The sequence below is a fragment of the Oxyura jamaicensis genome, chromosome 4 (assembly GCF_011077185.1).
Source record: "Oxyura jamaicensis isolate SHBP4307 breed ruddy duck chromosome 4, BPBGC_Ojam_1.0, whole genome shotgun sequence".
Taxonomy (NCBI): domain Eukaryota; kingdom Metazoa; phylum Chordata; class Aves; order Anseriformes; family Anatidae; genus Oxyura; species Oxyura jamaicensis.
In genome coordinates, this window is record NC_048896.1 from 30,830,263 (window position 1) to 30,957,314 (window position 127,052).

The following is a 127,052-nucleotide window of genomic DNA, read 5'->3' on the forward strand; positions in this document are numbered from 1 at the left end:
ACTGCTTTGAGCAAGAACCGTCAGCACTTCATGTTCCTCCCAGCAGCACAGCTGCCTCTCACTTGGCAGCTACTCACTGCAAGTTTAACTGCGGGCCCTTTGGGCAGCACAATTTCCAGAAACATTTCTCCCAAGTTCAAACTCTCATAGCCACAGCTGTTCAGGCCTCAGCTTTATCTGGCCCCCTCCAACCCTTCAGCAGCACTAGCAGTTATGCATATTTACACATCTACAATAACCTGCTCAAGAAACTGAACTAAGCATAAGCCACAAGTTACTGTTATCCTCCATGTAGTTGTATGGAAATGACTAGTGTGGACAATCACCCATTTGTAACATGGATGCTTTTCACACTGTCTAAAAATAACGGAGCACTGACTCCATGTATGCCGCAGGCCTATGCATTTCAGCTCCCAAGCAATGCACACTGCTTGCAGCGATATTTAGACCTGTCCTCAAAAACCCCAGGTGTTCTCTTGCTCTCCGTCATCACCTGCGATCTCAAGCTCTCCTCTTTCTCCCAAAGACTATACTGACAGAAGACTTCCACTGGATTACAAATCCTTCTTGACAGTTGTCATTTCTGCTGCACACATTTTTTGTCACAGCACAAGCTGCATTTCTTTCCTGTTTCTCGTTTCCCAAACTGCCCTCTTTCTACTCTCAGGTCTCACTTTGCTTGGTAACAAAGCCAGGAATACGGGTTAGGCAAAGTCTCCTGTGTGAGGCTTCAGCTGACCTGGAAGCACCAGCTTTCACCAGATGTTCTCCTCACTGACCTGTTGCACAGTGATGTCTATCCCTTCTCCTGAAGATCGTGTACAGCTCCGAAGCGGTGTTTATACAAATTCATCTGAGACACCCCATGCTGCCAATGCTTTGCCATGCCTGTGGAAATATGGAGATGCACTTTTCGTACCTGACAAACAGAAAGAGGCACTGTCAGTCAGTCAGTACCTTGCTAACAGAAAAAAAAACTTTCACGGATGCCATTGTCCACTAAGCATATGCCTCCCTCTACTATTGTGTTGGGAGAGTTTAACAAAGGGTGAATTTCTTCTTTCCAAAGGTTGATGGGAAAAAAAAAAAGACCAAAAAACAAGAGGAATTTATTAAGAAACGATCAAGAAACAAAACAAAGGATGTATGTCTATTGTAGATGTATTATCTAGGATGTATTGTCTATTTTGATAGTAAATACACATCTGCATCATTATGTAAATACATAATGTATGTATTACGTTAGATATTAAATATGCATCTGCATCAATACACATCTACACATTATCATCCAATAACATAATTGAAGCTACAGAAAATAGTAAAATTCATGTGCTGGAACCCAAGTGGGTGCAGTACAGCAACTGGCAACTAAATCAGTTCCTGGGACTTTTAATGGAAAATTTATAAGGGTGATTACGAGTCATTTCTCCAGAAGAGTCTTTCCATTTATGATAGATGGCTCTAGCTCCCCCCCATCTCCCTCTTTTTTTTTAATAAAGTATATATACACAACTGGGACAAGGGCTGCATAGCAATGACTTGGATCAGAGTACAGTGACTCCTCACACAGAAAAAGTAACTGTTGTAAAGCAAACTTTGCAGTCCAAAGAAATTCCCTACCACAGGGTTAACACTTCTCTTCCTTGGGGTTTGGCACAGAATAGCGGAGATTTGTAACCAAGTATTTTATAACAGGCTTCTGCAAATTGTTCAGTGGAGGCAGAAATATCATTCTGTGAATTCAATGCTTGACATACTCAATTCAATTATCTTGGTGAGTAAGAAGCTATGAGGATCTGTGATTGTCCACGTGTACTAATCTGACCACCAGCATTCTGGTGAGGGTTTTCCTACATATCTGAGAGAGCTCGCCTTTCTGCACAGAACTCACAAGCCACAACTGTTTCAGTGTATGTCTGTATCATTATTCAGGTTGCTGTATCTCTGTCACACATTTTTAGCCAATGCTTACAAAGCATATTCAGAAGAACTAGCAAGGTGCTAGAAAATGAAAAAGGATCATGAAGCACTGAGAGGTTTCCAAAGAGGTTCTACTGTCTTTCTAATTTCAGGTTTCACCTTCTATTTGATTCCTCCTTGCGTAAAGCCAAATGAACAAAGAAAAATAATGGTATGCATTTAGAGTCAGTTAATATATTCTGAGATATAGAAGATGTCACTATCATTTAGAGGAGCAGTACAATTCAGGTATAAGTGGACTTACTAATGGGTGACTAAGTACCTCCTAGTTCATTGTGTTATAGACATAGTTCCGTTTTTCTGATGGTTGTTAAAGGTGACAAGTAAAATGACTTTTGGCAGTTGCACTCAATTCTCCAGCAAATGAGAGTCAAATTCAGAATACATGCCGTAAGAGAATGTTGCATAAAAGTACTGCTGAGTTTGGCAGGTTCAAACAGTCTCACTGAGATAGCAAGGACAGAATGAAACAAATCAGGTCTCATAAAGGTGCCGAAGTGTTTGAGGATTATATTATTCAAGAGGCAGATGTGATGGAAAATTAACATAATGCTTCCTTATAGTAAAACTAGTTCCATCAATTTGATTTTAGCCATCATGCTTCTTTTCTTGTTGGTTTGGTTTGGTTGTTTTGTTTCTCAGCTAATAACAACTTGGATAAAGACCTTGCTGCAACATGAAGTTGTATATGCTGGGTAAAGAGGGCTTAACTCTGTCACCCTGTAATAACAGGCTTTGTACTGAATTTACAAAGCCTCAGGACTGAGGCTCAGCTGGCTTGGTCTGCCTGGCCTCTTCTTAACTTGCCTGCAACTTCCCTTAACTTTGTTTATCTCTAACAGCATTTTTTTTCCTAATGGACCAGGTTCTGTGGCTAATTTCTTTTATTCAACTCCTATAGTACGATCAGAGTTTATACAGCTAGCAGTGACAAGCCGTTATTCTACACAGAATGAGATATTTGTGGCTAACATAACAGCACACAATAGCATAGTACAGGCCTGATATAAAAGCAGAGACCTTGAGAAGTGGAGAAAAGGATGCAGCATGGAGGAGTACAGGCATAGAAAGATAAGGTGAGATGGCACACAGGCCTGGTACCGAATACCCTGCTGCTATAAACAACTCACAAACGGTCACTAAAGGAAAAGTGGGATGACAGCATTTTTATGTGTGAGAAAGAACAAAGAACAGCATCCAACGCTTGTGAAAGCACCAGATTTAGATGTAGCTGCAGACCAATAAAGAATCAAAAACAATGAAAAAAAGAGCAAAGGCATAGAAATGTGGTAGCACACTTAATTAATGGCCCCACACAGATCCCTGAGTGATGGAGATGAAACTATCAACATGAACATAGCGTTCTTCCTGGCAGAGGAGTCCGTACGCTGACAAACCACTGCAACACCCGCACCACCACCAGGAGGGCACCACTGACCTTATGTCCCAGACAAGTAAGCCTAACAGTCTCTGACCCTTCCCCTGATAGCAAGTGTGTGAGTAACGGTTTTAACTGTGTTCTCATTGCTATCAAACTTTTTTGGCATAGATTTATTCTTTCACTTTCTCTAGTAATTACATTTGGACTATTAATGATTCTTGGATTAACCTATTAAGATTTCAATTACAGTAGCAATAAATTCTTGGCCTTTTTCAGTTTTGTCCATAAACAAGATTTTGAGTATAGCAATGGCTGGCAGTTTTGACGACACAGAATTTCATCCAAATGAATCTTTGGATTTGCTAAGGAAAGGTATCTTCTGCAGAGTACTTTTATTTCTTTATACAACAAGCTAACAAGTTAATACAACAATATAACAAGTTAATTATTAAGCAATAATTAATAAAAAAGAGTAAGAGGTTATTCAAATATTTTGCTTACTATCCTAAATAATTCTGCAATGGTGTTGTCTACAAATGAGACTATCTCTAATTTTGCAAAGATTGTCTTCCACTCTCTTTCATTTTATTTTCATACAAATGAATAAGAACATAAGATTAGAAAGGTTCTCAGAGGCCAAGATGTCCGTTGCTAGTATGTCAGAAAACCTACTACTACTGCTAATCTAATTAGCTAGTTATTCCAGAAAAAATAAATAAATAAATAAATAAATAAATAAAATCCTAAAAATATTTATGTACCACTTGTTCTTATTTGTTCCTGTGCCAACACAATTCGCTACCTAAAAATGACCTGTGCTGTCCATGATGTTTATCATTCTAAATATTCACCAACCATTGTCATACTCCTCAGTCTTTATTTTGCCAGTCTGCTTTTTTATCATCCCATCAAGACAAACTCTTATTTTCCTTTAATACTGTTAACACTTCTTTTCGCTCATTTCAGTTAAACTCCATCTCTCCTGAATATGAACAAATGAATATGATAGTGTAACTAATGCTTACTATTAATCCTTAAGTGCTTGCCTTGTCCTTTGTACTATTAGATTTACTGTTAAATTAAATGACACTTAGTTACTTTTGTTCTCAGCGGTACCCTGTTCCTTCTGTTCTTGTTCTCCATGTTTTCTTGAAGGTCTGTCAGCACATTGCAAATGTACATTAAGCAGTGCATTTAAAAAGTACACTTTCTGTGCCTCAGTCACTTATGAAATTGTTAAACATGATCAGTCCCGAGCCTAAGCGCAGAGAAGCACCATTTGAAATCTCCTTTTAGTTTAGAAATTCCCCTCTAAACATTACTCACTTTTTACTTAGTCTTTTCCATGCATAACTCCCACATTTTATCTCGGTCCCCGTCTTAATTTGCCTACAGAGTTCCCACGTGGCCCCAGTTCAAATGCTTCGTTTTCAGTTTCTTTTTACTGGCCAGTCATCCTTCCAGTCAAAGAAAAATAACAGGTCAGATGTCACTGTGAAAAAAAAATAATCACAGTTGGACTGTTATCTTAGCCTGTTTTCCAGCTTCTTCTACTAATGCAAACAAATTAGCTTCCTGCAGCTGAAGATCACACATCCCACTGACCTCAAAGCAAACAATTTCAAAGGACAATATTTGACTTGTCTTCCTATATTGTTACATGCTGAACAGAAAATGATCACAGTTTATATGTTGAGATCTGTAATTGAAGATCTACAGGATTCTCCACCAAATCTCTAACCTGTTTGATTCTATGTATAGCTTTTCAACATCAGGGGGTTTTAAGAACACATGAAAGACAAGAAGAGATAAGATAAGCACTTATTTAATGGCTATTCCCATTAACAACCTCTGCACTAGAGGAGGGTCTGTCTATAGATCTCGTTGCCATGTCAGCATTATGGCACCTTTCTCATCTCACCTTTTATCAGTGTAACTTACATCACTACTAAATACTTTGAAAACTTCAGGTGAAGACACTCAGTATTTTCCCAAACGCTTAGATGATTCTCCAAACACTCAAGTGTTTCTTGCCTAACTGCTTTGCTTTCTTGGTTTCTGTGCAACTATGCTGTCCATGACCCAAGAAGCACTGAATGCCTGTCTATACCTATAAAATAGAAGCAGCCCAAACCATTCCTGTTTATCTTCTAAACTCTTAAACAGCTACAGCATTAAACAGCAATCTTCAGAATGATTCCTGGCCTGGGAACAGCTCAGGTGTGAGAACTGGGCAAGGACTGTCACAAAATGTGCAGTTTTCCAGCAGTTGGTAGCCTCCTGTTTTGAAGGGTAAAAGGTTTAAAAGTAACAGTGCAGGCTATCCCATGCTAATGAGTTGACTTCAGCGCTTGCAAACATTCCTGAGCAATTATGCTTATATCTGCTAAGAAATCTTAAAATGCAAATTAAAAAAAAAAAAAAAAAAAGATATAAACAGATTCCTATAACCCTTAATATACACAGAATAAAAAATCAGTTTGTAATTATGTCTTCCTTTTCCAGTCCCCGTGATTGAAAAGACTGAACAAGGAGGAATTATTTTGTGTCATACCAAGTTCTAGCTAGAAAACATAACCCCAGATGCTTTCCTCATCTACAGACATGATCCAGCAAACTTTTCCACAGAATGATGGCCTGGCGTTTTCTAAACAGCACATTTGTTTTCAGTTTTAATTAAGAGGAAGCCTGATTAAGAATCAAACAGCCCAGTCACTAAGAGGCTTCAAAGGCCCTGACCAGTATTTTTCTGGTGCCTGTTTGCCCTCCACAGGCCCAGGAGCCCCTCTCCTGCTCAGCTGCAGAGGTCAGTCCTTGCCCAAGCCACACCAGAGCAGCACCAGGCTGCAGCTCAGCCACAGCCCGGCCCTGCCTGCATGTGCACCCCACCGCTCCAAACCCTGACCTGTGGACCGACTTCCCAGCTTGACTTTGGGCCTGCCCCATCCCCGCCAACTTGCTGGGCAGCCTCCACTGCTACTTGAACATGGCTGAGATGTCGGCACGGCGCGCCACAGCCAGGGCAAGGTGCTGGCCCTGCTGGGCCCGCAGCGCGCTCGGCTCCTCACCCCTTGGGGAGCAGCCAGCCCCGCTGACATGTGTCAGCAGCATAGTCCTTGATAAAGGAGAGGTTTCACTCTTCTTGCAGTATTCCTTTTGAAGCTGCATGATACACATACCAGCCCTACTCCGTGGGCAAGGTAGAGGTGGCTAAATACAGACACATCCATCAGGTGCACTGAAGTGCAGATCGTCAGCCTAGAAGAGCGTTGCCGATGGAGCTCCTGATGGATTGGCTTAGGGAACAGTCTTATTTAATATTTCCACTAATGGTCTTGGCTCAAGGATAGAAATGTACTGAAGTTTGCTCATGACACGCAGTTGACAGGAATGCAAATGAAACCGAGATATGCTGGGAAAAATAATAAAGATGACCTGGAAAAGTGAACTAATACAAACTAAATGAGATCTAACACTATTAAGTGCAAGTACAGGAACATAGCAACTTCTGACAGGGACTTCCACTTAAAGCATAAATATCATCAGTTTAAAATGACAAAGGAGAGACCTCAGTGGACTCATTCAATGCCTTGTGACTGCACACCAACTCTGTGAAGTGACTTTGTAGAAGAAAAATGTGAACTGAGGCATGGAAGATGAAATATTACCAGTAAAGATGAGAACTAACTGCAGTCCTATTGCACAAGATGTTCTGGGGGCCTCATCCAACATACTGAGCTATTCTTGTTCTTCCACAATGAAGAACATAATGGGAGAAAGAGAAGGGGCCAGAGGAACGCAGAGCCTGTTTTATTAATAATGGCTGAGGCTGACTAATATATTTTCACAAACACAGAAGGCACATATAAACAGCAGAAAACAAAGAGTTTTTTAACACAACTTTGGTCAAAAACAGGTGTGTATAAACAGAAAAGTTTCCAAAGAAAAATTTCTGGAAATGCATTGCATTGCAATCACAGGAGGAAAACTAATCTGTTGCAGACAGAACTCCACCAGCTGATGATAGGGATCTGCAATGCAATTGTGTGTGCTAGTGGGGAAATAGATTTGTGACTCAGAAGGTGCCTGGGTGATGTATTAATGCATCTGGCTCAGGGATCTTGGCCCTGTTCCTTCCCTCTTCCTGCACCAAATGGAACTACGAGCAAGACCAAACTTAACTCATGGGAAAGGACCGCAGTCGTGTAGCTTTTCTCAGGATGGAGAAAGCATACAGGTACATCACAGCTGGATGTATGTAACTTTACAGGGACACACCTGTAAGGTGCACAGCTCAGGGCACCTATCAGCCCCTAGGCAAGGCTCACGGGTTAGCATCAACAAAGCAGAGTTAACCTTCCCTTTGAACTGAACTGGACAAACACACAGGTCAGCCACTGACACCACGTGTTGTGTGAACATCCACATTGCCAGAGTGAAATACAAGCCAAGTCTGCACTAGCCAGCAGAGCAGCCCAACAGGAGGAAATCTGCCAGGCAAAATAGTTGGTGCTGAGGACCTGACATTCACACTGAAAATATTTCAGGGAGTTTTCCCTGTGTGCTAATTCTATTTCAACTCTGTTGTGACCAGGGTGCCTTAGACGCATTCCTGGACACAAATTTTCCAGTTAAGCTTTGTCTGCAATCAGTCCAGTTCATGCTCTGGGAAACTGCTCCATTATAAAAAAAACAAAGGGCAGAAAGAGGAGACAATCAAGAAAGTTGCTTCGAAAACTCATTCTGGATCTGAGCTAGAACACTACTACAATACTACTACATATCCACTGGCATTCTGAAACTAGTACGAGACTGCTGTCATTAGAGCACTGTAATGACATGGCCCCTTATTATGGCCCTTAAGCTGCATGCAGTTTGAGATAGACACTGGGTACCTTCCCTGAAGTTGCTATACAACAATTTCAGCAGACATGCCCAGCCTTCTTTTTGCTGTGAAGAAAACATTTGGCCCATTCCCCCTCATTGATGTCAAGGGAGCACTACCCAGTCTAGTCAAAACCACAGGTGAAGCACATCCTCTATTAACAGGCATCACCATGTCTTATTTGAGAACAGCAAAGCTAAACTCTTTTCTGTCCTGTCCTATGCTCAGTAAATACAGGCTTAAAAAATGAAGTTTCAAGGCTACACTGAATTCATTTGTGTTTTCTGGTCTAGGTTTTTCTTTTTTTTTTTCCTCCTTTCCTTTAGACCATCAATAAAACATTAGCTGTGAATGGCTGATTTGTTCCAGTTCCAGCAGGTACACTCCAGGCTTACTGCAAGGCTTTTCATTTTGAAACCGTTTTTGACATAACATTGCTATGTTACCATCTGCCTGAGTGACAAATCCCAGATAAACAGCTTTATTGGGACACCCTCAGTCCCTTAACACACGATCTACACTAAACTTCCAGGGGCAGTTTTACGTATCTTAAGTCTAAAAACAAACACTGCAACTTGCACTGTTTGAAATACATTGAAAGGTTATACCTGAATATACAGTGTGAGAGGCCCATACAAAGGCAAGTGAAAAATATATACCATATTTATTAAGAATGAAAAAGAAAAAAAAAAAAAAAGACCTGCAATCCAAGCCATGTTGTTTTTCCATCTCACGATGTACGTCATAAAGAGCTGCAAGGAAGGAACAGGAATGGGTAGAAGGGAGTTCTGTCCTCCAGAGGTGGAGTAGGAGTCTGAGAGCTTTCTGTGCTTCATATCATATGCTGAAAGAGCAGAGAGCAAAGGTCCTTTACTGCCATCACCTGGAACAAATGAAACCAACAAAAGAAACCTCCTCTCCAAGCAATACAGGCAAAACTCATTAAGTTGCATGCTGTTATGCAGATACAATGACATAGGCTTTGTTCCTCATGAGAGTAGTCAGAGAAGCAGTGAAATTAGAAAATGGTATCTCTCAGGAGATATGGATATATCTTCATTCAACGTCTGCAAAGTGAAACCAAGCATGCTCTCTGCAAAACAAAGATACTGAATGAACTCCATTCTACATCTAGCATGGCCAGGACTTTTACACCTCAGTGCTTACAGAAGGACCTGCAGCGTCAAACCAGCATGAAAAAGTAAAACAAGATTCCAAAACTTTTAAGAGAAAATACAAGAGTATAAAACAGAATAATCAGGTGTATGAGAAACGTAGTGGGACTCTCAAATCTCAACTTGTTGACTATGATAAAATTTAACTAAAGATTATCAACACTAAAATACAAAAAAATACTAAAGATTATTAACACTAAAATACATGCAAATGATATTTGGAGAGAAACACGTTTGCTTTTCAGTAGATTCCACATGGAAAAATATCATGCAGCTTGATGTGAAAGACATTGCAATGGCTGAAACCAACAAAGGAACACGTGAATGGTCCACTGGAACCACTGAATGGTCCTCATTCTCCATGCATAGTCATTCAGAGGTAGGCTGATCCAGTAAATACTGCATTAGCCTTATACTGAGAAACTAATAAGAGCTTCCCTACTTAAACAGGCACCTCAGAACATTATTAGGGTCAAAAACCAAAGATGAATACAGCAGCTTTGAATCAGTTCTCAGACATTTTTCATCCACATTTTCAATTCACTGCAATAATTTAGCTCTAAAAAGTATTCAAATGGTATGTGGAACGGCTTTATGTTGTCTGCTGTTCACATCTATCATTGAATTTTAGGACTCTCAAAATAATACAGGAAGAAGCATCTATAATTCTTTCAATGAAGTCTGTGCTGTCAGGGGAAAAAGCCTTCCATAAGCTTCATATTCAATAAATTGTCTTTTCTTCTTCAATAAGGTAAAGAAAAGTGCCATTAAAAATGCTGATGCTGCATTTCGAACTCTGAAATGATGAGATTTCAGAACTGCTGAAAATTCAAAAAGTAGAAAACTCAAAACACCGCATAAAACACTTCTCCATTTCCCTGAGTATGAACTGACTTAATAAGGGGGAAAAGACTCCCAATAACTGGAACTTTGATGGTTCTCCACACCTGGTAAAAACTGTCAGATTGAGCTTTGATTTGGGTAAGCACCAAACAGGTTAGAGATCTGCATTCACCTAAGTTTTGTGGATGCAAGGCTGTAGTTGAAAATAAGGCTTAAAATCCCTCAGCTAGTATAGATACTTACGTTTTTTTCATACGAGAGATCTTTTCTTTATGTCCTTTTTCAAATCAGTTCAGAAATAAAATTGTAGTGAAGAGGAAAATGAAAATCGAATTAAAATGTATGTATGTTCAATTCAAGCTTCAATTAAATCCTTGTGCCCACCTACTTTTTCAAAAATGGTGCTTAGCTGGAGCCACCTATCCCAGCTCACCAGCAATGAGCACCACAGACTGAAAACCTAGCTTATTAAATATATTTTATATATCAAAACGAGAACAGATAGCTTAAGAATAGAAAAGTTCTATGGGACAGAAGCGTGAAGGGGGTGTGTTCCACATGAAGAGGCCAGCTTTTGGCTGCAGACCTGAAGGAGCAGTCTTGTGAGGAGATGTGCTACACTACAAACTCTCTGCTTGCACACAGATGTATTTTGAACTGCTCTTCACTTGACAAAGGCCTTTTATATTTGTTTCTATGATGAACTATGAAGTACAGCAATTTGTCCCAAAAGAGAACCCACAGTGAAGACACGTTTCTAACATAAAGTAAAATGCCAACACTGACTACGAAAAACAGCAAAAACAAAGCCATAACCATTATTTCAAGTTTGGCACACGTTTCTTTAGCTTTAATAAACAGAAAGCAGTTTAAGGCAGGATTTTAAAATCTACTAAAAGTTTTAGAAGCCAGTATCCCACTGGTCACAGATGTAAAGGAGGTCATTATGATCGTAATACATTATGTATTGGTCAAGGTCCTGTAGGACCAGCAGGGAAAAAAATGATTTAAAGATCCATTTTGGAATATTGTGGAATTGTGGAATATTCAAAACTACAAGAGAAACTTGAATCACCTGCTTTACAAAGTTCAACCATATATTATCATTTTTTTTAAGATAATAAAAGGTTCTTGAAGCAAATGTCCACTGTCTTGCTTTTGCACAGCACACTGTTAGGGCCAAAAAGCTGGTAAAAGGGATGAAGGACATGTTCTGTTCCATTTCCCCTACTGTTACATTTCCCTTTCCTTTCCCTTTCCTGCCTGTAAACCAATCCAGACTTCATAGGTAATTGTTTCTCCCACAGAGCGATCCCCCCTCAATTCAGGTACAGCTGCTGAGTGCCAAAAAACAACTTCATTCTAAAACATTTCCCCTGAAATTTTCTTTGTATAAAGTTAATGGCCCTAAGTCTTGCCTCAGGCCACCAACTCTCTCAATCAGTCATTAATCCCCAGAAATTGCCCAGGGCCTCACTTGTTATTACTTAAACACACTAAATTAGGTTTCGAACAAACAGAACAAATGAAGGTCAATATCAGGAAACAGATCTCAGTGAAAACTGAAGAGTATCCTGTGAAGTCCATAATAGGTCTGAACCAGTTCAAGGGATACAGGGACTTGATCACAAGGTCTTCTGAGTTCACTGGGGACACGATCAGATGTGCAGGGAGTTTACCTCTGACTTCAGTGGGCTTTAGGTCAAATGCTTAACGCTCTAAACTCTCACCTCTGGTTCAGGGTCAGGTCAGAAGAGGTGCTCATAATGTCAAAACACTGAAAATAAATTATAGTTACACAGTATTTTTAGTTATCCTCAGGGAGGCATTTCAACTATCATCTGCCACAAGACTCTATAGATACTGAAAATACTTCTTTCTAGACTTTCCAAGGAGAAAAAGTACTTGGGACCTACCTTTATGATAGTTTGCTTTGTTCTCCCCTCCCTATCCCACTATAAGAGCATACTGCTCTTTAATGTTACAAACTATAGGCACATTTCCTTGTAAAATTTGCAGTTTCCTGTCACCTCTTCATTCCCCTAGCTATATTAAATTAGTCATTCCTGTTGCTAGTAAACACTTATAATCAAGACTCCTAATCAAGACACCCCAGAACTTTATTTGCCAGCTTCCTTGAACTGAGTTTGTTTTCCAGCTGGCTATAACTGGCCTGCAGAGCACTTCTCCTGCAAAGGTGAATCCTCCCTGCAAAGGTGAATCCTCCTACAAAAGCAGCTGAGGTTGTACCACTAACACCATCTTCCCCCTCGGCTCCTGGGGCACTCATACGTGACTGTACACAGGACCAGCATAAGGGCTCACAAGGTTTAGTGGAGCAGAATCAGACCATCAGCTGCGCAAGCATCTAACAACAAGGAAGGAAAAAGCTGTGCATAACATTCGTAACCTTAGACCCAACAACGCTTTCCTAGTTACAGGTTTTATTATACACCCATGGAGCTCTTACAGACAGTAGTGCAGTAGAACTGCAGCAATCCAGTAGCTGTTAGCATTGATAATAAAATTACGTTGCAGTACAAAACACATCATGTAATATCTACAGAAAATGTCAATGTCGTTATTTTATAGACCATGAAGTAACCAATGAAACTTGCAAGTTAGTTAACGCCAAATAACCAAGTAAGCAGGACTTAATGATGCCTTAGGTTTGTATCTTCAGTTCACAGAGGGCAACGAACTGGACAAAGAGGACGGATGCTAACAGACGTTCAGTATTTTCCAAGTATTTTGGAGATGCTGTACAAATAAGCCTTCTCCATCTTGTTCTTACATGGTCCCTCCTAGAGCTCCTACATGTCACAGAAGTACCAATAAATCATTATATTTACATAAGCAGACCACTGGCTACCAAAGCTATGATGTAAGCAAAGATTGTGCCTGAAGGTTTGACATTTTCTCCTACTAAATACATGCTTTTTGGCTAGCAATACCTGGCCTTCACAGATTTCCAGTACAGTGTAACAAACAGCAAAGAACTTGTGCAAGTATAGTTCAAACTCAATCTGTATTTAAAAAAAAACATCTCTTGCTGCCTTTTATGAGCACCACGGACTGTGCCTGCTGTGCAACATGGCAGATAGAGTGGTTTTATCCTCATTCCTACCTTTGTCTCAGCTGAATCATGCAGTAAACAGATAGGGACCCTTTTACCTTTAACAGTAAACTCACTCGGCTAACAAAATCCAACATTTTTACTTAATACTCAGACATTTAGATCTTGGGGACACCATATACTTTGCTGTATCTATGTTTCCAGAGAAGGCTTATGCTAGCCAGAGCAAAAGCAAGTCAAACACGGTTGACTCACTGTTCACCTACACCAAAGGAAACAGGGATCAGCTGCTGGAATACCATGCACATGTGTATAGCCAAAACTAGCTATAGTTTTGGGAAATAGCCTCCCAAAGCAGCAAGGGCTGTGATCTCAACCTCAGCCCAGCCATCCTGGAAGCATCCGCAGAACTGCCCAAGGTCCCTCTCCTTCCTTACAGAAGGCCACTCCCTTCCTGAGCAGCTGCCAGAGGCATGAGTGCTGATGGAGGGAGATGTGAGCATCCTCACCTGCCATTGGGAAAGGTCCTTGGAAGTGCTGGTATAAAGGTCTTTTAGCAGAGGGCACTGGGAAAGGAAGAGGCAGGCAGAAGGCGGAAACCCTTCCTCAGTCTTTGAAGATCCTCTGACCACTCCCAGCTCCCTCTCCATACTGAGCATCCCCTTTCACCAGCAATCTCCAGCAGTCCCTCATGACCCACTGCCCAGTTCTCACAGCACTTCTGAGCTGCACCGACCCCCTCATATAGGTGTGGGAACACCTATAAACCTCTTTAAAGTCCTCCCAAAACTTCCCCTGACCCCCAGCCCCATATTTATCTTTCTGGGAACCCACTCTGCTCCTGCCAGACCTAACCTCACCTCACCTCACCTCCCAGTGCATCTACTGAAATATTGCATGCTTCCACAGAGAACTGGATGCACAAGCTACCTAAATACACAAACACATAGGTGTTTTTTTTCATTCTTTTTTTCATTCTTTTTTTTTTCCAAGCCATAATGGTTGAAGTCAAAAAACAGTGCAGGAGAAAGACAAAAAAAATCCATCAAGAATCTGCCAAGAACAAGCTTGCTGTATCCCTGCCTTATTTTTACAATCTTTTCTAAGCAGCTACTATTGGCCACTCTCAGAGTCTCTGAAACTGTTTTAGACATACAATCGGTCTGACAATGCTGCTAATGTCATGGTCAAAAACAGGTTGTTGCTTATGAAAATCTTTAGAGCCACTCATCTTTCATTTAAAAATAATAATAATAATAAAAGGTATCTATCTGTCCTTGTTTTGCCTGACACTGTAAGAACTACTAGTCCTGTACGTTTGACTTTCAAGGTAGTTGTCATGGAAATTAAAGTGATCTTGCAAACTGTAAACATGATTTTGCTCTAAGAGCATATAGCGAGAGAAACAAGGGGCCTTGCTTGGAAGTGAAACAATAAATCCTGTTTTCAGCTAGACTGTCACATTTTACTCGATGATACACACTAAAAGTTAGACCACCAGCCAGCAGAAGCCTTTACACCCCTACATTTACCTAGGCTAAGACTACATCCTCCCTCCTCCCTCCTTCCCTGTGTATTTTGCAGTAATCTTAAAATCAGTTTGGAATTGCATCAGCAGCTATTCATAGGCATTGATTTCTGCTTATTTCCAAAGTGTTGCTGTGGCAAATAAAAATGAGTCTAAACTCACCTGCCACACATTCCAAAACTGCAGTAAGCAATGAGGAATTTCAGTTTTAATCAAGTTAGAAGTACACAAGTGACAAAACAAATAAAAATGATTTATAATTCCAATGCAGACAGCTTCTGGCACAAAACTTCTTTTAAAATAATGTTGCCTTCAGTAACGTACTTGATTAAAATAGATGGAAGTACTTTGAGCGGTTTTCACTCACTTATTCCTAAGTGGCATCCCTTTCTTCAATATTTGTATAGAGCTGGGGTTTATGAAGTTAGAGTGTGATTACTTTGCTGTCTGGTCTAAATCATAACACTTAAATTACAAACATTTTTTTGAAAAGCGACTGCTCTCTGGCCTGTTCTCTGGAAGTTTCAAAGAGAAAAATGTGCCCCTAACTTGTGTTCTTTTGGCCAAGACAAAGACAGGGCTTTTCAGCATCCCCTCTTTAGAGGTACGCTCTGTCCTCTGCATTCATACTGACACCAGACACAGAACTGGTGCAGCTGAATAGCTGATCTGCGCTGGGGACTGACAGTGTTTTCATATTGAACCCAGGATGAATTTGATGCTAAGACCAAAGAAAGTAGTGTCCAATCTAAGATATGGGGCAAAGAGTGTATATATGAGTGTAAATATGAGAAATTCATGTAAGGTATTTATTTGGGAACCCTATATGATGTATATGCTATATATGGAAACCAAAAATAAAAGAATTACATGAAACTGAGTACCTAAATTAATTCCTGAAGAAGCGGTATGTACAGTTCTGTAAGTGCGTACTTAAAATAATTGGCGTCAAGTTTTGTCCTTTGTTTAGACCCAGATAAAAAGAGTAGCTGTTGATTAAATAAACCCGTGACAGAGGATCTCAATTCTCTTGATGGCGTTCTCAAAAAACTTTCTACCAGTTTGAAAGCTCCCATTATTTTACAGTTCTTCCACTCTACATGCAGAAAATTCTTCAAACTGACAACTTCCAAATTAAAACACTGCAAGGGCAGCCACCATTTATACCTCATCACTCAACAGAGTTTTAAAGCAGCTTGTGAACAGCTGCAGTATCCCCCCATACCCACTTGGTTCTGCATTTATTGACTTCTCTTTCTTCTAACTCCTGATTAACTAGAGGCATCAGAAGATTGTGTCACCTCACTGCTGCTCAGACGAGAGACTAATCAGAATTCTACCTACTACATCTATAGCAACCCCGCTTAATGTTTTAGCTACTTAAGATTATATATTGTTAGATTCTCAGCTCAGTGGCATCTCATACTTGCAAGACATTTCTATCTTACAAAAGTTCAGCTCAAACTCTGTACTTGTGATAGAAAACAAAAGCCTGTGCTTTCAGAACGACTGCTTGCAATTTCTTTCCTTTGTTTATCCATATTTTTGCTTTGCTTTGTATTTCAGGCTTCAAAACCTGTCAGCTACAATGTCAAAACTGCTTTATGTGCAGCTTTAAGGGCTTTTGTATGCTTTATTTTTAAACAAGTAATTAATTACTGGTAGCCAAGTTTCAAAAAGAGTGGTTCATCTTTATTTGTAGAGTGGCTCATCTTCATTTGTATAGCTAGCAATGCCAAGATTTGAGGGCAGGTGCTAGAAGCAGAGCAACCTTCAAAATCAGGACACATAATAGCATGAAATCGAGATGTGATTGAGAACCACATTTTGAGCATTTCAGTTCTGAAATTTCAGAAACATGATCCACTAATATGTCATCACATTTACTCACCACCAAAGTTCTGCTCTTGTGATAAAGTGGTTTTTATGAGATTTCCAGAATTATTTGCTTAGTATCCGTAAATGAGAACAATGAAAAAAAAAAAAAGCACAGGATTTTAAATTTATGATTAGATCCGCTGTTTGAACTGCTCTGACTTCAAAATTTTAGGTCATTAATGCCTAGAACTCTGGTTTAGTTTATCTGGCAAGGTTTCAAGGTGCATACCTCAATATGGAAAGCGAGCATATGGGCCGTGGATGCTGAAATCTACTGCTGTTCTTTTATCTACACACACCATTGGAAATGTTTATGCATATGCAGTGTCTGTTGGCCCCATGTACTTTCCTCCTCAGCCTAACCAGAAAGTGCAGAGACATGAAAAACATAGCAGAGGAGGACAATCTGTGCTGGGGGTTCCGTTCTGTTTGCATGCTGATTGATGATCTGATTCTGGAATTATTCTGTGGAAATCTCACAGAATCACAGAATCACAGAATAGTCTAGGTTGGAAGAGACCTCCAGGATCACCGAGTCCAACCTCTGACCTAACGCTAACAAATCCTCCACTAAACCATATCCCTAAGCTCTACATCTAAACGTCTTTTAAAGACCTCCAGGGATGGTGACTCAAAGCTCTGCCTTACCAAGGACAATAATCTGTTCTGCTGGATGTTTCACTTCCTTCCCTTCCAATTACATGTATGTAATTAAAGAAATAATTGTTGGAAATACCCCAAATGTGGAGAGAAGAAAGAAGGAAAACAAAACCAACGAAGATTATCTGCTAGCCCCTGTTTCTGGAATTTTTCTTTGTTCCTTTCTCTTCCTGTCTTTTCAGTACTGGAAATCCACAGAGCGTGTAGCTGTAGGCAAGGACTAAGTTATGGGAGTTTAAGTACAAGCCTGTAGTGTCATTTCCCCTCAAGATAGTTAAACATTTGGTTCAGTTGCCTACACTTTTCTCTTCCTATACTAAAAAGAAGTGGGATGTTAACAGAATAGTGAAGTAGCTTTATCCTCCTTTTCAATACACAGTGTTCATAATTACATAGCTGTGGGAGGACTGGGACAATACTTGTCACAAGTATTCTGTCCTTCAGCAACTCAGTAGCTTCCCTTTACCCTTTTTGAATTCATAAGCATTGCCAGAAAAAAAAAAAAAAAAAAAAAAAAAAAAAAAAAACCAATGCACTACTGCACATTAGCTAGTAAAATGTGTGTAATTATCTAATAATTAGGCTGATGGATCGTTTTCTTTTAAAGCACTGCCCAGATCACCACAAAGTGCAAATGATGATAAAAGCAGTTTAACTTCATAGACAGTATATGTCACTTTAAAAATTTAGGCAGATCTTCACAGCAGCATTAACAGAGATTAACAGCATCCACAGCAAATCCAAACCCTGCATTTTTAGCAATCAGTTGAACTGCACACAATACAGCATGTGTTTCTGCACAGCTGCATAACCACGCTGGTTTGGAAGCTGCTACTCTGCAAGTATGTGCTATTTATGTGTATATTTTTCTCCAGTTGGTTCTGCTCCAAAGCCAGCAAAGTGATGTCCTTCCTGAGGCTAAACAAATTTAAGCTAATCCATATTCATCAGAACCAGGTTGGCAAGAGTTGAAAATAATTCTTTAGAACAATTTCAAAAATAGAAGTTAAATTGTAGGAGAGCTATGTTAAACATGCTACTTTCCTAATTACTGAACTTAGTAAAATTTAAACAAAGCAGAATGTCATGAAAAATGTTTAGGTATGTTATAGTGCTGTATTTTCCTAAGGTCTGTCAACATATCCAATTCCCCTGAATTGTAGCACGTTAATTTTTGTTTTTAAATGGTTAAGGTGGCAGCACCCTCTCAACTAACATCAAATCAATATTTCCCCCAGGTCTTGTCCCCCGAAGTGTAAGAATCCTTCCATCACAGAAGCCAAGGATCTATAAGTAATTATGACTTTTAGAGCAAAGTTCACAGATTCCCTCTATTCTTCTGCTATTCTAAACCCCGCTCAGCTTATTCAAGATAAGGCTAGCTAGAACAGCTGATCTGATGCTCAGTGGTAATGTTATTTATCACAAACACGTAGATACGGTTTCACAACTGTTGCAGCTTGGGCTCAGTTTCTAAGTGACTGTGCACTAGTTCTCATAAGGAGCTCCTCATGTGAGGAGTGTCTGGCTGCAGCACACGCCAGGGCACTAGCAACGGCATCAGTAGGTAAGGAAAGTGAGAAGGACGCTCCTTCGGGAAAGAACTAAAATTTCATTCTGTGCCATGCTATTTCTACACTCATGAAACAGTGCTCGCTGCATGTACTGGGTGGGTTTGTACTGCACTCGTGAGACAACTGGTAGCAGCTGAAAAATTTTAGGATGAGAGGGGAGATCCACAGGAAGCTCACAGTGCAGCAGCTGAGCGATCCCATGCCAGAAAGCGTGAGCTATTAACACTGCCGACTGCTAGCAGCCAGCAGCTAAGTAGTGTGCTGTGGATGGTGGCTGTCCCCAACCAGAAAAGGCACTGAGCAACTGGCTGTAACGGTGCCTAATCTTGCTTAGACATTCCTTTAAAATACCACCATGGCTCTCAGATCTTGACCTGCCCCCTGAGAGTAAGATCCTGGCCGCAAGTGATCTAACGAGGCAAAAACATTGCTAGATTTCTGATAACGAGCATCTGTTACCGTGACAGGGGCCTTGGAAAGGACCTGAGCAAAGTTAATTGTACATGGATGTAAACACCGTCTTTCCCTGTTCAGTCATCTGTGGTTGCATGTTTGTCTTTTTAACAAGCTTACAGAAGAATAAATGAGTCTAATAAGGTGATTATGAAGTTTTACCATTGTATCTTCAGAGAGTCATGACAGAAGAAGCCAGGCAAGCTGAAATATGAGTGCTAATTGAGACAAAGCAGAAGAGTTAATTAAGAAGATTTCAGGGGGAGAGGAGGAACTAATGACTGAATAGCAAACTTCTGTTATCCTGTCATTTCCCATTGCCTAATCATTGGAGGAGTGGGGGGATCCTTTACAGGACTGGAAAGGAAGCTCCTGTTTTCCAGACTGACCTAGAAATAGCAGGATTCACAAAGCTGTGTTTTCTCAGCATTTCTCACACCCTGACAGGTAAAGGGAGCAGAGGATCAGCAGAAAGTGCTTTGGCAAGAGAAGCAGGGAGGATAAGGAGAATTGCACAGGCAGTGTCAGCCTTGGGGTACAATAGCATATTTAAATTGCTGGCCTCCTGAAAACACTGAAGCAACTAAAGAACACCTTGTTTGAAAAATATATTACCAAATATGTTTGTATGTGCTCTCCTTCCAGACCCACTGCCATCACAGAAATGTTTTCATTTTTATATGAATAAACTGAGGGCTTACAAGGGTCTGTGCTGTAACCTCTCCTCTGCAATCCCTGCTGTAAGCTCCCTACCACCTCTCAACCTGGTGTGTAGCTGCCTGTCTGGCAAATTCAGCACCTAGTGCTTACAAAATGCAGCTGCATGACCTCGACTCAGGCTGCTTTATACACTTTTAAGCTACATATGTCCCTCTCACTGAGTTTTTTTCATCAGTTAGAGATGCTCAAACACACCACTCCAAAAGCGGAGCCCTAGCAGCACAAAGTTCTGGCTGAAGGCAAACAACACTTGCTTCAAGTTTTCAAAAAAAATCCTCACCTAGCAAGAGAGAGGGAGGGAGGGAGAGCTCACACAAACATGAGAGAACTTACCACACCTAAAAGCAGAAGCGTTAACAAATACAGGTATTTCTGCAACCAAGGTAACTGAGGAGCTGTGCCAGGCAGCCCCTGGTCACTTCAACAGCGCCAAGCAAGCTTAGCACCAATTACTCCGCTCTCGACTACCTTCTGTGGTGTTGGTACAAACAATTTGTTCTTCTGAAGATCTGATACAATAAAGATGCCCATCAACATCATTTCTTGAAAACTCTGTGCATCACTACTGAAAGAGGAATGATTCCTCAGATGATACCTTTTGTTCCTAATAACCTGGCTTCAGGTTGATGACAAGACTGTCATCTCTAACTCCTGCCTGTAGCCTTGCATAAAAGGAAGCAGAAGTGATTCTCCGTTGAGCAGTTGTGAAACCTGAGCTTGCTGAGAGGAAATATGTATTCAGAATCAAGAGAATAGATGTCAGACTGAATCAGAAATCAGAAGAGTCAGCAGTTTTTCAATCTGACTCAGAGGAAAGGTAATAGATCCTCTATGACAGAAGGACATCAACAAAACTGATTTTCAACCAGAGCTTGTTTTATAGAATTCCTCATATCTTTAGTTAATTTTATTATACCCATCACCTTATTAACTGAGGAGTCATAAGGAGCCACAGTGCCTAATATAAGCATTTGGAAGATCAAATCCACTATGCTGGTAGGTAAACATCAAATGTAAATCCTTCATACCAAGAGCACCATTTTTCTATTAGTTCACTCATGGGATTTTTAATGACTGCGATGGCAGTATCTAAAAATATTCAGAAATATCATTACATAAATTGATGACTGATGTGCTGGCTTGGCAGGACAAAAATTAATGCATTTTTACATGCAGTGCATTGACTTTTGGATCTAATATCCAGGTCTATTTCAGTTACCATGTAAGTGTGAATTGAAATGTAATTGCCCACAGCTCATTTTCTCTTCACAGTCTCTTCTTCCCAAATGACTTTCTCTGCCATTTTACCTGTTCTGCTGTGTTTCTGCTGCCATCTTAGGCTAAGGCAGGCACCCCAATAGCAATATTACTCATTCAAATTCTTACTATAGCTCCAAATCTCATTCTTCTCACATGTTACAGGAACGGCCAAACTCAAGATGAGCATTAGATTGTTTTTTTTTTGTTGGTGGTGGCTTTGATTTTAATCTAACAGTATTTATACCAGGTGAATGTTTCTGGATGCTTCTGTTTGGCAGTACTGCAGCAGATTCATTCAGCCAGCAGCACTCCCTTCTCCAAACTCCTCACTGTCACCTCCAGCCATAGATTTAGCCACTTGCAACCGTGTCTTTTTACAAGTTAGTTCCGTCATCAACTGGAAAGACCGATCCCACCGTATCAGGAAAAGCAGGAGTATTCTTGGAGAATACATACCCACTTCGTTGTGTCCTGCCTGGCTTTATTACTTCAACACAGTTAATGCGTGACTCATACATATGGCCAGAGAACCATGGAGATATCTGCAATCAAAGTTGTGGGTAGTTAAGGTTCAAGGATAAACAGCTACTAATGAGTGTATACACAAGGCTGTATTCAAATTATGGCCTTTTCTGTGAAAGTTTCAGTCAGTCAGTCAGTGATGAGGAAAATGTCAGGGCATGGATACGGAATGAAGAAATACAGTAAGTATTATTAGTAAGTATTATTCAAGACAAATGGCAAAAAATAGCCTGCAATGTTTACATGAGTCATCTGCACAACATTTTGAAGCATGTAAGCAAAAAAAAAAAAAAAAAAGGAGAAAAAAGTAGAATAGGGGAAAAAGATTCACTGATTGGGGTTTTCATGACAAAGGTTTTACAGAACTTGGACTGAACGCTACTGAGTTTGCTGATGGGAACACTAATTAGAGATTTTGCACAAGACCAAGAAAAGGCACAGACGGTGCTACTGGGTAAGTTTCCGTCTATAGGCAAACAAAAGGATTCATGTATTCAACAAAAAAAATCCTTTAAAAAAGGGACAAAAGAGAGTGATTGTAAAGGAATAATCATAAAATACAGATGTAGTAGAAAAGACTGACAAATGAGTTTGCCAGCATCATGCAGTAATGGCTACACTGTGTGGAGAAATGTTCATTTGAATTCCTAAATAGTGCAGGAACATATAAGCCATTTTGGTAAAAGTAATGGGCTCGGAAAGAATGAAAAGGAAGTGCAATCAAAGTTGAACAAGTTTCTACATGATGAAAAATCTGTAATGGGTGTATACATCCTCAGGCTCAAAAATAAGATTCTACATACAGAGGACACTAAAATACATAGTGCAGACTGGAGGCTACCTCACCTTTGAACATGCGTGGAAATTAATGGTGATCTTTCAATATGAAGATAAGATTGATCATAAATGGAGTTTTCATTTACCTCTCAACCATAAAAGAAGCACAACTCCTACTCTTCTTGCAATGGAGATATGGGAAATAGAGCTCACACTGTTTGTTTTCAGCCTACCATAGTCTTTCCTTCCTCTTTCTCAGCAAGTTATTTATATTCACAGGATAATACACTGCATACCAGATAAAGCCATATGCCTGTATGAGATCTTACATAATGCTTCTCGTGAACAGCATCTAAGTACCTTTATAAAAAGGTATCATTATCCCCACTTCTCCAGGGAAGATGGAGGCACAGAGAGGTATGTTAACTTTCCCATGGGGCCTCAGCCCATTAAGTGCATGTCTGGGAGCACAACTCAGGCATCCTCAAGTCCACTTTGTGGTTTTATCCACTCTTTCTCACAGTGCTGAAAATCATGACCAAAATATAGAAATCCTGAGCTCAAATTACCACAGAAAAGGGCTCTGTTTCCAACACTGCGGGGTTTTAAGATGACTCTGACTTTTTTATGACTAACTTTGGAAAGTTATACTTACGTTATTGGCTATATCTCTATGCTTTCCTCCTTCAGCATAGTATATATAAATAATATTATTATTTTTTTCAGACAAAAGTGCATATGCTAGTGCCAACCTTATTCCAGTTACTAGGGCAACAAAGAGAATACACACACACAAAACCCACAAGCCAGATAAAATCAACTCCTGTTTATGCATGAGATGTGACTATCAGCACTGGCAAAGATTTTCAAAACCAGACGACTGGAGCTAGGTTATTAAAAAGGCAGCATGAATTTTACTCTTTCTTCTGCTGCATTCACCAATTTTCATCATATTTCACTTATGCCCTTTTGAGATCACTCCCAAGCAGAAAATTGTTCTACCTTAAGTATGGAAGTTATTATCATTCCTTCCTTAGATTCAGGCATCCAAATAAATGAAATTTCAACAGTGCTTAGCATCAAGCAGCTTCTAGGCTTTAAGGCCAGTGGAACTGCAGAGGATTAGAAGTGGTAAGAACAGGCTTAACTGCCTGGAATAATGTTGGCAAAATGTAATGTCACTTTTATGTGAAGTAATTTGACAGTGAAACAATAATATTGAGCCTAACATTGTACCTAATCAACGCTAAGTTATAGCATCATATCAAGCCTTTATTAAACTCATCTTCAGAAAACAATTCTCACAGAAGTTGATTCACTCTATCAATAACACTTTAGTCACAGCAGTAGCAGCTCTGCAGTAAACAACTTGCTAATTGTATTTCTCAGTCTTTATGGTGGGAGACACGCTAACGGATTCAAGCAAGTCATTACAACAGAAAAGTTCCTCACAAACAAGCTCTGCTCTCCAGACAAATCCTAGCTGCCCCACATACAAACCCGCAGGCACTTCTTTCTGAGAGCTTGCACATGAGATGAGCAACATCCATTACCAACACGGGCACGCGGCAGAGGAATGATCCATCCTCAGCACGATCAAGTGCCTGCATAATGGAAACGGCCCTGTCAGCTGGCAGCTTTGCACACAAGAAATCAAACCTTCATTATATTTTCTATAGGCGTCTGTGTAATTCAGTGGTCTATAACCTCCGATTCTTTGCATATGCTGGTTTTGGTATAACTCACAACATGTGACAAGCCTTGCAATATTTAAACCAGGTGTCGATGTAGGAAGTTACCGCTACATCTTCCCAACACAGTTGGGTTTAACAAATTTTTTAAATTTACAGTATCTCATACTTTATTTATATACATTTCATTAAAAAGTAACATGCTGTCTATGGGAGTGTAGTGGCCATTTCGTTATACAAATAAAGCAATCCTTAAATGTTCTTCATTAAATGTATCACAGTATTGGGGTGCTTGCAGTAAATTATATGTGCATAATTATCTGAATTATTTTGAAACTGTTATCAGATAAACTACATCTCTATACAATTTATCTGCCATACAACTAATGAAGGTAGTAATAAACTACCACGTTAATCAGAACTGAGTTGATCCTTTTATAACTGTACGTCCAGAGAATTGTATCATTTTTAAACTGGAGTACCACAGTACCAAGAATTGGTACTTTGAAATGTAGCTTTCATCTGCACATATTCGTAGTCAGGAAACTTAGTGACTCCTTTGTTTTCATTTTGCAATAGTATTTTAGGCAGCAGCTTTAGGAACTTGCTCTTGCGATAATAATGCAGTTTATGACATCTTCTGATTTCTATTTTTATTTTTTTGCTTTCTGTGTATATTTTCTCAATGGATTTTTTTTTTTCTCTTACGGCTCTACAGCGAAGTGGATTTATTTTTTGAAATTAATAAAACAAGGCTTTTTCAAACACTTTACAAAACATCCGGGAGAACGTTTGAAGTAGTACTCAACACAGTCTTGCTTTAAGCATACGGAAACAGCTCCTAGGAGGACTCATTTTCACTCACCCGCTTACCAGTATTTGCATTACCCCATTACATAACTTCCTTAATATATCACAAATCCATTAGGTTCTGGAAGTTTACATTTTCCTCGGGCATAAATTAACTCTCTCCACAACACCTTCTAATTCTTTCAGCCCAACCACTCATTGAACAGCCTAACATTCATAACAAAAAAAAACAAAAGTCAAAATAAAGAAATAGTTCATAGTGTTGGATTACAGACAGTTTTTCTCAGTCTGCAGAGATCTGTCTTTGTTGATACAAATATTTCCTTCCTCTGGTGAACATATTTAAAGCTCAGCTTTTTCTTATATATGCTAATTACATTAGCCTTCTGAACTATCAAAGAGAAATGACTTGAGGGAAATTGCTAAGAGAAAAACTTCTAGGGCAAAGTTAAAAGAAAGCACTTTCATTCATTTTAAGGGTGAAAGAACCAAGTGTGATGCCTTGCCTTTTTTTTTTTCTTTTTTTTTTAATACGGATCCTTATGAGGGCTCCTTAGGCCTCAAAGTACAACTCTATTTACTAAACTTCTCTTTCAGTTCCTACAAAAGTTCTTTCATCGCTTTTTCCTGATACAGTTCATTTCAGTTTGCACAGCAATCATTACTTTTTAACATGTAGTCCTCTATTTACTTTAGCATACGTTAAGTATAACTCAGAGAGATGCCAACATAAGACTTAAGTGAAGATGTGCGTGCCTATTCAAATGGAAAACAGATAACCACTTGAACCAGGCTAGACAATAAAAAGCAATAATAAATAAATAAATAAATAAAGCTGAGCACTCAACAGATCGTGGCTCAGTGATCCCTACCAGAGCACAGCACACAGTCATGGTGGGTCCCAGAAGCTCTCCAGAGCTGGTAGCATTGTGTTCAGCCTGAGTTAAGGAGCCCTCTCACTCAGAAGCAAATGAAAGCCAGTCTAGTTTACGCTGACTAAAATATGTGGCATTTATCCTCAGTTTCTAGTTTATCTCCCAGCCTCACTGGGATATACTTCAGTCAACCCCTCACCATATAAGCTTGTTTTTACCAGACACAGTATGCCTCACCACGTCTGGAAATGAGACAGTTTACTGCTGAGTTTGCTGTCTATAGGGTTATTCTGCTAGATGCCAATTATTCCAAATCGAGTGGTTTGGCAAAAAGTGGTGTCAAAAAAGCACCTGTAACAACATCTAAAGTCTTCGGATTCCAGTACCTGTTCAGGACACACTAATTACCGAACTGCAGCAATGAAGAAATGCACGCTGACACTGGAGTCCTGAAGTGGCCCACTGCAAGTCACAAATGTTCTTTCCATAGTCACAGTTATTCACAGAGCACTGTAAGTCTCCAGAACAACTTGGGCAGAGGGTCTGGTAAGGGGGGAACTGAGAAAAAGCTGACTTCATATCACAGAATGTACAAAATACCTGAACCCAAGTCAGTGCTAACTGACCAGACTGAGACTGTCTGAATCCACATGTAAGTGGGAACGAAAAGCCAGCACTGTCCATCTGTGACAGGTGTGATAAAGGCAGAGCACCCTGAAGCTTCTAAAGAATAACTGGTGGCAGACAAGAGGTGGAGAAGCAAATACCAGAAAAGAAGGACCTGACAAAATTATCCAGTAACAGCATTCAGACCAAGAACCACAAGACACCTCCCACCAGTCCAGGTTGCCAAAGCCCCATCCAACCTGGCCTTGAACACCTCCAGGGATGGGGCATCCACAGCTTCTCTGGGCAACCTGTTCCAGCACCTCACCCTCCTCACAGTAAATAATTTCTTCCGAAAACCTAATATTTTTTAGTTTAAAATGTCCCTGTGCCTAGTAAATGTTACTAGTAAAACTGTCAGGCACTGAGCCATCAAAGCAGATTTTGAGAATCCCACTCCTGAACTTCCATGCTTAAAATCATAAAAATCTCCTCTGAGGAATCTTCTGTATATCTGAGTCTAAGAAATGAGTTTTGAAGTCTTGAAAACACATCTACTATTTATCATTCTTTAGTTGCTAGGGATTGCAGAATCAAACAATAAAAAACTGATAGCACAAGCTATCAGTATTTGCAAATGTAGGGAGGAAAAACAAACAAACAAACAAACAACAACAACAACAAAAAACGCATAATTGAGAAGTTCTTCCCCTCTGTAACATAGCAATTTGAGAGTTGTTATTGAGATTTGAACTAAATTCAACTGTTTTATAAGTGGGTTTACCATAATTCACTTACTGGTCAAAAAACTAAAGCTATATTACATTTCACTTACGAGTACACAGCCAGGAAGAAAAGAAAGTCAAACTTTGTGGTCCCGTGAAACACCATTTCTGAGAGTCTTCTTGTAAATGGGAAGTGTTCTGTGAATAATGGTGACTATGTAAAGAACATTTGTGACATGTTAAAAATAATCACTGGGCATAAAGTGCTATAGGCATGAACTGGTAGCAGGCATTTTTCTGAAGCAAGACATTGATAGGAAAGGGGGAGTATGAAGTTGATCAAACAGTTTTTACACAAGCAAAAGATCTTTTAAGCTTCATACTCAACAAAGCCTTAAGTTGATAAAAACTTTCCCAAATTTCAGGGTAATTTCCTAAGCAGTGCTAAATATGCAGAATACAGCTCAGCATAAGATAGTGGCTGTAAATAGCTATGGTTGTGAAAAGACCTTGCCTTTAGTTTGCTCGTTTGAATGTCTGTCCTTTTAACTCATTAATCTTTTGCTCAGTTTTACTATAATCTTGGGAAATACAATAGTTCAGAGATAAACAAGGGAGACGGGATTAGACATAAAATACCAAAATTAAAAAAAAAAAAAACTCCAACTCCAAAATAAATGAGTAATAAATCAGACAAAGCAGAATGGTTTTATCGTATACTCAACCTTTGAGGAAATAATAAGTGCTATGCATTTGTTTGACAAATGTGTATTGTATTTAAAGTCATAAAAACAATTAACATGACATTTCCCTCCATCTGTATTGCACAGCTTACCGTGCTATTCATGATTAAACATTTTAAACTAACTTCCATAAACAAAACATCTTCTGTGAACAAGGACAAAAATCAGTTCAGTTTGTAAGTGAAATAATTCTTAATACCAATTATCAGTTGTCATGGCAATAACAGATTCAAGAAGTATGTATTTTGCTTGTTTGGCATAGACAATCTGCTTCCCAGATAGAAGCACTGCAAAGAAAGTTAAATGTCTGTAGCAAGACAATACCAAGGTCAGATATTCATCCCACTGACATTTGCACATTGCCATTAAAGTTACAAGTTAACACTATTAATTATGCTTCACTGCCTCCTTTTTTTTTTTAAAGCAAATAATTGGGAAGTATTATTGTAGTGAAAATTCCTTCCGTGGTAGTTACAGAGAAATATTTTGAAAGAATGTGATTTTCCTTGCAGTATTAAGTTAGTCACTGTCATTGTTAAACTATTTTTATTCATTCCAATAATATAGTTAAACTGTGAAACTTTTTTTAAAAAAAAAAAAAGCATCCATGGTAATTCAAATACAACTGTTCCAAAAGTGTCAGAAGTTCTGCTGAAATACTTTTGTACAGATTTAATAGGTTCTTAATGAAAAGTATTTCTTGGCTGGAAATACAAGGTTATGTTCCATTTCACTACCAAGCTTTGAGTATGTAAATGCTGAGTCCTTCATTAACACAGGTGTTAGAAATATCCCATGCGTACAGATGTTTCTGTAGTGAAGGCTTCTTGAACCCTTTTAAGGTTCAAGAAGAAAATACAGGAAATTTAGAAATACTGACAAACGTGTCAGCAGAAATGAGGTCCAGAGAGCAAAAAATCTTCCTTTAAATGGATTCATATCAACTGCTTGCATTCCCAAATACCAATTTATAGAAACAGTTTCCATGCCCTTGAAGCATGCCAGTTACCCATAAACACTAGAACTGTACCACAAAACAATAACCTCATACAAAAACACAGCATCAAATTAGATAAGCATATCTAAATAATGAATCAAATAAAACAGAAGAGTTATATATTCTTCTGTGGGAAGAAGCCAAGACTTTCTGGTGAGAAGAGCATGCTCCAACCAGTTCCCCAAATCAAGTGATCACAACCCTAGCAAACCCAGTGGCAAATATCTGTCATTATTTTAAACATAACCTACCCAGGTTAAACATGAAACAGCTATAAAAAGGCTGTAAAAGTGTGCAATTACAGAGGCAGAGTCTATACTGTAAGATGAAAATCACAAAAGAAATTTCCATATTCATCCATCAACAACAAAATCACTACCCAGAAACAGTTTAAACTGCAGATACAATGACCATTGTACCTATCCGTGTTCACTCTCCCTTGCCTAACAGCAGATTAAATGAAGCCTGCACATTTTAGAGGAGTGGATAGAAAGAAAACACTCAAGGGAACAACTGTGGGATTTTTTGGTGAGGCAGCAGAGCTGAAGGGGAATCTCATGTTATCCATCGGAATTGCAATCTACTATGCACAGACTGCCAGAAGCCACCAGTCCATTCAACACAATCAACAAGTTTTTGGCCTCTTTAATTGCTTCTCATAGAAACAAGATGTTTTGTGTGTGAAATCTCTTTAAGTTACTATTCTTCATTAATTTTACTACCTTGTCTTAAATCAGAGATCTGTGCATTTGATGTGCTGGAAAATTATTCTTTTAGACCAACTATACTTGTCCCAGTCACCTAGAACCTCGCTGGTTTTACAGGTCAGAAAAATCTGGAATCTCTTTTCAGTTCCTTAACTTCCCTTCAGTTCCTTTCCCTTCCCAGCTTGGCATGGCTAGTCCTCAGATACTGCACAAGATCTATTGTGGATGAAAGTGTCTTTTTAAAATAAAAGCCATTGAACAGGCTGGGTAGAGGCAAGCATCCTTACCAGCTTCACAATGGAGCAAGAATGGAGCAGGCCACAGCTGGTGTACTGCATTCAGTTCTGGGCTCCCCAGTACAAGAGAGACATGGAAACACTCAAGGGAGTCTAATAAAGGACCGCAAAAATGGTTAAAGGACTGGTGCATCTCTCCTATGAGGAAAGCGTGAGAGAGCTGAGAGTCTTCTCAGCCTACAGATCAGAAGGCTCAAGGAGGATCTTACCAATGGATATAAATACCTGAAGGATGGTGGAAAGAAGAGAGAGCCAGGTTCTATTCAGTGGTGCCCAGTGCCAACCCAGGAGGCTGTGGGCACAAACTGGAACACAATGGGTTCTGTCTGAACATCAGGGAGCACTTCTGTACTGTGTGGGAGACCTGGCACAGGCCGCCCAGAAAGGCTATGGATTCTCCTCCTTGGAGATCTTCAGAAGCCACCTGGATGTGGTCCTGGGCAGCCTGCTCTGGATAGCCGTGCTTGAGCAGGGGTTAGACCGGATGGATCCAGAAGGGCCCAGCCAGCCTCAGCCATCCTGTGATACTGTAAGGCATGCTTAGTGGGCAGGAAATTCAGGCCTGTGAGTAAAAAGGTCGAAGCAGGGACATGTCTTTCTAAACACATGCCTGGCAAGGATGTGTGTCCAGGGATGCTAGAGAGCACATCTGCTCCAGAGAATAAATACTGCCTAAGCTGCTGCTGGTGCAATCCCTAACTCCTTCCAAATAAAGCGTCCCCTTAGCACATCACCTGAGGTTCAAGAAGAGCTGAAGACACTCATTTGCCTTTTCTCTGTATTGGTACGGCAAGTTGGGAAGACAGAAGAGGGCCTTTCAGCCACTGGGCCTCTGATTTCAGCAGCTCCCTCTGGGTGCTGACACCACAAATAGTAGTGGCAACAGGACTGGCTTAACCCCCCCATTTGGGAGACTTGGAGCTGCCTCATGGCATGTGGAGGCATGAAAGGATGGCACAAAATGTGCACTGTAGGGCTCTGTGCTTTGTATTGTGGAGAAACCCTCACGCTGGTTGTTCCTAGTCTGCCACAACAGGTTTTTGTTTTCCTTTCTTTTTTGTTCTTTATTTTATTGTGCAGCTTGAAATAAAAACAGTGCTATAAAGTCTGTCCATGCTATGCAAGACACTTTTTTTGTGATACTGCTGCAAGACAGTAAGCCATCACTCCACGTGGGTGGTTGCAGGCAAAGGCAAGCTTCTGCAAATGGCAGCCGGCCGTCGCCCTTCTAAGGCACAGTTTGCCAGCCCCAAAGTCATCACAGTACTCGGTATTGCCTCCAGTGTACACATACTGTGCTCAGAGCTCTGCTCAGAAAGAAGGCAGAGCTTGGCCCTGGCAGTCCTAAGAGGAATTAACGGGTAAATAAGTGCCCAAGGTTTATTTTGTAATATAAATACAGACTTGGGAGTTGCAAAAGTTGAGTTTGACTTAACAGATCCTACAATGATTGATTGTGCAAAAATATTTACCACCATATACTTCATTTAATCATCATGAGTCAGATTCTACACATGCATATAAGCTCCCACAGTGAGTTTAACTGCAGTCGCACACCTTGCCACATTTTCCGAATGCCCAAGACTGCTATTATTACACTAGAAATAAAGATTACTCTTCCAACATTTCTTTTTGACCTCTGTCATGTGCTCATGTATTCTCTACTCTGGTGATGGGCTACCAATTCCACTGGCTCAGATTATATTCTGATTTTCTTCCCAGCACACAAGCTCAGCAGCACAGAGTTAGAAGTCCCATGCTTATAGCACATTGCAGTGTGCTTGCTCTGCAGCAAATATTGGACAAAAACAGCAGTACAAATGTATTTGTTAGCCTCCACATCTCAATTATATGAAGAGACTCTAGAGCAATACCTGAAGCTTATTACAGCAATAATGTGATTTTTGTTTTTAATTAATATAGACCTGGTGTGCTAGAACCTCATTTTCAGGAAAATGGAGTAATTTTATATTAAATCATCTCTATTTTTAATTTTAATTGAATCATTCTTTTTATTTTATTTTATTTTTTTTTTTAAGAAGTATATGGATCTGTAATTGGAAATTAATTACATCTCTTTGTTTTTATTCAAGGTTTCCATTTGAACAGCATGGAAAATATCAGTGGCAATGTCTAAGCTTAAACACATCAGTGAGCAGGCCAAGTGAAGTTTGAGGAAGGACCTTTAGCACGGGCAAGACATTTCTCTGGTTGGAAGGACATGAAGAAGAGGAACAGACCCCTCCTCCCCTCTACAAAAAATAAGTATTTCCAAAGAGGAAGAACAGGGAATAAATTGAGAGAGGAGGAAATTAAGAAGGAACAGAAACAGCAAACTTTTTAGCAAGAAATAGCAAATAAATAGAGGAAGGAAAGCAACCAGGTGCCCAAACAGCAACAAAATTCTCACCCTATAATTGGCAAAGATTAAGTACAGTGGGGAAAAGAGAAAGAGAATGCAGAGCCTTTCACCTATCCAGTCCACATGATGACATTATTTTTTTCACTTGCCCTTGAAACAGCTTTTATTTTTTTTGAACTTTCAACTTCTTCATTCTTCCTTTCAACGGTCTAAACAAACCTAGTGTTTTCTGTCTTTCTGCGTAAGTCATTATTTCTGCTCTCTTCTGCAGTGTCTCCAAGTAGCCAATATATTTTTAAAAGTGGAATGACTAAACTGCTTGCAACACAACTTCTTGGATTTCCCCTAGCAGACAGGATTAGTTCCTCCCCTAGAAGTGGTTCACACCTCTGACCTACTGGCTCTTGAAGAAAATGTAAAGGTGAGATTAGGTTCGGTATGTTCACTGCAGTACACAAACACTGGATCACTTTTGCTGAGCATTATGTGGACAAACGCATTTTGCATTTCTTTGTTGTAAGCCCTGCCTCTTGCCTTAGAGGGAGGGCGATGGAAGGAAAGGACAACCAAAGGGCGTTCACAGGGAAAAGGAGGCTGAAACCTCCTCTTCTGTTGAACACTTTATCTCAAGACCCTGCCATGGCTTCTTTCAGAATGATTCATTAAAGCCAAAAGCCAGTTCTGTAATCAGCTAAATGTTTTCCTCATATTATATGCTAAGTGTTAGTATTTCACAGAACCACAACTTTTGGTCTACTTGATTAAGCCCTATGGTTCCTGACCAGTGCAGGTTTTGACACAAGCAGACAAAAACTTTGTAATCCTGTAAACTTAATCAATTCTGTATTGTACTGAAGATTAATAGTATTACATTTCAATCACAGCAAGGAAATTACATGTAAAATTAGAGTTTGAAAAAGAGAGCCTTAAAATGTTCTCATATTATTATCACTGTTTAAAAATATGCATCATCAGGAGACTAGATCTCACTCCAGGTACCACCTTCAGTACCTTGCATATGTGCAGTCTTCCAGGCAGCCAGATCAGACTTTTTACAGATCATTTAGCTTAGCTGCACAGTGGGACTGTACTCCCCAGCCATCCTTGTACAGCGCTTCAAATACAGAGATTAAAGCAAGTTGTATGATTACACGAAAGAAAAAGATCTACCACAGCCCTAATGAAAAAGCAACGATGGGCCATTCTGAAGACCATGTTTCACATGCATACGCTTCTCTATGAAACTCTTCAACCTGTGCGTAAGGACTGACATTTAATGCTTACATACAGCTCACACCAACATGCAGAAGCTCGTATTCCAATCAATACTGCAGAATACATAGAAGCTGAGATAAAGTTCTGAATGATTGGAAGGGTTGTTAAGATACTGAGGCTAAGAATTAATTGATTTTTTTCATTCTTTATACAAGAAATTTAAATTTCTTGTATAAGAAAATTATATTCTAAATTATAAGAAAAAAAAAAAAAACACCTTTTAATGAGTGCTACAAAGCATTTGATGAATATAGTAACAAAACCAAGAAAATTTGAATTCATTTAATTCAGATTTTGAGCTACAATTTCTGTTCAGTTATTGCAGAAAAATTAACTCTCTATACTGATACCAAATCAGGTTAATGGTAGCTTATGCCTTTTGTGCTAGAGGACATACAGACTGTTTCTGTACCTCCATTTTATATTCCTGTTTTTCTGAGGATATTTTGTATTTTCTCAATGCCTCATCACAGTAATAGTTGTCATTAACAGGGGAAAAATAAGTAGCAGCTATGAAAAATATATTTTTGTTGTCAGTTGGGTAATTTGGATTCAGTGTAACTCTTCAAACACAGCAACATTATAGAATTTTTGATCATCTCTTGCAGGATTTTACAATTTGTAACTTGTATGAAAACATCAAGGGAGATCTTCATCTACATGGTTCTACTAAGGCCCAAGGATCTGTGCTCATTAGTCCTGGTAATGCATAATGGCTATAAAGCATCTTCTTATGTGTGCCAGGTAGAACTATTTATTAGAATAAGTGATGAGCTCAGTGATTTCAGCACAAGAAAAAAAAGGAGCTAAACCAGATCCAATCTGAAAAGTAAATCATTAACACAAGCCCTTTCTGCAGGTGAACATTTCATTCTGTGACTAGCTGAATTCTGAATCTTAAAATCAACACAGCAGAACAGAGGGTGTTGTGCTAATGACTCTGTTTACTTACATTACAAGCATATTTACACACATATGATTAATGACTAAGTATACAGTGAATCTATAAAACCTGAGGACGTACAGTACCAAGCGGTGTTCCTGCTCCATTGTTACCTTGGTGTCAGTGTGATTGGATGGTTTCTCTCAATTCTCTAAAACAGAATAAGAGTTAAGTATTACAATTTAGTTCACTAAACAGTTAGCTTTATTTTAGGAAAGTTACTGTTTTGATCTCAACAGAACTTGAAGAGTTGCATCAAAATGTATTGTGGAGATTATGTGAGTATAACAATCTGTTCTCTGAAATCTCTAAATTCTTCATTGCTCCTGAATTGTTGACACGCGTTGAGACCCATTTCCCTCCACTGGTAGAAATTAATCTCATGTGAAGTTCATTTATTTGAGATTTATGTCTAATTCTGGGGTTACTGACAGTATGTATGAAGTGTCTGAAATGAATTGTAAAGAATACAGAATTAGCAGTTCCTGCTATCTGTTTGTGGGTTTTCTTTACTTGCACTAAGCTGATGAACAAGGCACAAAGTTGCATACTGCCACCAAATCATATTAAACAATAAAATATGAGTTGTTCAGATGATACCACTATATGGTTTATAAAACCACCAGTATTTTGGTGGGTTTCAATTTTCACAGTCTGCATAACTTCATAAAGTAACTACATACTTTTATCACTCATAAGCATTTGTTTTTGTTCACATTGTGAAAAATATTTTAAATTAGAAAGTGGTACCTGTAAAAGCACTGTAACATAGGAAAAGGTATTAATTACTGTTCCTAACTGATAAATTGTAGAAATACACTAGCTGCTTCCATATGATCTCTTCAAGAAAATGAAAGTTCACATTGCAATTTTAACTCCCCATTCTGAAAACTACTATTAATTATTATTTTGTGACAGCAAAATATGAAACTGCTTTCTGCACCTGGCAAACGGATAATTATGTTCACTAAGAATTTTCATGTGCTTTAATTAATTACTAATAGGAATAATGAGTCATTCTTCTTAAAGGTGTTTTGCATGTGCATTCCCAATAAACTTATGGATCATTGTTGAATTCTTTCAAGAGTAGACAAGTTTTTTTTTTATTTACTTACTTTATCTGAAAGCATAATTGCACTAATTGTTCCAATCTCATCAGTAAAATATTTCTTCCTATAGCATTATATATATATATATTTTTTTTTCCTAGAGAACTAGATCTTGAATGGCTTTTACCTATGTGTCTGGTTTTCTACAATTTGGGATTTTACATTCTTTACTAGACCAGTTAATAACTGAAAATGGATTTTCTTCATTTCCTATTTTCTCTTTGAATTAATAACAACTAACCTCTTCCTGATAACAGAAGTAAGACAAGAACTACTCCACCTAATAAACCTAGTAGATGCATTTCAGTTGGAGAACTCAAAAAGTTCAGTTTCTTTTCATCTACTGATTTACCAGCACCAATTGTATTTAAATCATCGACACTGCATCTTCAAGTGATATGTTGCCTGGTATTAAGGGTAGTAAATTATAAGAGCTTACAGGATAAATTATTTCACTTTTAAGTCATTAAAATTTAGTAAATGATATTTGTAAGGTAACAATATTGCACTAGTTTGGTAGCATTATCAGAAAAACCTGACAGATTACATACTGATTCTTCACTGAGGGAGATGGTTATGCCAGCTATTTTAGGCTTCATTTAACGTAATCATTCTGCATTAATCACTGCCCCTAAGAATGACTTAAGCAGAGGGGACTTTAGATCCTAACTTGATCCGCTCAATTGCACCAAAATACTGCAAATTAAGTACTGGTGTGAATATTGTCTCTCCATTCCCTCTCCTTTAAAACATGTAAAGACACTCTGATTAGCCCTTTGTTTTTCTCAATTATAGAAGTAAAAGAGCAGGCAAGCAAATGTAGACAGTGTAGTACAACTCATGAAGACATCAAGATCTGATTACTGACTTTCTCTGATAAAGTATCTTAGTGGATTCTCAGGCTGGGTAATTTTTTACTCTTTAGTTCTATTTCCTCCATGTGTTGTGGGCTGGTCAGGGAGAGAAATTAAAGGAGGTTTGTACGAACTAGCTCAGTGGCTCCTAACCAGTGGAGCAGACTTCCCTGCTGAGGAGAAAGAATGGGCAGATGAAATATGGAGCACATGCAAACATCCTCTCCTGGATGTCTGCTGCTTCCTCAACACAGAGTCCGTAATGGAGCAATGGCAGTATTCTCACACGGAACTCGGCAACAAAACAGCAGAAAATCATTCTTCTAAGAGCACTAGCAAATCGCAAGCGAGAAAGCAGGACTCTCATGGGATGGAGTCATGAGTCACATTAATTTCTTGTCTACTCTCATTAAACACAACCTTAGATTGAGGACAAGTCTTAAGAGTATTCTTTAGATCTAAACGTAATTTTGAAGAAACCTCAATAGAATAATATACTATTGATTTAGAACTGTAAGAAACATGAAAAAGGAATCAGAAATAGTGTTGTTGTTTTTTTTTTTTCAAAATTAAGTTGATTCTTCAAGATTATGTTTTATGTTGTAAATATTAGTATTTGCATGTGTTATATAAAACAACTAGATAGGATGGAGTCAACCAAGATTAAGAATGAGATGTAGAAAGTATTCACAGCAGTAGTTTTGACAGATTCAGCAACACTGTGCAACTGCATTAGCAGAGATTACATACAACGTAATACAAATACAAATGGCTTCCCACAGTGCGTACAGAGGTAAAACTACCAGCAACTAGGTAGGAAGACATCTGTATCCTCTCTGAAATACACATACAAGGCAAGATGGAAGATTTTGGACAAAGACTGAATTTTTTTATGTTTAAATGTCTCTTCCATTACTGTCTCATACATTATTCAAATGAAATACAAAATATACAATAAAGTCTCATAATGAACTAAAATTACTCATGACCAATTTTTTAATAATAAAGTTGCACACAGAGGATATCTTTGCAAAAGTATAGCTATCACATTGCATGTAGTTAGCTATTAAAGCAAGCATTTTATTTTAGTAGATATTCCTTATGGGAAACATTCAAACTAAGGAATCTGACTTTGATTGTTTGTTATCAGCAGAATGACTTACTGAACAAATATTATTAGAAGGTTGTTCGTACTTGAGATTGCTTTTTCCATCACAAGACTGAATTGCTTGAACTTTACATATCATAAATTGATAAAAGCAGCCTCGGCTTTTACAGATACTTTTGTTGAACTGCTTATGGCTTTGGTCAGAAAAAGTTGCAACTTCCTTCCATTTGTACAGAAGGAATGTAGAATGCAAGTATAGTTTTTCAGACTTATCAAAAATTGTATATTCCCTTTCTAGTCTCTACCTTCATTTTTATTCATTCCATCATCTCCACAGAAACCTGTTCTGTTAGCATTGCTGTTTTGGAATCAGTTCTTTTCAAGAGTTAAACGCACATCTTCAAGCAAACACAGATCTGTATAAACTGGAGGTCCCAACAGGACCACCTTTATGGAAATAAATCTCTGTTTTTATAGATACTTGTGTGGGTGAGCCCAGAGCATCGTATTTAGAGAAATCAAATCCAGTGAAAATACCTCTAACTTCTCCTTTGACATCACCACGAAAACTGCAATACAACTTTCACTGCTGCAGATTGAACTTTGCCATGAAATACAATTTTTGTTCACAGAAAATAACAACATAATATTAAGTGTGAAATTCAGGATCACAAAGTTGGTGTGAGCATGAATTTTAGATTATTTTTTTTTTATGTCCCATGTTTTGCCTTCTTCCTGACTTTAGCAGTTCTGTATTTCAGCACCTATGTTAATTAGTTCTTTTGTACTCCAGTGAGCCTCTGAGTCACTTTTATCTGAAGACAGCAGCCACATAGCATACTCGGTTTTAGTCTGGAGACGTAATACTTCCTTGAACTTTAGTTTAAGTATACAGTAGCTGATTACAAATACATAATTAAACTGGGATTTTCCTACAGAGAGAAACTCAGATATATTAAACCCAGAGTTGGAGAAAGCACTAAGAACCTGGTCTGTATTCCTTCGAGATAATGGAAATAGTCCTTCTTTAATATCTGGTTTGAATCTTGAAACAGCTTAATGATTAAGGACATATAAGAGCATTTGAGTATTTTACTAGATTTTCCTCTTCTAAAATTTCACTGATAAAGCCAATTTCAGCAGATTAAAACTGAATTAACATTAGAGAAATGACCGGAAAAGTTTAACTTGGGAAGAGCTGACTTTTAACAAAACAAACTTATTCAGTCTGTAGATGAAAAGCTAGAACCTAGTTTTTAGCATTATAAATTATAACCTAGAAGTGCTGAACTAGAAACAATAACATCTTTGTCAAACTATTTCTTAAGAAAAGGAAAGGTGTTATCAACATAAGCATAGCCCTTTTTGTGTGCCTTAATCCACCATTCAACTGATCCTGTTTGCCTCTGAATTCTTTTGTCTTTATAACAACCCAGTGCTCAAGGTCCACAACATCCTCTGTACTGATTGTTGTTGAGGGTAAACACTGCTCTTGCTGGGCACATCAGTAATTTTTTACCTTGTTTCTATCTAGGATGGCTTCTGATAAAAGCACAGATTGTTTATTTGTTTTGGTTTGTCTTGTTTTTTAGGTGATCAGCCACAGTAATTCTTGATGCTCTGTCTCACAGTAGTTGCCACCTCATGTTTTCTGTTTTGCAGAGGCAGCTGTAGTGATTTTTATTCATTTGATTTATGATGTGCTCTCTGCTTCTGTAAAATATTTTCAACTAATCTGCAGAAGGAGTTATTGTAACGCGATTGCCGCCTCAAAGCTGCTGGAATCTGATGATGGTACCAGTGCTATGCCCCTCCTAATAATTCATCCTGATCTATGGGGAGCTGTTGCTTGAATTACTCTGAACCCTGCTGGACGTTTCATTCACTGGAGGGCTTTTAAGGTTTATTTCTTCTGTATGTAGGTAGACTTCTCTCTTTCAGATAAATTTCACTAGATGTTCAGGATCTTCTTGTGGATGTTTGGAAGAATTAAATGCGTTTTAAAAAATAAGCATTAAGTGAGAAAAACTCAACAGGGGAATAACTCAACATCCCTGTAGCCACCATCTTAAGGTATACAGAAGAAAAATAACGAGATCATATTACTAATTTCCCTGTGCTTTTCAGAAGTTACAGAAAAAAGAAACACGCAAACGTAACAGAAATGGCCATAGACTCAAAACTCTCTGTCAAGAGTCCAACAGCCTCTATCTTTTTTCAGATATTCCACCCAAGGAGAGAACAACATTTAATATCAATCTATCTATTCAATGATAATTGATGTTACACAGGAGTTTTAATTTGAAGTTATGCAAAATATACTGAAAACAATACAAATGGAAGCAATATTTAGTAAAACACAGCAATTGCACTACACGGTTCAATACCCACATGATTCCTATTACCAGTCCCTAACACTCCCTGCCACAAACACTGTGCTTCACAAGCACATCACTCATGCCTGTCTCAACTAAGCCTCCTTCCATTACAGTGGTTTATTGGTCAGTCACAGCTGACTTCAATAAAAATGACTGAAGTGAAACAGCAGTACATGCAACTGTACTCAGGTGTTTAATCAACCTTAAAAATGGCCTACTGCAAAAGAGGACAGTAGAAATTCTCTAACCAAAGGTAATGAACAATTTACTGCCTTGTGGTTGCCTGCTCTCTGAACAACATTCAATCTGTACTAATTTCATCCAGTAACCAAATGCCTCTATTGCTCTGCCCTTTCAGTTTGTGCAGTGATGAACACTGCAGCTATACGTGTATTTACTAGGCACACTTAGACATGCAAACCTTGGATAATAAATTAGCTGGGAAGCACAATTTTGCATCCTGGGCCCTAGACTATGGGAAGAGAGCCCCAGCTTTCCCAAGGTGATCACTCTTTTGGTGTATTTTTTCATTTTATTCAGGAATGTTGAGCAAAAGAAGGTTGTAACTACATGCACTTCTGAACAACTACAAGATTGTAACAAACCTTTACAAAACACAGTGCCTGGCCACAACCTCCTGGCTTCTCTCTCAGTACAGGAGATTACTGTGATCACTCAGTCTTGCTCAACAACTTAAAACTGCACCATCTCTTCCATGCTTACACTTTCCCCATAACACTGCACCAGAGGACATTAGAAGAGCCAGTTTCTCAGGAAAGCAACCTCTTGGATTTCTGTGCTGCTTTTGAAGCAAGTTGTTTTTTTACCTTCTCACCTGCCACGTAGCATCTTGTCCCCACAGGATAGTACTGCCACTATCGCCTCTGTAGTACTGTGCTATGCCCTGTCCTCTCTGACAAGGGTACAGATGGTCTGTGAGGGATTTACTTCAGAGAGGCACAGACAGGTGTGTATGGTTGAAGAAGCAATCCCTGTCTCTACTGAACTCTCTGCCAGTAAATTTCCTAGGCTCTGCCTTCCACAGTAAATATCACACAGATCTCTGGAATTCTTTGCTACAGGACAGAAAACAAATGGTTGCAGCACACAGTAAGTGGTAGGCTCTCACTGCCAAACCGTACTGAACTCAGACCCCAAAGCACCAAAGTTCGCTGTAAAGGTTTGGCTCTGACCTGTTGGTGACCATACATCAAAAATTCAATGAAAACAGGTGGAATCAAGTTTATGAAGTGATATACTCCTGAAGGTTGTGCAACCAGATGTATAAAATGAACCAAGAACAACTCCGCAGGCTTGTCAAAGACTGAAATTATGAAAGTGGTTGCAGGATAGAACTGACATAGGTTGTGATGGAATAAATCTTCCTAAAGGTTATATTGGGTATACACCACAAAATAGCAGGGTGCTTTCATAAAGGTACATTGCAGCAATAACTCTGTGAGCTGAGCCAACAAGGAGACATCAATTAGTAATGCAGAAATTCCTTCCAAGGAGCCTGTGCATATGATGTAAAACCTCGAGCTCACTTCAGAGAACTGTTATATATTGACAGAGTGCTGAGTCTGCTGAGAAACCACTCAAAAATTCCAAATCAAAGGGACATTGGAAATCCTCATCAAAAATAACACTGGCACAAATGTCTTGTGGGGGATGAATGACAAAGCCAATTACAATGTGTATGCTACAGGAAAATTTTAATTCAATTTTAATTTGTTTAAAAGTAAATAAAAGGATGATGGTTCTTCCCCTCAAAGGGAACCTTCATATTTAATTTGATTCTACTTAAAAGCATTATGTCATTAATTAGATCCTTGCTAGATCTAATCTAGGGAGTTTACCAGGTCATGTTTTATCTGCTGATGGTGAACCTAAAGCAATGAGGTGGTGAATACTTTCTAAAAGAAGCATTCAGCAGCTCCACTGAGCCACAAGGGAACTGAGCCCATTCAAGTATCCATTATTTTGCCTGAAAGATAAATTGCAAGAGCTGTGTTGATTTGTTCGGTCAAAAACTTACAAGTCTGCAAATCTGTGTATTCAAAACTGGTTTTGCTTTTGCTATGATGAATCCCTCCATTATGTTCTTGCAAATATTCATTCATGCAAGGCCTTTTTGTTGTTTTTGACTGCTTCATGAATAAAGATACATATTCAAAATTTTAGTTCCAAGGAATATGCAGGAATCCACAGTTAAAGCATCTATTTACTTTATTATTTGTGATTCTAGGGTAAATATCATACGTGTTGAAAAGACTAAAAGTGGCTTAGTGGTTCACTTTGTGAAACCACAAACCTGAAATTGTGAAAGGCAATACTTTGAGGTAACTAATCCTTCTGGGAATTGAACCTGTCCACAGCTGTGGCAGGGATGAAGAGCCATCATTGCTACTTTAAATTCAATTTGATTAAATACGTACATCCCCAAGATTTTCTCTCCCCACCATCTTTCTGACCAGCAAGGGCTGTGACAGGTTCATAGAGCACTAAACTGAATGCCAGATACGCTTACACTTTCTCTCTTTGGTTTAAAGTCAATCCTAAAAGTCTTTGAGACTTGTATGTGTAACTCGAGATCCATTCACATCCTATCATTATTATTATTCCCATCAAAATATTTTCTGTTTTGGCAACCCTAACATAATATTTGATAACAGTTTGGTTTTGGACTTACTTTGTTTTTCCTCTCAAGATTGATGAGCTATTTTAGTAGCTCAGACATTTTGAAAGGCATGAATTACAGAAGCAGAAAGTTAAATTTCATTTTCCTATCTCAGAGCATACATCAATATACATTTTTGATCCTGCATTCTAACAGGATCTTCCAGCACTTCTTTCCATAGTGATTTTGTTTATCAGTAAGCTTCAGGGTGGCTTGTCCAGCTACCTTACTATCAGCCACAGAGTTCATGCATTTCTGTCTCCTGGAACAGCAATCTTCGATGCTCTGCACTATTTGGCATGCTAGCAAGGAAAGGGGAGAAATAATCAGCACAACTAGCACCTCATGTACCATCTGGCCAAACTGAACTCAAGTTCCACACTGCTGCTAGTGGCACGTGCCCCAGAGACTTCTGGTGAACAACATCTGAAGAGCATGTGTACTACAAGAAAATAGGAAGTGTGAGGACATAAATACTCACTCAGTTGCTGAGGCTAATTAATCATAACCAACAGATATGTTACATGACCAGTGAGGCTCAGGACACACAAACAATTCCCACACTGAAAGGGGAAGACGGGGTGGAAGATAGCTTGTGGGTGAGTCTGCAATTCAGTTTAGGTACATCATGTATCACCTAATAAAAATTGGCATGGTCTCATTGTCATCTCTATGGTCAGTGTTTCTCTCCCTATCTGCAAATAATTTTCTCTCATATTTTTCCTGATAGTTTTTAATGAGTAAAATGGTAGTATGTATTTTATGTTCAGTTAAAAAAGTAGGGCCTTGTACCTAAAATGATGACCAAAGTGCAGAAAGGCATTTCTGTCAGCAAGTACTTTCTTTTTTGTGTGTAAAGTAACTCCTTTAAAAATCTTAAATTTCTGACCATACATTCTTTTCCTCACTTAGCCACTGACAATTTGTTTGCCCCTACTTGTGCTTGGTAGGTCTGAAGTAATCATCAAACAGATCAAAATATGTTATCTTCCTTCTCTTCAAACATACCTACTTCTTGCTTGTCGCTTTTTGATTTCTTTGCTAAAATTGCAAGCCAGGAAAGCACATCATTAGTGGCCATACACAAAACAAGTATGTGTATGTCATTACTACTGAAGGCACCATATACAAAAGGCTTTCAAGTGTATGTAGAGCAAACAAAAAAAGAAAATTAATTAATGTAATTAGTGTTCCTCCCAATTCTAGGTATTTGTATAAAAATACCATTTGCATTTGTAAATTATCTCCATTGAAATGGAAATTTAAAGTTAAAAGGGTTATTTTAATCTGGTGTACTGACTGAGAACAGGAATCATCATAAAAGATAGTCTTCATACTGGATAAGTCTGAAAAGGCAGGTAGTGTCCTCAGAGGAACTAAAGAGGTTAACCGAGGAACAGAGCTAAGCAGCTTTCAACCTCAGTTAGTTTCATCTGTATACTCCTAGATCTGTGATTCTATCAAAATGAGTACATCAGTTCCATTTACTATTCATGAATTTCATAAAAACAATAAGAATGTATAAAACAAAGTATCACTGAGAATGAACCGAGGATAATTTAATCAGTTAAAAAGCAACTAGAAAAATGGTGTTGCCGTCTACATAACAAACCAGAAAGTTATCTCACACTTAGCAGTAACATAATTTCTTTAAAAAATTACTAGCTTTTTAAGCAACCTAACATCTCATAACATCTCGTTCATTATTTTCTCATTAGTCCTTTCAAATTAGAAATATCAAGAGAAATAGATATTGAAGACTGTCAGGGATATCACAAATTAACTTTGAAAGATAAAAGAATATTTTCAGAAAAAGTTTGGGAAATAGAGAAACACAACATTGCTGTTACATCTCAATGAGCAAAATACATTAGTTATATTAAAACCTTATTTTTTTGAGGCCTAACTTACACAGCCTTCCTAGGGTTTACTGCAAATTCCGTTTCATAAATTTAAAACTTAGCATACTCTTCCTCATAAAGCAAAGACTGTTTAACCTTATGATTGTTGGTTTTTACCAGAAATATATATTCAGTTAAAGATGTAAAACACCTCCACTAAAGGCTTCTTTCTCCTTTAGCAGACACAAGGAACAATTTTTCCTGCTCCAAATTTTAACCCTATTATGGATGCTCAGGTGCTAGGAGGAGCCCTACAGGGAATTAGTAAGTATCTTGACTGATTCTAACATATCTGTTATTTCAGAATAAGGCAAATATATATATATATATATATATATATACTCGTAATATTAAAAGCATCACCACATACGTGTTGATTCTTAAAGGTATCACAGTAAGACTCACTGGTGATGTCCAAATAACTTATGTATTTGCAGGAACTCAGATATGATTAAGATTAAACTAAAACATATACCAACACTTATAGTAGTGAATGCTTTCCTTGAGAAAAATAGAATTTTATGTTATGTCACTACAGTGAAGGACAAAACCAGAAATTTTTAATTGTAACTTCAACAATTAGCTATGAACAGAAACTGTTCTGTCTTTTAAATAGTAGTAATCAATAAATAAAAATAAATGGAGAAGACATTTTTAAAGTATTGACTACCTTTTCCTCTGGAGCAATTTTTGCTTTCAGTCTATGGATGAAAAAGAAGTATTGTTCACTGCTATTCCTCTGCATTTTCCTCTGTTCCTTTCCTCTGATTTTTTTCTGGTTTCCTGTTGAACAAAGTTGGTATTGCTGAGGATCTGAAAGATTATTATTTTTTAACTACCATGTAAAACATTTTCCTCAAATTAAGATTTTGCATATATCACAATTTTTATATCTCTCGGGATTTTCACAAGGTTGTACAGCACCAAATCTGGCATTCTGTTTGCAGTTTGTTTAAAGGAAAAATGAGGAATTCAGTCTTGATGCCTAATGAAATGCTGTAATGGATATTACTAAGAACAACAGGAAGTAGCTTTTTTTGATTAAGTTCACTACAGGTGAAGTTTTATTTAAATGTTTTGCTAGATTTCAAATAGCACTTTTAATGCAATGTTGCTATCATGACAGTATAAAGATGACTCTCGTCATTTCCTATTGTGAATACATATGCATTAACCCTACTTTAATTTACCTACCTGTGGTGGTTTTACTTGGGTGGGCAGCCGAGCTCCACCACAACCGCTCTCTCACTCCCCCCGAGCAGCTGCTGCCCGTGGGGGACCCAGGTTGGAGCAGTTTGCTCCCGAGGGATGGGCCCCGTGGTACAGACCCATATCTGGAGCAGTTCTTGAAGAGCTGCTGCCTGTGGGAGGTGGACAATTTACACACACACCACCCCTTGGCCCTTCACCACACTAACATGAAATATATTCCTTCACAATTACTGCTTTCTTAAATTCGTCACGACTTTTACATTCATAACAATCATCCTGTCCATGTTTTGCCCATTACTTCTCTCAACTATCATCCTTATCTCAAATTCCTGGAGCCCCATGTTGGGCACCAAAAAGGACTGTGGTGGTTTTACTCTGTTGGGCGGCTGAGCTCCACCACAACCACTATCTCACTTCCCCCGAGCGGCACAGGGGAACAGGGGAATGGGGGTTATGGTCAGTCCATAGCGCTTCGTCTCCGCCGCTCCTTCTTGGTCACTCTCGTCCCCTGTGCTGTGGGGTCCCACCCACGGGATGCAGTCCTTCCTGAACTGATCCTGTGTGGGCTTCCCACAGGCAGCAGCTCTTCAAGAACTGCTCCAGATATGGCTCCGTACCACGGGGTCCCCCAGGAGTAAACTGCTCCAACCTGGGTCTCCCACAGCAGCAGCTCCTGCCAGGTCACCTGCTCCTGTGTGGTCTCCTCTCCACAACCTACAGGCCTGGAATCTGCTGCCACAGGGGTCTTCCACAGGCCACAGTCTCCATTGGTGCAGGGCCACCTGCTCCACGGTGGTTTCCTCCACGGGCTGCAGTATGGAACCCTGCTCCACCGTGGTACTCCATGGGCTGCAGGGGGACAGCCTGCTTCACCATGGGCCTCACCACAGGCCGCAGGGGACTTCTGCTCCAGCACCTGGAGCACCTCTCCCCCTCCTTCTTCACTGACCTTGGCGCCTGCAAGGCTGTTCCTCACTCCTCTCTCTCCCAGCTGCTGTGTGGCACAGCTTTTTTTTCCCCTGTCTTAAATCTGCTCTCACAGAGGCGCAAAACAACATCACTTACTGGCTCAGTTCTGGTCAGCAGCGGGACCCTTACCAAACGTGGGGCAGCTTCTAGATCCTTCTCACAAAAGCCACCCCTATGGCCCCCCGCTACCAAAACCTTGCCACGTAAACTCACTACACTAGCAAAGTACATAGAACAAAGTTCTAGTTTCAAAGCGAACTGGCAAAATATGATGTTCAGCTTACAACAGTTTAAGTCTCCATAGTCTTTACAAGCAGTGACACCTTTGGCCCCAGGTTTTGCACACAACATTCATTCTTGTAAGGAGGATTAGTCACATTTTATTCCACTGATACCAGTGGTATTACAAAAATGAGTAAAGTTATTTAGGCATTTAACTATTCATAATAAATAATTTTCAGAATATGTTAGTCATTATCTTCTTTTTCCTAAGCAGCTAATACTGATGCGTTATGGAAGTTTAGCTCTAAGCTATAGTGACCAAGCAAAAAAAGCAAAGGTAACCTTCAACAAAATGCACTCAGAAATTGATTTTTAAAATAAAATATTCCTTAAAACTTCGTCATTTATCTTTTATGGTTCCTCTGAACGTATCTTCCAGTTTTTCAACAAATGGTCTGAATTTGTCATTCCCATTAAAGAGGTTCCTAATCCTGAAATGACAATTGAATCAATATCAAGAGGGCATAAAAGTATGACTTCCCAGGCTCAGCCACAAATTCTTCTCGTATGCCTAGTTCTGAACAGATGAAAGCTGCTATCTGTTTTATTGATGCTTTCAAATCCATTTCGCTTGAGAGAGATGGTGATGCATCTCATAATAACATAGACTTCACTATTTGCTGGTATTATGCCAGCAAGTGAAAGGTATATAAGCAAAGCAAATATCATTGATTTGGTAAATACCAGTGGGATATTAATCTGTTGGTCTGTTGTTTTTTATTTTTATTTTTATTTTCAATAAATTAGGTTAATGTTATTGAACAAAGCATGAACAATCACAAGCCTAAGTAAATAACAACACTTCATTAATTTAGAGTCTGTGTCATGTTTCTCTTTCAGGTTGTGAAAAAGATGTGTTGATTGACATCCTAACGCAGCGCTGCAATTCACAGCGGCTTATGATTGCTGAGGCATACAGAGACATGTATGGCAGGGTATGACAGATCCACTCTGTACTTTCCTTACTTCCGTCTCCAGTGCAGTCAGTCAGTCCTTCTCTCAGGTCAGTCATTGGAGTCAAAAACTTGGCGGACAGCTGGCTGGCGCCAACAGACTGGCACACAGTTCCCTTCCCCTAACTATCACTACCTCTGAAGTTTTCAAAATGTCATTTATACAGCAGAATTTCTGCCACACAATTAGGGAAAAAAAAAAAAAAAAAAAATGGACACACAAAGTTCCTTCTGTAGTTCATTCTGTTCCTTTGAAGACCAAGCATGAGTTTTTGGAAAGACTTACTTCTTCCTCTGGTTTGGGGGAAACATAACATGTCGTGGGGAGAACATCTTTTCTGCAATACTTCAAATGTATAAAAAGAGATAGATGCCTTGATCCCATCTCCAGATCTACTATCAATAACTAAAAGATTATCACTGACTACAGAAGATACCTTGTAAAAAAAACAGAACCAGCTCCATGATTCAGACATACACAGCCTTTAAAATTCAGCAAAATTCAGTAAATAGGAAATATTGATAATGACAACTTAGAGTTGTCTTTTCTTATTTTTTATACTTAACTTTCCTTAGTTTGATTGCAGGGGTACTTTAAAATTAGTACCCATTTGTATTATTAACCCATTTTCCCACAGGCATGTTGTCATAAGTGAAATATCTTAATGAATTAATTTCTATTCCATACGTGATTTAGTGGTTGTCAAATGCATCTAATGTGCATTCAGTGAAGACTCTGTGTTTTTCTTCATCATAAATCTAATTTTTAATGTGTTTTAATCCTCCTTCACTGCTACTCTAGCTACTAATTTCATAACACGCAGATATATATCAAAGTCAATATACACACCTGAAAAAGGTACCTCTCCCATACAATAACAGTTTATATCATAGGAACTATTTCTGATACTCCTTTAATTTCAGACTTACGTCAGAGCCTATCTGAGAGCTGCCCAGTGGGAAAAAAAAAAAAAAAAAAAGGAAAAAAAGGAAAAAGAGAAAAAACTGTATAAGGTTCCTCTTAATCAGAATCAGCGATTGTATAATTGTATAATAATAATCAGGCTTTTGCCATTCTCAGTGTTTTGAAGGATGCTACTGGGAAAGGAAAGGAAGTGGGAAGTGGGAAGGAAACTCTCATCCATTAGTCAACTTACTGGCGAGTACTGAGACACTGGGGGAAGAGGAGAGCTTCCTTTTTATTAATCCAGCATCTGCCAGAAGTTGTGAATTCATTTTGAATGTAATATATACATAAACTAAAGCACAGAACCTTTCACTAAGTAATCCAAAGCAGATATTTTTATGCACTGGGAGCAACAAGGATGATTTCTTAAATTAATCGCATAGTGAATAACCCTGAAAAAAAGTAGAAGAAACTGCCAGCGTGTTACGGGATTTGACTTCCATGGGCTTAGCTCCCACAGATTCACACAGGAACTATGCCAAGGGAAGCTGCAGATGCTCTACTGCGGTACTCAGGTTGCACGTTAACCCCTGAATTTTCTTCTGTATTCTAATAAAGCAAAAATCAACAAGCCTGTATGGTCTCCTTGCTTGTGTATCTACTGCCATCTCACATGTACTAAGAGGAGTAGGAACTATTTTTAAAAAGATTTTTGTTACATAATTTTCTCTAGAACTCATCTTGGACAGTTCACCTTCATTCATCTTGGACAGTTCATTCATTTACAAAGAAAAGTGCTAATATTTTTAAGCTGTCTTTGCGAAGTGTGACTGTTGAAATAATCCTGTCTATGCATTTTTTTTTCTTTTCAAGGACTTGATAACAGACCTAAAAGAGAATCTCTCTCATCACTTCAAAGAAGTCATGGTTGGCCTGATGTATCCACCTGCCTCCTACGATGCCCATGAGCTCTGGCATGCCTTGAAGGTACATCTCTAATTAAGAATTACCTAGGCACATGGTCACCAATTATATTACTGAACATATGTTTAATTGATGTTTTATATATCTAGATGGTTGATAAACAGCTGGAAAGGTACTTCACAGTACACCAGGATATGAGAGCTAGGGGAAGTTTATTTATTGGTATGCTGAAAACAGCAAAAATTATATCCTAGTCATGCAACAAATACACCTCTGGTAAACTGGGTAACTGAAGATATAGTTTTACAGGGAAATGTAAGGCCCTTATCTTGCAAGCATTTTTGTATGTTACTTACAAAATTAATTTGAATAGCTGCATTAAATACTGGCTGTGAAATTATTCCACGCAGAGGTTCCTGTCTTTTATTTGGGTGGGTATTTTGGGAAAGGACAAGGTAGCAGCAACCACCAGTTTTATCCCACGTCCTGGCCCCAGTGCCATAAACTAAGGCTTTACCTCTGAAGAGATCGATACTTCCTTGGCAAAGCGTGTACTTTAATAAAAACTTAGAACTACCATGTGACAAAGCAATGATCACTCCACTCAAGTTGATCCAATTGCACATTTTCAAGAAAAAATATAAATAAATAAAAATAAATAATCCTTTCCTATGGATCTGAGCCAGTGTTCCATAAAGACAGAAACACCACACAGTACTAGTGTTCATACTCACTTCAGCTTGCCTGAATGCTTGCTGGGCATGTATGCTCAGTCTTTGCATCTGATTTCTTTCAGCATATCCTGAATTCTTACTCAAGCTGTAAAATTCTTCCCATTATGTTTCTGTCAACAATTTGCCTTGCTTCCTTCCCCACTTATTAGCATGCGTGCTGAAATTCAGAGTAAGTAGGAGTATATTTGCAGTACAAGGTTCTACTATTAATTTAAAGTCAATTTCTATTTAAACAGGTAGAGCATGCAAAGGTGCACCATACACTGCTCCAGCAGAGACTGCTATTCTTTTATTACATCTGATATATGCATTGCTGTCTTCTGAAAGCTGTGGTTTCTAATGAGTTCTTTTCATATTTACTTCTTTCTACATAGGGAGTAGACACAGAAGAAAACTGTCTAATTGACATATTAGCCTCAAGATCAAATATGGAGATATTCCAGATGAAAGAAGCCTACTTAATGCGTAATGTATTTTACAAGTGTACAGTAGCAGCTGTAATATGTGTATTAGCCTGGATGTATTAGCATGAGCGAGGGAACTGAACTACAAGAATGACTTTTCAATGCTAACTGGTTCCCTTCTTCCCCCTCCCTCCTCGTAACTATATTTTAAAAGGTAAAGCAAAATGTTTAAAATTCAAAATATGACACAGTATTTTTGAAATTTATTGCTGCCTATTGCATTTGAAATACCTGGCAGCCACATTTGGAGATTTTCAGAAACTTTGGGCACACTTTTTCAAAAGAAGCACATGAACAGTATTTCTCAGAAAGTGCTTTCTCAGGCTGAAATCTCAGCTCACCTTCTCTAAAGGGGTGTTTCCAAGTATCCTGCCATCAGACAGCAGCAGCAGTGGCAGGGCTGCCAGGGCAGTGGCTGAGGCCCCCAGGCAGGGCAGACCCCCTCTGTGGTTAGGTCCATGAGGGATCCACATGGGTTCTTGTGCAATTATCCCCTTAGAAAATGGACAGGTATTTGCAGCCTATTTATTTATCCTTTGTTTGCTAATCTTCATTGGTAATATTCAGAGCATGTTCATTTTTGATTTAGATTACATGTTTTTGTTTTAACCTAGAATATAATAATGATCTTCAACAAGATATCGATTCTGAGACTTCAGGTCACTTCAGAGACACGCTTATGAACCTTGCTCAGGTACTGTAAAAACAAATAATATGGCATATTTATTAAAAATCAGAGCACCTTTTTATACTATTTGAGAAGCCTTAAATACTAAAGTGACTGCAGCTCAAGTTAGCTCAACAGGGATACACTTCTGAAAAAGAGAGGGAAGAGCAGATGAGGAAGAGAACTGGCATTACTTCATTTAGTTTGACTTTGACTTTGGTTTTCAGATGGAGGCAAAAGTCAACAGCGTATTTTATTACTAAGTTCCTGGATATTCAGCTGCTGACCCTCTGGTCAATCTGTCTCATCTCAAAAGGAGTCTACTTTCATATACAAAAGAGATTTTCATTTTTAAAGCTCTGTTTTCTCTGTTGTCAGAATATAATGTTCATCATCCAGCCTAGGCATTTTGCAAAGATGGAGATATATCCACATTGACTATGAAAGAAAGTCTTATGGAGCTCCCTGATTTAAACATTACATTCTTTGTACTACTGCATGTTATAACACAGTACGTGTGCATGCAGGCACAAGAATTCTCACTATCACACACCGACTTTTGCGGTATTACCAGTTTGCAGGTTTATGCTGCAAAGCTGTTGATCCTTGTGAGATCGTGATCTCCTGTTCTCATTGAAGTCACCGTGCTCAGTATCTTTAAAATGTATTGGAAACCAGAATAACAAATAATGGCAAAATGAATGTCAGCAGATAATAGCATACCTAAGGTATATCTGTATTTCTCTTTGTGTTTGTCTGTTTGGGGAGAATGTTTCTTACTAAGACGTGAAATGACAGTAGGCTTCACTAAGGTACAGAGATAAAAAGCTGATGTTTCAAAGGTAGAAGCTAAAAACAGGCAAAATTTTCTAACATTGGAGTACAATAATGAAAAGTCTTCCATGCTTAAAAAATGAAGAGTTACAGATTAGGCAACCTCATTTCTCACCTTTACTAAAACAATGGGAAATTTTTACTTACCAAGAGAATAAATTTAAAATAAATTATCTCAGACTAAATTATTAGTCTGTGTTAAACCACGGATATTCATGAAGACGCCTGATATCAGCAACTTCATAGCTAAGATCTAACCGTTATTTGTTTCAAGATAAAAAACAGTTGCAGGAAATTACAGCTTTACTAACCTATACTGTGTATTTTATATTTATTGATTTTAATAATCCATGTCTGGATATGGTCTTATATTAAAAGTCAGTGATATTTCACTGAAGAATATCCTTTTTCATTCTAGTACTATCCAACTTAAAGATTATTCTATAGCAACTTTTCCAATGCATTGTTTTCTTTCCCAAGCCCGTTGCTTTGATTTCTGTCAAATCCTGGGACTGACGACACACACATCTAATTGCAAACAGAAGTCAATATGCTTCACACGTACAGAGCAAACTGCTCAACTGCTGTAGTGTCGTAATTACAGTTTTGATATCCACATTGAGGCACATTAGAATTTATAGAAATCAGCCATCAGTCAGTGTATTGCAGCAAAATCCTCCGGAAGGAAATGGTTCTGGAACAGTCAGTTCTTCCTAAATAAATTAACAGAGTTACAATTTCAGGTTAATTTAAATTATTGCATGATATAAAGAGAAGATTTTAATTCTAATTCTCTTTGTTTGGGTATGAATTGAAATATGATCATTTTCTAGAATTTAAAAAAATAATTACACATATTTTGGGATTCTCCAGCAAAACCATGCCAAGAGTAGTCACTATTAAATGTTACTGGGGAAAGTGGGCATTTGACCCATGTAGGGTAATATTTATCTTATGTTATTGTTCACTTGACTGTCTTTTTTCCCTGCATGTATGTAATTTTATGCAGTCATTCTGGCATGATTTCCTTCAAGTAATTTATCTCATTACTAGGAATTCCAGTCTTTGCAGTGTGAAATTCTTACAATTTCATTAAAATACAAATTAACATTTTTAACAGGAAAGAACTACAAATCCCACAAATTGTCAAAAATTTCCTAGTCTTACTTTTAGATAATTATTATAAGCAGGAAAAATTGCCATTATTTGATGTGTTTGCTCCTACAGTTTGTGCAGGGAGAAAAAAACTGAGAAAGGATTATTCTGGCAATATGCATATTGATAAGAAATAAGCAGAGAATGGCAAATGCTACTTTTATACTTGTTTTCCCCTCGCAGTTACATATTATTGTAAGCAATGTAACATTAATAGCACTGGCATGGTGGTAGTAAGGTAAAATCTTACTTAAAATCAAAATAAAAACGGGATAGTTATGGGGCCAGTTTATTCACTTCCACGTTTTTTTCCTGTCATAAGACTGTCATTCCAGAGTTCCTCTGCTTACAAGAAGTGAAGACATAAAATAACAACTTCAAGATATTTTCTATGGTTGCAAATTCAATTCTTTAATACACTGACCCAGCACAAAAATCAGTGTGTGGTATCTCAAGAATCACAACACAGCATCATATAGATCATCTTCCTACATTTAGGATCATCTTCCTACATTTAGGATTAAACTTTTGAATAAAAGTATTTTATTTCTTTTTTCCCCAGGGAACAAGGATGGAAGGATATGCAGATCCTTCTTCAGCTGCTCAGGATGCAATGGTAAATACAGTCATATGTGGGCTTCTCAAACATAAAAAAAAAAAAAAAATGCAAATGTTGAAAAGTGATTTAGGACTGACTTAAAATCTTCTCCATTTTTTCCTTTTTCTGGCATAATAGATTCTATGGGAAGCATGTCAGCGGAAAACAGGCGAACACAAAAACATGCTGCAAATGATTCTCTGCAACAAGAGTTACCAGCAGTTGTGGATGGGTAATCCAGCGGTTCAGCTGCTTGAACATACAGGGGAAAGGAAAAATCTGACTTGCTAATAAAAGCATGGTTTACATACCAGGAAGCTCAGCGTGCAGCAGAGTATTAGCCTGAAACCTAAGTTTGAACTCTTGGAGCTCTCAGAATCCCACTGATGTTAATGGGATTTTGGAAGTAATGCAAAGTTGAACTTTCCTGATGCCTACAGACAGCTGTAGATACAACAGATAGGCCTCAGAATGCCTAATAAAAGCAAAAAGAATACATGGCCAAAGAAAGACATAGGCAGAGCTGCACTCAGTGTGCACACAACACAGCATGAGAAGGCAGATTTTTTCTAATCTATTTTTCTTGTTTTTCCTAAGTAGCTCTTAGCTATGAGTGAAAACACTTTCGGAGAGCCACCTTGGGAGAGGCAGTCGGAGTATTTTCAAAAAATGTTTGTCTATCAAAACACATGGTGGTGTTGAAGCATTTCCACAGAAGTTTCGAAGAAATTTTTGATGGGTGAACTTGCAAGGTCCACATCTGCTCTCTTAACACACAAACACGGGAACATATTGGGAAATTTTATTTAAAACTACATAGTCAGACATAATTACAGATTGAAAAAAAAAAAAAAAAAAAAAAAAAAACTTCCATTATAGAAAAGAGACATCTGTTTGGTGGCAAGTTTGAGATGTCTTTTGCTCTGCAGTGGAAAAAAGTCCTCCTGGTGACAAGTTTGTCGTTGTACGCCCAGCCCTATTTCTTATGCCAGCTTACAACAGCAGCTTAGAACTACCTTGCTGTCATGGAGCAACCAAAGAATTCCTCTATCATGACTTCTGTAAGGCTGGTGATGGTGGGATTAATGCAACATAACACATCTGGTTATGCTCTGTGTCCAAGAGATTTGAGGATTATGTGATGTAGTTCTCCTTAAATTCTGTAGTAGGCAGTGAGCTGAAAATTCTCCTGCTCTCCTAAAGTTCAAGTACACACGCCCTGTATATTTGTATCTGTAAATCCACATGCTTGCATTATCCAATGAGTGTGCATGTCTGGATACTGAGATGTTCTATATATCATGTGCTTCTCATAATCTTTGAATCTTTGGCCAGTTTTAGCCAAGCTGAGCATGGAAGATATCTTACTGACACAAAATTCTTACAAGTTCTGTAAGCACAAGTTGGTAGAGAATTTATTAGAGCTGACTGTTGAAAAATAGGGTTTGGTGTGCATTCATTTTAAATCCTATCTGGAGAATCTAAGGAGAGTGTCCTGGAAGCCAGGTTTCAGGCTACTCATTCAGATTGCTTTACTTGGGTTATATAAACTTAATGAAACATTGAAAATAAATGGAGAGAAAAAATAGTCAAGAGTTATAATACTGGGTTGAAGGAGGAAAAAAGGGAAGTTGATTGCTGTTAATAAACAGTAATAAAGGAAGATTTTTTCCCCAAGTTTTTCAGGAGTTCCAAAATATCTCTGGGCAAGACTTGGTAGATGCCATTAATGAATGTTACGATGGATACTTTCAAGAATTGCTGGTTGCAATAGGTAACATAAAAATATTGTTTTATAATAGCAGTAATCTCTTAATAAATATCTAATATGATATATCAGATAGAACAATACTTTTCTTTTTCTGATGTTTTTCTCCACTTTACTCTCCTATGCTGTGCAATTAGAAGTTTCGGAGATAATTAGAAAAGGGTATTTGAACAGAATTACTGTTCCATGTTTGTGTAAAACTAAAAATGTGTATATGCAGCACGAGATTCTGACTGAGCAGAACTGATAACTGTTCTTGATTTTATAATAAATTTTGTGTGATCAATGATAGATGCATTAGCTACTGATTGCACATACATTAAATCAGTGGTGAAATTTGTCAGGAGTAAGTATTAAGCTTTATGTGCCTTTGTTTTATACTTATAGAATAAGGTTCATAGTATTTCTATGCCAATATCATATGAGAGTATCCACTGGTATTTAATAAGCCCTCCTGTGCCAAAGTAATGAGTACACATGCAAAATAAGCACCAGACTTTGATTTACATTTGATAAATGTAATCGTGTTTGTGAAAACTGGTAGCCTAAGTTTAAGCTGAGTCATGGATAGCACTACCCAGGCCAACAGAAATGATTTTATAATAATCTTATGTTTACCTGTTGTAACTTCTCTCTTAGTTCTCTGTGTTCGTGACAAGCCTTCCTACTTTGCTTATAGGCTTCACAATGCAATTCACGTAAGTAGTCTTCCATGTATCATAAAAAGCAACTTCCCTATTTTTTTGTTTGCTTGTTTACTCTTAAACAAATACTTACAAATCAATCTGTTCAATCTGCACAGTGTGATCATGTGTTTTAAAACTTTTGGTACCTAGATAAATTTTGTGGCAGCAGTGCCTACACAACAGTCATGATTTAACAGTAACAGTAGTAGGTTAAATATTTAGATTTTTTTACAAAGATATGTCTGGTAAATGCCTTTTTCTTTTCTTTTCTTTTTTTTTTTAAAATAAAATAAAAATAAAATGAAAGCTTTTATTTTCTCTGGACTCTATCTCCACCTGCTGTGCAGAACTGGATGTGCACTTTTCATACTATGCTATTTTTGTCTCTAGAGATTTAATAAGTATCACAAGTAATTAAATTACAAATTACTGTTACAAGAAAACAAATTGCCATATTTTCTTGTGGCCTCTATGTATACATGCAGGTTCCTCTATCTTTGTGTGTAAGTACTAACACACTAAACAAAATGACTGCCAAGAAGAAACGTAGGCCAATGCAAAGAAACACCCACAAACAATTCCTACAAGAGGTTACTGAAGATATTTCCATTTGGTTTTCATTCATTAGTGAAAATAATGAGGCAGCCATTAGTGGCCATAATGAGACATTATGTTATATGAAAAAATAACATGTAATCTTTTAAGCATAATCTTTGAAATATTATCTTCAGAGGACGGTGATAAAGGCAGGCCATGGGTAAAATGTTACAAATCGTTTTAGAACGTGGATGGCAAAGATGGGATTCAAGCCAGTACCATTGAGCAAAACTATTCAGCAACACTTCAACAGGGCCCCAAGTACCCTCTTCCAGATGCTGCTGCCACTGCTGTCAGCTCTTTTAATCAGACCTGTGGCAGCAAAGAACCAAGGAAAATCCTGCGGGCAGAGAGGAAGAGGCTGTATTTTGAGTGATCAAAATAAGATTCTGGCACATGCAAAGACAAAGTACCAGGAAATACCAGCTAACAGAAAAAGTAATGTTTCTCAAATGTCCTGTATCAAGACTAATTTTCAGGTTAAAATCTCATTTTAAAATTAAAAAATATCATGCAGATAGTTTTCTTCAGTATTATATTCAGATAGTGTGTGTAATGAATACAGATAACTTGAAAAATTTTTGAAGGAGTAAGAATAAACATCTGCATCTTGTTTTAGTTAGTATCTTTCTCTGTTTTCACAAACTGTTTTAATGAACATGGATAATTCTTGGAAGAAATGCAAGAATTTCAAATTGTGTCTGTTTTTGCAATCAAGCTATGCCCAGATTACACCAAAAGCTTTTTACACATCAATTACAATACAACATAAAAAACCCACACAGGATTCTAATGCTTGAAATCAGAGTCCACAGTGGTTTATAGGAAAGATTTTAATCTAGCCAGCAAGAACTCTCATACGCAGCTATTTTAAGCACTTATTACTTGCCTTTTGGGGAACAAGATTTCATTTTGAATAGCTAGACAATAAAAGTACCCATTTGGCTCTACACAATCTAAATTGGTAACCAGGACTCACAAATCTATTTTGATTACTTTTATTGCCACTAGATGTCTCCATTCTCCATATGATCACAACGTGGAAATTTGTTTAGGAACAATTAAAACACAGCTGAATACAAGCTATCTGAGTTCTAAATCAGTGGTTAAAAATCTCACTGAATTCACACTGGGGAGCAGCTGTTGTGAAACAGATTATTGGCTTTAATATAGGTTGACTGGACTCCATAATGAAGTCACAACAGCTAAGTACAAAACCTATTGCCTGTGACAACTGTGACAACTGGCTGAAGTTCATGTTTTTTTCTTTTTACAAGGTTCAGTGCATAGTTAAGACACACTTATATGTGGGGAAATCTCTTTTATTCACTAATATGAATTCTGTTATTCAAGGACGTGAACTCTGTAGAACAAAACCTTTCAAAGTCCTTTAAGATCTAGAATATTTTTATGGGTGGTCTAATTCATCAGCTTATGCATTAAAAATTTATATTACCACGTGCAGATAGGCAAACACATACTGTCCAATTGCCATTTCCTCACATCTTCTTTTCTTTTCAGGAGTTTGGATTCCACAATAAGACAGTCATAAGGATTCTCATTGCCAGGAGTGAAATTGACTTGATGAATATACGCCAACGATACAAAGAGAGATATGGCAAATCACTCTTCCATGATATTAAAGTAAGTTTTTACACACTTTGCATCTATTCAGCACAAGCAGCATGTGCAGAGCTCTGCTGGAAAAGTACTGAGGGTTAATCTCTATTCACTCAGATAGATTAAAATAAATAAATAGATAAATAAATAAATAATGTTTAATATCCTTAACATATCTTTTCAGTGCCTCGGGCTGACCTTGGTAAATAAGCAGTGGATTCTCAACTCAATCTCATCCTGTGTGATTTTGTCCCTCCCCAGTAGCAAGAGGGGGAAATAAAACAGGGCAGGATATTCTGAAGAATATCTTGCATGAAAAGTTTCTTACACTAATCAATACCATCTTCTTTTGCACTGTCCTTCAAGCTTACACTAATACCAGACTGCTGTTATCCTTGTCTGGTCTTATCCTGGGAGTTCAGGTGTCAACCTTCAGAAAAACTTTTCCTCTTGTACTCTTGCTCCGTATCTTAAATCATACCTTTACGACTGCTCAATTGTACAAAAATGACTCTTGCTAAGACCCTTTGCATTTTGCTTGTTGCTAAACTCCAATTGTAAGATGTGCAGTAGCTGTAAGAAGTTGCTCGTGATTTTTTGGTATTGAACTCAAGAAGCATTAAACTGAATTGATTGGACTTTTCAAAGGTGGATTGCTTGTAGGTGCCCAAGCAACCAAAGCCTGAGTAATGTGAAATTAAAAAATCTTGGCCCAGAATCCTTATAAAAACACTGTAATATTTTAGAAAACATTGTAACTTCACTCCAGTCTTTGTCACACACAAGCAGAAGAAAAAGTAAGTAGAGTCACAGAATTTTTTCTCTTGCAGCATTTTGCTTCAGGGCACTATGAGAGTGCTTTACTTGCTATCTGTGCTGGTGATGCTGAAGATTATTAATGAAGAAGATGATAGATTTTGAAGGCTGTATAAATCTATTGTAAATGGAAATTGAAGCAGTACACAACACACTGTAAGAGATACCTAATCTACATAATATAATAGAAAAATCAGTGCTATACATTTGTTAATTTTAAATCTTTCTTGAGCCAGAAAAAATACGTAAACAAACATTGTCTGGAACACAGCTTTCTCTCTATTTCTGCCTAATATTTCTGTTACAATAATTAAATGTAAATTAATGGAAGAACTAGTAAAAGAACTTTATGTAAGCATATATTTATAATTTAGACTTGCAACATCCCAAACCTTAGACAATAGATGCAGAAGAACCTATTCACTTCTATTTTGGAGAGAAAAAACGTTTGACTTTATTTACTTTTAGCAGACAGATTTCCTCCTTTAAATGTTTTCCCCCCTCTTAAAGCTCAGATTTTATGCTCTCAAACAGTAGTTTTAGTTATTTTCAAGCTAGGCATCTGTCCCAGTCTATTATCAGTCACTCACTGAAGAATATTTTTGTATTCTTTTTCATTTAGCACACATACTTAATGCCTTTCCCTTTTTCTGTTTGAAACTAAAGAAAAACTAAGGACAAGTATTCTTGATTTAGCGCCATGCAATGAAAATCACTGGAAGAGGAAACATGGCATGGCCTTCTGCAGACTGACTCAGCGTGCCGAACGGTTCCATTTTGAAATTCCATTTGCATCACTGTCATTTAAATCATTAATTGAATATGGATATTCAGGGTACTGAGGTATTCCTAGGGGGTCTCTTATGGTGTAATTCATGAGCTGGATAACAATGGCTAACCTTCACCTCCAAACGAGGTTCAAAGATACAGTGCTCCTGAACCCCAGCAAACACAGTTTGAGAACATTTTGTGACAACTCATACTGAAGTGAATAAAGGCGGCAGAACCCTGTCTCAAGTCATCATCCCCAAGGAAAACATAACACTTCCTAAAATATTTTGAGCCTGTTCCATCAACTGTACCTTCTAGCCTATTTGTATCTCCTGTCAGTCTCTTATGTAAGGGATCTATAAGCAAGCGTAAATGAGGTAATATTACACTGAAGTCATTGCCCTGTTTTGTTTCATTCTTTTTTTTTTGCCTGCATTTCAAAGTTTCCAGCTTGACATTTAAAATAGGTGCTGTGACTTTCTGCCAGTCTGGCTCAGTATGACTGAATAAAGCACTGCTATTGAAGTATATGAATATGTTTGTTTTCATGCACCTACGTCTTTCCCATCTGAAAATAATGTATTTTTAGTGTACCTTGTTTTTTACAAATACTGACTTTAGACTACAAAACTGCCGACTTACCATAAATGTGAAATTTCAGTTGGGTCCCTCCTGAGTTGACAGAACTCAAAATTTTTTAAGTAGAAAACTGTTGAGCCAGAACTCTAGGTGGAAAGGATCTAGGAGGAAAGTTAACTAAGTCCTAGAACAGGACAGAGATGTACGCTATGCCTATATGTTCTCCCTCCAAGCTTATACTATGGTTTTGCCCTAAACTTAAGTTGCACTTCGGTTTTGGATCTGTAGTTGCAGGTAGTTAATAACAGTCATGTCTCACCGCTGCGGAGCTCTAAGAATGCTTTAACTCCGCATGCTTGCAGGGAGGAGTAGGAACACCTCACAGGTGCCAACTCCTCCCTCACGCGGCGTGTCCCGCAGACCGGCCTCCCCTCAGCGCCCACCGACGGGGCTCCGCTGAGGAGACCGCTCACAAAATGGCGGCGGCGGCGCTAGGGCCCGCCAGGCGCCCCGGCTTCCCCCGCCCCGCCCGCGGCCAACTCCCAGCAGCCGCGCTCGGTTCTGATTGGAAGCAGCCTTGTCAATCTCTCGCGCCCGCCAACCGCCACCGCGTCTCTCGGCGTCCCGGCTTCCATTTTCCGGCCGGCTGGGGGCAGCGGCCGGAGCTCGGGGCGGGGACCCCGGCTGCCGCGGCCGGTGCGGGGCTGGAGGGAGCGGGGCGGGCCCGGGGCCTCGGAGCCCCGTCGTGCCGCCGCCGCAGATGGAGGCCAGCCTGACGTGCGCCGTGTGCCTGTCCCTCTTCGAGGAGCCGGTGACGCTGCCGCTCTGCTCACACAACTTCTGCCGGGACTGCGTGCTCGAGTGCCTGGCCTCGGCGCAGCACCAGCAGCGGGGGCCGGGGCCGGGGCAGGGCCAGGCCCGGCTCTCCCGAAGCGGGCCGGGGCCGGGAGCGGGGCCGGGCGGCGGCGGGGGCCGGGTGCCGTGCCCGCTGTGCAGGAAGCTCAGCCCGCTGCCCCGCGGCGGCGCGGCCGCGCTGCCCGTCAACACCACGCTGGCGGAGGTGGTGAAGCTCTACCGCTCCGGCGCGGCCGGGGAGCCCGAGCGAGGCCAGGGGCAGGGCCCGGGGCCGGGGCAGGGCCCGCTGGCGCTGGGGGGCAGCTGCCAGAAGCACCCGGGCCGGCTGGTGCAGCTCTACTGCCGCATGTGCCGCCGCGCCGGGTGCGGGCAGTGCGTGTCTGAGGAGCACCAAGGCATCTTCCACTCCGTCAACCTCATAGACACGGTGTACCAGGAGGAGAAAGTAAGCGCTCGGCTCTGCTCGGGGCCCCGGCTGCGGCTCCCTTGCTTTGGCACCTGGGACTCTTTTGTGCGTGTATGAAGGCTGACAGGCTGTGCCGGAAAAAAACACACTCATGCCAAGAGCTTGGGGCATGCCTGGATCCAGTTTTTCAGGCTTCTGCAGGATGCTAGCTCTGTTTAAAGAAAACAAAACAAAAAAACCCACACCCACAGAGACTTCCTTCATAGGCTCTCTGAGCTGATGTGTCTAGTTGGGGTAATAGGTAGAAATTATGCATTTAGATAGACGGTTTAGGTAACTAATAATGAAAGTAAAACCAAAATGCACTTATGTTTACGTGAAAACAACTCCCTGGCTTGTTTGTTTGTAGTGGCAGCAAGAGTTGTGATTTTTGCCAAGGTAACCAGCGTTGTGGTAGAGTGAGCCATCCTTGTCGTATGCAAGTTGGGTAACTGAAACAGAATCACACGGCGGTGATGGAGAGGGATAGGTGTAGGGGCTGTCATGGCTTAGAAAATAAGCCCTGCAGTGTATGAGTTAATTTGAAGCTACTGTTTTATTTTTTTATCTTCAACCTGATTCTTTACTGGCCAGGGCTAGAACTGGAAAAGAAGAAAGTAGTTTACCCTTTCAAGAAAGGTAGAAAGTTAAGGTTTGTTGTTGAGGCAGTGCTTCATATATAGGCAATGAACTAATTGGAAACAATGGTGTGGAAGATGATGTAGAACACGTAGGACTTACTGTCTACTAACTAGAGACTTCAGGGTAGTAGTGTCGTAGATTTTTCTATTTGCTGTAAATAATCACTTGCTTAGAAACACTTTGTAGTTTTATAAAGCATATGTTTTCGTGGAGACCATGTCGGTGGAAAGGGATGGTTTGGTTGTTAGAAGTTGAACAGCACTGACTGTCCATCAAGCTATGAGTTGTTTTTGCACTGATTCCTTCCTGTTCCTCATTCCCATCACCAACTGCCTGTCCTTCAGGAAAGAAGGGAAAAAGAGTCTTTGCACAACGGTTTTTGTGTAAAATTTAGTGATAATGTAGTGCGGTAATAAAGGAAAAAAACAGTGGTAATGTTGGTTAAATCGAGAATAATTTTGTTATGGTTAGCTTTCTATTTGTTTATTAAAAACATCTGAGATATTAAAAAGAGTGTATCATAAACATGCATATCAAGCAGGAAGAAATGCAGCATTCAAACAAATTGTGATAGGTGTGTGTGTGTTTTTAAAAAAGGGGAAAAAAAAAGCTGAGGGAAACATTGTTTTAGCTATAAAGTAACCCTACAGCCATTGTAGCATTTGTATTATAGATGAGCCTAAAGCCGTTACTTTGAGAAAGAGAAATATCAACAGCAAGTTTGTCTGCTGTCCCAGAGAAGCATTAAATGTTATCAGATGTTTTGAATGACTGCTTTTGTTGATAGGTTGTACCCCATGATGTGGTTCTAGACAACCACTGAAATGTATTTACTTTATGGAGTTGTTAAAGTCATTCTAAGCATTTCAATTGTCTTACAGTTAACCTTCTTCAGTAGTCTGAAAAAAATGAGAATAATAAATGAGAAGCTGATGAATGAAGTCTCAAGTCATCCAAATGATACTGATGTGAGTTACACATGTTGACTTTTTAAAAATTTATATCTATCTATATATAGAGAGATAAAAACCTTGGTAACACCAACTTGGTTCTCTTCTCATGATAGGTTAATTACAACTATAGAGTACGCTGGTACTTTGTGTGGTAGAGGTGTGTCCTGAATTTAGGTTAAAAAAGTAAAGAGTCTGTGTAGACACTGCTGCTTGCATCGTCATCTGTTTTTGTATTCTCATGCTTCTAGATGCTGGTGAATAGTGAAGCAGACATAATTGCACTGGAATTTGGAGAAATTTTCAGAACTCTGGAAATGAAGAAGCAGCAATTGATAGAAGATCTTGAAAATCAAAGAAGTAAAAAAGAGAAGGAGTTTCAGATTTGGAAGAAGATGAAGGAAACTCACAAGAAAACCATTGAGAATTTTTTGAAGGATTGTGAAAAGCTTGTACATGAATGTGACCCTCAGCGTTTCCTGGAGGTAACGGCCTTTCTGTTACTGCTTGAGATCAGTTGAGTAGTGAAGCTCCTGTGTCATATAGAGCCTGATACTTCATTCAGTGTGCTAATGAATGGATTGCGAAAAACAAATTCAACAAATGGAAAAATAAGACCTAAAATTATTTGTCACTTTACCCTCTTTTAAAACAGAGCTTGTCGTTTTAGAGAAGCCTGGCAATCTTTCTTTACAGCTTAGATATTCAGTGAATTCAGTAGACACTGTTTTCTTCACATGATTAAAGCTGATGAAATTAATGTTGGCTGTTTAGCTGTTGATGTAACACTTACTGTGTTATGCTACCAGCTATGAAAGTAAGCTGCCTTGATGCTGGATAGGGAGCTATTTGTTAGTACTGCCACCAACCTTTTCTCATGTTTATATGCTTTTTTCTTGTTTATTTTTAAATGCTCTGTGTATGAAGCACTTTAATTGCATCTGTAAATTTGAAGATACCAAAAAAGCTTTTCGGTGAGAGGTTAGAGCCAGATCTAGTAAGTTGTCTGAGCTGCATAGTGGAATACTATGTTGGGATACCTGAGGTATGATGACTGTATAGATTCTAAAACCTGCTGTAATCTTTGCAGGGAGCTGTGCAGCCTATTGAAAGCTACCTCAAGTACTTCTGATACACTTCCGACACACACTGTATATTGAGTAGTATATATGTTTCTATAAAAGATGCTCTAAGACTTCCTCACAGTGCTTAAGGGAACTGGAGAGGAAAAATTGAGAGCAATGATAGAGGAGCTCAAGACACAAGCTTACATCCTCGCTTTTACCTTAGCTAGTGGAGACCTAGCTTAGTTAGATCTAGTTTTAAACTAGCTGGTTGATTTACATCCAGTGCTGTGCTGCAACTGAATGGATTTTTTTAAGAAGTACTTTGTTTCATTAAGTTTCTGCTAACAACTAGTTAAGGAAAACCTGACTTTTGGGTAGAAGCCACCCCTCCTTATGGAAGAAATATTCTGACTCCAGCAATTAGGCTTTAAGCTTAACGCCTTTCTTCCTGTCCTCTATAGCAATACACAGCTGATTTCAGTAAGGTGGTTTTTGTTGTTTTCAACAACATTACTCTAATGTCACCAGGCTCTTATATGGGAGCAGCTAGTTTATAATCCAGTCAGTTTTTTCATTACTCATTCTCTGGGAACTGTCACTTGAGTCCAACACAGTGGATTTCATATTGCTATGATATGACTGCTTTAAAACTAAAACATAAATTTATTTAAGATTAGTGTAATAATATCTTAAAAGTAATTAGGAGAGGTTCCTCTCATCAGGCAGAAAATATTCTCTTACCTGAGTATTCACAAGTATCTGAAATGGATTAGATAACCACATAGGTCATGATTTGTTCTATTGGAATACTTCAGTTTGGCTCAAAGAATTTTTTTTCTTCCTTAACATGCAGTTTAGAGTAAATCGTGGGCTCAGACTTATCTTTGTCACGTGTTTGGCTGCTCTTTTTTGTTACTGTTTTTGAATCTTCATAGGCTTATCTTCTATGGTTCTGTGAAATGAAGACGGGGAGTACTCTGAAGTATTTTGGTAAAGTGGTGATCTTTTTTTTGAGAGAGAGTTGGAGGAAAGCTCTACAAATGTATTTCCAAATATATACATATCTTACGAATTCTTATTTTATTTATAGGTGGCCTGTGGCTTGAATGCAAGGTATATGTGTTTCTTTTCATGCTTTCATAGTTCTCTTGTGTAATTTTAAGATTTAAAAACTAAGAAAATAGTTACTTTGTATACGTTCAATGATATCAACTTAAAATGAAAGTAGTGTTTGGTAATAAGCTAGAATGCTTTCAGATTTTTGGATGCTCTGTATTCCAAATTCTAGGAAATGTCTCTTTCTGTGAGGGATTAGCTGTGATTAGAGATAAACCAGTCTTTTGAATTGGCTTTCTGACAAAAACTGAGTATAGGAATTCAACACATGGTAATTGTGTATTTTTTCAGTAGCTTATTTGAACTCAGAGCACTGAAGCATACCTGGAACTTTCACAGTTTCCTGTACAGCTCTTTAAGAGTGTCTATGGAGATTCTGCAGTGTCTTCATTTTGTGTTTGCAGTGCATATACCCTGAATATTTCTCTGTAAAGATTCTTAATTACCCCTATTGCTTATGTGATGACTTTTTAAGCAGAAGTTTAGCAGGAGTGTTGAAGTGGAGATCTTGAAAATATTTTGTAGCTCACACTAACATTAGCAATGTTCTCTGAAAAATGAGTATGACTTAGATTCAGGTATAATACGTTAATAGTTTGTAGTCTTTTTGCTGAACTCCTTTTTTCAGCTTTCTTTTCTTTTTTCAGAAAAAGAAGCACTTTTTCAGTTTTCATTGTGCATGAAACCTAATCCAAATGATTTGTCAAGTAGGAAGTTTTAAGAAAAAAGTCTAGGAAACTCAACACTTTACTGAAGACTTTATCTTTTTCTGATTTGTTTTACTATTTTTTGTTTGCTTTTGTATTAAGCAGCTGTAATTTTGTTGTTGGCTTGTAAGCCTTAAGAGAAAGGTGTTTAGGCCTGTTTGTTGTTTCCTTTTCAAGAATGAAGACTCAGCTTGACCTGATGAGTATAGCATCCAGCTATGAAAAACCACCAGAGTATACTCAGAAGAAAATGGATATCAAACCGGTGGTTAATGAAATCTTGGCTTTGAAGTTAGTGCCAGTTAATGTGGGCATGGTTAAAGGTACGGAAAAAGGACTTAAGGGACAAGATTCAGGATGTCTGTCATTCTAGTAACCTGCAACTTGTGGTACTGATTGCTCATAAGCACTCAGTATAGCAAGAGTATCCAAAAGTTCAGAAAGCTTATGAGTAAATTAATGCAAGATAAATTCATCGAGGACTTACCACATTTTGCGAATGTGCTTTCTCCAGGAAGTCCCTTGTCTATGGTTTTGGAAGCTGAGAGAAGCATTATTTTCCTTTTTGCAACCAGTATGGCCAATGTTAGAAACGTATTGTTGAAGACTGAATGCTGTGATTACATGCTTTTATGCACACACGCTTTTACCCCATGCATGTTTTACACGAGCGCAGGTGTCTTCAGGCATTTAGAGACGCTTGTAAGCAGGCCTCTTCCTTTATATCGCATAAGTTTAGCCAAATACTGAGTCCTACTCAAGACAATATACTTCTGTTCTTAATTGGAGTCTATATTTAGATTCAAAGGAACTTTTCAGGATGTATACACAGGCATAAAATAATCATATGGCTCATCGTAGCACAGGTTTCCTGACTTTTTGTTTTTTTTTGCCTTTTTTTTTTTCCTGTAATAAAAGTCCACTACTAAGTACCTGTAGTACCCTTCAGGATTGTGCCTGCAGCCTACATTTCATTTTCTGTTATTCCTTAAGTTTTGAGAATATTTATTTTAACAGCATAAAATTCATATTAAAGCAGTATTTTTTTGATTTAGAAAAAATGATATTTTTTTTTTTAGTTGTAACCATTTTATCTTGAAAATGATCACATTATTTCCCGTACATAGTATGCTCTCCAACCGTTTTCTTTTTTCTTGTCTGTCTTACAGACCTATCTTCTGGAGGAAATCAGAACTCAACAAAAAATACTATAAAGCAATGGCAGGACCAGAAGAATATACTCAAAATGTTTATTGTAAGTTGTTGACTAGCTACAGCTCTGCATTTGTTTCCTCCTATCAAAAAAAAGAGGAGTAAAATGTCTGCTGCAACTCATTTTTCAGCCAGTAGCAGGACAAGAGGAAGCACTGGCAGACGGTCGCAGGATCTGTACTCGCTTCATGTCAATTTCAGAAATGGCAGCGTTTCAAAATATGAGTCATGAGGTATGATTGAACATCTGTTTTAAATATGACTTAAGTTACTATTTGTTATGACACAACTTTCTACATATTCTTTTATACTGTCTTATTAGGTGTTCTGGTGTCTTTTTTTTAGTAGACAGGTACCTGTCTATTTCTGGAATGCAAATCTGCCTACGCTAGTAAAGCTGCCATTTTTCTCACTTAGAAGCAGTTACATGTGGTGGGTGGCTGAGTGAATATTGCTCTTTGCAGGAAGAATCTTGTTATGGGTAGTGAAGCGTGGCTGGCCATGAATCACATAATGTGTGTTGTGAGAATGCTGATGGCAGACGGTTAAGTTGCTTAGGTCCTTTGAAAATAGAAGTATTTCTGTTATTTTGGAGAATGTTTTCTAGTCCCATTGCAAACATGACTTAGAAGGTTAAGTATATCCAGTGAAATACTATATTAGTTTTTTGAAAGGTTCTTTTTTGTAACTTGAGAATTTTTCATTGTCAAGGCTAGTCAGTTTAGTTATTCATTGTTTTTTAAGTCACTTTAAATACAGCTTTTCCCATTTGCTACTACTGCAATGCGTGCTTTGTCATCAGGGCTCTCTATATCTCATTCAATTGTTTTTAAAGAATTTCTTCCATAACTTGCTGTTGCCTTTTATCTAGCAGCAAAAGAAAAATACAACATAAGTGCATATTGTAGAATATACAATAAACTTTCTTTAACTGTAAGAGTTCTATAACCTCTGAATTCACAAATGCTCTATTTGGCTTAATAACTGGATTCTTTCCTATAATTGTAGGAGCTACGTTACAAATACTACATGGAACATCAGAAACTCGCTGATGAGTTCAAGGCACAAACTTTACCTGCAAATAAGAAGCATAAATTTGTGGCTGCTGGATCTCCTAAGGATAAGACCTCAGGAATTCCGTCTGTATCTTTACCTACCACAGCAAGTAACAGAAATAGAGTGAATATGGGAATCCTGCAAAAAGAAGGTGGTTTTGATGAGTTAAATTGTTTTGGAACCAGTAATCATAGGATCCCATCCACCGCTACTAACTTTTCTGAACAAAATGGTAACTTCAGCTTAGCTCATGAGAGAGGTTCTGAGGAAACAACCACTCCAGCCTTATCAGAAAACTTGAAAGATTTATTAATTAGAGAAAAAATGCCAATGCAGTCATCAGCAGTTACTGTTCCAAATGGAATGGACACAAATTCTAGCATTTTGGGAGGCTTAAAACCAGCAGCATCAGGAGCTGTTGCTGTTTCAAATTCAGAATTTTTAGATGTTTCTGCAGAGACACCTGCTTCACCATTTGCTTTTGGTGCATGTAGCAATTCACTACCCAGATTTATTAAAAATGCAGCTACATTTTCTTTTAAAAAGGAAGACAGTAAATATATTTTCCCTAAATTTTATCTAGGGAAATGTGATCATGAAGCTAAAACAGATAACCAGGATGAAAGCAAATTTGGAAAACATAGTTCTGTAACTAAAACCACAGTTTCTGATGCTTCAAACAGTTGTAATATAGAATCAGCAGAAAATGAGAAAATGTTTTTTCCATTTCCCTTTAGCAATTCAGAAAGAAATTCTTCTGCAGTATCGGGAGTCAGCAATTCATTCAAGCTTTTATCATTATCCTCACTTTTCAACCAATCTGAGAAGCCAGCTGACCAAAACACATTATCTCACATGGTAGAAAATGCATTTTCTCCAAAGAAAACTGTAGAAAATGATATGCTGAAACCATCTGTCTCAGTGGAGCAAAAAGCTAATGCATCAGAATCCATCATAACTGCACCTTGCAGTACTTCAGAAACCGGCATTGCAGCTGGGGTGGATGATGTCTCAGAGTCTCCCCTTCTCCCCAGCACGTGTGCATTTTCCTTCAAAACTAACTGTTTTCAGTTGCCATCACCAGTATTTTCGTTGGGAAATATTGTTAAAAATGCAACTGATTCACTGAGTTCATCCTCTGTTTTTTTGTCTAGCAATGGTACTGAAAAAAGTGAACAAGAGAAGATGAAATCTCTTGACAAAACACCTCTAAATATAGTAAAGTCTGCATCTCCAGAGTGTGCAGAGGCTGCATCTGGGCACAGTCACCCAAAAGTTGAAGGTTCTTTTCCAATGGACTCGTCTAAGAAAACAGAAAGTGCAGAAATACTTGCTGATAGTAATTCTTCTTGTAGTCCACCTTTATGTTCAGCTGTCCTTCCTGTTAAAAATGAGAATGCATCATCCACTCACCTTACTATCGCTTCAACGCAACAGGAAGTAAAGATAAAACATCAAGAAAGTATTGCTGAAAACAACTGTTCTGTTCCTGGGAGGGAAGATGAACTTGAGTCCAGAATGCTTCAGAATGCAGATTGTTCTGCTCCTGGCACGTGCAATGATTCAGTTTCAAGAGCTTCTGTACTTACAGTAAACGAGTCTGGAGGAATGCTGAGTGATAGTGATTCTGACACTGAAGAGCTAAGTCAAACGTCTGTGTCTAGTGATACCAGCAATGTATCGGAATATTTTTCTGTTGCAGAAGACAAAATACCTACTAGAAGAAAATCAGAGGCATGAAGAGAGGGTGAAATGGAACACAGCTATGTTTAAGTAAGACAGAATTAAATAAACACTACAGCGAGGATATGACTTGTCCTGTATGAATCTTGTGATTTATGTATCTGATAAAAACATACTTGATTATCAGCATATACCATATACTAACTTTTGTAGCACAATCCAAACTGAAAATGAAGTCTTTAATAAGACATTTTCAGTTAAATATGACCACACATCTTATATCATTAAGAACGAAGACCTTCCAGGAAGTGCCACTGGTGTATGTAGGGGTGGTAGGGGGGTTAAGGTGTCCCAGAAGGCAGGCACAATGAAGCCTCAGCAACATGAAGCAGAATGTTGCTGCTTTAGTACAACAGCACTTGCACTATGGTTGTGTCAGTAAGAGAGTATTGACAATATTGTTCTGATAAACATGGAAGATGAGCCATGGTGAAAATAAAGGACATTACTGAAAATCTTCTTTGAGCTCCTTTTGGCTGTATTCTTTTTCTCTGCTGTATTTCATGGATATTTAAGTTCCAACTCCTAGTTTAATTCCTTTTACACACTTGAAATTGGAAATGACAGCCATGTTCTGGGTATACAAAGTAGAAGGGTGTCAGCTATGCTTCTGAAATGCTGTATTTACAAAAAGTAACTCAGTTAATTTTCAGTTCCTTTTGGCAGCAATTTGGGAATTGGTGAACAAATATTAACTTGTTGTTCTGATTAAAGCATTATGAGAACATGGCTTTTAAAACAAAATGTCCTTCAGAATCTGTGTAATAACAGGAAAAAAGGAAAACTGCAATTCCAAATATAAGTATTATCCAGAACTCATTGAATTTTCAGTTTCTAGAATACAACATAAAGTGAAGATAAAAATGCTCTTTCCTAATTTATTCACCATTCTGTTGCATCCAACAGATACATGTGCTTTAGCTATTAGAATATGCAGATGCTAACACTATTTCAGATTAAAGGTCTTTTTCATTTTAGTGTTCGCCTCTCAGGAAAGCTGGTGCCAAATCTTAACTAAATCCTCTGTTAGGCAGATACCATAAGTTCTGAAGCAGAATGCATAATAATCCCTTTGAGATTCTTCAGTGGTAACTAAGCAGTCACTTTGTGCCTCAGAGAGAAATATCACTTAAATTTAAATCTTTCAAAGCTTACTCATACAATCCCTGTGACAAAATACTTCAAAATAATTTGTTCAGGAAACCTTGATCTAATTCTAATATTATTTGTGCTAATTTTTTGGACTTAGTGGCTCTGTCAGGGCATTCCTCTCTTAAATATGCTGCAAAATAGTTTCTAGAACTTGCAGAACTTACCTACCTGCCCGCGGTGCCTGTAAGTTAGAAGTCAAAAATTCTTGTTAGTTTGACAGTTTATGCTCATCCTGGAAGTCTTACTATTTTTATCATTCCTGTCACTTTTTTTTTGAATGCAGAGGAAATAAGCATTAAAAAGGTATTAAGTTAAATTAATGGAAGGTCAAGCCTGAGGGTGATGGTAATGGCATCATAGATGGATCTTGCTTTAATGAAAATGGGAGCAATGGAACAAAGTCAAGACAGATCAGCACCTATAAAAACTTGTTGCCAAAATGCTGTAATTCAGAAAATGTTTTCTGTTACACTGACAAAAAAAAAAAAAAAGCACACTAATAATTTAGGGTTATTCAGAAACCCTGATGAATGTTTAAAATTTTTGTTGTATCTTGTTTTCATTTATATTTACAGTGCTTCATGAGGTTTCTAAAGTTAAGCTAGATACTTTTAGTGAAAGGACGTTGTTATAAAATCATAAAGCAAATAAAGAGATGGTGATGCACTTTTTTTTCAACAACAGAAATTGTTAGTGTGCGGTTTCAGTACAGTCCTAGGACTACTTTTCAGGCACGGCAAGTTGTAGTCTTACTGCATGCAGCTTTTATGGGGGGGTCACAGTACAATATTTTCTATTGACTTTTTACAATAGGTCACAGTAAAATTACAGTCCAGTCAGATATTAAATCAGTAGACTTAGCAATTTTCAGGTATTTTCACAAGTTGATTCCTTCGTTTTGATGTGATCATGTTTAGATTTAGCCCTTTTTCACTTTTAGTTCCTTAGTAAAGTTCCTTAGTAAAAGTCATAAAAGGAGTGAGGTACTTTTTACATACACTATTAAAAGTGAAATAAATACCATTGAACATCACACAATGAATTGTGTGATAACTAGAAAGACTACTCCATTGGGAAGCATGAAAATGGTAAGGTTTAAATTAGGTCACTTCTACACTAGTTGTGCAAGATGGGTGTCTATAGACTAAATGTCTATATAGGGCATGATTTGCCAGATAGTAAAGAACAAATGGAATAAATTTTATTTTCCACACAGAGTTAAAACAGTATCTTCTACCACTATGTTCTATTTTAATCCTAACTTTATTTCACACATTTACAAAAAGTTTAATCTGTTGATTGGGGCTCGGCAGCCCTACCTAAATACATATGCTTTTTTTTTGTTTGTTTTCTTTCCCCCTCCCCACTGCATCTCTCAGCAACACATTGTACTTGAGTAGTTTAATGCTGTTCACAGATTTCAAGTCAAAAAATTTCATTGGTGATCAGTTGATAAGCACCAGAGCTAATGCAAGGCAAGGGAATTCTGCATTGACTTTAATGCATGTTTTACTTATCAATAGTAAATAACTTCCCCCACTTTCTTGATTGTCATAAAGTTGTGTTTGGCAATGAGGGATGCTGTCAAAGCCCAATTTTCCTGGGTTATCTACGCATTGTGTTTGTGTGTGTATATATATTTAGACTACAAGTAGACAATTGTGTGGTTACACTGAAGAATTGTTGATGTATAAAAATACTACTATTTTACTTTTTCAGAAGAATAAACAAGGAAATAGAAAACATTTTAGTCAGTTGGTGTTGCAAGGAATTTTGACAAGTACTACACTAAAGTGTAGCCTTCAAGGAAGGCTACAACAGGTGAAAAATGAGGCAATTCTACGTACGGTTGCAACATTTTATTAAGCAAACTTCGTTTTGATACAAACCTTCTTTACACTTTTTGTAGTTTTGTAGGCTAAAACTGCAGAATGAGTTAAGAGCTTTCATAAAAGTTCATGAAGGTGCTACCTAATAAAACAGCAACCTTAAAAAATAATTAGAACAATTAACTTTAATTGGTGAAGTAATGAGTTGAAAGTTTCCAATGCTGTCCTATACAATGCTGTCCTATACACAATTAGTCTCTGAGATTATCTTTGATTATATTTGCTAAGTATATTTGAGAACTGTCTTAACATAAATCACTTCTTGAAAAAAAATCTGAAATTGAACAATGTACAATTATCTACTTTTGTAATCTATTAAAAACAATTAGTTTATATTTCAGCAGGTAAAATATTAACATATCAAGATTTTGTAAAGTAAACTTTGTATTACTAATACTGGGTATTACTGAGGTTGTATTTTGAAATGTATTTGAGAACTTAGTCACTTCCTAATTTAAAAGGCAGTTAATCATATGAGTGGTAAGAGTATTATGTACTGCTGGTTTTTAGGTCTGTGGGTTTGTTTGTTTTTGGTGGTGGTGTCTTGTTTTTCAGTTAACATACTCTTGATTATCCAGATTAGCCAAAAAAACTAGACTGCAGACAGTTTTTTATGGTAGTTTTCTCCTAGTTTTTGGAATGCCAGTAGAACGTTATCATTTGGATCATCACACAGTTCACTCAGCGATACTCTGTTTAAAAAAAAAAGGGGGGAGGGGCATTATTTCATTTCATTTCATTAATTCATTTCATTTCATTTTAAAGATAATGAATATTAAAAAAAGCAGATGTTAATCATACCCTATAGACTTAATGATGAGTGAAAAATCCTTGAGCAGGTAGTAAGCTTCTCCTTCATTTAACCTAAAAATTAAAAAAAAAAAAAAAATGGTGATGGTACTGTTTAACTGTTAATAAAGCTTGCCATGTAGGCTATGTAAGGATGCAAAGAGCATATCCCATGGCCTCAACCTCTGATAAGACATGGGATTACTATAGAATAACTTAAAGCTTTGAATGTAATTAAGAATACTATGGAGATACATGTTTCTGTAATTATGTTAAATTTACATGACTCATGATTTGTATTTGGAAAAGAAATATGGTAATGCTGCTAACATGGTTTCAGCTCTTTGAATAAGCAAGCTGTCGCAAGCTAAATGGGAAGGCTGTGCTTCAGATGAAGTTGTTGGCTGAATGGAGTAGGAGACACAGGAGAGTAGTTTTCTACAGATAGCTAAGATCCCGTACTTTGCAAAGACAACGGCTAATTAGTGGACCGCAGCTTAACAAATCTCAATTCCAATTAATTAAAGAATACCGCTAATTTTTAAGACATAGCATTGCAGTCAGTATTGTATTGAAAATAAGGAGCATATTTCCTTGTGTCTTGACAATGTAGCATTCATGCCAAACTTTGCTATTTGACTAAGAACTACTAAGAACTACTACCTGCTCTAGGAAACCTGCTTTGGCGGGGGGGTTGACATGATGATCTCTTGAGGTCCCTTCCAACCCCTACAATTCTGTGATTCTGTGAACAGCTCACAGAATGTATATTCTAATTGTTTATACCAGATTCTTCTTTGAAGAGCTTACAAAAAAAGCAGATACAAAATCGTCCCATCCCCCTCAGGGAGCAGAAAGAAGTGGTATTTTGTTATTCACATATAAAAGTGCTATGAGCATGAAGGTAAAATAAAGATACTTGATAGAGTAGTGGGGAGAGTGAGATTGTGACTAATCTTTTGGGAGCTGAGGTTGGGAATAAAACTCTTGTGAATGGCTTGATTAAGAAGGCCAAGCTAAAAGTTTTATAAAGAGAAGAGACAAATTTAATGGACAAGACTATGCAAAGAGATGCACCTGCCAAATGAGATGTGTTGTCATTATCACTTTTTTTTTTTTTTTTAGTTTGTATTTTTGAAGCAGTAAGCAACAAGTAGTTTGACCAAACTGTGGCACAGTCTCAAAGTAATCTGTCACTAAAGTCAAGACTTCACATCTACAGTACTGTTTTGAAAATCCAGCTTATGCTTTATAGCCATTGCCATGGGACTTCAGTGCAGTATATGTTTTGTACTCATTATGACATTCAATTTTAATCATATTTAGTATATGGTTAATTCAATCCCTATGTTCTGGAGGGAGAAGGCTTTAAAGACAAAAAGATGTGCTCATGTACCATCATGTACCATACGGAAACAACACTGCTATTTAGCTATACTAAAGATGGGAGTAAGTACCAGTTATCAGTTGTCAAGGCAGTCAAGGAACCATGCTTATAAAAGTCCAGTGCATATGCATTGAGTGGCATACGTCGTCCTTGATTATCATACTTCTTCAAGTAAAGCAGAGGGCAGTTTTTGACATTAATTCCAAGGGAATGTAACACAGCCTAAAAAGAAAAAGGAGAAAAAAAGTGCTGAGTAACCATTGTGTTTTTGTTGCTGCATCTGTTGTGTTAAAACTTGCAGCTTCAGATACACAGCTGACAAGTTCCATACTTCTAATACTGGGCCACTCAAAAACTCTGCACAAGTAGACGTAGGCTGTAGACACTAGATAGTTTGCTGAAGAGGCTTATGCTGCTCTAGGATGCTCCACAAATAATTTAACTAGGCCAGTTGTTTACTCATGAGTTTTAGACAGATGTTTCCATATGTACAGGTCAGGTATTCAGACCCTCCTGCTGATACTTAGAATGTATCAATCTTACACGTTGCACATTTTAAGAGTGAAACTGAATTTCAAATTCCCAGTTTTAGTAACTTGATTTTTTCTAATTCTGATCCTAATTATTCCTTAGGTGGTAACACCCTAATGCTACAAAACCCATGTAGAATGTAACAGCAAAATGCAAGCTAACAGTAAACATACCAACTTCTATTACAGTTTACCTAATTCATGTTAGGTAACAATCACTGAACGCCTAGCAAAGAAGGAAATGTTCAATGCAATAATGCATACCTTTACTAGGATCTTTGAGACTACTGTGTGATTGACTTAAAAAAAAAAAAAAAAAAAAAAAGTGAAGAAAAGCAATCTGTGAATATGGTTTGAAGCTATTTAGCTTCGAATTAATAATTCAAATAATTATAGAGTAATTTACCTGAGAGCTAAAAGGAACCAGAGTCTTGCAAGAAAGCAAACTATTTATGGATTTTTTTTTCCTACATCTACCTATTCTGTGTTTTGCATTGTGATAATTTGGTGCTGCTCAGTGCTGTTTCTTTTTTGAGACTTCTCAAATTGTTTCTCCTACAGAGAAACACTTGAGCATACTGTCTTCGTGTCAGACAGAGGCAAGAAGATCGTAGTAAATATTTTTATTAGACTGTAATAAATTTCTACCACCCATGAAAAGTAACTTACTTTATTAACATTCTCTGCATGAAATAGATCGTCATCAACCATTCGAGATAAACACGCAAAAGGTGAGATAGCAGATATGCGTTTGGTGTTGTCCATCAAATAAGATGCTAGTTCAGAGCCATGACATTTTTTAGATGTAAAATCTAGATGGGAAGATTGAAATACAACATAAGCTATAATGCAGAAACATGCTGCCTTCCCGCAATGAATTTTAGAAGAAAAATTTTCAGTGCGGTTAGACAATGATAGGAAATACAGTTAATCTAAACCTAAATCCTTCATGATAGATGCTTTTCTTCTGTTAAGAGCTTCTAAGTGACTGATCACAGTATACAGGAAAAAGCTTAATAGTGGTGAGTATAATGAAGCCCTTTGTGACTTAAACCTTTTTCCTCAACTCATCCATAGGCAAAATAGCTAACACCATATCGCTGTGCCGAAACCAATGGAATGTTAGTATTAGAAGACTGACTTTATATTCTGCATTGAAGAACAGTTTTTTTCAACCTGTATTTACAGGTCTTAATACAGACCCATAACAGATTTTACTGCTATCTTCTGGATTACCAGCCAATGTTTTCCATGAAGCATGGTGATCTAAAGAATGTGTACTCAACTGAGGCCACGTTCGGGCTTAACAAGTATTCTGCTTTATGCAATCCAGTACAAATTTGTGTTTACAACAGAACATTTCAGCTGACTTGTGGTCTGCCTATAATATCAGTCGATGGCTGTAGAAGATCTGGCTGGTTTTTTTGTTTGTTTGTTTTTAATGTATTTCTAGGTGGTTTTGTTTGTTTTCCTAAATAGAAACTTATTATTTCTTTACAAGTTGTTAGCAATACTTTTAATCCTTACACTGGAACAATTTCTGTTTTGTATGATGTTAGGTATGCTGTAGCTACACTCTGTGATTCAAAAAAAATCGCAGCAACTTTACATAATATTTTTTCACAGCCTCATCCCAAAGTTGGTGCAAGTCCAAATGTCTCTTCCACCATTTGTTTGATCTTGCATAATTTTTTCTGTGAATCTAATGCAATATATTTGTTTATTTCAAAACAGTTTAAAAAATGCCTGAATGTCACATCTTTCATTTTAATAAGAAACCTTACCATTAAATTAGAGGAGGAAATTCAATTTTCATGGTTCACATCCTGGATAAAATTAGCACTTGTAATACTAAGATATATAAAGGAATTTGTCTCCTGAAAATGCAAGGCAGTCCATGTACTTATACTTTCCTCTTGATTTGGAACACCATCATTCTGTGATTTACAGCTTTTAATTTTAATTTCCTTTTTTTTTTTTTTTTTTCTTTTTCAGATAACGCATCAAGGTGTGAGGTCGCTCTATTGTTAAAATAAGCGACCTTAAATTGAAAATGAAAAAGCAAGGTTTTCCTATAGTGTTGCTTACATGATACCATCATGCAGCACTTACTAGTGCTATTGGAGAACAAAGCACACAAATGGAAAAAGTACTATTTACCATCCTGAGCTATGTAGTACTCAGTCTTCTATATAGTACTCAGTCTTGTTTTGGATTTACCTTGTTTATGTGGTAGCTTGTAAGATAACTTAGCTTTTTTTTTTTTTTTCACAGTAAAAAAATCACTGTACCAAGGTAGGAAAAAAGGAGGAATAAATAGAGTTATCTGCTATATCTAAATACTGCTATAACTAAAATAGAGTTATCTGCTATATCTTAAATGCTTCCTTACTAAAAAAAAATATATATATATATATATATATCTTTGGAGTTGTGTTATTTTCAGCGGATGTAGGCAATAGTGATACATTGCATTGCTTTTACATCTTCTATCCAGGAAGTAACTAAACGTAATAGTTACATATTTTCCCCCCAGTGGAAATCCATGTTGCTTGGTAATTTTATAGTAATGTCTTTTCATATTGCTCTGGTCATTGGACAGCATCTATTGGCATAAGTAAATTGATTTAACACATGGCACAATGTTCTTTAACTGTTAATTCAATCTTGAGGCTGTTCAGATATTGAAAATCTAACCTTTGTAAGACTGAAAGCAATTCACATATTACAGGCATCTACAAATGTCTTCATTATATTTAAAAAGGCTTTATTTAAAAAATAGTTTTAAAAAGAACTTTAAATTCTTTAACAAGAACTCCCCTTATTTCCACTGTAAATTCAGAACAGAATACCAACTAAAGTGATCCTTTTCCTGTACACAACTTTATATTATGTACAACATTTGTAAAACAAAAGTAAAATAGAAACTGTATCTCTTTATTAATGTCTGAATTCACTCTTTTTCCTTAAAAACAACAACAACAACAACACTTTCCTAATATACTCAATTTCATAAATGATGACTATGCTTCCCCCCCACTTCCTACCTGTCTTTGACAGTGGAAGTCTGTACTCTTGTTCCATATCTGCCAGTTTGGCAGTTGTCAGAAGAAAATGAGCAAAATTTTCCTCAACTTTAGTATTGTACTCATTTACAGCATCTGCAAAGTCTTCTGGAAGATCTTCTAGGAAGACCTGAAATAACATGCAGTTTATTGTTTAATTTGGTTAATTTCTCCATAAGTGTAAATTCTACATTGGTGCATACATAAGGTATTAGTACACAGACAGGGCAGTAGTAGAAAGAAGACTACAGCTCCAAATTTAACCCAATTTGTCAGACTGCCTGACTGAATTCTGATTCATGGATCTTACAGAAAGATGAACATCAATTTCATGCAGAAAAAGACATGGAAAAAAAAAATATAAAATTCCTAGAATTTTTATTTGCAGAGTACTCAACTTTATTATTTAATTATTAGTTAGCTAAGGGGACTTTTAGAGGGCCGTTTTTCCCAGCTCTCGTTTTGCATATCTCAGTGTTGAAAAGGTTTCCTGCTAACATGACAAACCCTGTTTTTTTGCTGCCATTAGCCACAACAGTCCAGTAATCCCTCTTATGTGACTGGCCACTTTTCAGAAATTAGTGATATTTTTTCTTGGAATGCTTTGTGGAAACTAGACAAAAAAGCATCTTCAGATGGAAAAAAAAAATAAAAATCCTTTGTTCTTCCAGCCACAGCTGTGTCTGCCAAAGTTTTAAGGGTTTGCATGAAAGAAACAATAGGAGTATGTTATAAGAGTTTCACTTTCTGTCCATACCCATGGTGGGTTAACTTAGTGCACAGCTAATATTAATGCTCATCTTAGCAATACTATCTTGCTGTTGGAGAATGATAGCCCTAAGCCTACAGTGTCATGCACTGCAGAAGATGCTGGTGTCTTTATGAGTCATTGGTACGCGGCAGAAAAAGCTGCAGCTCCTTAGAAAAAGACAAGATTCTATTCGAATGAGGAGAATAAAGTAAATTCCCATTTGGGGAAAGATATATTTGGGTTGTGTTATATAAAGAAACACTGCGTTGTCCATAACTTTAGATTTTGAAATATGACAGTAACACATCATCTTTAAATAATTCTTGAATAATTCACTACTTTTCATCTAACATGACATACGATTGTGTCTTTACCCTAATCTGGAAAGTATGGCTAGCTGCTCACCCACCAGACTACTGTACATCCACAATGACAACACTCTAGCTGACAAATTGAAACATATTCTTTGAGGTGGTACACAACATAAGTTACAGTAAAGACCAATCATTTCTCTACCTTGGACTGGTAAAATTTGTGTTTCAATGTCATTGAGCAGGCTGGAAGATATTTCTGCCCAAACAGGTTTGCTAGAATAAGCACTAGCTTTTCCAGGACATCATCTGAAAAGTCATTTGAGCCTGTCAAAACAGTAGGCACATGGGTTAAATATGAAATTTTACCAAAAACATTTTGCTTAAAATAACTTCCATTCAAGGAGTTTCCCTCCCAGCTGCCATTGTCAAGAGTGTTTATAACAACAGTATCCAACATAGTTTTGCATATGCTTACACACTTCAGCTTCTCCACACAAAATGGATTTTACTCATGTAATATGACACTAGTAGTAGTACTTCTGTTATCTTGTTGATATTCAGAGTGATCATCCATTTTATTTACTACATGGCATTCAAATCTTGCTCTGGATTCAGAATTATTTATTTTTCCAGATCAAGTGGACTTTTCTATGTTCAGCATTCTTTTTTTATCTCATCATCATTTTTCACAAACAGTAAATTTAAGTTCATGGTATTAGTATTGCCATATGCGTATCGGTTTCCTCAGACAAAATACAAGCACTTGCAGAGTGTGTATAGGCACAGACCAAGAAGATGGGGATGAAGGCTAGCCAAGCAAAAGGCAGCAGTAGCAAGAAGACACCCAGAGAATTTTAGAACCATCGGGGTTACAGAGCCTGCCACAGACTTAAGATTCATGGCATATTATTTACCTTTCTGAATTGGCTGGCACAATTTGCGGAATAAACCTTTCACAAGAAAACTCACTAAGACAAAATTTGAAGGTTCATGATAGTGTAAGTGTGTCACAAGTCCAGCAAATCCTATGGGGTTACCTTCTTGATCCAAGTAGCCCTATTTAATTGAAAAGCAAAATAAGCTTAGTTGTGAAAGACAAACTTGCATTTGACAAAACTAGAGGCACTCAAAGGAATAGTCCTTCAACCTAATGCATAGGTACCTACTCAGTTCCCCATGAAAGCCAAAGCTTTGTCATTACTGAAAAACAAGTCACCAACTATTGGAGCATTTCCATGGGAAATCTTCGTCTCCCAGTGCAAAGCATAATTATTGGCCCTACATGCAGATTTCATTTGAAAAAAAATAAATCCAAATGTTCAATGGGATAAAAGCACACAAGCAGTGATCTGTCAAATATGTTCTGCAGAATATCAAGGTGCTGAAAGCCTTTATAGTTTCAAAAACAACAAAAGAAGAAGAGAAAAAACAAACAAACAAACAAAAAAAAAAAACAGGACGAACTCAGGGAATAAAACTCCATCAAAGTCTATAAATTCCAGGACACCTGTCCTGGCAGAGAACACTCTGCATCACACCCTGTAAGAAAGTAGGGAGTATCTAAATAACCATCACTCTATATAGTTGTTTTATTTATTGCATAAATAGCTCAGAATTAACCCTGGACTTAAAGCACCTTAATTTAATCTGTTTCCTTAAATTTGTTTCCAGGAGAAATAGCCTATTTCTATGTAATATAAAAAACATGGTTCTTAAATGAAAGAGAACACAAACAGGAGTTCTTAATGTTTTCAGAATCTGCACATTTCAGATAAGCAAACCTGTATTTACAGACAAACATCCAGAATGAGTTAAAACATACCTCTTTGATAAGAAACTGTAAGGAAAACATAAAATAAATTTTTAATATTTCAGCATGTCTTTCATTTTTGAAAGTCATCAGTGAGTGCTTCAACACTGACAATGCCTGATCAAACAAACAAAAAAGAAAAAAAATTAGAAATGCAAGGAAACGTCTGTATTGTAACAAGCAAACAAATTCAAAATCCAGCTCTTAGGTTTATTTTATCAATCACTTCTCAGGCTAGAAATGTCAGGTTGGAGGTACTGTTGGATTTTTGTTATTTATTTATTTAAATTGAATGCCTAATTCCTGGAAATGCTTGTGCAAATGTCCATTCTCTGTCTGTCAGCTATATTTTCTAACTGTTAATTTTCTAAGCTTATGCTGAGGTTTGTAAAGCCGATTACATGAAATTCATATAAAGATCTATAGGAAAAGGATTTAAATATAAGTTTGCATCATTAAATTAAAACAATTAAATTTGCATCATTAAGCTAACATTAAATGATTCCTTACACATGAATACCATGTTAAATATTTAACACAGTTTACCAATATACTTTATCATCTTAAGAAGTTGACCGCACTTATGTCTGAATTCCTTGAGTCCTTAAAAGAGAGGAGATCTGAGAAGTTTGTAATCATAATCATGGACTGTTTACTTAATTTACTTAAGTCACTACATTAAACGGCAAGAATAACAATTTTTGATTCTAGAGAGTCAATACGCTGATTTCAACAAGTGAGTAATACGTGGCATTTTCGCTTTGTTTCAATTTAGATAGGAATTCATAGCTCCCTCTTCCCTACAGAAAGATATGTTCACATCTTTTCCTCAAATAAAGCTGGAATTTTAAATATGGGAAGATTTTGTGATTATCCAAGTTAATGAAAAAATTGTATATGAGAGTCGGGGTAAAAATACCTTCCTGGCAGTAGCATTCTGTTGGATAATAATATTTATGGCAAAGAATAAATGCATGAAAATGTACAGTGCAATATTTTAGAGAAGATGTTACAGATACTAGATACAGTATAGGAGTGTAGGAGATTTCATTGGGAGACAGATCTCTTAATTTTGAAATGCATAGCTCACGTTAAGGAGATATTGTTCAATTAAAACGAGTAAGAATTAATTAGATTATACTATGAAAAAATATTAAACCTTTGCACTGGCATCTGCTTTGTCATCAGCCTTTGCAGACAACAGCATGAGTCTCAGTATTAAGGTAATAGTCAGAGGAAACTGGCCTTTCAGTTGAGGTACATTTGATTTGATAAGTCTTTCAACTTTGGGCAGTGGTATATCATAGAAGAACACATTTCCAATCATATCATGTCCCCGTCTTCCAGCACGTCCTGACATCTAAGAAAAAAATCTTTGTATTATTATTAAAATAACAACATTATTAAAATTTTGGATAAAATACACCTGAAGTGTATATACTGCTACCATCTACACAATCTTAATAAGGTATTTATACAAAATTATTCAAGTAATGTGTGCAAAAATGAGCTGTATTTAAGATATAGCCTGTTTAAAGTGTTTTTTTTTTGTTTTGTTTTGTTCTCTCTTTTACCTTATTTTCATGAACTCGAATATTTGTTACAGGACCTAAACATTGGAAAGGATACTTACGGTCTCACACAACTTTTTAATATTTGTATTTCTTCAAGGTAATTTATACTTTATTTAAAACCTATATATCAGCTTCAATTTCAAGTTAGGTTCAGCTTTGAATTATTTCTAGGGCAGAGGGAGCTTCAGCATGAATGCAGAGCAGAGACTATGTGTAAGAGCACACCAAAAGGTGCATTCCCTTGCTTGGATCATCCCTTCTTCATCAGGTGCATTGTGCCAGACCTGTACTTGAACTTTCCCCTTGTACCAGACAACGTGACAAAGCTGCAGTCATATCATTTATGTGCAGTAGAAGGGAGATGCACATAGGTCTCATTGCTGCCCAAATCCACTCGCTCTCTGACTTTGAGAGCTACCTGCCAAGTGATGCTATTAGCAGCATCTGATTGACAGGGTCCTGATCCAGAGGCAAACATGCAGTACTTTATTAAAATACAGGTTTAAAAAGAAGCAGAAAAGCAGGAAACAGGGGCTAATGAAGAGTCTAATGTTTCTCAGCCTTCCCAGTAAATTTTCACGTGACTTGAGGCATTCTGTTACTGCATTTGCACACAGTACTGCATTGCGTTCCACAACAGAATTAACTCAAAGGTCCTAATTAATCTAGTCAGCCATCTCTTTCTTCTCTTTGCTACATCCCCGCTGAATGTTCTTACAGCATATTTTTCACGTGCAAAAATATCTAGAACAAAGAACTTCTCTAATGACTCTCATAACTGAAAACCAAGTCTGTGCCACTAACTCAGTGAGCAATTGCAATACTTTCAATGCTGAAATTGCAATGCTTTCAATGCGTCTTTTGACTATGCACGTTGTTTGTGAGCTGTCAGTTCTGAAACATCAGTAAAATCACACGAGCTAAAATTATTATTGTCACCAAAGTAAACAGCTAAGACATAGAACATAGAAAGATACGTAAAATACGTAAAATATTTTTTTCTGAATTTGTGTGATGCCAGCTACTTTGTGCTTGTAATAGAAACTGCAAGCATTCTATTTCCATACCTGTCTGTAGTTCAGTGCATCCAGGAAGACAGAATCATCAGCAAAGACAACAGATTTACATGGCATGTTGATTCCTAGAGCAAGTGTTGAAGTTGCTGTGACGACCTATAAGGTATCGAACATGAGTATTTCTATGAGAAATGGTAATACCAAATTTTGAAAAACCTATAACATCCAGATTATATCAACAGGAATTTTACTATTATTTTTCATAGGACTAAAATGTAATCTGACTAATTTAACAGAGCTATGAAAATACATGAATTTCACTGTTTAAACAGTCATTGTATACGCATATAAAGTTAGAAACTCTTATATCTTGAAAGTTTATATCATCTTTTATGAAGAACAAATGGAAATAATATTCTATCAAAAGAGTACAAAGTATCGTGGTTTTATATACTTCAATTCACTAAAACACTTAAGTTGTTTCAGGTCAACGTCTTTTAGCTGTTCAGATGCTAATCTGAAGGACATTAACTCTTAGTTAGAAATTAAGTACTACAGCTATCAATTCAATTAGTTCATTTTATTAATTTGGAAACCTTCATGTCAACATTTCAAGAATGAGCATGATAAAGTCAATGCAATATATTCTACCACTGATGAAAGGTACCCTAGACATTTTTAATTACATGTATAGAGAAAATAAAAGAAAAAAGAAAGAAGAACTGATCCTGATTTATCAACCTTGATATATCCCAGTCTGAAAAGCATCTCCACTGCTTGTCTCTGCTTTATGGCCATAGATCCGTGATGATACCCAATGCCTCTCCGTGCCAGCATTTCCTGAAGGTAACCCTTTCTCTCAAACCTAAGTCGATAAAAAATCTTCTTCAAAGTCTACAAATAAAAAGAAATGTTAAGTATTAACCACAACAAGGTACTGTCAATGAAAACGTAATAAAAGTTCTACGTCCTACAGAGAAACATACTTGTTTAAGATCTTCAGTAAACTTGAAGCTTGAAATACATAACTAGATGTATACCATCAGTAGCTTCATTATGTCCACAAATTCAGGCACTTCGGTATATTTTTATACAATATCACTTTTTTTTTTTTCACTTTTGCAACAAATGCCATTACACGGTCCCAATCTTCAAACCATGCAGCTTGTTGCAACCAGACACAGCAAATGTACGTGTCCTTAATTTTTCTACTCAACACATGGCTTTATGACCATATATATCATGCCACTACCTCTGAACAAATTCCAAAGTAGCTATGTGAAGATTATACTCTTTTGCTCGTTTGTCATCCCTCCTTGGTACCATTTCACCCCACAGTTATGAGCTTCCCTTTCCCAAATTCAGAAATAGCACTACATTAAGCTTCTTCAATTTTTTCTGAACTTCACCCTGTAGCTAAATGCCATCTGTTCCAAAAGTCCAAACTACTTCTTCACTGTTTTTACCCATGTGCACCTGTGGGAAAGCAATACTCGTTTGATGCTGTCTGACAGAAGTCTAAAAATGCCATTGGGATCCCAAGTTCCCAAGATAGGAATCAGAAGAATTTTCAAATTTGGTCCCAATACACAACATTTACCTCTCCTTTTAGAGATGTAACAGTAAGCATAAAGCATTACCAAGACACTTCAAATTTTTGAACATAATTTCTCTGAATTATAAAGTATGTATCACAATTACTTTTTTTTCTTTTTTTTTTCTTTTTTTTTATTTTTTTATTTTTTATTTTTTTAAAAAATAAATTTAAACAAAAGTCATGGAGAGACAGCTATGTGAACCAGAGTCATTTCTCAGGGACTTTAGACCAAAGGGGATCAAGGCCTACTATTGATGGAAACTACATCATATAAATCTCCTTCATAAATTATTCCTTAGTTATTTTGTATACAAATATATGCATTAATATTGGTGAAAGACACCTGCAGACTTTCAGTGCTTTTCTGAGCTTTCCTTCCTTAGGGGGCGTAAACACGCTTAAGAACATGGAAAATTTTACTTTGTGGAGACTAGAACTTTTAGAGCCTAAAAGAATTTGTTATTTTCATATGATATGAAGGGTTCAGAAAGGTCTATATAGACCTTTCACACAGAGAGGTGACATATTGCCTACAGTAATGATTCAGAAAATATGAGTCTGAAACCTGAATCAACAAGTAACAGAATTGCACTGCTACTATTTCATGGAAATGAATTAGTTGTCATGTATATCCCAAAAGAACAAGTCAATATCTTTTTATTTGGCAGACTGAAAGTTCTCTGTACATCTTAAGAACAAGGTTATTTAAGACTGAGACCTGGAATCAAATTCAGAATGCTTCATGAAGTCAGTGGATATAAATGCATCGCATATTGATGTCTTATGAAATTTTGCACAAATTCAAGCATTTTAGACATACAAAACCGAAAACATGTTGTAAGTATCAGTGAGTTACTTACATCTTCATCTACTGCTTTAGGATCAGCGTAAGTACATGCAGAAGGTATCACACTAAGCTTTTCAAGTCTTTTCTGTAACTCTTTTTTCATAGCCAAAAGCTGTATTATGCTTTCCATTTTACTGGGTTTCAACTTTTTGGTATCACTGTATAAAATATACAATACAAAATATTAGTTCTGTAATTGACATATATTTCTCTATTTTAATATATTCTTTGGGTTCTAAAAGTTGCAGATGCATTCCCTTTTAAATTGTAGGCTCAAACGTGTAGATAGATCTGTTGAAGTAGATTACTCATGATGCTAACAGCTTCATTTTATCTTGGCTTGCATGCAAATTAACAAATAATTCTGGATAACTACAGATGAGTAATTGTGGTGACAAGGAAAATTGAAGGAAGATGAGGACAGCAACCATTAATACCACTGTTCAGCAAATTAGTAAGCTAACAGTATTGCACAGTAGAAAAAAATCAACACAAAAGAAAAATGTGATCCATTTACTGCCAATAATGATATTGACTTTAAGGATTTAGGGAAGGATTTGAAGAGAGGAAAAACATTTAGAAGCAGATTTTCACACTATTTCAATGTACATGTCTGTGTCTAAATTCTTACTGGATTTTCAAGTTCTCACTTAGTACCATTAGAGTCAACCAAGTTCATTCCTTCACGATATTATGCTTGAGGAATGCACTGCAATTTGTCACAATTAGGAGGGCAAAACAATGGTGCTTTGTGTTCCTGACAAACCTAGTAACTATATCTATATTTAATTCTTAAATGCCTTTAAAAATCTATACCCTATGATCACAAAAATCGAGAAAGTTCAAGGTTAAAGGGGAAACAAATACCTCAATATCACCTCATTACTGCATTGACCGATTGACCAATCTCGCATACTCAAATTTCTCTCTGATCCTCATTCTGTAGTGCTAGCACTTTACACAGTGTCAGCCACACTGGTATCTCTCTGCTGCCTAACTACGCACTAGCTATTGCTGATTGATACCCACCATGCAGCTGCTCCTACCCTGTGGGTTGCTGGAGCACGCAGAAGAACCAGGACTACTGTGTTACAACTGGATGCTGCTGTAAGGTACATTCCCCAGAAATAACTTACCACAAGACTTTGCTCTGTCATAATATGTAAGCTTTTTCACAATACATAGTTACAATACTTACTTTGGCTTGCATTTCATTAGCGATTTATTCACTTTTCTTAGTTTGTCCTTTATGTCCTCTATTTCCCTCTTGGCTTTAGGGTCTTGTTCATTTTTTCGTTTTTCCATCAAATGGATGAATACATTATTGGCTGCACGCTCCACTGAATCTAAGCCAAATCTTGAAGTAAATAATATGTGATCCACATCAGTTAGGTGAACACTAATATAATTTTTTATTTGTACGTCTGTAATGCTGCTACAATAATATTCAGCCTTATTACTTGACTACAGTAAATTCTAATAATTTGAAGCGCATCATTGCTATTTGATCCCCAAGTCATATGTCGTGTTCACTTTCAAACTACAATTATTTCAAAACTGAGTGGTAACATGTAAAATGGTTCTGCCAGTTCATTATCTACAGAAAACAGTCCTATCTTTCCCTAAGTTGGCACGTGGACATACATATAAAATAGACTGTACCTTAAATCATTTAATCCTTCTCAACTAGGCAGTTGAAAAGGAATGACTGTTTTTCTTGGTATTCTACACAGCTGTTCTTTCTCATAGCTTTTTCAATACTGGACTGTTAGCTTAGCTAGGACTCTTCCAGCTTCTCAGTCAGAAAACATTTTTTAAATTCTTATTGTAGTGGGAAGAGACTGTTAGCTATCACCGTACAAAAGTTGGCAACATCTGGCAAGAAGTTGCATCCTAGTCCATTAGAATGCTCACAAGTCTTTCAGATCTGGCAGTCATCAAGAACAGGAGCAAAAATGACTTTATCCTCGTGAAGGCCAAACACAGGTCTTAAAACTCAGAGGTAACTTCTTAACTTAAGCTTTTCACTTCTTTACAGGTAACAGAGCTCAATTGGAATCATTTTCCATTTACTCCTGATCCCTCTGATGCCCACACTGTGTGATTTAAAGTTCTCTCTATCACAGAGTTTATTCAGCCATTAAGTACAAATATGGTGCCAGTGTACTTCTTTCCCTGGTGGCTTTAAGAAAAGAAAAGGTACTGTTTTCCCTACCACCAATAGCTGCAATAGCAACTTGGTTTCTACAGCTCTGATACCTGCTCTCTCAGGAGTCTTTACTAATTCCATGTTGACAAAATACCACAATGGGTGACAGCTTTCCAACCTCACACATCAATAAAGGCTTAGGGAAAAAAAGCTTGCCAGCACCAATCTGTTACTCCATGTCAGTATCAACTTCTTGTGAGGGCTCCTCATCCCCTTCATCTCCATCACAAATTCTCAGGACTTGGACATGTAACTAGAAATTTATTTATTTTGAAATTCCTTCTGATGCTTGTTCCTTGTCTGACTTCAACACTGGGGAGGTCTATGAAGTGCAGTTACACTACACCTATGCCTTAAAACATAAGACAATAGATTTCTCAAGCTCACACCCCAACTTCATATCTAGGTTATGCATCCATGTTCACCCGTCTATGATGTGTTCTTGTCCCACCATGATCATTTATCACTTGTCTCTTAAAAAGAGAATACATATTCTACACACAGCCCCTTGTAAGAGCCATTGGTCACCAAAAATTTATGACGACTCATCATTCCAGGGTAGATGAGAGTAAGTTATTCACCTGTCTCTCCTGAGGAGAAACACCTTGGAACTTCCTGTTAAGTGCCTCAAAAGGACAATGCAGTTAATACAGCAGCTCTAAAATCACTCATGTGAAGGAATTAAAAATATCTAAGACTGCTTTTGAAATCTGTTGGCTTCAGCTGGAAATCAGCCATAGCATTAATTTGCAACTAGACTGCCACTCAAAATATAAAAAGAAATAACTTACTAGCAATTAGAGTCATTTGAGATGCACCATTGACCTGTATATTCACTTTTTTGCTTCTTTCTTTCTAGAGTTCTTTCAGAAATGCCTTATTTATTTTTTTTTTTAAGCAAGCACAAACACATAAGAACTGAAATGCCAGAGAGTATTCTCCCCCAACTATTCAAAGTGTTCAAAGTAAGGAAAGGCAAGGCTTCATACTGAGATGAGAAAACTTCTTATATTTACGTAACACATTTATGTGATTGTTCCTACGTGTTATTACAATGAGAATATGCACTGGACAACTGTTTAATGGTAAGTACTTTCTTTTTATTATTAGGACAAGCATTGAGGTAACATGCCCACTTTGCTAATATTAGCAATATCACTGACTATAATGGTATTATCAGTAGGTTATACATGTTTGATGTTTTGTCAAAATACATCTCAGATATATGCAAAAGTTTCACTCATGCATTTTACTGGATATAAGATAATGTTGTGAGAGGCTCTGTACTAAAACCATGTTAAATGACATTCATAGGACCTCATTCTGCCATTTTTCCTAGCAAATCTGCCCCAACCTCTAATTAAACAGCACAATTTTTACTTATTACACTGGGGAAAAGCAACAGAGAATACAGCTCTCATTTTAATGTGATTCAGATTATAATTTTCCTCAGGTATCATGCATAGATTCTAACCTTTCCACACAATAATCAGTCACTCCCAGTTTTACTTCAGCTAAACCTTTAGTCCCATAAAGATATATAGATTGATAGAGTTTGTAAGCCTTTACTTCACAAACTTTAGAACAAAGATAAGAAAAGGACATAAATGGAATTTGTCAAGCCATATCAATATTTATCTCTAATACCATTTTTCTGAATCTAGCCAATACACACATAACACATGGAATATAAATACTTACATAAAAATTATGGCAGGCAATTTATCCATGTCATGCAATTTTTCAACAAAGCATGCAAATTGCATCCACTTTTCCTGATCTGAGCAATCCACAGGTTGGGGTTTAAAGTGATCCAGAAGCTCATTCACCTGACCAAAATATTATTGAGGAGATTTTAATGGCAGAAACTTCTGGCTGAAGGCAAAGTTTCCTGTGACAGCTTCTATCACCTCAGTTTTTAAAAATCATGCAGAACTACAATGGCCTCATATAGTTTACAGACTTAAAAAGTCTGCAGAACACAATGACTTCAGTAAGAACTCAAAATGCAAATCACTGTAGCATTCACGTCTACCACCATGGTGGAAATAATAAAGCCCTACTAACATACCAATTATGATATATTTTCACATTCACAATCACGTTTCAAGAAGCTTTTTTTTTTTTTCCCCAAATATTCTTTATTGTCTCCTTGTTTTTTATTCACCACCTCCTCATACACCTATTTATGAGATAGGAATATATGGCCTCTAATTAAGGACTTGATCTTCCAATTTAAAGTCCATTACTTAAATTTCTGTCTTTTACATAGAAACATACCTTCTGTCCTTGGTTACATGGAAGGTGTAAAAGAAAAAGAAGTAGGCTAAAGAAGCAGAATTGTGGTACAATATTGTCACTAACTGTAGGAGGTACACTAAAAGAATCAGAAACTGGAATCTTGCAGCATTACCAGAAGTCTGATTCCCAGAGAAGCTTGTGAAAACAACCTTGAAAATGCTTACTGAAATGCCACAAATATTAGCACTTATCTTTCAGCACAGCAGCAGCTAATACTTATAAGTAATAATTAGGGAGGAGAAGCTCCCATAATTGTCTAGTTATATTACTGTATAATCATTACATTACAGCTGTACAGAGTCTGAAAAACACATCCCTCTGTTACCTTCTGTCTTTGGCCAAGTTCAATCCATTTGCTTAGCTCTTTCTTCAGTTCCTGTTCATATTTCCTCACGTCTGTCTTTTTTATTACTACTTTATTCTTGAAAGAGACAAACTCCTCAGGATCTAGCTCCTTGAAAGCAACAATATAAAACACTGCATTACTTTATTATCCATTTACTTCTTATATATTCTGTCCACAGATCTGTACACCCACCTGTGCCCTTGGCCACTCCTTCCAGACTTCTACCATTGTGTCATACAGCTGAATGCTCTCTCTTGGAGACAGAGAAAGATCTGCAGGAATACCATAGTTCTCAATCTGCAAGGAGTTTAAACAAAATAAAATAATCATTTTGATGGAATCCATATTACTTAACGTAACTGTTGATAAACAATTTTTACACCAGTGCTATGCTTACATGATTGACTGTTAATGCAGCACATGGGTGATAATGTTCAATGAGAAAATCACCACCCATCGAAGAACACACATACTTTTCCAAATCATTGTATCTTTCTCCATACAGGACTGCAAAGAGACAAAAATGCCATGATATATTGTTAGTTTTAAAAAGCAAGTAGTTTGATTTGATTTTATTTAAAAACCGTACACGTTTAAGTTCACGCAGTGTGATCAAAGTGTTTGTGGGAAGGACACTACAATTTATTTATTATTATTATAAAACATTCTGATACACACCTAATCTAACACGGTATGATTTTTTTTGTTCTTTTACTTTAGATTTCACTTTAAGTTTTCTTGTAGAGTTCTCAGAGTTGGTAGGGCTTTCTTTTATCATGTTCTCAGCACGTTGCCAATACCTTTTCACACTTTGTAACCACCTACAGTTCAAGAATAAAATAAAGCCAAGCTGTAAAAATATATATATATATATTTAAACCGATACAACTATAATAGATGAAGTACTACATTCTGCTCTGTTTCTCCTATAGAATTTTCAGTCCCCCCTCTCACCATTTTCAGTGCAATTTTCTCCAGCTTATCCCAGGGTGCAATTCGTAAATGTGAAATCACACCATCATTATACATACAGAGACAGGTGTCTTCCTTGACTGATGATGGGTAAGCATGCTTATCAGGTTTTGGCAAATAAAATAGATGCAAAAAACTCCTGAACATCTCTGCCCAGCTCTCTTAGAGGGTCTGAAAGAATAGGAATGAATGCCTGTTCTCATTACAGAGAGTTAAGAGTTACAAAACCGTTTGGTGTCAATTATATGTATACAATACATAAAACAGTATAATTCCAAATCTGTTGCCTCTCAATCATAACTGTTCATACCCATCAGTTCGTATCAATAGTTCATATCCAATTTAAATATGCTGTTTTGAATGAGAAAAATTCCAAGCGTACTCAGTTAGGTGTTCTGGGTTACTGATAGTAGCAGAGAGAGCCAAAAACGGACACCGAATTGTTACCAGAAGATGCTCCCAAACCTCTGCTCCAATTTCGCTACCAAGACAATGGACCTATATTTTTGGAAAAAAAAAAAAAGGATAAACAAAATGTAAGAAACCTACCTTATCAAAGTACACACAAAACAGGAGCTGTTCTATGTTTTGCTAAAATCAAAAAGGTTGGCAAGAGCAGTACTGAATAATTCTTATATTGCAAATTCACTGGATAGTGAATTAGATATACTAACTTCAATACCACATTCACTGTTTGTAACCTTGATATTCACTGACATCCATTAGCAATTAAGTTGATATACAAGAAAGAATCCAGTAGAAATTTTAAATTTAGCAATATTAAACACTGGTTTTGCCCTCAAAAGACTGAGAAATATCTCATGAAGGGATACATCTATGATTCAAACCTGGAATACCTCCAGGCTTCATTTTCACCACTAAGACTACAGCGGTGACCTTTAGTTTTTCAGTTGACTGGCTTGAGAGAAATAAGGGAAATTCCTTGTAGCTCTGACTGAACAGCATGTCCTCTTCAGGACTATCAGAGTTTTAAGTTCTTGCACTGGAACATATTAAGACTATTAGCTAACATGAAAAAGCAAGCCAGTCTGAAGTAATAGTTCTCAAAGTTGATTTTTACCAGCAATAATGCATGTAGTGAAAAATTTAATTATTGCTGGTTTTCCTCTGCCTTTTTTTCCCCATAAACTTATTAAATTGATTATTACTGAAAGATGCCTACCTCATCAAAAATAACATATTGTATCCGTTTGACCCATTTCTGGCAACGAGGAGACAGCATCAAGATTTCTAAACATTGAGGCACAGTCACTAGTATCTAAGAAAAAAAAAGGTTTGTAAAGCATTATTTTCAAATAAATTGGCTGATCAAATGTAACAGAATAGATTCTATAATGAAAAAGCATTTAAAATTCGTATTTGATTTCAAGATGAGCAAAAATTAATTTCTCACTTCTACCTTCAAGAAGGGCAAGAAGAAGGACACAGCAAATTGACAGGCTGGTAAACTTCACTTTGATCCCTGGGACAGTGATGGAGCAACTAATTCTGGGAACCATATCCAGGTACATGAAGGACAAGGAAGTCATCAGGAGTCGTTAGCATGGATTGACCAAGAGGAAGTCATGCTTGACCAACCTGATAAACTTCTATAATGAAATGACCAGCTGGTAGATGAGGAGAGAGCAGTGGATATTGTCTGCCTAGTGTACAATAAGGCTTTTGACACTGTCTCCCATAAGATGCTCATAGACAAGCTGTTGAAGTGTGGGCCAGATGAGCAGATTGGCTGAATAACCAGTCCCAGAGAAATCAGTAGTACCAAGTCTATTTGGAAGCCAGTAGCTAGCAGTGTACCCCAGCGAACAGCACTGGGTCCAGTCCTGTTTAACATCTTAGTTAATGATCTAGACGATTGATGGAGTATGCCCTCAGCAAGATTGCAGATGACTCAAAACTGTGAGGAGCAGCTGATAAACCAGAAGGTGATGCTGCCATCCAGAAGAATCTCAACAGGCTGGAAGAATGACCTGGCAGGAATCCCATGAAGTTAAACAAGGGGAGGTGCAAAGCCCTGCACCTGGGAAGGAACAACCCCAGGCACCAGCACCTGCTGATGGCCACCGAACTGGAAAGCAGCTTTGTAGGAAGTGACCTAGGAGTCTTGGTGGATGCCAAGTTGAACATGAGTCAGCTGCACACCCTTCCAGCAAAGTAGGCAAACAGTATGGGCTGTATTAAGCAAAGTATTGCCAGCAGGGTACAGGAGGTGATCCTTACTATCTACTCAGCACTGATGAGGCCACACCTGGAGCGATGGGTCCAGTTCTGGGCTCCCCAACACAGGAGAATCATGCATATACTCAAGAGAGTCTGACAAAGAGACACTAAGATGATTAACAGACTGGAGCATCTCCTGTGAGGAAAGGCTGAGAGAGCTGGGACTATTTAGCCTAAAGAGAAGGCTCAGGGAAAATCTCAATGTATATAAACGTGAAGAGAGGGTATAAAGAAGACAGCTCTTTTCAGTAGTGTCTAGTGACAAGACAAGAGGCAATGGGCAAAAATTAAAACACTGGAGGCTCTGTCTGAACATAACGACTCTTTTTTCCCTGTGAAGGTGACTGAGCACTGGAACAGGTTGCCCAGAGAGCTGGTAGAGTCTTCATCCTTGCCAATATTCAAAAGCCACCTGGACATGATCCTGGAGAACTGGCTTTAGGCATCCCTGCTTGAGAAGGGGGGTTGGACACAATGATCTCCAGAGGTCACTACTTCCAACCTTAACCGTTTTACAACTCTATGATTAACCTAGGTTGATTCGCCCTGCAACGGAGGTTACAGTCACAATGAACAAGAATGGCTGCTAGGAGCCAAACTCTACCCACCCATATGAGTTCATGATTTTCAGTAGAGGTATAAACAGGCAGGACTGTCTAGAACATTCTTAAAATCAGTAACAAGTTGTATTTATTTTATTCATTTTTAAGTGGTACTACTTAAGAATGAAAGAATGCTGGCCAGAGAAGCAACACATGAAAGGAAACAACATGGACAACAATGCTGAGAGATTAACAAAGGTTCATTTGCAGTTTATCTTTTACTAACAAAGTTTAATGGCTTACAGAAGTGTCATACTATACCTATTATATATATTAAGCTTACTTCTATCTATATCAGGATTTTATACCATCATCTGATAGTCTGAAATCACACTATTTTCCAACTCTGAGATGGTCCACCTAATTTATTTCCAAGATTTACCTATATTTCAGTTTGAACTCTAGGACATAACTAAGACACATCAAGAGCTCAAGTGATTTTGAACCCTGATGGTTAGTGAAAATTTATCTTTAAAGATCAACAAGAAAATCCATTAGACAGTGCTACTTTACAATCAATGTCATCAGTGTTTATAAATAATATTAAATGTCAGACACTCAAGAAAAGAATGGAAAAAAAGAGCATCTCTTTCATTTGTCTGCATTTACATCTGCTGTATGCTTATGACCAAAGGAATTAAATGATTCTTCTTCTAACCAGAGCAAGTAATCAAAAGATGAATAGATAAGGTTGCATGCCACAGACTAATTTTTTTTTTTCTGGTAAGCAGTACATAGATTTTAATATTATATTTAGTAATGGCACAATTAAAAATAATCAAAATTAACATTTTCAGAGGCCAGATGAAGTACAGAAGTCATACCTTTTAAGTGTTAAAACACTCAAAAATATACCTGAGAATTCATGACATCATTACGATAATCTCGTGTGAAGACTCCGCACACCACCAATCCATCTGGAAGTTTCTTGGTGAACCGACTGTATATAGTTCCCACCACTTGGTTTACAAGGGCCTTAAGTAAAGCAGATCATTAACAAAACTACACAGTGGATGTCTAAAGGCATACAGTGTTCTGAATACAAACGTATTCAATTTTGGCACTGATATTAATGAACAAGACTGCAATGTACTATTGCAGTACTTCTATTAAATCTAGACCATCAGTGTTAACTTTGAACAGAAATGGTACCTGATGTTCAATTATACTCAAATGTTTTCAAAGAAATCTAGTGTTCTGTAAAGTGGGTTATGTAGTATTAACTCTGTATTGTAACCGTTTTATAGCATTCTGCTGTATCTACAAACACTTTAATGACATCAGAGTCCTGAGGCCTGCAGGTATAAAATACATTTGTGCACCCAGACTCTGATATTCAAATGAAAGTATGAATTTGATGCCCATTTTGTTTTGCCATATCAAAAAAAAAAAAATTACTTATAGAAAAGAATCCAAAGAAACTACTCAATAATAGCACATGGAATTCATATTCCATATTCAAACTTTGCATTACTTAAAGTAAGTTTTGGAAGAAATTAAAGCATTGGTTCATCTCTTAAGTCAATTTCTAACTAAAAAAAAAAGGATAAAACACTCATTAAAAAATATCCCAAAGATGCTTAGAGTTTCACAAGTTCTCTCAAAGCATCTAATGGCGAACTCAATTGGAAAAATTGGTTTTTGTTCTGTTTTAATGTTACTTTCACCAAGTCTGTAGGCTTTTGGCACTGTCACCATTTACCTAACACTACTTCTAGCACTTTTCTGTGTATTAATGTTTCTGACCTTAAAATAGCTATATAAACAGTCAAAAAACTGTACATGAAGTTAAATATTTTGCAGATCATTTGTAAGCATGCTTAATTACATGTTTTGAATAAAAAAGACATACATCAACTAAATCCGTACAATAAGCTACCCCAAGTGTTTCCAGAATCATACTGAAAAATATCATAGTCAGACATACAGAATATTCAGTAGGATGTAGCCTTACCTTTGTAGGAGCAACATACACAACTACTCCGTCATCGCTCGTTTTCAGAACTTTCTCCATGCAATAATACGATGCATATGTTTTTCCCGATGAAGTGGGAGCAACTATCACTGCAGACTCATTGTTATCAACAGCATCAAGAAGTTCTCGCTAAGAGAAGAGCAAAATGTCTTGTTAAAAAGTTATCATTGACTGAACTAGCTCTCCCTGTGAAAGTGTCTCTATTTTTGCTCATAATTTTTACTGATTTTAGACTACGGGAAGTCATAGTTAATCTAGAAGCTTTGTGACTGTATTATTTTCTCAAACTGTTAGTGGAAAAAAAAAAAAATGGAACTACAATTTCCCACTTGTTTGTTTCAATGATCTGGCCTGAGATTTTGATACCAGAATACTTACAGCCCGAAACTGGACATTTTCAAAATAAATAACAGTTAACCCAGTAGCGTACAATTTAGATAAACTTCACTGTTTTATACAATGCAGTATTTTTTCTTGAATTATTATAGTTATAGCAATACTGTCCAATTTTCTCTTCTGCTCTTAGCATACACTAATAAATTTGTTTTCTTCCTACTACTGTCTTCCTCCATGCTTCCTCTCACTTTAAATAGGTCTGTAGAAGGAGGGGGTGGGAATGGTACAAGAAGGGAGAAATAAATAGCATTAACACCATCTTTCTATATTAGCATATATGCTGAGTTCAAAGACGCTTCTCAAGCAAGTATCTGTTTTGCAGATGTGGTCACACAAAATGGAAAATTCAGCTGGTCTTCCCAGTCCAATAACAGACAAACCCGAGTTAGACCTACTGTGCTTTAAACAGAAAAGTTATTATCAATTCATAGTATGGTTTACTCTTTAGGCAGCAATAAGTAGAAGATCATTAGAGATTAGGTAATCAGAGATTAGCTAAATGGGAGGTTATCACCATCAAATATGATGATGAACAGTGAAATCCCATGGATTTGGCATATTTTATGTTGAATTCCTTGGGCCAACCTCTCAGTAGAAAAGCTCTCAGGTTAGAAAGAACAAGGAATACCATCCAAAATGATCTTCCAAATTTGTTCACCTTAGTGAAACACTGTTTTTTGCAAGAAGTAGAATCACATGTATTTTAAAATGAAGAAAAAAAAAAAAAAAAGTCATTTCCAATAACTTTACATTTTGTGTCTCATTACCTGCCACGTGTCTGGTATGAAATTTTCCACTCGGGGATCTGGATCATTTCTCTCTTCTCTGAGCAAATAATAGTCCATGTATTGTAGCTGGAAGCGAACTGGTCCCACCTCGATAGCATATCTACTTGTATTCTCACCGTCACTTTTTTCTCTAACCTATAAGGTCATAATAAATTTCAAGTTGGTTTGCAAACTAGACAGAGATTCAGAAAATGGCACATCGTTTGCTCTGGAACTCTGAAAGCTTTAAAAATATGTGAAAGCACAGGTGATTTTTAAATACATTTTCTCTTATATAGCTTTGTATAATCTTGACTCTGTTCAAAGGAGACTACTATGTTCTATAAGCAGTACGTCTTCAGTAACCCTCACTGTTGACGGTTCTGTTGTCAGAAGAGCTTATAAAACTGGCTAGAAGGCAGAGCTTGGCTTCTCTGAGCTATCACCTGCTAGAGCCTTCTCATCCTATATTTCTCTTTTCTTGGGCCTGCCCTGACACTTTATGCAATGAATCAAAGTTGTGAAATCAACTCAATACAAAGATTGTGATCCCATTTTTTTTAAAGCATTATATTTTTAAGCAGCACCTATATACACTGTAAGACATAACAAATTTCAATGTTCGTGTACGTTTGGTTACACCATCTTACCTTGAAAGTTGTTTAGCAAAGCCTTCCATGTTACAACATACATCAGAATGTCAGAAAATCACATTGTAATTTAGGCTGGCAGGGATATCTGAATGTCAGTTAATCCAACTCCCTGCTTAAAGTAGGTACAAACAGATCCAGTCACTCAGGGCTGCGTTCAGCCTGGGCTTGTGGGGGATCTCCTCAACGTGTACAAACACCTGAAGGAAGCGTGCCAAGGAGACGGAGCCAGACTCTTTTTAGTGGTGCCCATTGTCTTGTCCTGACACTGGACACAAACTGGAACACAAGATGTCCCGCCTAAATAATGGGAAGACAACACTTCTGTACTGTGCAGGTGTAGTGGGTCTGGCTGGGATGGAGTTAGCTTTCCTGCAGCAGCACATACAGTGCTAGAAGTGCTAGAACTGTACCTAGAACAGCCCTGATATTGCACCAAGGTTTTGGCTATTGCTGAGCAGGGCTGGCACAGCACCAAGACTGCCTCCAAAACTCTCAGAGCCAGCAGGCTGGGCAAGAGGTGGGGAGGGGATATCCCCAGGGCGGCTGACCCAAACTGACCAAAGGGATGTCCCATACTGTGTGGTGTCCCGTGCAGCAACAAAAGGTGGGAAAGGAGAGAAGGGGCACTCGTTATGAAGATGTCCATCCTCCCAAACAGCTGCTACAATTATCTAGGCCCTACTTCCCAGGACATGGCCAAACATCCCTTGCTGATGGGATTATTTTTTTTCTCTGTTTCTGTGCAGCCTTTGTTTGTTTTTCCTCTTTCTTTTTTACTTTAATTAAATTAGTCTTATCTCAACCTGTGAGCTTTTTTTTCCCCTATCATATTTTCTCCCTCTCCCTTCTTCCTTTGAGGAGGGGGGACAGAGAGCAGTGTAGTGAAGTTTAGTTGGCCATTGGTGTGAAAGTACCAAAGCAGGCAACTGAGCTCTGGAACAGGTTGCCCAGATAATTGTGGGGATACCCTCCTTGAAGACATCCAAAGCTGTCTGGACATAGTCCTGGGCAATCTCCTCTAGGTTCTTGAGCAGTGAGTTGGACCAGATGACCTCCAGAGGTCCTTTCCAACATCAACTATTCAGTGATTTTGATTTATTCAGGGCACCAAACACCCTTAACAGTAACTACATAGCCAAAAGCAAACTATCGTCATATATCAGTCAAATTCACACAGAAAAGGAGACAAATACTTTCCACTCCCAAAGGGAAGAGTCTTACAAATCTCTTCCTCCCTCATCTCTTCGTCCCAATCCTCCAAGAAGGACAATAAAAGATTTCCAGAATTCAGCTTCCAAAAAATTCCTAATGCTATTGCACATGAAAAATGAGATACTGAAGTCATACCGGTTTTACGGTTCATTGTAATCCTCCTTCATTTTGCTACTGACTTCATATTCTGCAGACTGTGAGTTATATCCTCCTTCTTCCACCTGAAAACCACTTTAGCATCCCCTCTCTAGTAACATCACATCTACAGAACTTTTAAATCAGCCCGGGGGAAGGTTGCAAGTAAGCAGAAAAGCACAAGTCCAGTCTTTAGAAAAATGACTTCAGAGCCAAATTCAGAGTAGCTATCTGGTGGTCTCAGCTGCACTAGCAAAGACAAGCATTCAGTGTCAGTTTCCCTCAGAGGCAATCATCATAGCTCAGTAACAGGGTAGAATAAGATCATAAAAACAAACAATATAGGTTTCATCTATCTCACCAGTCTCAAAGATTTCCTCTCTAAAGTAGCACGTTTAGTCCTGTTACTGAACATTTTGATGCTTATTTTTGACATGCGGAGTTCAGCTGATGTGATGAGTAGAACAACAGGTACCTCTTAGAGATGTCTACATCTCTTAACATGTTTCTCAGGTTGTCCTTCACAGCCATATGTAGTTCCACTTAATAAAAGGGAAGTGGCCTATTGTGTCAACTGTCTTTCACATCAAGCAAAGAAATATATTCATGGAACTAAGGAAGATTACTCATTAATTTCTGAAGCATGAATAGACAGTTAAACTTAAGGCTTAAGCTCAATATAGATTTTCTACACACTGTTACATGCTTACATTTATATCAATTAGAGATCCAGTTACAACAGAATCATCACAGTCTATAAAGTTACCTGGCCAGACAGTGAACATGCCAAATTCTCAAATCCAAGAAGTCGTAGACATTGGGTCAGCTTTTGTAGGTGGGATTTCTCCAAGAGATCTTGATATTTTTCAAGGAGGATATGAATTCTCCTCATGAGTTGGACAGCTTTGCTTAAATCTTTAGATTCGGTAGCTTCCAAAAAAAAAAAAAAAAAAAAAAAGCCAACTCAATAGTTACTTGAGAGCCAATTCTATCATTGGAAGTGTTTTTAGAACAGATCTTATCCATCCAACCACATTTATGGCAATTTAAAAGCACATTTTAATCAAAGACAATCAGAATACACCCACACTTCTGTGAGCTCTACAAGGAGTAACAATGAAGACCAGGCACCAAAACAATTCTATCTGCCTCTGCAAGCTCAACAATAAAAGAAAGCCATACTTCTCACATCTATACAATAACTGAGCTCCCCTGTTTCATTTTCCTGACTCACCTATATGTTATTCAATTTTATTAGCTACATATTTCACACTAACATGTCCGGGTCTCCCCAGCATGTTTCCAACCAAAAGCACAGATTGAATAAGTTAATTCTGGTGAAACTGGAGACCACTAACCATGGCGGTATAAGTTTCTGTGCAAGTCAGCATTATTCAGACTGTAAGCCAACTCAGCTAATTAAACAATTCACCTCTGTATAGATATATTTCAGTGTTCATGATGCATAATCATTAAAGATGTATACAATAAAACAAATTACCTATGCATACAATGTTTACAAGGTGAAACAGGAAAATATTTATCAGCTAATTTGAGCAGATTCTTTGTCTCACTCAAAGAATCCTGAAATTGCAAATGAGAACCAGTCTGTTAAACTTAAAATCACCATTAGTACTCCCAAAACTGAAGTGTTTTAATATGCCTTTATTCCTGTAGAGAACGCCTAAAGTCACTCACTTTCTTGGTTAAAGGGAGTGCAAGTCAAATACTGAACAGGCATTTGGCTATCATACCTTGTTCTTTGCAGTGTTCCTTCCACACTTCTAAACAGGCAGACAGTCCTGACAATTCTACGCTGAACTTCACAGATTTACTTTTAAGACTCTTGAGAAACTTTTCCAATTTGTTTATTCCAACAGTCAGATTTGCTTTTATTTCCTTTTCAGTTGATATCTGCAAGGTTTTCCATTGCTCCTGTTCTTTCATTTCTTCTTTAATTTTTAGTCGCTTGATGTTTTCCTCCGCAATTATTTCTGCTTTACTTTTCTACATAAAATGAAGATATTCAGAACTAACCATCATTATATGCTCAAGCATCATCTGAAAAAAAACTAATCCATAAACTCAAGATACATTATAGTTTTCAATTCATCTGTGTGATACACTGTGTTTTAAGGATTTTTTAAAATAGCACTTCACTCTGAAGGAGACAAAATCCCAGTATTTGCTTCTCAAAAGCTTATCTAATCTGTATTTTAAAAGTCAAAAGCTTCTTCACAAGTGGTATAAAAACACACAGACGTGGAAAAAAATAAACAGCAGTTAAATTTAAAGCTTTTATTTCATCCATAGGTAACAATAATTCAAATACCATTGAGGTGTTATTGCATAAATTAAATAAAATTAAGGGTTCGATCTTACTTGAAGTTAAGAAGATTACATATATGGACTTTCTCCGGCAATTCAAAAGGCCGTAATCTATAACCAATACCAGTATAAAGATAGTATAGTTTATTATGAAATATTACTCAAATTATTATTGCTCAGTACTGTTCATTAGTACACAAGTATATGTTACGTATCATGTGATGCCTGAAAAAGTTCATATAGAATTAATAGCAATATTTACAAGATCTTTCATGGAGAATATTTCCAAACAATGCAGGGAAGTAAATAACCAAATAGTGGATTGTACATTATTTGTCAGTAGTTTCTTAAAGTAAAATTAAACTGAACTACAGTTTCCTTCACTCCACACACTATTACGTGCCATGAGCCAAACCTCAGCAGCCTTTACAGATCTGATATTACATTTTTTTTAAAAATTTACTTGTGTCTGATAGAAATACAATCATTCATCAATATTTCCAAATAGAACAAACTTTTTTTTTTTCAATTAGTCAATTAAATTTGAACTACAAAGATAATTTATTTTCTTCAACTAAAACTATTAGTGCATTCAAAGTAAAATATTTAATCTGTGTGATTCATATAGTAGAAATGTTTTTCTGGATAGTAAAAAGTAGACTTGGAAAGAGCAACTTGCATATACTCACTTGCATTTTTTTCTTTTTGACAGTATTATTAGCAGCACTCCCTGGTGCATCCTTTTGGCATACAATAAACTTTGAAGTGCCCTCTTGCAATGTGCTTCCATAAAAACGATAAAAAGTCTGTAACTTTTGAATTTGTTTTCTTTCATATGGATCTTTGGATTTTGCTGCAAATAAACGTAATTGATTCAAAAACACACTGACAGAATTCCCCCCCCCCGCCCCCGCGCCAAAAAAAAGAAAAAAAAAATATATATATATATATATATATATATATCTCCTTTATCCAGGTATCTTAACTTAAAGGCCAAAATCACATTTCAAAAGAGGCTTGCTACTGAGACTCACTGAAATTCAACAGTCCTTTGACCTATCTGAGAGATACGTCAGACTCAAATTCAGACTTCTTTAGGCACAAAAGAATATTATCGGAAAAGTTAACAGACAGGACACCTAGAAAGAAATTACAGCTGCTTGAGAAAAATGCCTAGGCATCTCACACAACCAATGAAAATAAGAAAGTGTCTTTAGAAATCAGTTCAGATAATCAGAAAGAGACCTCTTCCCCATGAATACAAGATTCTGTCAACAGAACATGAGTACAATGGAAGAACGCTTATGTGAGCCAATGGAAGGTATCGAGCACATGGATATTTCTGCACTCAAGCTTAGGTATTTCTCTCTGTTTTACACAAAAAAGACTGAGCTAATACAGGCCAGTGTTAAGAGGATTCATGCAAGACATGGAATAGAGATGGCTCTCTCTTCAGTAGGAGTTGACATAAACTTTCAACTCCAGCATTATGGAGGATGCTCTAGCTACTCTTGTGCAGGTATGCTCAGAGTGACTGCTCTCCACATTTCCTGTTGAAATCACAGTGCAAAAAAGAATGTAAAAAAATGTCCAATCAGAAAGATAAACAGATGGAACACTTTCCATAGGTCAAGTGATGCAAATGCCCACCCAGAAAACAATTTTTCTGTTCACTGAATGAAAACAGTAAACGAAAGGAAGCACCAATAGTAATCCATGACTTCCCACCTCCTGGGAGGGAGTTTAATTCACTGTGTGACGCAACAATGATGGAAACATCTTTGAGAAAAAGAGCTATGTATTCATGCTGGCACACACAATACCGTATACTTCATTTCATGTAAATATGCAAGTCGAAGATCAAAATTAAGTCCATGTTTTGTTTTTGTTAGTACCTCAAAGTTGAGAAACAAACAGGAAACTATAATGCTTAACATTAATACAAACACCCTTTGTTTACTTCTTTTACTTATTTTAATTTTTGTTCTTGTAGTTCTCAAAAGATTTGACTGGCTATGCATGTGCTGGGCAAACACCTGAGGAGATTTTGCACGTATACGAATTTGCTTAGTAAGCATTACTCAAACTAGAGATTTAAACATGAAACTGCACATGTACTTTTTATATATATATAGATAGATCTGTGAAGCATTTTGCAAGCACAACGGAATGCATCATGAACAGCTGACAAGAAATGCTCCCTTATACTTGTTAGAGCTATTAAGTTAATACATAACACAGAATACTTAGCTGATGAATTTCTGCAGTATGTGCAAGTATAATTTAGCTATTGCAGTAGCTCTTTTTTGGCAAGTGTTTACACAGTTACAAATATTTTCTGAACTGAGTAGTCCTTCTCTAAAACAACATTAACCTTTACAGTATTGTTCTAGCCAACAAAGACAAGTGGGTTTTGTTGGCTCTTCTTACCATCAGCATTGCAGTGCACACGTTCATACTCCTCAGTCAATGGTCTGCCAGAATGCCAGTGACGATGCTCATCAAATTCCTTGTATTTAGTAAGTGAAGAAACTGCAGGATCGTTGCTGAAAGATACAACCATTAAACAGAGCAGAAATTAAAAAGGTTATCTGATGTCTCTAATAAAATGTTTAAAACACATAAAAAAACCTGAGTATTTATCAAAACAATTTACAATGGCAGACAACCAATGTAGGGCTTAATTTTACTCCAGATATAGTTTGTCAAGATAGCTTCAGCTTTTCAGAAAAAAAAAAATAAATTAAAAATGCATTTTCCCACTTTCATATAGTTCAATCACGGAATGCAATGGAACTACATAACTCACACAAATATCCTTTAAAAGATGAATCTCTGTTTTCCCAAAGTGGGTAAAAGTAATCATTGTCCAGCACACAGCCCACCTTCACAAGCAGAGCAAATGTAACCAAAAAAAAAAAAAAAAGATAATCTATTCTCAACTTTTATTCAGTACTGTTACTCAGTATTTTCCTTTTCCTGAAATCAAACTGAGCTTTGCAATTTAAGATGAGGCTTTTCAATCACAAATCGTGCATTCAGAACAATTGTTTCAGAACACAGAATAAGAATCACTGAAGACTAATGCAGACAAATAGCTGAATGAGAAAATAAGATACTGACTCTTACTCATTTCTCTTCTGAACTTTCTGTTAATATTTACAGAGTACTTCATCAGTACACGTAAATGTGAAACCTTCCCTAGTCACAGCAAAAGCATTTCTAAACTGACACAAATTGAGCATAATATGGATGTAAAGTCCAGGGCAGTAGTAAATAAACCCATACAATCTTATAACATCTTAATAAAATTCACAGTACATACTCGTCTAAAACAGGTAGGTCTTTCAAAATATCTCCAGCATACTCTTTAACAAGATCACATTTCACTGGGAGTAGTCCTACAGCAGGAATTTTGTCTTCATACACTGTACAGCATTAAAAAAAAAAAAAAAAGTTTGATTAAAAATATGTATGATTTCATATCATATGTTAGAAATTCTGTCAAGTTGCATTAAAATGAATTTCAAAAAAGTAAAATACGCAAAAAGTAAGCAGCAGTTCACCAGTTTCTCTGTTCCTTTTTCTTCTCAAGCACAGGAAAGAGGAACAAAGCAGATATTTTTGCTTCTGAGTAGATAATCTTATAAACTATTTTAGACACCTACACTACTTCTATGAATGCTACAACCTATTCTATCTCACAGGCATCTGCTTTCCCGCACTACTTACAGAAGTAAGCAGTCCCAGTACTGTGCTAGGCAGCGCCTTAATAGCCTATATAGCAACAAAGAAGTCCACTAGAGCCCACTTTGCCTGCTTGACATCTGTTGATATTAGCTGAAAAACACCATAAAATTAAGTAGAAATATGCTCCAGTTCTTAACTAATTTCTTGCAAACTGCCCCTTCTTAATAAAGTTTAGACTGTTTTAAGCAAAACACATGTAACAAAATTGGTTCTCAAGAAATGTCAGACACTAGTGGGTTGAAAGTAAGGAGAGTATGAATGAAGCATGGATTAGATTTGTGACCAGGATAAAAATCAAATCACTACTCCCAAAACTTTTTGTGACAATAATGAAGACCATGCTTCTAACTCTTTAATTCTTGGGGTTGTCAATACCTCTAAATGATGTCTGTTCCTGATCAAGGAACAGTTGGGAAGTAGTTCGTATTGGGAAAGCATCTCCAAAACCATATTTCACAGTCAGTTTGGTTACAGCGTCCCATAAACTTTGATATTCATCCTCCATTTCTTTCCCCAGTTCCTTTTGGAATTCTAATCCTGCACAGAAGGGGAAAAAAAGGGGGAAAGGAAATTAGGAGCTTTATGATTACAGCTTCCTTAAACAGAACCTACATATTCACCTGTGCAGCATCAGGCACAAAGAGCTCAATCCTATCCAAGGTCCCAGGACACTAGAATAAATTAGGACGGAATGCCATACATTCAGTGTTTAATAGTCCAGGGTATAAATTACTAAATATGCTGACAAGATGTATTTTGTAAAGAATACCAGACTTATGCTGTCTGTGGAAGTTCAAATTCCACAGCTACAGAAGGGTTTCTCTCACCTTCACCTTCTTCGGGGTAAGATCTTTAATTCCGAATTTTATTTTGGTGCCTAATAAACAATAGGAATCATTACAAAAATATCTTTTTCCTATTTCTAATTTATATTTTGTTTAAAAAATTCCCTAGACTTCTCTACAGGACATTTTGTGACTTGATTCATAAAGAAAAATGTGCATTTTACTATCAGACAGACCAACTACCAGTGCTCATCACAGGATGTCAGGTGAACAGAATTACTCTGAAAGAAATTTTGGTATAAATTGTTTTCCATACTCTCTTGCTCTGTCAGCTTTTGTAGCTTTTCTGTGAATCTTTACATATACGATGATGTTCTTGAAGTTCCAGCTCCCAACTTCATGTGTTTACAAGATAGTATCAGATTTTGTCTGAACCAATTATATCTCAATCTAAAAAACACATAAATCTCTGATGTCTTTGACATTAGGGATAGAATCTAGTCTCCATTCCGACTATGCTGAACTAAGACAAAATGAATTGGATAGAAAATAGGCTAAAAACCAAGCGGTTGAGAATACCCAACAGTGACCCAGAGCTCATACTACCTATGCTTCCTTTGCATAAGTACATCAAAGATACGATATGGTAAATTATTGTGAATGCCTACTGGTGAGAGACATTTGAATATGTGGTTTTCTAGACTTGCATATGAAAAAACCCCTATTGTTCGACAAGATGTATCTATTATTATACGAGTAATTAGAAATTTGTGTTGATTTATGCTTGTACACAAATTCTCATTTTTACTCTGCAGCTTAATAAAACTAGAAATGTTAGAAAGCAAAGTGTTCAACAAAGACAAATACCTTCAGAGTATTCAATTTCATAGTAATGTGCGAGATTTATGAGCAATGAATCATCATTTAGGTCTGGTAGATATGTTAAATCCAGTTTCCAATCATTTTTATCACTTAGCTGTTTCAGAACAAAATGCGCACACAACTGTTGCTGTTAAAACAGAGCAAACAATTAATTCTCATGTAGCACCTTTTCATGTGGGGGGATCAAAGCATCTCCAGAATAAGGTTAACTACCTCAGTTTCTATAGGCATGAAAATCAACATGCTGTTATTTCTCTGTGATCAGGAAACAGTTACGTAGCACACTTCTGGATCTCCTTCACTGCAATAATTGACTTAAAATAATTCGAAGGCCTGGCATCAGACTTCCCATACTGGATAAGACCACAAGGTCCATCTAAGTCCAGAATACTAATACTGACACTGGCCATCTGTAAATGCCTAAATATAGGTCAACTATACAGAGATATTACCCCAAACATTCTCTTAGACCCACTGATTTTTGGCTCAGAAGATTCCTGAACCAGATGTAGTTTCTTTCCAGCAAGTACATTCGATTCTTTGATCTCAGACTACTAACGCAATTTACCAAGAAAAATTAAAACTGAAATGATAATTGTACCAGATGACAGAAGTAAGACAGTGTTATACACACCATTTTTATTATTGGTAAAACTTGCTTAGTCCAGCAGGATTTCATAACCCTAATCTGAGCTCTCTGAGAAAGAGGCATATGAAGAAGAAAAACCACTGTAAGACATCGCATTCTACAGAGGTCAGCTGCTGCTTCTGGAGATAGTGGTTTACTTCTTCCCTGTTGAGAGATGACAGAAGAAAAGTTGATCACATCCTCCAGTAAAATATTGTGTTCACTTCTACATAATTCTGTGATTTTCACATTGTTAAAGCAGCTAATAATTTTGATTTATTTAAACAACTTGTGCATTGTAATTACTTCTGTGCACACATTTCAAAATGAACACTATTGTAGTGCTTGTAGCTGCAGATCAGTTATACTGTGAAAAATCTCTTTTCTGAAAAGAGTATGACTTAAAAATCAAGACAAAACTTAAAAATAGTTTCCTGTGCCTTTCTAGAAAAGTTACTGATATACTGTTTCTGTGTTAACTTGAGGTAAATAAAAGACTTGTAGTACAGTCACAAAAATGATATCATGACTCTTTGCTTTTAGAAAGAACCCCGTCTTGCTAATTTAAGGAAAAGTGTAGTCTACTGTAAAGGCATAACATAAGGAAAAGAAAAATAAAGAGCACAACAATCTTCTAAGGTAAAACTTCCTGTGGAACTAGTCACTTGTAAGGAGAAACTTTCCCCATGAACAGCCACTGCTGCAGGGATGATGGTGCCACTCAGACACACCACACTACTTTGGAGAATCTGTGACCCCACAAATTATCTGAACCAGTCCCCTTACAGGTGCAATCAAATGAAGCATGTGACCCTCTCTTCAGCTTGGGATCTGGAAGAAGCATCTATTCTGTTAGCAAATTGTTGAGAGTCACTGTGTTGAAAAGATATATAACATTCTTACTCTTTCTAATTTCTCTGTCTTTGTTCCCCTGGAAGCATGTGCATTTGTTAGCATATCACTGTATATTTTTAATCCCACTGCACAAGCAAGAACACAGACTACACGCCGAATGTCAGATCCTTCAGGCCACAGCTGTTTCAACAGAGGGATAGTCCGGCAAACCTGCAATCACAACATTATTAGTAGAACAAATTACTGCTATAATAACAGTTACCAAAACAAGGACAAGTTTATTCCTTAAAGAGTACCATCACAAAATTGAAAAAAAAAACACACACAAACAATTTGAAAACTACAAAAAGTGTGTATAAGCCACCCCTGACTGCTCCGGGGCTCCCCATACCCTGCCCAAAACCCAGGTCCCCATGGGCTGTCAGTCCCTACCCCAACAACAGCACAGCAGGGCCTGTCTCCAGGTCCCCAAAGCCTCAAAGGCCCACATCCTGGCCCAGCCTCAGCCTGTCCCTGTCCCCAGAGGGAGGCCCGATGCCTGGGCCTGAAACTGCCCGGCTCCTGGCTGGGGCACTGGGACGGGCCCTGGCTGTGGGGTCCTGAACCACCACCCCTGAGGGAGCCTCCACGGCCACCTGACCGCAGGGAGCAGCTGCCTGCCCTCGCTGTGCCCTGAAGGGTTCCTGCTCCCAGTTGTATCTCATTACTGAGCTGGCCTCAGGAAAGATAATTATAATAAAATGAAATAGCAGCAGCAGCTGCCAGGTAGCTGTGTTTCTACTGACTTGAAAATGCTTTATGAGCAGCAGCATTTTTATCTGCACTGAAAATTCAGCTTGCTGGACCATCACCAATCCCTTTCAAGTCCAAGGGAGCCAACAGCTCCTATCGTTCTCAGCAGGAGCAGAAGTGGAGTCACAACATGCTCAGGAAACTAGTATGGGTATATTATTGTATGTTATGCACTAAAGGTGATAACAGTTCCATGTGAACATTTTTTTTTAGGTTACAGTTTTGTAAAACAAGATTAAAGAATAAGCTAGTTCTCATCTTCTACAAGACAAAGGCAGTCACTAAGGTGAAAATATCTGACAAGATGGATCCCACCAGCCTCCAGCTGAAGCATCCTACTTTAACCAACCTCAAAGGAAGAAAGAGCTTCAAGCTGCTGTGAAGAGTGGGCACAGATGGGACCTTCCTATCCTCAGGGTGTCACTTCAGGATAAGTGAAAGAACCCCAAGTTCTGGCTAGGACAGGATTTCAGTTAAAGGAATGGAGAGAGAGAGTTAATCTGAGAAGAAAACTGAAAAGGATGCAAGGGGTAAAATTACCTCTTCTTGTACACTTTTCAGGCTCAGCTTGAGATGTCCATACAGACACAGGGATGGTTCTTTGTACCTGACTATGGCTTCACAAAGACATCGCAGGTCTTTTTCATACTAAGAAGTGCAGAAGGCAAATCATAGGCAAAAGTCAACAGATACAATGCATCAGGGACTACTGGCCACAGACACCAACAGAAACCATTCATATATATATATATATACATACATACATACATAGACACACCAAAAAAACAAACAAACAAAAAAAAAAAACTCAGCATCCAATAAGCATTTAATCTAAATTAAACTAATTTAAACATCAGTCTACTCCATAACATTAAAAGTCAATTAAGGCTAAAAATGTGTACCAATCACAGTATTATCCTGTTAAAACTTTCAAGATGATTGGATGAATCATAAAATCATTCAGGTTGGAAAAGACCTCTAAGATCATCTAGTCCAACCTCTAACCTAGCACTGACCATCCACTACTAAACCACGCTACTAAGTTCTACATCTACGTGTTTCTTAGACCATCAGACATGTTTCTTGGACCATCATCAGATGAGCCGTGTATCAGAGTCTCATGATTTTAATATATATAACATATGTATATTACATTTGTATGTTATATATAACATATATATATATATAATATTCACACAGATATTTTAATTAAATCCACTAAGTAGAACGAACACTTTTATTTGCAAACCAAAAAGAAGTTGTGAAATTTACCTTTTGAAAAAATAACCTGTGTTTCCGCATACTCTGGAGATGATATCCATAAACTCTAAGGGTATCATATTCCTGTCCTGAAGCAAGTACAATAGTGATTTTCTTTGACAATGAATGAGAAATAAAAATAGTCAAATAGTTGGTTTGGAGAGAGGTCAATCCTATGTCAGATACAATGATGAAATAAGGATAGCTTTTCTTCAGGAAAATCTCCCATGCTGGTGATAAGCAATTGGAAAATTCTGTATGAACAGTAGTGCGTGTGTTGTGCTTCAGGTGCTCTATTAACGCAGTACGTATGAAAAGAAAATGAGGATAGGGAAAGTACATCTGCTCTGCATCCTGTGGCAAATGAGAACAATGAAAGTATTCAGTTACATTCCAGCAAGTCACATTCGAATTCAGATTGCATAAATACTATGCTAGTATTTTCATATTTGAATTCTATTTACAGTTTCTGAACATCATAATGTTATTTTATATCACATCATTACAGTTCCTTTGTAAATTGTTAGTAATTTTGCTCTAGTCATGTCAAGCAAATTCAACCAAAAATTATTTTCAGGTATATAAATGCAATAGATATATCTGGCTACATACAGACATACAATATATAGGTATGTATATAGATGTAAAACTATGTCAAAAAAAAAAAAATACTGAGGATGCACGATCAGACCTCAAAAGTTGAGAAACTGACAATTAAGATGTGTTGTTAAAGTCTAATTTGACTATTTGTTAAAAGTATACCACATTTGCAAAGTATGTTATTTGTGGTGAATGTCCCACATCTCCTTATTTGTTGACACACTGAAATTTCCTGAATTTGATTAGAATCAAACATTTGCTTTTAAAGGAGTGTAATGGTGTAAACAGCAAACAAATAACGTTGTTCATTACCTTGAAGAAAACGACAATGTATTTTGCTCCTTTTTGAGTGAAGTCTTGCAAGAAGCATTCAATTAGGTAGAATAAGGTTAGATACTGTACTTCCTCATTTAACAACATAAGAATTAAGGAATCCCCATCTATCACGAAGAATTCAGACTCAACAAAGTCTTTTAACAAACTGACATACCTGGGAAAAAAAAAAAAAAAAAAAAAAAAAAAGGAAGTAGTGTGTACATAATGTTACTCCAAGAAAGTTGGGAACATGGGACAGAAGAAGCTTGCTTTCTGATAGTTTTTAAAATAACTTGCTTAATAAATGTTTTTATTAATTAAGTCAACTACACATTAAATATATGAATTAAATCAATAGAAAGCCATCTTTCTCAGATCTAAGGTCAGAACCAAATGGATTGCAATCCTTTCAGTTACTGGATGTATAAGCAATAGTCTCCTTTACAACTCTGAATACTTGTATAGCATCTGAGGTTTCTATTACATGACACCCTTCATCCATTTCTGCACTTATGTAGAAGTTGCAGTTTGTTCTATAAGAAATATCGCCCAAGAGAGAACCACAAAAATGTTCCTGCCTTTAGCTTCCAGCTAAAAATAGCAACTGGATTATCAACAACTATCACAACAGCAGCAACTACCTCCCTTCTCCAATAAATGTCTATGGCAAGAAAAATACCTTAACAGCAAGAGGAATCCAGTCATGACACATTCCTTCAATAGACCAAAGAATTAGAAGACTTCGTCATCCCCTTCCCATTTCACAAAACTATTTATGAAACTTCATAAAATTTGCCTCAACCAATCCTCAAGCCAGACTTTAATCAAAACCTCTTCATTGTGACAATGGTAGGTACAGTCAGTATCTCAGTAGTTTTGAATACATCCTAAAACTGACTTTCTAGGTATGCATGAAAATCCATGGGCATGAAGTTTTGTCCAGGGCAGACCAAGGAGACAGAAGAACTTTCACAGGTCTGGATGAAGAGGCAAGCCCTTCTAGCGAAGGTTGTCTGTTTTCATGTTTGTCTATTACATACTACTAGGTATATTAGAGTGTAATATGTAATATTACAGTACTAGTACGCATTATTGGAACATCAATACTCATACAGGTAACAACGTGCTCATTTTCTTCAAGGCTCTCAGAAGTTCCTGACACATCACATTAGATCTATACCTGGGAAACTCAGCTTTCCTTTGTGACTGTGATCAACAGCTTCTGGTTTACAGACCCAGTCAGATATCTGATGCATTAAGCATAAACAAAAACATCAGTCTCATACATCAAAATTGTCTTCTTTAATTAATACTAATCTAATTGGCACATCAGCTCCAGAAACAGAAAAGATGCTTCACTCTCAGTGTAGACTGCGCTACCGCTAATCCTTCTCCGCATCAAGCAAGGAAAGGTTTCTGGAGATGCAGAAGATCACGCATGAAAATAATTGTGCAAAAGGCACAACAGATATATATGAAAAGGAAAAATTTGTAGGAAAACTGTCTTAAATGTGATAACAGTAGTATCCTTAAAACAGGTAAGGAAACATGCTTAAAAAGCACAATGGAAAATTTGAAAAACAATAAATATCAACAGTTAAAATTGTAGGTCAGCTCATAAAACATGCAGACAATCCCTAATCTAACATAAGAGGAAGCCTGCACAAAGGAGCCTTCCTTCACGTTCTTGGGGAAATACTAAATCCTAAATATGCTTATGTCTCCAGGTATTCCACAAACCTAGGTGACAAGAATATAGCTGCACTAAAGAATAATACCCATTGATGTGCACTTAGTTCATAGAAACTGGTTTTGTTACCTTTTATTCTATTTCTTTCAGTGAACCCTGCTATACTTACCGAGCTCTTGATAGGGACGGCCAAACGTGGAGCTTCAAAATCTTCAGAAATTCAAGATGTTTTCTTATTTCTAAAAGAACCACACATATACTTATTGATAGAACCCTAACCTCTGATTAATTATAAAAGAGTCAAAAGGTAAGACTGCAATAAAATACTTAGATGCAAATATAAGATGACAGCAGCTCCTTACCAGGGCTTTGGGAATCCCACTCATTCTGAAGAACTCTGAAGTCTTTGCCTTCAGTTTGTGATTCCTGCTGTGTCACTTCTTCAGTGGTCAGGATATTATAAACGTTACCGTAATCTGGGTCTTCAACTTCTTTTTCTCTGTCTTCCTTTTCTTTAAGCATCTGCACAACAGCTGCTTCTGCATTGTTACTGGTCTCATCCTCCTCATCGTAGTCACTTGTACTCCCACCCTCTTTGTTTTTCTTTGTTGAAATGAAGCCTATTTCCTCACTGTCGATACACTCGCTATCCATATCATCACTATCATCCTTACTCGTACTTCCATTTGCATTATCACGAACAACCTTCTTGACATTATCTTCTGCAGAATCCATCACAGATATTGATTCTGTATCCAAAAAAGAAAACTAAGTAATCAAGAGACAAATTTCAGGAAATACGGTATGCTCTGTGGCTTGAACCACTAAATTATCTACTACATATTCAGACTAGAATAAAACTTGAAGAAAAATCGGAAAGCATTTTGTGAGCATTCCCATGGTTCATTTTCATTTTTAAATAAATATTTTTTATAAATTATGAGAAAAATATCAGCTTTTGTCATTGCTAAAATTTCCCAAAGACTATCAAGACCATTACATATTTGTTCTGTGCTTTGCATGAAAGGACCCTTGGCAGGGGGTTAATCATAATTTGCTATATTGGCTATCATTTTTCTGCGGTACACACAATGCCATCCAAGGTGTCTGGGGCCATGGTGCATGCAGGAGCAACTGGCTGGCTCAGACACCCTGCCCTTGCTCCCCTGCCTCGTCCCTGGTGTTCCCCATACGCTGTCAAACCATCTCGTCCAGCCTTGTGCACAACTCCAATCATAACCCTAATGCAAACACCAACACTAGCTCAAGCACCTTGCCTAAACTCAGTCCCTGCTGCAGAATTAAACCCAACCCTAGTCCTAGCCCCAGTCCCATTCTCAGCCCCAAAACTAACAGTGAGCCCAGACCCAGCCTTACCTCCTGCCCCAGCTGCGACCCTACACACAGCCTCTAAGAGAGCCCTGCCGGGCTGGGACCTGCAGCAGAGCGCTGCACCTGCTGGCACACCTCTTTTAAGGTGTTGCCACCACCCATCCTGTCTGCTTTCAGTTTCTGTTCCCCTGCTGTCCCCAGTGCCAGTTTCTCCTTTCATTTCTGAGGTGCCGGAAAACTGTGTCCCTGAACACAGCACTGCAAAGCAGTATTCATATCTCGCTGCTTCAGCTTGCAGCGAAATCAGGCTTCCCAGATCCTAGCAGCTTCAGATAAGGGTGCAAGAGCTGTTACTGTGTTACTTAAGAAAATTGTTTATAAGCGTTGCAAAGTACAGTGCAGAACATACTAATTCCTGTTTCTCACCCTTTAGTCACCACAATCTACTCTTCTACCAGTAGGAAATTCCATATAAACAACTCCTTTAGCAGGAGCAGCACTAGATCCTTAACCCAACGTTGAAAAGAGTGAAGCCTCAATTTATGAGAGGACTTGGGTACCTAGACACTGCTGAAGAAAACATTTCAGGAATTGGAATCTGTGCATCAGATTGTCTGGGCAAGAGGCAGTAAGCCCAGGCTGCCTTTAGGTCAAATGCTTGCACAGAATACAGCACAGAAAACCCCTTGGGCTACACATGCATAAGCAGTCTCCTTATGGATTCAGGCAGTTTTGGAACAACCTCCCTGGAAGACAGCTGACACATAACACTTGCCATAAAAACAGGTTAAAGGTCTTTTCTACACTCCACATCTCCTTTGAGACCTGTCCAAAAAAAAAAATCAGGAACTCAGGAGGAAAGTTTCTTTTACAGTACAGTAGCACATCTCCAGTGCTCCAGTGTAATGGCATAATTATTGTTTAGCTTGGCAAGATAAGCCCCTGCTCCTTCTCCTGAGCATACCTTTTCTTTCATAGGTAAGGCCTTACTAAATAATTGGTAATATTTCCTTTCCCAAGTTATATGGGAAATTATTTCTCAACAGGTCTGAAACCCTCTGGATGATGCATTTTGGTTGAGAAGAGTGTATTTTAGAGCTCCTGCTTCTCACCCGAAAGGCAGAACAGACATTAATTTCCTAGGAAGTTGGTGCCACCTCTCTGAAAATATGCTTAAGAAAGGGCAAAAACTCCACACAGAGAAGGAGGAACAAAAAAAAAACAAACAATAAACCCAAAACCAAAAAGAAAAAAAAAAAAAGGCAAGCACTAGTACAAACACCAAGACTAGCTCTACCCATGGAGAGCCCTATGCTAGCAGGTAGAAAGGCCTTGAAAGAACTGTGGCTTATAGAGAGCCCATGCTGGAGCAACTTTTATCCTGAAAGACTGCAGCCCATGGAGAGGGTTCACGCTGAAGAATGTGTAAAGTGTGAGGAGGAAGGAATAGGAGAGAAAGTGTCATTTTCTCTGTTATGTCCTGGCTGTAACCACTCCCATGCCCTATACACCACTCAGGGGCCCAGGCGGGATAGAGGAGTTAGGAGTAAAAGAGTGAAGTTGGAAAAAAAGACATGGGAAAAAAAAAAAAAAAAAGTGGAGTGGAAGGTGAGGCGTATTGTTTCTCACTACCCAAATCTTAAATTGGCAATAAATTACATTACTTTTCCTCAAGTTGAGTCTGTTTTGTCTGTAATGGTAACTGGTAAGCAGACACCCTGTCTTTGTCTTGACCTAAAAGCTTTTCCATCCAATTTTCTCTCCTATCCTGTTGATAAGGGGGAGTAGGAGAGCAGCTGAGTGAGCAACTCACAGGTGGTCAAGTTTAACTCAGGGTCTTCTAAATCTTTGTACCTAATGCATGAGGCAGAAACAAGGAGCAGAGAGAGATGCTTGAGGTGAGAAACTGGGACAGCCATTCATTCAGGCCTGAATCAGAGTGCCTAAAGTCATCAGGTAGTTGGCAGTGACCATCTAGTATACAAAAACAGCTGCACTTAAAAGAAGGTTGATACACCTTATAAAGGGGAAATTCAAACTGTAAATGCTCAGCGATGGCAATTCACAACAGAGCAGTGACGTGACCTGGCAGCAGGTAGGCCTAACTCCAGAGTCAGGTTAAACAGCAAAGCAGGAATGCCAGAGGTACAACCCTATATGGGGGAGCACAGATTCCCTCGCTGATTAGACATGCCACAGTATTGCCTTGTTACAATCCAACTGTTACTGGCACAAGTGTTTATAAAGAATCTGCTTACGCCGCATCTTTGTAGACTCCCTATAGAACCACTTACAGTACCAGGACTCTGTCCAATTCATTGCCTATTAAATCTCCTTATACTTAACCACAAACACTATTAATTTGCCTCAAGGGGTACAATGAAAATTCTTCAACACTTCCTTGAAGCTGTCAGGAACCACCTATGTAAACTAAGCTCAGTTCTCTCCTTAAAATAAATGCCTAAGCCCAAATACTGTGTAAGACTGTGTAAGTCGTGCCTCAGCTGTTTTGGAATCTAGCCCTAGATTCACTACATGCGACGGAAAGACTAGTGCATGTCTGAATAGAAATAAGGTTTGTCCTGAAGACTATAATGAAAATACACGTATAAGTTAAACTTAACAAAAACATAGCAACTGCAATACACATTTCAGTTACAATACCAGTCTCAATAATGCACTCACTGACATGACACAAGCTATCCTCTGTTACCAAGAGGGAATCCATGGGTTGAAACCAGCTCAAGCTCATTTTTTCTTTCTGAAATTCTTTCACCAGTTTAGCATTTAATACTCTGTGTTGGGCTGAGCCACGGATTCCCTCCCTTCCCCCAGAACTGATCTGGCTAACTCAGGGACACATTCACTCTCTTTTCATGAACCAAAGGAGAAATATTTAAAGCACTCAACTGTTGATAGCTGTTTATCTGCAACAAAAGCTACCCTCACCAAGGTTCCTTATGTGTTACGTCATATTCTTAGCAGCAGCTGTGGCCTGTCACACCTGCATGACTTGGGAGCTTGGTGGGCACATCTTGCCCAACTTCACTGAGCCTTCCTCTATTGGAGGGGGTTAGGTCTAATTCAGTGAGTCACAATCCACACTTAGGGGTTTAGTCAGTCACAATTTAATGAAATCACCACAGTCCTGGTCCATATAAATAAATTTAAGCTTAAAATTACTTTAATTAAGTAATTCAAGTATTTGACTAATACTAAACACAAGTGATTCATTTTTTTTAGTCCAAATTATATTTTACTGTGCCCAAAGCCATCTATGCAGTAACTGCCACACAATCTTAATCCATACTGAACATGATTCAGATAAAAATAATTAAAAGGAATATCTGATCTTCAATTTTAATATTTATATGATTTCTTGTGATACTTGAATTACTGTAAAATTCCGTGAAAAGAATGTATTTGCTTTCAGGCTATAAATACCTACTATAAAATCCAGTGAGAAGTAGAAGTGACAGTTCTGGTACATAGCAAATCATTTTTTATTATTTTTTATATATATATATATATATATATATATATATATATATATATATTTAGCATTTGAGCTTTTTCAGCTTTTCTGAGAAATTTTGACATGGTTGATTAAATGCCTACACAACACAGTCTTCTTTGGCCTCAGTGTTCACTTAGAGAAACACTGGAAAATGAAAGGAAAGATTAAACATATAAATGCTTTTACATAGGAGAAAAAATATTTGTTTAGTATGACTATGAACAAACTACAGTTTTAAATTAGAAACTACTCAGAGTTACCCAATGATTTTTATTAGTATGTTTTCTGTTTTCTCACTCAACTTTGTAAACGGTGAAACTGGTCACGTTTTTCCTGAAACTAATTATCATAGATGGCTTTTCAATATCCAGTATTTCAGCCCCATTTCTTAGGATCAGCTAGATTTTGATATATTTCTATTCTGTTTATAGGAATAACGAATGAGTCTCTCCCCAACTCTAGGAACCATTATCTGCTCATAATGATTTACCAGTTCAAATGGAGTTGGAAGTTGGTTAGTAGCACATTCTGCCTGGACAAATTACTCTGCTTTCTAGCAGAATACGTGAGGCACTAGAAGAGGATCTCAGTGGTTTTGCTGTGGAGGAGGGAGAGTCCAAAGTGGTTGGAAGCAGAGTGTTTCAGTCTTGATTATCAAATCTCTGAGCAAAGTATAAGAATATGCTTTAGCATCAATTGTGTGAAGCATGGTCTGAGGAAACAGCTTACCATACTGTTAAATTCTAGTATTCTGACTTCAATATTACCTGAATGTTACAGGCTCATGTAAAGCATTTTTAAGTTTCAAATTTTTGAATATTATTGTTATATCACATTATTCAAAAAAAATATACTTACCAAGAGGTTGTAACATAGATTGTAAACATTTTTGTAATGTTACATCTCCACATGTAACACAAAGTATTCTGCACTAGTGAATAGTCCACCAAGAACATGAACTTTATGCTACATATGGGCATTTTTTTTCAAAGGAATTTAAGGTCCAAAACACCATTGTCAATAATACTCTATTTTGGTAGTGCTTTATGCTGTAGTACATAAAGGTGAGTTAGGAATAAAGTAAAAGATTTAAAGTTAGGAATTATATACCACGCAAAGAGTTCCATTGTCTGTAACTTACAAAAGCCTTGTCTTTTCTCTATTTTTTCCCCCATCACAGCAAATGGGTCCTCAGTAACACCTTCCCAATAGGGGTTAGTTTATCCCATGCTTCATACAAGGCACCAATTCCATGTTGACAGGAACTCCTCTTACATTAGCACAATCGCAGAGTTCTGAAGATTGGTTTAAACAATACTAGTTGGTGGACAATGGTCTCTTCTCCCAAGGGTATCACTGTGCTCCAGCCTCTGTCTTGCCTATACCCAGTTAGCTCTTACAAAAGCTGTAGGAACCAAATACCTCTCCACATTATCAAAATTTGGCCAAAATTGCCTAATACACTCAAAGTCACTGGAGCAAGCTAGCAGCAGACACACAAAAAAAGCTGCATACTTCTCATTTTCCTTAAGAAGTCATACATCTGGTCAATAAGCAGCCTTAAATAATTATTTTTATTCTATAATGAATAATTTTAGTTATTCTCTGTATGTACTGTGTGCATCCCCAAACCTCCAGATTAAGATGACTGTGCTTCCTAATAACATTCCACTCACAAAAATGCCTGATTAAAGTAGCAAAGCTTGTACCAGCTGCATCAAGGCCAGATTCTCATGAACAAATCCAAGGAGCACACTGAAGATCCAGCACATGCTTCTAACATTGTGTTTCTCCAGGTTGCTGCTGGTTAAACACATTCGTAAAATTCACACTGAATGCAACTATGGAGGTACATGAAGAAGAACACGATTTGTTCCACCTTATAGAAGGAGTCAATAGTTAACAAGAAATACTCTGAGTGGTAGAAAACACACACTTACAGTTCTTATGTTTGACAGTACAAATATTTTCCTAGCAAATCAAATCTGATCTATACAATGAAATTTAAGGGTGTGAAACACCTTTTTTTCTAGGTGTAAAAATCTGCTGATCATCACTAAATTGCAAGTGGTTGTAAAAGGAGAGACAAAAGACAGAATCTGACATTAAATAATAACCTATTATTTGTAAAATACAATTCCCATGCAGATGCTTTGAATTCCCTAAGTGTTTGTTAAGTACATTAACATCCTCAAAAAAACATAATAAAACACAATGTATAGTTTCATTTGAGTTTTCTAAAATAAAAACATCTTGAATAAAGGGGGACTCTTTGTCAGGGAGTATAATTATAGGACCATGGGTAACAGCTTTAAACTAAAAAAGGGTGGATTTAGATTATATATTAGGAAGAAATTCTTACTCAGAAAATGGTGAGTTACTGGAAAGGGTTACCCAGAGAAGCTGTGGATGCCCCACCCCTGGAGGTGTTCGAGGCCAGGCTGGATGGGGCTTTGGGCAACCTGGTCTGGTGGAAGGTGTCCCTGCCCACGGCAGGGGGTTGGAACCAAATGGTCTTTAAGGTCCCTTCCAACCCAAACCACTCTGTGGCTCCCGTATGTGTCCCTGTAAGCCTTTTAATTACATCCAGTATCGACAGTTTATACACAAAACAGACCATTATCGTTTCCAGACAATAATTTCCAGACAAGCAAGTAAAAGGTGAATTCTGTGTCAGTGCATTTGTTACATGAGAAGTCTAATCAGACATGATTTAAAATGTAGTCATATTTACAAATGTGATTCCTCTCTAATCCATACAATAAAAAGAACATCTTCAACCTAGTGTTATTTAGGCACTACGCCTACAGATTTGAAGAACAACATCTAAGATCTTGCAGACTTACTTTTTATTTAATAAAAAAATCAACTATGTACTTCATGTTTTTGCTTGTTTTTATGAAGTGATTGATATCCTTTTACACCCTGGTCAAACTTTCCTCATTTGGTATCACTAGTCTCTGTTCTCCCATATGTGAAACTGATCTCAGATTTCACAAGCTTGCTATTTACTTCATGATGAATAGGTGTTTCTACTCAAAGATTCAAGCCTTTTAGCAATTACTGAAAACAAATTTAGAAAATAGGGCTGCTTTTAGCCAGTATAATTTCACCTTTTTTGTTTTCAAAAAGCTATGTTTTAAAAGCCCATACCCACAATACGCAGGATAGAAAAAAAATAATTAGTTTTAAACATGCATTTTAAGACCTATCAAAAGTCCACCAAGATTTGGGCCAAGTTGTACCTGTGAGATAATACCGGTCCAATTCAGTAAGGATTATTTGTGGCAGCCCACTGAAACCTGAGCAGTCTTTCTATACACTACATATGCATCAAATGTACAGACTAAGTGCACTGAGCATGCCTCACTTTTCTTTCAATCTCATTATTGTCACAGAACTAAAAAAAAAAAAAAAACAACTGTTGAATGCAAGCACAGGAACAACAGCAAATATTCATTAGTGCACTGGGCAGGGACACGATAAGTAAACAGGTTTTGATTACAGAAAGAATAACCATAAGAGAATGAGGGCACATCAAGCCTGATATTACACCAAATTATGTTTTTCCCGACACAAGCACAAAAAAGGCCCTCCAAATGTTCCCGTAATCCATATGGCAGTTTTCTGGAGATACATAGACTCTTTCCTTATAAAAAATATTTACTTACCAATTTATGAAGGGGGAAAGTGAATATTCTTCTTTCATATCAGCCATTCCAGAAACAATCAATATCAACTGGCCAAAGTTCCCCTCTACCTTACTGTTGCACTCATTTAATGCTACAGCAAAGTCTTTTGGGACATCGTCAGGAATTACCTACAGAAAAACATACTTTACATTTATGTTTCAGGAGTTTCTGAGCAGCTAGAAGAAAATGTGAAATACCCTAATCAAATCAAGTACTATAACTGAAATTCACTAGAATGCAGACACAGCAATCAGTCTGAGGAACAAGAACAGCAGCACAGGTGGCCAGGCCAGCAGCACCAGGCAGGCTGACATGACACATGGCAACACGCCACAGGCCAGACAATAACCTCACCAATGGTCAATAAAAAAAAAAAAAAAGCACTGGAGCACTGAAGCTTAAATGAAGCCTCCTGTCTGTGGGAAGTGTGGAGGGGGTGGTGGTAGAGGAAAGGTCTAGATTCCAGCTGAGGCTGGTCAGGGCAATTCAAGCCTATCGGTGTACTCAGGTTCCTCACAGTATCTGAGCTTAGGCTGAACTGCCTTTCAAGCACATTTCAGTAACTCCTTATTAACTTCAAAACTATAATTTATCCCACCTTTATTTGCTGTCCTTCATCATAATGTTTAACATACTGTTAAAAACACAGCTAAAAACCTTTATTTTATCTTTGACTGGTAAAAGTTCTGTTTAGATTTTTTTAAATCTAGCTGGTACATATCCTCTTCCAAACAAATGTGCCAAAATTAGCGTCAGCTTTTTCAGCACATTTTCAGAAAAAGTCTATTCCAAAAAAGTCTGTTCAAACCTTAAAATGTTTGTAACATACAGTAATGGATAAGCTAGGTTTAGAACAAAAATTAGTTACTTGAATACTTAGAGTAGAATAAAGGTAAAACAATATCTTATTTTAAAAGGCCAATATCCCTACATATGCCACTTAACGTCTACAAGATTTTTACACACTTGTATAAGCAGTATTGTCTTTAGTAGTTTTAGGAAAGTTTCTAAAAGTATTCTCTAAAATAAACGCTGGTTTTCTTGTTTGTCTTCATTTTTTATGAATGTGTTGCTCTTGACCAGTAATCTTCTGGCAATGAACAGAAAATGATATTGATTCTTCTAGATCTATCAGCTGCCTTTGATAGGTTTGATAGCACTGTTTTGTCAGATTGATAAAGAAAGAGCTACATTTGAGTGGTCTGATTCTCCACTCAAAAAAATTAGTATCTACACTGTCTCTTTCTCATGTTCTGCCATGTCATGCCTTTGCATTTGGCTGCTTATCCTCAATAGTCATGTCAAAATAAAAAATAAAAATAAAAATAAACATGCTCAACCTCATTTTTAAGCTAAAAGTATATTCAGTATCTATTTAAAACAGAATTGTAGCTGCCTAAAGCACAACTCTGCCAAAAACAGCTTGGTTAACTCGGAAAAGATGCTAAATGAGGTGAAATGCACTTAAGGTGCTCCTCTTACAAAGAGTTTTGTTCTCATCCCCATTCTCCCTTGTATTTTAAATTTTCTTGTTTGGTCAATATTTTTTAACATACTTATCAGTTCCTAAGTTAAAGAAAGGTGATTGACATGGACTTACCCTTTAGAGTTGTCCGGCAGAGCTTATGGAATAAGCTTTTCTTTAAAAAATCGATTAGAACAATATTAGAAGGTTCATAATAATACAAATGGGTAATAAGTCGAGCATATTCCATGGTGTTGCATGCTGTATCCAGATATCCCTGAAAAACTGAATATTTGGGTGAGATACTGAATGGATTTATCTTAATATATCTTACCACAGACTTCAGTTTTTGTTCATTTTCATAAAGTATGATAAGCATTACACATGAAATCCATCAAATCACTAAGTAGGGAACTGTCTCCATTCATACCAAGCATTATCACAAGATGGCTTTTAGCTCGAAATATGACACTACATTAAATTACAATTAAGTATTTTTTTTAGCAAGAATACACATAAAACTGCCTATGAAGAGAAAATTATACTGATTGTTCAATATGCACTGAGATGTGTTTATTGAGTGGTGGTGTTCAGAACTTACTATCTGGTATGCAAAATTCCTAACCTCCAAAAGGAAATATAGTGTTAACTTTATCCTTATTTCACAAATATGTAAACTAAAGCATGTAGAAAAGAAAAAGAATGTGTTAATCACTAAACATTTAATCTCTTTTCACCATTCAGCATTTTTGATGTACGTGTACAGTGAAGTACATAGAAAATTTGGGGCCTGAACAGCAGAGCTGGAAAGCTTATGGACAGTAAAAGCAGTAACAACCAGTATAGCTAGTTACTAAGTGCTAAACATAAATGGCATAATATATTTGAAAACCCATTGACCCTGAAAATAATTTTGCATAGATATATATTTGTGCCCTGATAGGATGTTGTGGCCACAAGAGTTTAAATATGGAAATAATCTATTTGGTTACAGAAAAAATACAACAAAGATCTCTACCTCTTATAAGAGACTGCACAGAAAATAACAAGTGGAGTTCTAACATCTCTAAGGCTTTTAGCTCTTTGAAGAACATAAATGAATGCTTCACTGCTGACAAAACCTTTGAGAGAAAAATACCTTAGATTATCATTCTCTAAAAATTCTTACCAGACCATTTGCTAGTAAATAGCTATTAGCTGTACAGTAATGATTTTGAGGTGTCTGGGGAAAAGTGAAGTGAAAGATTAGGAAGGAGTGTCTTTTTCCCCCCCATCTTCTCTTCCTTTTGGGGCAGACATTATCTTGCAAATATAAAGAGAAATGAGAAATTAAACAGAGATAAAGGTGCAGCTGTAAAAAGTACTTTTTTCTTAGCACTACAGCTTTCTTTCTTCCATCCTTCTGAACAAGTAATAGAAGTTATTTCTCCTGATTAGAGATCCCTATGAGCACTCTAAGTAACCAGCAGAAAGAAAACAGACATATTACACTTTTAAATATGCAGAACAGAGAAAGAAAAATGTTAT

General features: G+C 37.5%; 3 protein-coding genes across 9 annotated transcripts; 2 read left to right on the top strand and 1 right to left on the bottom strand.

The window, feature by feature from the left end:
- The first annotated feature begins 34,818 nt into the window (after nucleotides 1–34,818).
- Nucleotides 34,819–61,263, top strand: ANXA10 (annexin A10). Of its 3 annotated transcripts, none has more exons than XM_035326365.1 (12): nucleotides 34,819–35,023; nucleotides 44,958–45,039; nucleotides 48,079–48,173; nucleotides 49,972–50,085; nucleotides 51,131–51,221; nucleotides 51,835–51,914; nucleotides 54,439–54,492; nucleotides 54,613–54,706; nucleotides 56,153–56,248; nucleotides 56,882–56,940; nucleotides 59,047–59,169; nucleotides 59,976–61,263. In XM_035326365.1, the coding sequence occupies exons 1-12, from the start codon at nucleotides 35,006–35,008 to the stop codon at nucleotides 60,042–60,044; spliced, it is 975 nt and encodes a 324-aa protein (XP_035182256.1). In that variant the 5' UTR covers nucleotides 34,819–35,005; the 3' UTR covers nucleotides 60,045–61,263. The 3 variants fall into 3 exon arrangements, with proteins under 3 accessions (XP_035182256.1, XP_035182257.1, XP_035182255.1); XM_035326364.1 differs by having other exon boundaries at nucleotides 34,820–35,023; nucleotides 44,955–45,039; XM_035326366.1 differs by lacking the exons at nucleotides 44,958–45,039; nucleotides 48,079–48,173.
- A 725-nt stretch (nucleotides 61,264–61,988) lies between these two features.
- Nucleotides 61,989–71,564, top strand: LOC118166324 (E3 ubiquitin-protein ligase TRIM63-like). Of its 3 annotated transcripts, none has more exons than XM_035325154.1 (9): nucleotides 61,989–62,611; nucleotides 64,135–64,221; nucleotides 64,455–64,688; nucleotides 66,361–66,383; nucleotides 67,271–67,416; nucleotides 68,263–68,348; nucleotides 68,437–68,538; nucleotides 69,314–70,398; nucleotides 70,516–71,564. In XM_035325154.1, the coding sequence occupies exons 1-9, from the start codon at nucleotides 62,072–62,074 to the stop codon at nucleotides 71,099–71,101; spliced, it is 2,889 nt and encodes a 962-aa protein (XP_035181045.1). In that variant the 5' UTR covers nucleotides 61,989–62,071; the 3' UTR covers nucleotides 71,102–71,564. The 3 variants fall into 3 exon arrangements, with proteins under 3 accessions (XP_035181045.1, XP_035181047.1, XP_035181044.1); XM_035325156.1 differs by having other exon boundaries at nucleotides 61,990–62,611; nucleotides 69,314–69,512; nucleotides 70,516–70,698; XM_035325153.1 differs by having other exon boundaries at nucleotides 61,990–62,611; nucleotides 69,314–71,564.
- A 3,024-nt stretch (nucleotides 71,565–74,588) lies between these two features.
- DDX60 (DExD/H-box helicase 60) lies at nucleotides 74,589–120,340 on the bottom strand. Of its 3 annotated transcripts, none has more exons than XM_035325151.1 (38): nucleotides 120,300–120,340; nucleotides 115,882–116,268; nucleotides 115,689–115,758; nucleotides 113,827–114,004; nucleotides 112,927–113,268; nucleotides 112,195–112,302; nucleotides 110,911–111,072; nucleotides 110,014–110,172; nucleotides 109,365–109,506; nucleotides 108,088–108,249; nucleotides 107,288–107,390; nucleotides 106,393–106,508; nucleotides 104,652–104,815; nucleotides 103,389–103,641; nucleotides 102,401–102,564; nucleotides 99,635–99,790; nucleotides 98,451–98,600; nucleotides 97,352–97,471; nucleotides 94,837–94,932; nucleotides 94,036–94,151; nucleotides 93,360–93,502; nucleotides 93,079–93,188; nucleotides 92,874–92,978; nucleotides 92,661–92,789; nucleotides 91,736–91,863; nucleotides 89,024–89,182; nucleotides 87,839–87,983; nucleotides 86,123–86,275; nucleotides 85,433–85,537; nucleotides 83,951–84,151; nucleotides 82,804–82,908; nucleotides 81,896–82,037; nucleotides 81,184–81,305; nucleotides 79,899–80,046; nucleotides 77,521–77,663; nucleotides 76,392–76,543; nucleotides 74,947–75,009; nucleotides 74,589–74,837 (listed from the first exon to the last, which is right to left on the bottom strand). In XM_035325151.1, the coding sequence occupies exons 2-38, from the start codon at nucleotides 116,252–116,254 to the stop codon at nucleotides 74,738–74,740; spliced, it is 5,487 nt and encodes a 1,828-aa protein (XP_035181042.1). In that variant the 5' UTR covers nucleotides 116,255–116,268; nucleotides 120,300–120,340; the 3' UTR covers nucleotides 74,589–74,737. The 3 variants fall into 3 exon arrangements, with proteins under 3 accessions (XP_035181042.1, XP_035181041.1, XP_035181043.1); XM_035325150.1 differs by lacking the exon at nucleotides 120,300–120,340 and adding an exon at nucleotides 116,897–117,006; XM_035325152.1 differs by lacking the exons at nucleotides 74,947–75,009; nucleotides 120,300–120,340 and adding an exon at nucleotides 116,897–117,006 and having other exon boundaries at nucleotides 74,704–74,837.
- Nucleotides 120,341–127,052: the final 6,712 nt, after the last annotated feature.

Excerpts from the sequence above, each read along its gene's own strand:
- ANXA10 (XM_035326364.1), top strand. Across the intron at positions 45,040-48,078 it reads AGGAGCCCTACAGGGAATTA|GTTGTGAAAAAGATGTGTTG; the intron begins GTAAGTATCTTG and ends TTTCTCTTTCAG. Across the intron at positions 50,086-51,130 it reads AGCTCTGGCATGCCTTGAAG|GGAGTAGACACAGAAGAAAA; the intron begins GTACATCTCTAA and ends CTTTCTACATAG.
- LOC118166324 (XM_035325153.1), top strand. The coding sequence starts at position 62,072 with ATGGAGGCCAGCCTGACGTGCGCCGTGTGCCTGTCCCTCTTCGAGGAG. Across the intron at positions 67,417-68,262 it reads TAATGTGGGCATGGTTAAAG|ACCTATCTTCTGGAGGAAAT; the intron begins GTACGGAAAAAG and ends TCTGTCTTACAG. Across the intron at positions 68,349-68,436 it reads ATATACTCAAAATGTTTATT|CCAGTAGCAGGACAAGAGGA; the intron begins GTAAGTTGTTGA and ends CTCATTTTTCAG.
- DDX60 (XM_035325151.1), bottom strand. The coding sequence starts at position 116,254 with ATGGATTCTGCAGAAGATAATGTCAAGAAGGTTGTTCGTGATAATGCA. Across the intron at positions 113,269-113,826 it reads ACATTGTCGTTTTCTTCAAG|GATGCAGAGCAGATGTACTT; the intron begins GTAATGAACAAC and ends CATTTGCCACAG. Across the intron at positions 104,816-106,392 it reads TGTGCACTGCAATGCTGATG|CAAAATCCAAAGATCCATAT; the intron begins GTAAGAAGAGCC and ends GTTTATTTGCAG.